At 39.3% G+C, this 144,179-nt stretch overlaps 1 protein-coding gene across 1 annotated transcript; it reads right to left on the bottom strand.

The window, feature by feature from the left end:
* Positions 1-35,056: 35,056 nt before the first annotated feature.
* LOC140493986 (sialic acid-binding Ig-like lectin 12) lies at positions 35,057-91,841 on the bottom strand. Its single transcript, XM_072592921.1, has 10 exons — positions 91,654-91,841; positions 90,735-91,079; positions 87,226-87,528; positions 84,161-84,481; positions 83,552-83,653; positions 55,346-55,373; positions 46,389-46,432; positions 42,179-42,238; positions 41,984-42,090; positions 35,057-36,330 (listed from the first exon to the last, which is right to left on the bottom strand). The coding sequence occupies exons 1-10, from the start codon at positions 91,700-91,702 to the stop codon at positions 36,193-36,195; spliced, it is 1,497 nt and encodes a 498-aa protein (XP_072449022.1). The 5' UTR covers positions 91,703-91,841; the 3' UTR covers positions 35,057-36,192.
* Positions 91,842-144,179: the final 52,338 nt, after the last annotated feature.

Genomic DNA, 144,179 nt, shown 5'->3' with positions numbered 1-144,179 from the left:
CATTGCGGAAATTCACCGACATCTACTGGACAGCACCTTCCAAACCCACAACCACTCTCATTGGATGATATTCATTGGCTGGACATGTCCAGAAGCAGGGCTGCTGCTCTCAACGGGATTGTGGCCCTGGTGCAAGAAACAATAACCTTCTATAAATATCATGCAGCACCTGGTTATGGTCCTGTAGGTTTATTTTGAAGCACTAGCTTTTGGAGCACTGCTCACCTGATGAAGGAGTAGCGCTCCGAAAGCTAGTGCTTCCAATTAAACCTGTTGGACAATAACCTGGTGTTGTGTGATTTTTAACCTTGTACACCCCAGTCCAACACCAGTATCTTCAATTCATTTGCACAGTTTGTGAAAAGGATTGATTAGAGTCATACAGCATGGAAGCAGATCTTTTGGTCCAATTCATCCATGTCTACTAGCCATCCCAATCTGATCTTGTCCCATTTGCTATGATTTGATCCAAACCCATCTCAACCTTTCCTATTTATATACCCATCTAGATGCCTTTTAAATGTGTAATTTTACCCGCCTCTATCACTTCCTCTGACAGTTAGTTCCATGCACCCTCTGCATGAAATAATTACCCCTCAGGTCTTTTTTCAATCTTTCCCCTATCACCTTAAACCTATGCCCTCTAGCTTTGGACTCCCCCACCCCACGGAAAAGAGCTTGGGTATTCACCCCATCCTTGACCCTCATTATTTTGTAAACATCTTTCAGGTCACCTCCCGACTCCGATGCTCCAGGAAGAAAAGCTCCAGCCTATTCAGCCTCTCTCTTCAACTCAATATCCTTGTAAGTCTTTTGTGCACCCTTTCAAGTGTAAGAGCGTCTTTCCTGTAGCATAGAGACCAGAATTGAATGTGATATTCCAAAAGTGGCCTCATCAATATCTGTACAGCTGCAACATAATGGCACAACTCCAAGACTCAGTGCTCTGACTATGAAGGCAAGCGTGCTAAATGCCTTCTTCACCACATTGTCAACCTGCGACTCCACTTTCATGAAGCTATGAACCTGCACCCCAAGGTCTCTTTGTTTGGCAACATTTCCCAGGGCCCCACTTTAGCTGTATAAGTCCTGCCCTGGTTTGCCTTACCAAAATGCAACACCTCACATTTATTTAAACTCCATCTGCCAGTCCTCAGCGTATTGGCCCATTTGATGAAGGTCCATTACATTCTAAATCATCTTCTTCACAGTCCACTATACAACCTATTTGGTTTCATCTGCAAGCTTACTAATCACACCTCCTATATTCACACCCAAATCATGTATATAAATGACAAAAATTAGTGGACCTAGCATTGATCATTGTGGCACACCGCTGGTCACAGGCCTCCTGTCTAAAAAGAATCCCACTATCCCACTGACGAGCTATATCCTTTTCCATAACCATTTTAAGACTATAGAATTATGATCACTTGCCCCAAAATGCTCCCCCATTGACACCTTGGACACTTACCCTGCCTTATTTCCCAAGAGAAGGTCAGGTATTGCTCCTTCTGGAGTAGGTATATCCTCGCATTGAATTAGAAAGTTTGTGTAGACACTGAATAAATTGTTTTGATAGCAATTTTTTAACCTATTGCAAAATAATTCACTACATCAAAATAATACAATATCTGTATTAGTCAGCTATCTTGTTATTTCTTTCCATGTGTGATTTATGGAATCTGGATTATAGAAGTAGATTCCTAATCTTCAAATGTAATACCATTTTGCCATATCAGTAAATTTTTTTGAATGCAATTTTCTGGTCAATGTATCAGGATTAGAAAAATAAAAGCAGTTGAGTTTGTGCAGCAAGATATAAGTGTAAAATAAGCCAGTATTAAAGAGTTTGAAGGACCAAATGGTCTATCCCAGCTCCTCTTTTGTATATCAATTTGCTATATCATGTCCTTCTCTGTGCTCAATAAAGCACTCCTGATTTAATACTGGCACTGAATTAAATGACTCTTTAGTAGAACATATGCCCATAGCAGTTCTATTTCATCATATATAAAATCCCTACAATTGATCTGCTTCAGTGACCTTTGAGTAAGCTTAAGAACCATAGCTTCCAGATAATCCACATAGTTTTTTCACAGTGTGAAGATAGTGGGATCTTTATAATTTTGATGCGATAGGCATAATTCCCTGAAAATATTAATATCATTATTACTGTACTATTTTAGATGTTTCACCATGTTAAAAAATGTTGTACAAAATACATATGCCATTGCACTAACCCACAACACCCCACCCACACAATTGCTTCAATTCGGACTCCCACTCACACCATCCACATACTCGATTTCAAAGAATTGGTGAGTTCATGAAAGAGCAACTGAAAATAAATATGTAGGTATAAGGTTGCAAAACTGCACCCTTTTCAACATGAATCCTTATTCACCACTGTACACACCCTAAGTTTATGTAATATCAAACTCAATATATCTTGTGTGGAATGGTGCACAGCATCACGCCTCTATAGTTACAGTAAACCCATTGTGCAATGATATAATTCTTCCTGGGATATAGCTCTACGTTGAAGGCACTGTAAAAAATGTTGTCATTGTCTGTCAATGCTTGGAATTATATATGTAAGGAATGCCTGAAAGTGTGCTAGAAGCAGAACAATCACAATATTAAGAAAGGTTTATTTATCGTGCCATAGTATGCAAGATTATGCATGAGCGAAGTGCTGGAAAATAGGAACAGAATAGTTGGTTGCTTGATGACTGGCAATAGGCTAGAAGATCTCTTTTCATGCTGTAAAACTCTATAACTTTGTGAATGATGGATTGATGGAAACTATATACTTCTGCTAAAATCCTGAAGTTTATAAGATTGCTATATGTTTGAAAATTTTTTAATTCAGGTAAAATGAAAAAGATCATATGGTCTGTTCTGAAGTCTGCCTGGCTGGAAGTCTCGCTTCTTTGATTTTTGGAGATTAAAGTTGACCCATTTGTTAAATTAGGCAAGAAGTATTAGATATTTACCCTTGGAGACAAGGAACACACACTGTGTACTGTTAGTGGACAGTCTGCTGGTCTCCTAAGTCCTCAGGAATATTAAAATGTCACTTTCTAAACTGTTGTCTTTTAGGCTGTCCATTTAATTACAAGGTAAGTGCAACTGGGATTTCTAATTTGATACAAGGCCCATGTGATCCACTATGGCATAAAATTGGTTTTTGAACGCAGTAGGATATAATGTATCCCTGGAAAAATATAATGTTTGCCTGACAAGGTGCAGGAGAAAGAGGGTAAGCAATGACAGACCAAAAGTCTGATTTGGCTCAATGTGCAGGAATGTGGGGAGTACCTCATGTTCAAATGGGAAAACCAATTAGTGAGGAATTACAGTTTGACTTCAGAAAGCTTACGCTAGATCAAGAATCTCCTGGAAAAATCCCTTACTGTGAAAGACAATCCGGAGATTAAAAGTTTCCAGGCTGAGATAGAAACAGAATGGAATCAAATGACTGGAAGCAAATTAAGACACACCCAATTGATTCAATTTATATGTGATCAATCAGCCAAATCAGAGTTGAATTGTCTAAAAGGGTTTGGTAGACTTTCCTATTTTTAACATTCTCACCACCATATTTTGCCATCATCTGATAAAAAAAAATGCTTCTGTTGCAAAGTCAGAGAGAGAGAGAGAAGTGGAAATATGGGTTGAAAAATATCTACCCAATTTGCTTTAAGCCTCTTATATAATTTATTTTATATACGCCAGATTCTGTAGTTGCTGTACTTTTCGTGCTAATGTAACTGCTTTGTAAACAAAATGCCATCTGAACCATTTGTGTACACTTCCAGGAGAATCTCTTATGGACATCATCTTCAGGTGGAGAATCTGGGGAAAGTATGCAGGTGGACTGATTTTCATGTTAGTCATTATGTAATGCTGATTTGATGTCAGTGCTGTAATTTTTGAACTTGCCTTTGCATAAAATGCTGTCTCTTAAGCAAGCCATAGGAAGAGGTTGAATAGGCTGCAGTTATTTTCCCTGGGATGTCAGAAGCTGAGGAGTGACTTTATAGAAATTTATAAAATCATGAGGGGCATGAATAGGATGAATAGCAAGGTCTTTTTCCCAGAGTAGGGGAGTCCAAAACTCGACAGCATTGGTTAAAGATGAGAAGGGAAAGATTTGAAAGGGACTTAAGGGACAAATTTTTCACACAGAGGATGGTGCATGTATGGAATGAGCTGCTAGAGGATGTGGTGTGTACTGGTACAACTTTAATATTAATAAAAATACATCTGGATGTATATGAAAAGAAAGGATTTAGAGGGATATAGGCCAAATGCTAGCAAATAGAACTAGATTAATTTAGGACATCTGGTCAGCATAGACGAGATGGACTGAAGGGTCAGTTACCATGCTGTACATCTCTATGACTCTAAGTTCAAATGAACTTGTGCTTACAGCAGGAAGGTAACCCCACCATGGCAATTTAAAGAGACCTGTGTGTCACTGGTTCATTTCTGCTGGAACTGTTTCAGTTTGTAAAAGTGCTTGATGTTTTGTAAACTTGGACAAAATTGGTAATATTAACAGGAAATTTGGTGCTGTTAGCAAAGAAGCAATTAGTTCTGCCTTCAAATCTTTTGGTAGGTGACCTACTCCTAGTTATTTTTAAACTTTATCACTACACACCCAGTTCTAGATTTCCCTAACAAAATCACTCTGAATTTAATGTCACAAATCCTCTCAAGACTTGACATGTTTTCATAAGATCATCTTTCATTCTTTTAAATTTGAATGAATATAGGTCCAAATTGCTCATTCTTTCCTCATAAGATAAACTCTTCATTCCACAATCAATCTAAAGAACTCTCCCTGAACTGTTTCCAATATGCAGCCTGAAGACGAAGAGAAGATGCTTGCCAAGGGGTATGGTGGAAATAGTTGTCACTAAAGGTCTTATACACTTGACGTTTTCATCAAACATTTTTCTTACCACCTCAGCCAGTAGTTGCATGTGAGTTAGAAAGCAAGTGTTCACAAAACTCTTTAATGAAAGCAAAATATTGCAGGTGAAACAAATTTAAAACAAGGGAGAAATTCAGCAGGTCTGAAGGAATGGTAAATATTTTGAGAACTACATTACTCTCCTTCAGAAGAAGTCATATTCACCTCCAAACATTAACTTTGCTCCTCTCTCCACAGATGCTGCGAGAGACCTTCCAACACTTTTGGCTTTTATTTTGTTCACAAAACTTTCCCATCCTTTGCAAGCATACAAATGGCCTCAGGGCAAGAATACGATGGCACCACCAGTGGCTGTGAAAGTGACTGTTGCTGTGAATTTTTCCATGTTGGTGAAATTCCAAAGTGGAGCAGGCAACATATTTAATTGTTTCTAGTTCTTCATCCGTCACTGCATTAGAAGGGTTGAAGAGGTTCATTCAGGCAGAAAAGAGTATGTCGTATTCTCTCTGACTAGAGATGAGCAAGCAAAACGCACTCAATGCTTCGCCATTGTGCATGGTACCATCACCTGTGTACATGTGCTGTAATTGCAGTGATAAGTCATTAATTGGGATTTGTTTGTGATCAGCACATCATACTGGTGACTATTCAGTCACAATACTTCCATGCTACATGAGTGTACTATTCCCACAGTATTCCTTGAGATTCTAATTCAAATCAGATGATAACAATGGGCAAGAAGACTAGCCATTTAAAATCTGGCTCATTACCCCTCTCCATAACCTAACCATATATGAGAGCACCCACATATTGAGAGCCATGTTGCCATGCTGAAGAAAACAGGGCAAACCGATACATTGCCAGAAGTATTGGTTCTCCTGTCTGAATGCTGCTCTGCTGAGAGTCTTGGAAAGCGCTGGTAATTCCAGCCAGCATGGCAACCAGGCGAGTCCACGTGATGACATTTGCGAGCTGAAATTTCACAACAACAGTCTGAGCATCAGCTATGACATAAAGATGTTGTGTGGCTTCTGCATGTTCTGCAACAAAAGCTGAGGGATTGACCATCAGCTGATTAGAGATATAAATGCCCTCATGGAGTTGGCCGTCGCTCACATTATAATAAATGGGCACTAAGCTCTGTGCATACAGACCAATGCTAATAATATATGGTGAGCCCTGTGCCTGATTACCAGCCTTATCCAATTTAGCCCTCTTGATGTTTTTGAAAACAATTGCTTCCTGAATGGAAAGAACTGTTTGTAAAAAAAAGTGTATCAGTTATCAGAAAAAGTGTGATTTATGAGTTGTGCACCCAGATCATTGCAAAAACATTGTTTCCAGCTAAGTCAGCTCTTTTATTTTGGATTAAGGGATGGAAATGAAGGATTATATACCTTACATATCTTTCCAATCTATAACCTTTATTAAATCTTCTACATGTTCATCACACATTAAAGATCTTTAGTACACATTTTGCAATCGTTGCATAATGAACGCCTTCAAAAAGGTAAAAACTGTGAGTCAATGAAGCACTTTCTGAACATTGTCATTTTCCAACTCAACTTTGTGCTATTAACCTTGATCATTTGCATGTGTCACGTACCAATTTTCTATATCAAAAAGGTAGTGGGAGCTGTTGACTCCCATTGCCCAACAGTCATTATTAATCTGAATCTTTTTGTAATATCTTACACATTTTCATGACAAAGCATTCATGGGTGAAATGGAAACCAGCAGACATAACAATTTTTGTAGGAAGTCTTTAAAACAAGCACATCCAAATTAAAACTGTTCCAATACAGCCTGTTCTGATGTAACATAATTTTCTGCATAAAGACTGAAGTACAATGTGCATTCTGAATTTCATTGATCGAAACGTCAACTATGCCACATCATTAGAAAATATACCATAGGAACATTTGCAATACTTTGGTCTAAGCAAATCTATATAAACAAAATTGTTCATAACGTTGTCTTGTTAAAAGCTATGTTTCCACGTCAGTTTGCTGTGCAGCCTCGTTTTATTTTCGTTTAAACAAGTGAGATATTCGAGCAGACCAAATTTATCAACATCCTTTGTTATCTGTTGTTCAAATTATCATGTCATTTTATAAAGCCAGTTTACCAATGCAAAAGATAATGAAATACAAAGAACAATTCTCATTTATGGTCTAGAAGCAAAAGGAGAATTAAACAAATGCCATGAAACACAACATTTTTATTGATATGTATTTCCATTTACATTCTGTCAGGAAAAGGTGTTAGAAGCATAGAAAATAGGAGGAGTAGGTCATTTGGCCTTCCAAGCCTTCTCCACCATTCAACATGACCAAGACTGATCTTTTATTTCATTGCCTTACTTCAGCTCTCTCCCCACATCTGTTAACACTTGCAATCTCTAGGATTCTGTCTAATTCTTTCTTGAAAGTACTTAATGAGTTTGTCTCCACAGTTTTTTTTGTGGTAGAAAATTCCACAGGTTCAACCCCTCTGAGTGAAGCAATTTCTCTTTAACTGGCCTAGCCCATGTCCTGAGACCACGACTTCTTATTCGGAACATCCTAGCCAGGGGAAACATTCTCTGTCAGACATTTGGAAGTTTCAATGAGATTCCTTGTGATTTTTCTCAGCTTGAGTGAATAGAGGCACAATTGGCTAATTTCTCCTCGTATGACAAATTTCTCATCCCAGGATTAAGTTGGTGAAACTTTACTGCACTCCTTCTAGGCAAGAATATCTTTTCTAAGGTAAGGAGACCAAAACTGTATACAATCCTCCATGCATTAACTCACAAAGGCCTGTGCAGCTGCAGCAAGACTTCCTTGTTCCTGTAATAAGGGCTACTTACAATGAAGGCCACCGTACTATTTGCCTTCCTAACTGTTAACAACATCTGCATGTTTGCTTTCAGTGACTGGGGTACAAGGAAACCAAAATCTCCTTTATCAATAACCATTTTCCATGCTATCATATTTATGTACTGATCTGTCTTGTTGTCATTTCTATTAAAATAGACAATATTAAAATTATTCACATTACACAGTATTTACCCACTTCTTAAACTTATCTAAATTAGCTTGAAGTTTCTTTACATCCTTTTCACCACTCACAATTCCACCTAGTTCTGTGTTGTCAGCAAACTTTGAAATATGACACTTGATTTCTTCATCCAAATCATTGATCTATCTTGTAGCTAGGGCCCAAGCACTGACCCTGCAGTACCACACCCAAAGTGGGTTCCATTCTGAGAAAGATTACTTACATCCTTAAAACCCCAGTAGGTTTGCCCAACTTGATCTTCCTTTTGTAAACTCATGTTGTATAATCCTGTTGGTATTTTCTCAGTGTTCTGTTATGACATCCTTTGTAAAAGATCCCAGCATTTTTTCTTCTTGTTGATGTTGCACTCACCAATCCGTTATTCCTGCTTTTCTCCCCCACTCCTTTTTTTTAAATTTTGGAGTTACATTTTCCACCCCCAAATCTGCTGATGCTGTTTCAAAATTGACAGAATTTTAGAAAGTGTTAATCAACACATGCACTATTTCTGTGGTCACTCCCTGGGATGAGGATTATCTGCCCCATGGGATATATCAGCTTCAGTCCTGCTAATGTCTCTAGTTTTTTTTAACTGATACTAATTTTCTTTAATTCAGCTTTCCCAATATACCCTTTTCTGTTTATTTTTGGGAAGTTATTTGCCAACCAGAACTCTAACAGCTGTTTAATTGCTCTGCCATTTCTTTGTTCTACATTATCAATTCCCCCATTTCAGACTGCAAGGAGCTGATATTTGCCTTTGCAATGTAATTTTCTTCTCGCATACACATAAAAACTCCTTGTTGTTTACAAGTTTACTCTTGTTCTATTTTTCACCTCTTAATAAACCTCTTGGTTCTCCTTTGCTGAAGTCTAAACTCTCACAGGACTCAGTCTTGCTAATTTCTCTCACACATGACTCCTCTTTGGATTGAATACCAATATTAACATATTTTGTTAGCTATGTTGGGATACTTTTCCTGTGATGTTCTTTCACCTGAACGCTCTCAATTCTAGAAATGAACAACTTTAATCTCTAAAATTTGAAATTCTTACCTCCCCATCAACAATTCAGTCTTTCTGCTCTGCACCAGAGCATCAGAAACAGGGCATTTAACATTTTTTAGGATGCAAATATACTTTTTTTTAACAAAATACTTCACTATCATACATTAACTATTCAACCTAACATCTAGATAATTTTTGAAACAAAAAATATTATGCATATTGTATTCAAAAATTTATAGTAATAAATTGTATAATGCCCTCAATTAAATCTCAAGATGCCTGTATACTCTCTTGGGAGATAGGGTAAATGGAAACAGAACACAGAGGAGAAACGTAGAAATAAAACATGTCAAGTATTCCTGGGTTGACAATTGAGATTATCATATTCTGCTAGATTTCAGTAGGCAAATTTGTTACTTAAAATGCTCTCCTAAAGTAATTTTGCTACATTTTCTGCCTTTTGTCTTTCAAAAGCTTCTGAATAGTCTATTTCAGGACTGGAAGTGCAATATAATTCCATGCGAGATATATAACCCTCAAAGATCTGAAGGTGCTTCTCAGCCAACTAAGAATATGGAGTGAATATTCTAGCTCAGCAAGTATGAGAATCAAAAAGAAAGTAGCATCTATTGGAAAAAAAATGACCTTTAACGAAGAGGAGGTAGGAGTTAGAAATGGGAATTAAATATAGTTCCTAGAGCTAAAGGGAGAAAGTGAGAACAGGGTATTGAATTGAATCATCAGTCATGATCATATTGAAAGGCAAACAGGCTTGAAGGACTGGATGGCCTATTCATGGTCCTAGTTTCTATGTTTCTGTGGTGATTTGTTGAAGATAACAGCAGGGCAATGTCACCAGAAGAGCTCGTATTTGAAACTAATGATTGGTGAAGCCCACTTGCTCCCTGAAAAGGCAGACAGAGTTCCAACTTAATGTTACATCTAAACAATGACATCTAAAGAAAATCAAGATGTAACGTTAAGCAACTCAGACTTTTTTTCCATACCTTTAGAATTTATTATTTTCTGTTAAAAGTGCTTCATTGTTAATGCTAAGTTGTTACTTTAATCTCCTGGAAATAGATGACACTGCAATTTCCACATGTGGGAGTAGTGAATAATAACATTGAAGGTGAAATGGAAAGTACATTTTGAGGAAGTCGTTCCTTGGTTATATAGGGTCAGAATCAGTGGTGATGGGTTGATTCTAGTCAAAAACGGGGGAAGCTGCACTGGTGACACATTCCCAAAAGTGGGAAACTTTCTCAGGGGCAGCATAGAAGCTGATCTGCAGCTTGCTGCTGAAAAGAAAGCAGCCAATTTACCTAGTTCTGGCTTCAAATTGGGAAAGTTTGCAACCTCAATGGTATTTAATGTTGAGGGCAGTGGGGACAGGCAGAGGAGCAGCCTTCTGCCATGTGGGAAGTCTGCTAGCTCAATGGAGCTGACTCCCAGCCCCTCCCCCATCCCTGCAGCAAACCAAAGGCCTTTGGAGTCAAAACCCCATTTTCTAATGTCACGTGGATGTAAAAGGCCACACCCATGGCCAAATTGATCCAACAAAAGGAATTGCCCTCTGAGGGGTCAAAAAGCTTTGAAACCAGATAATTCTTTTAATTACCTGAGCACTTTCAAACATACCTCTAGGTCAACCTGCCTCAGAAACATCCAACTCCCACCATGGGACAATGGAGGCTCCAAAACTGAGACTGTTGCAGACAGTTTATGAAGCTGCCTCTGAGAACATTAGTCTCACTGTTGACATTGGAGCCCCAAATCCTTTGGGGAGAACTCAGCCCTCCTTTTGTTTGTCCGTAATACTATACAAAATATATGTATTTACAAATCTTATGACACAGCCATCAAAGTCAGGCTAGGTTCCTACATTGTATGGTTATGTCAGCAAGGAAACTAACTCATAATTTCCATAACTAACAATGTCCCCCAGATAATGGATTTCATGTTTAAACAAGTGGTTTGAATTGACTTTTCCGTTTCATCAATCTTTTTAATCAACCTCTCTATTCAGATGTTTTATGAGCACACCTGGAGCATTTGGGACTTGACCCTGGGCCTTCTGCTGTAAGACCTTTTTAAAAATTGTACTATGATTATTTGGGATACAGCTGCTGTTGAGGTCTTGACTGAAATTTATAGAATCACTACTGTGTGGAAACAGGCCATTTGCCCCATCAAGTCCACACTGACCTTTGGAAGTGTATCGCACTTAGACCCATTTCACTACCCTATTACTCCACATTTCTCCTGACTAATGCACCTAACCTACACATCCCTGAACACAATGGGAAATTTAGTTTCCCATTGAAACCTGAACAGGTTTGGACTGTGGGAAGAAACCGGAGCTCTACGAGGAAACCCACGCAGACATGGGGAGTATGTGCAAACTCCACACAGACAGTCACCCGAGGCTGGAATCGAACCCGGGTCCCTGGTGCTTGTTATGCAGCAGTGCTAACCACTGAGCCACCTTGCTGCCCATAGATTGTCGACGTTCTTGAAAAAATATTATTGTGCTCCATGTGACAGGGTAATTGAAACTTCTGATGAATCATACTGCAGGAGGGTCCCATCTTAATTCATTGATATTTTCCTGTCAACCTGTTCAGAGATGTTATTACAGACCCCTGGATCTGGAGGGACTTGAATTTGGATCTGCGGGTCCAGAAATAGAATACCACTGCACCAAAAAAGCATCACTTTTCACTTTATAAACTCAATTTTAACCACTTAAAAGGAAGAGACTAGAATCGTGTTGGACCAAAATGATACATGTTGGTGAAAAAAAAATTCAATTGTGGTGGTATGTTCATAGTTTCCTTTCTTCCCCCTTTTATTTTAAAGTTTTACAAAATGTTTTCATACAGGTTTTAACATTTTATAAATGGTTTTCTCAAAATAATTAAAGTTAAACCATTGTTTCAAATAGATTTTTAAATAAAACATAGAAATAGCACTGGTATAAATGAATGCATCCAGCAATAGCAGATAAAATCAGAAAACTTCCACACAACCATGGGGGTTCAACTTCCTGGTACCACATGGGAGGCACTGAACATGGTCAGTATGATCTGAACATGAGAATTTTTCTTCTGCTTATGATGTGACAGACTGAAATGCAAAAATTTTTGTAACAATCTCATGTTGGATCAGAATCCAGGTAGAACTGAGCAGAGAGCTTTACAGGGATTTAACGTTTACTTCTTGGAAACTTGCCAAATTTTCTAAATGCCAGCATACTATTGTAATAAGAGTGAAGTATAATCAGGCTGCATATCCTAATCAAGTTGATGCATATGTTGATGTAACTTGACATCAGTCAGCCCGTGCTGAAAATTTGTTGCTGGAAAAGCGCAGCAGGTCAGGCAGCATCCAAGGAGTAGGAGAATCGATGTTTCAGGCATGAGCCCTTCTTCAAGAAGGGCTCATGCCCGAAACGTCGATTCTCCTGCTCCTTGGATGCTGCCTGACCTGCTGTGCTTTTCCAGCAACACATTTTCAGCTCTGATCTCCAGCATCTGCAGTCCTCACTTTCTCCTATCAGTCAGCCCGTGCCAGATTGACTTTGCGAAGAGAGAAATGGAAGAAGTTGTTATAAATAAACCATATGTTATTAGCTAATAAAGAGTTTGCAGGCTTTACTGAGACTCAAAGTGTAGTTACAATTAGGTAATGTTATACAGAGAGCTAATAGAGTCTGTGCAACAATAGTCTCGCATGATAACATTGTATGAATAGTACCGCATAGTCATCCAATGCCTGGTCAAGCTTAAGTCCATTTAAGCTGCACAGTCAATGGAGCAAACCATGCCAACACTAGTCATAATGACCAAGGTATATGATTAGATTAGATTAGATTCCCTATAGCGTGGAATCAGGCCCTTTGGCCCAACAAGTCCACACTGACCCTCCAAAGAGTAACCCACCCAGACCCACCTCCCTCTGACTCCTACCTAACACTGTGGGCAATTTAGCATGGCCAATTCACCTCACCTGCACATCTTTGGACTGTTGTAGGAAACCGGAGCACTTGGAGGAAACCCATGCAGACACGGGGAGAAAGTGCAAACTCCACACAGTCACCCGAGGCAGGAAGCAAACCTGGGGCCCTGGTGTTGTGAGACAACAGTGCTAACCACTGAACCACCGTGCCGCCCTTTGAAATTTTTTTAGATTAGATTAGATTCCCCACAGTATGGAAACAGGCCCTTCAGCCCAACATGTCACAACTGACCCTCCGAAGAGTAACCCACCCAGTCCCATTCCCCTACCCTATATTTACCCCTGACTAATGCACCTAACATTTTAGGCAATTTAGCAAGGCTAATTCATTTGACCTGCACATCTTTGGACTCAGAAAGGAAACTGGAGCACCTGGAGGAAACCCACACAGACACGGGGAGAATGTGCAAACTCCACACAGACAGTCACTTGAGGCAGGAATCAAACCCGGGTCCCCTAGCACTGTGAGGCAGCAGTGCTAACTACTGAGATGCATTCCACAAGCTATATGTTACAATTGCAATTCATATACCACATGTAAGTTCACAATTATGATTCGCTCTGATGTACATTTTATATGTCAGTGCAGCCAATAATTGATTGTGACATTTTATTTGTGTCTGGCTATGAATGATGGACTTTGTCTTATTTCTTGTTTCCCCTAAGATAGCTTTCCTTATCAGGACACCATTTCTCTGTAACTGAGTAACAATGGAGAATTTAGCATCTAAACCAGTCACAGTAACTTGCCTCAAAACAATTTTATTGTGCAACCTGCATTGAGATTTTATCCTAAGTTCTGGTGGGATGATTTTCTCAAGCCTAAATCACTGACCTCCTAACATCCTCAGTCAGCTGAAAACTTCACTTCTCCTTCTCCATCTGATGTAATACTATCTTCCACATCCTTTTATGTGTATGGAAACAGAGGTTGGAGGAATGGGTGAAAAATAAAGAGAAACTTACACCATTGCAATATTTCTGCTAACCTGAGACCACCCACCTACCTCACTGCTGGGGCCTCGACTGATGCTTCTGGTTTGAGGCCTGCTATAGGCCAAAGCACTGGCCACCACTTCTGATTGCACATGGGCAGATGGTGGTAACTCCTACAGAATGTCTGAATATGACTTTGTTCCACCAATTCTCCCAGAAATGGCTGTGGTGGAGATTGTCCAGTTTTCCAACCCTTGGATGGAGTTTAATGAATAATATCTGCAGCACAAGCACGATTATTGTTTTGAAATACAGAAAGCCAATGGCATGTGACAAAGTCCAACAAACAGCATTGAGAAAAATGACCTATTAACTTGCTTATGGTGGTTTTGTTTCAGAGATAAATGTTGGTCAAGATAGAAGGGGAACCACCTTACTTTTTCTCAAATAATTGCAAAGGATCAATTAAATCTGCATGAATAGTTAAGGCTTTGGGTTAATACATCATCCAAATGATATCACTTTAAACAGTCTAGAGTCAATGCTTAAACCAAAGAGGGAATCAAATTTTCTTGACCTTTGAGTTCAGAAATTAAAATATGATAACAACAATTTGTACTTAGATAGCATTTCTAACATTGAAAATGTCTGCCAAAGTGTAATTACAACACTTCACAGAGATAAAGCATACCTGAACAAAGAAGTAAAGGTTTCAAAGGGCAGTCAAATGCTTCATTAAAGAGGTGGGCTTTCAGAAGGCCCATAAAGATGGAGAGAAGAATAGAGAGGTAAAGGGAGCGATAGAGGTTATTTCCATTGTTGAAGACAAGTCTACGAAGGACAACTAAAGCATAGAGAGATGGTGTGAGCAAAAGAACAAAGCTGAAACCATAAACAGTTTGAGGGAAGTAGGGTGATAGGAGTGGACTGTGAAATGTTGTGAGACTATTATGGGATTTATGCATGAGGATGAATATTGAGTTTTAAGTTTCAACTCAAGGTCTGCCAGTGCCTATTTAGTTCAGTTATTAAGTTAAAAGGCACGTGAGGGTATGTTCAAAATGAACAAAGTTACAATTTTATTAATGTTGATAAAACACCATCCAAAGCATGAATTGGAAGATGAAAGCTTGAAATTGTATTTCTCAAGAATGTAAATGTAAATTAGGATGAAATGTAAATTATATAACTTCGTTGATAGCATCTCCAAATCTATAACCTCTCTTGCCTAGGAGACCAAGATCCGAAAACACATTGGAACAATATTACTTTAAAGTTCACTTCCAAGTCGCACAGTGCCCTCTTTTAGCTAAACCTTTGCTGCATCATTATTCCTGAGTCAAAATCCTGGAAATCTCTCCCCAACAGTACTGCGAAAATATGCTTGCTATGAAGACTGCTGGCTTAATACCATATAGCAACCTTTGGCACATATCCCTTAACATGTTTGCTTAACGAAAATGTATCAACCTCAGATTTAAAACTAATAATTGATTTAGTGACAATTACCATTTGTGCAAGAGATATCCAACCTTTACTAACCTTTGTATTAGAAGTGCTTCCTAACATCTCTCCTGAATAATCTAGCCCTAATTCTCAGACTATACTCCCCTTTTCTAGAATCCCCAACCAGTGGAAACAATTTCTCTTTATGTACCTTGTCTTTTCTTGTTAATATCTCAAAGACTTTGATTAGATCACCCCGCCTCCTACTAATTTCTAGAGAAAACAGGCGTAATTGTTACATATATCTCAGAAACTAATTATGGAAAGTCATATGCAATTAAATGAGAGATTGCCAACTGTATTGAGGCATTTTTAAAAGAAAAGGGATTTGGTAAATCCTACATTTTACCACTCAAAATTTTATAGAGTATTAATAGGTTGTATCTAATATCTCTTGTTCAGTTTCCAGTGCATGTTCAGTTTTATACATAATGCTCATCTATGAATGACAACTGCAAAAACAATTTCTTACTGAACTACGGTTGAAGACAGGGTCAAGGACATTTATTTATGTACTAAAATACTATGTGGTTTAGTTGTAACATTTCTCACTTGTACTTGTGGAACGTTTATGTATGAAATGTGAAATGTTAGCTTCAAGTTTAAGCCATATTACTAACTGTGGTATTAAGTGAAAACACGCATTTGCCCATTGACCTCCACGTACTGAACAGAGCTCCAATTTACAGTAAACACGCTTATAAATGATCAAAACAACCAAAGTCTTGCATAAATGCTAAGTAACATTTTAAATAGCCACAATGCCTGCAATCGGTAGATTGCAAGTGAAATGTTTCATGCACAGCAATCAAAAATTGTTTCTTATTTTTCTGAAGTTCAGTAGAAATTCAGCTCTTGTCTGGTTAAAGTTAAAACAGTGAAGTAAACACGAACAATCTGACAGAGCTAGCATATTTAGACATCCTCCTCCCTCACAGAATGTTGCAAAGTATGCATCTTGCAGCATATTCCACAAGTATCAGCCACAATTGGGGCCACAGACAACAAAAATGGTTTAAAATAATTAGAAAAATATTTGAGGTAGCTTGCAAAAAGCAAACAGATGATTGAGGTGGAATGGGAATGGGGATAACAAGTTGGTTAATGCAGCTAACACCTAATTATAAATTTTGAATTTGTCACTGGAGAATAACCATGTCCTTTTGCCATGATACAGATAGCATCTTAATATTGTTGCTTAATGTTTTAAATTATTGCTATGTGTAGGTAGTTGTGCCAGCACTGCTTAGCGATACTCACCAGCATGCCCAACATTAAGATTGGTGAGTGATGCACAAAGTCAGCCTGCATCTGTTAAAAAGGAGGTATATTACAGCAGAAGTAGTTGATGCAAGTCCTTTGTAAACTGCATTGGTGCTGAATGACAAAATGCTAAACTAAAACAAGAATAGACCAAGGTATTTTGGTCATACACTGGAGGCTTTGCTTTGAGGCATGAAATTGCAGAATGATCCATATCTTTAAGGGACCCTGAGATCCTCCAGAAACATCTTTCAGAAATTGTGACAAGAAATAGCAGTGGATGTCATCATGAAGAGTTGGTTCTTGAATGTGGACCTTGTGCAGGGAAATATTTAACGACCTCCTATGACTCGTCAAGGTGACTGAGTTCACAGTCAAATAGTGCATCCTACAAACTGCAACAACTACCTCATGCATTGCTCAATTCTCTAAAGCTCCTTCACTCAGCCAGTATTCTTAATAACAATTCTTAGGCATCTCTTCCATCCTCACATATTCCACGCTGCCGTAAGCCTCATGTCTGTAAATGACAGGTCAAACACACTGGCAGATGGCAGCCACATCATCCAAACATATACCATGACACACACTGATACACATCTCACTGTCTTGCATTAAATAGAGGCTCATAACTGAAGGCAAAAGATTTAAAAAAAACTGGAGGGGAATTTCTCCTGAATTTTTAAAATTCAACTTGGAATCAAGAGAAGGAACATCACTGAATCACTGGCAGCACTGAAACAATTGATAATGAAGGTATCTGTAGATGTTCTCTCACCCCATTCCTCCATCATCCACCAATTTCTGAAGATATTAGCAAGCATTTCTTACTTTTTTCTCTCTTGTCAACACAAACCAGCCCTTGTCTCTTCTTGCTTTGTCAAAATCCAAGAACTGGATCCTCGTTTGTCAGTGGTGGAAACAGAAGAAGACATCGAAGATGGAGAAACACCATCATTCAATCTAATGCTCAATTAGCCAGCAGCTCAGATATCGCATGAGCTCTGAATCTCCACCACTGTCTAAATGAGAAAGACCTCCCTTGAAACTATTCTAAATCATCAACCTCTTTGTTTTTTATTGTTTCTGAAACCTCTCAACAACAGGGGTCAGGGTCTTCCTTATCACCTTCTCTGGACTCCTTATAATTTTATATACTTAATTAGGTTTCCCCTTAGCGTCCTGTGCACCACAATACACATTCCTCACCTCTTCAACTTTTCCTCATAATTAGAATTCTACAGTCTAGGTAACATCCTTCTACATCTCCTCTGCACCATCTTGTTAACTTCCATCTTTTCCACAGAATGGTGACCAGAACAACACACAATACTTCAACTGGTCTAACTGGTTCTTTACACAGTGTTGGCATAACCTGTTAGCTCTTATGTTCTATGGTTTGTCTACTAAAGACCACTTTATCTACTTGTCTACCATCTTAAGAACTGATGGACATGCATTTCAAAATATTTTTGATCTTATACAATTTTCAGTATTTATTGTGCATTCTCTTGTTATCTTTCCTCAATTTCATTACCTCAGACTTCATTCAATTAAACTTAATTGGCTGGTGTTTCACAAATCCACTACTCCATTGATAGCTTCCTGACAACTTTCACTCCCTTCTTCATTGTCAGCCATATGACCAAATTTTGCTGAGAAAGACAAAGAAGTTGTTGTAACCAGAGTGGTTAAAAAGGTGCCAACCAGTTTTCAGCAGTGGTTTTTACTGGTTGACACCAGTAGACTTCTCCATCAGTTGGGGATCATTAGCACTTGTTATAACTAAGTCATTATCCCTGGTTGCTGGACAGCTGTTTATTATTCACATAAGAAGGGTGAATCCTGGGGCATAATGCTGTACTCCCATGGTTTTAAATTAAATAGCAGCCAGTTTTGAAATAAAGTTTAAAAAAAACATTTAACTGCATTTGGTTCTTGGCCAGCCCCCACACTCCAGATTCAGATGGCTTACAACTGGCATTTCTAAGCCATAAATGTAGTGACAAGCAGTGGCTGGATGCAAAAGCAGGTCTACATCTCTCCTCATAATGCTGAATAGAAATCGAATATTGCAGTTGAATATATACCTGGACCCCATTCTGACTCCAAAGGTTGAATCATACATTTTATTGGCAAAATGTCATCTTCATTAAGTTTCCACAGAGATTTATCTCTGTTATTCCTAGCAATTGTTTGTGCTATTATCCTAAGTTCACCTCATTAACTATCTACCCTGCCCCTATGGTGTTCTTCATGTCTGATGTTAGCTTGCTGTGCGTTTCCAGCCTCAGATGCTGCCTGACCTGCTGGGTGTTTCCAGCACCACTCTAATCTTGACGCTAATCTCCAGCATCTGCAGTACCCACCTCTATCTAGTTAGCCTGATTTTACCACTTACTGTACCTGGACAGAAATTGACAGACCCATCATTGTGTATATTTTAGGGATTATACAATTATAAGGGGATCAATTGTACTTTTATTGAATAATAAGAAAAACTGGCAATCCTTGATCGAGAAATAGTACTAACAGTAAGTTAACAAAATTAAAACATGTGGCTGGCAGACACGAAGAAAAGCCGTAGACACAAGAGAAAAAAGCGGGTAGAGGAGTTGGAGGGTAAGGACAACAGTGCACAGATGCTGCCACAAAAAGAAAACAGACAAAGACAATAAGAGAAACACAGAGAATTCTTCTGAGGTGAATAAACAAATTGCTGTCAGAAAGGGTTCAGCATTTTGGTCTAGCAGGAAAGGCAACAGTTGCTTTTGGAAGTGCTGTGCAAGCTGCCTCAAGGTCAAAAACCTAGAAATCCACAAAAAACTCAGGGGTATAGAAGCATTTTCCAAAATGTGGCCCATAATGGCTGCTTTCCCAAAAATGCCAAACTGTGAAACATGTGGGTTATGTTGCCACGAGGTCTATGGCTCAGGGTCTATTTTGGACTTTGGGAAGATGGCTATCATTGTCTCCTCAGGTAGTTTGTGGCTTGTAATAGTTTCCCCTTACATATGAATGACTTCTGTCTGACTCTGGCAGGTGTGAGGAAATTATTTTACTTCTGCTATTGTACATAATACTCTTCTCTGTAATTGTATCTCTCCTTAGTACAGGCTATTCCATTCTTTCTTGTTAGTCTCTTGCACTTAACTACAAATGTCTTTGTTACATTTTGATATCCATCACTATTTCATGATTATTTCTCTACATGCTCCATCTGCCCCCAAGTTACTCTCAATATTTACATTAACATTATTGTACTAGTTCCTTAAATTGTTTACATTCTCACCATCATGCCCCAATCCTCAAAAATGCAAACTTCGCAGCTCAAGACTCCAAGGAACTTCTAGAGCTCACTCTGGTCTGTTCTCAACACTGAGGTTATGGTCTTCAATCATTTCCTTAACATTTTATCATTCTGTATGGTAATCTAAATAATGCTTTTCTCTAATTCCAAAGTTTCTGATAGTCATAAAGTTTCTGATCCTTCTCAACATTCCCATTATAATCTGAACAATGTAAGAATACAGTTGTTCTACCTGTCTGAGGATTGTACCTTCTAATTTTGTATCCCTGAATCATATTACCTGACTTGGTAGCAAATGCTAGAAGATATTTGCTCATTATCCAGAATTAAAGCAATTCTTCTGTCTCCTTTTTTGGCCATTCTTGATTATTCATGGTCTTGAGACATGATATTGTTCTGAGGTTTTGCTTTTGCATTGAAACTTACATTTTTAATCTTCTACTCATAAGATGCATATCTCACGATGCATATCTGTTACTCAAGAGTGTTGCTCTTCAATTCAATAAAGCTGAATTCACATCACTATCCTTATTCTTGAGAAAAAGTTTTTCCCCACTGAGGTCTTGATTTCACAATTGGCCTGTGGATGAAGAGAACTAGTAGTATGTGAACATCTAAAGGTATTTACTCATGAATTGCAGATTCATGAATAATGTCACCTGGAAACCCATATGTGGTAAATATTTTCTTCAGTGATCTGATCATTGTCACAGCTGAAATTTATTGAGGTCTGGTAATGTCTAGACACCTGAATAATAGTTGAATATGATCAAATACCCTTCTTTTTGTAAGTTAAAATGGTCCTGTCCCAATTGTTGCCATGATCAGTTTGGCATGCTAGAATTTAATAAAGGTTCGATTGATATCTAGCTATTAATTGCATCAATATGGCCAGATGATATAAAATCTTCATCATTTCATTTTGAATTCCTGCTCACTTACAGGCTGCCATGCGCAAGCTCTACACTGGCTTATTCTTAAGTGACCTCCATGGATTAAAAGATTTCTTTCTGCACAGCCTTTGGTGGCTTTCTCTTGTGATCAAAGGTTAAGAAACGTCTACAATGGTCCAAAACTTCCTTTCTGCATGACTCCTCTTTAAGAGCTGATTATTTGGATTATATTTTGATCAACCAACTTGACAAAATTTCCTGATCTGGGTACATTTTACATTTGCCTTTTGAGTGTTGCTGATTTCTTACAACTTCTCAGAAACTAGTAAAGGATTTGTTTTGACTGACAAAAATGTTTCTACATCTAAAATAGGGATTAAATCCTCTACTTCACCTTAATGCACTGCAGCTCCATGCAATTTGTCAGGTGGTATCTGCATTTTCCACATAGCAAAAACTGTTGTGTAGTTGTAATGCATCTGTTTGTATCTGAACTATTGGATATTTAGTGACATTTTGACTATAATCTTTAGAATCCAATAATGTAATCATTGGTCAGTGATCTATTTCAGTTTGAAACTTTTATCCAATCAGGTTATTTAAGAATCATGAACATCTCTACATCATTAGGGTGGCACAGTGGCTCAGTGGCCAGCACTGCTGCCTCACAGCGCCAGGGACCCAGGTTTGATTCCAGCCTTAGGCATCTGTCTGTGTGGAGTTTGCACATTCTCGCCATGTCTGTGTGGGTTTACTCCCACAATCCAAAGATGTACAGGCCAGGTGAATTGGCCAAGCTAAGTTGCCCATAGTGTTAGCTGCATTAGTCAGAGGGAAATGGGTCTGGGTGGGTTACTCTTCGGAGGGTCAGTGAGGACTTGTTTGGCCAAAAGGCTTGTTTCCACACTGTAGGGAATCAAATCTAAAAAAAAATTGCAAATGCTGCTTTTCTTTAATTGTGTAATGTTGTTTTATTACAATGGAGTAGGCTGACTTTCTCCTGACCTAAATGAGGACTGCTCCAAAGTTTGTTGAGGATGTATCTATGGGAAACGGGAATTCTCATGCACCAACTCGTCTGAAGAAAATAATTTCCCTCTTATCTTCTGAAATGCTCCAGTTTGCTCAATAATCCAAAGGCATTTTCACAAAAGATCCCTTAAATGTTCTGTCATTGCAGTCATGGGTCAATACTTCCCAGAAATCTTTGAACATCATTGTTATTGTTTGGTTGTGGAAAGACACTTCTGACTTTTGTTTTCTCAATCATTGTTCCTCTCTGTTGGATGACACATCCCGAGAATCTAATTCTCATTCTTGCAAATTTGCATTTCTCATTCAATCTAAGACTTGCATTTTGAAACTTCATGCAACAAATGATCATGTTCCTGTTTTATAGTGCAATGTATGTGGATATCATCCATTTACCAAATTATTCCTTTTTTCCTTTGCTATTGTGTAACATTGTGTGCTGAAATATGTCTGGAGCTGATGATATTCCAAAAAGATGAGTAACGCAAAATCAGGGCCAATTAAAGCAGGACAAAGCCAGCAGTAACAGGGGAACACCACCATCTGAATATTTCTCTTGATGTCTGAATGCCTCCTTAGTGCCATTGTAGTTGGTCTCCCAAAATTGTACCACCAGTACCAGGTGAGGCTTAAACTTTTTTGAAGCCTTTTACTTCGGAGAATCACTCTTTTTCTTCCCTAACTTTTCATAAGCAATTTGTTTTTAGTTCTCTTTCTTTATTTCCAATTTCTTGAACTGACTGCTGTCGGAGATTTTCTCTTGCATTTTCCCTCACACTGCATGTTTTTATCTTGAAAATTGCTTGATGTGCCCTGTTGTCCCACATTGAAACTGCTCCTCCTGATGGGCAACATGCTATATCCATGAAGTTGGTTAGACCTCCAGCCTGAAGACTGTCAAGTAAATGCTCATTCACCTTCACTTGCCTCATTTTCTCAGGCTTTTGAGTGGGCCCCTTTGATATAACAAAAGAAAACGATTCTTCCAAAGTCTTGGTATTTTTCTGGATTGTGCAATATGCACTATGACTTTGCCTGTGTACTGAAACACTTATTGAAATGTTAAGTTGTCTTTTGACCATTAAAATATCTGTTAGCTTTTTGTCAAGGACTCCAACAATGTAAGTCTATCTTTCAATTCACCATATCCGTGACAACTAGTATGTTATATAGGTGTAAGAAATTATTTAAGGGATTCTCTTGGCTTCTGGATTCTCTGATTAAATCATGCTCTCTCAGTTAGTGAACTGTGTTTGGGTTAAAATATGCATTAAACACATTTAGGATGGATTTGAAATCTGCAGTGGCCTCATCTCCTGGCTCACAAGGAAGTTGTCAGCAATTGGCCCAACTACATACAGGAATGTACTAACTAGGGCTGTTTGACACCTCTCCAATTGCTTCTTCCCAGTGCTGACCTCACTGAGGGTCTTCTGAGTTTCCAAGCAACTGTGGAAGGAGCAGTGATTGTTCAAATCGAGCTGATATTATGACCAGCTTTCTGTATGTCTCTTCCCTAGATATGATTTCCCTTTATTTTTACATTTCTTCTTTCAAAGTCTTCTGCTCATTTTTCCATCATAGATATTTTTTGCTGCATCAATTGGACTCTCCACTGCTGCTGCCATGGCTTTTGTTGCCATGAGGCTTGTGCTTTAATGTTCTTGTCTGCTTATGGGAGACTTGGTTGTTCTTGTCTCCTCTGGTAGTCTAAGGCCTGTAATACAGCCTCCTTACCGATAAGCAACTACTGACTGACTCTGATAAGTTTCTGCAAACTCTCTTTTTCCACTATTGTATATAATACTGTTCTCTGTCAACACATTTCTCATTGGTACAGGTTATTTCATCTCTTTTTCGCAGTATCTTGCATATGATTACTAACGTCACTGTTATCTCCTGATCCATAGTATGGATGCATGAATCACCATCATATTCACATATGGTGAATTCACATATCACATGGTGATACATATAGTTAACACCATGTCCATTCTCATTATAAAATAGCATTATCACCAACAGGACCTGAAGGAGAGAAATGTGCCTTGTTGACCCTAATAGAACCCATGAATGTTAGGGATGAAAATGATAGTCAGATCAGACTCCTCTTATTTCTTGAGATCTCAATCCAAATGCAGATGTGACCCACAGCTCCACTATTGGTCAGATAAGGAGCTAAGTCAAAAATCTTGTCCAAATGAAGTGGGGCTTGAAGTCCATGCTGTTGGCACCAATCTAATCCACTCTAGCCATTTAAACAAATCAACCAACCAGTCCCCCAAGAATTGCTTGTTGCTGTGGCTGTGTATTTTTTAACAGCATGATGTAGCCTGAATCTATGGATAATGATGGAAAGAGATTTAATTTCTTTCCATTATGTGGTCAACCAGAAATCTTTCCCTGTGCAGGTGCAGGTCAGGTGAATTGGCCATGCTAAATTGCCCGTAGTGTTAGGTAAGGGGTAGATGTAGATGTAGATGTAGATGTAGGGGTATGGGTGGGTTACGCTTCAGCGGGGTGGTGTGGACTTGTTGGGCCGAAGGGCCGTTTCCATACTGTAAGTAATCTAATCTAATCTAATCTAATCCTGTTTTACCAGCCCCCACTTGCCTATGTTGGAAGGGTTTACAATTTGATAGTCAACTTTTTTGACCACTTCATCATGGAGTCACAGAACACGACAACAGAACATTTGGTCCATGCTGAACATAATCCCAAACTAAACTAGTCCCAACTGCCTGTTCCTTACCCATAACCCTCCAAACCTTTCCTATTCATGTATCTATCTAAATGTCTTTTAAACATTGTAATCGTAACCGCATCCATCACTTTCTCAAGAAGTTCATTCCACATACCAACCACTCTCTGTGTAAAAAAAATTGCCTCTTATGTCTTTTCTTAAATATCTCTTGTCACAACTTAATAATATGCTCTCCAGTCTTGAAAATCCCTATCTTAGGGAATAGGCAACTACCGACAAGCCAGTCCATACCTCTCATTATTTTATAAACTTCTATCAATGCACCTTCTGTGGCGGTCAACTCCTGGAGTGGGATTTAAACGCATTGCTGCTGGCTTAGAGATAGTGACATGACACGTTGTGCCACAAAACTGCTTCCTACGTGAATAAAGAACAACATATTGTACAACTTGGTCACTATACTTTGCCACATTCATACCAGAAGTGAATTAGGTTCTTGTGTTCTTATAAGAATTATCATTGTTATATTGATGAAAATGATAATTATGTGGAATTAGTGTCAAGTATCAATTGCCTGTTAATTCAAATTTAATGTGCATTGAATTTGATTGGGTTTAAAGTGAAAGTGACAACAAGTGAAATGTTGTTACAAATTTCTTCATTGGGGATCATTTGGTAATTTGATATTTTGGATTATAGTGGGATTAGAACAAATCGTGGTCAAGAACTGAGGGAAGGGCTGTTTTAATGAACGGTTTTGAAGTGTCATCCTAACTAAGACACTTTAGGTGCCTGAACACACTAAACCACAAGGAGAAGAGAAAGTAAGGTCAAACAAGTTCAATCCCCACTGATTGTGTTTGTGCAATAATTAATGTCCTAGCAGAGATGAGATTAACAATATCTGACTTCACACCTTGTGGTGGAACCACCTGTGTCAAACCTGATCTGAAATTCTGGTTCCCCACTTTAATAAGTGAGGTTCCCATGAGCAGTGCAACATCAGAACTGAACAAACCAATACAGGATGCGAAATGCTTAATCTTTCTTATTAGTAGGCAAAATGTTTCACAACATGGATTTTTAAAAGTAGGTGTTAGTTATCTCCTTTTCATTGATAGTGCTAAATCCTGTGGGTGTATTTTGTGCATCCTCTTCAATTGTCAGACGAGAATGATGCCAATAAGTTCTTTGATTGATTGGCAGTTAATTTCTTGCTGACTCCTTACTGAAATAATGGCTAGCACCAGTAACTAAACCAATGGTCCATATGTCTTAGTATCGTAATAATTGGTCAATCAAAGCATATAAACATGGAGAATGCTTGAGAAGCTCTGCAGGTCTGGCAGCATCTTTGGAGATATTAACAGAAATGGTTCTGAAGAAAAGTCACACTAGACTCGAAATGCTAGCTCTTTCTCTCTCCATGGATACTGCCAGTCCTGCTGAGTTCCTCCAGCGTTTTATCTGTTGGCTTCAGATTTTCAACATGTGCAATATTTGGCTTTATTTAAGGAATAATACAGGACACAATGAAAAGTGACTTAATTTACTTCACATATAAATTGTAGATTTATCTTAAAAAGAAAATTTTCCACTGTTTTTATAGTGCAGTGAATGATGCTTCTAATTCTAGCACGTGGAAACAGGCACCTGGTCAAGGTATCATTCACAGTTGTGCTTCAAGCTAACCACCATTTCCTGTTTCTGCACCATTATACCACGTCCTGTGTTCTGGCTAGCAGCTGCTGATATGCCTTACCACAGCAAGCTTAGTTATAGCTGGTACAGGAAACTGAGGGAATTGAAGCTTTTATCATTGTGCTGTTTCTAAATTTCAAATTGAAAAGCAGATTAGACTGTCACGGTGGCCTACTTTGACTTAGAAGCCACTGTAAAGTAAATTATATCTAAATTCAGTTAAGGTATATGAGTGCAGGAGCAGGCCATTGAGTCCCTTTTGATTCTCTAAATTAGATTATGGCTGCTCAGACACTTAATTTCATTTGCTGACCTTTGCTCCTATGCTATTCAATCACACACTCTCGGAATAAAAGTCTTGAAAGTTTCAATTCATTTAACTTCTACAGCATCTTAGGCAGAGAAAATTCCAGTTTCCTCATTTGTCTGTTTGAAAAAAAAAGTACTTCTTTAACAAGACTTTTTTTTATCATTTGATAATTGTTCAACACCATCAGAAAGACACATCATAGTTTCCTATAGCCTACATTTATAACCCCAACCTAATTTTTGCTGTAAAGGATAAAATTTTGAACAATTATTTTCACAGATTAGAGCAGTTTTAAGAGGCTCATACAGCTTAATAAGACAACGCCATTGAACAGTCCGTAGAGGTTAAAAGTTTTAGCAGGTGTGTTAATTTGTTATCTTAAGGTTAACATTAAGAATTATTTCTAAAAAGGATTCATACACAGCATAAGCACAGATAAGGATCGAGACAGTGGGCTATGAGTGATCTGCAAAAGTAACAAATAGACCAGAAAAGCACAGACTGAAATGTGGTGCTGTTAACTGGGTCGTATGTGAATCTCAGTGGCAGAAATTTGTCTCTGTAGTGTTGTGCAGACGTTTTACATATCCTCAGGAAGGCAGTGCCAAAGGATGTTATCTGCTTGACCCACATGCCATGTTTAATATATTAACGATCACCCTGTGAGCCACACAGGCAGACATTGCTGTTCACGCTGATGAAAAGAGGTAGATGCATCTAGCACTGCATTGAAACTGATGTTTCACTTTGTCAGGACAAAAGATAAATTGCTTATTTCTTGGTGAATAAAAAAAACTTATTTGTTACTCTACAATATTACTGTAATGCTCTGCTGATTTAGGTATGGAATGGCCTCAATTTTTTATTATGATTACCTTATTTTTGAATCAATTATAAAAGTTTGCTTTCCTTTAGAATGCTGAAAATAAAAAGAATAGTCATTTTATATTGAAAACAGCAGTAATATAAGTTAAACTTCAGCTCTTGAGGGAGTGCACCAGACTGATTCCAGGGATGGTGGGACTGATGTATGAGGAGAGATTGACTAGGTGAGGACTGTTTTCGCTGGAGTTCAGGCAAGTGAGGGAGGATCTCATAGAGGTTATAAAATTCTAACAAAACTAAACACGGTAGATGCAGAGAGGATGTTCCCGATGGTGAGTATGTCCAGAACCAGGGTACATGGTCTGAGGATTCGGGGTGGACCATTTAAGATGGAGATGAGGAGACATTTCTTCACCCAAGGAGTGGTGAGCCTATGGAATTCATTACCAAAGGAAGTAGTTGATGCCAAGACATTGAATGTATTCAAGGGGCGGCTAGAAATAGCAATCAGGGTGAATGGGATCAGACGTTGAGGGAGAAAGCAGGATTAGGTTATTGAGTTGGACAATTGATTGTGATGAATGGCGGGAGCAGGCTTGAAGGGCCAAATGGCCTCCTACTACTCCTATCTTCTATGATTCTATGTTAAATATAAACAGAAGAAACAAAATGCAGGTCCTTGAAGAGCTATTTTATCGCTCCCTTTAATGCCCACAGCAAAAGCAGCAAGTTTGAAAATATGGCAAAATACTGCAGATACTGTAAATCTGAAAGAAGCACAGAGAATGCTGGAGAATCTCAGCAGGTCTGGCAGTATCTGGGGTGGAGAGTGGAGAGAGAAACAGCTAATATGAATAGTTGTACCAATCTCAAAACATTAAATTTATTTATTTCTCCACAACTGCTGCTGGATTTGCCGAGTTTCTCTGTCATTTGCTGTGTTTGTTTCAGTGTGTTTAAAACACAGACATAATTAATGCAATTATTTTAAATTCTGAAATATTTACTTTGTTTGAACCATCAAATGTTTATTTGGCACTTTACTTAGATAAAAAAAACGGTTGCTTAGTTGGATTGTTTAATATTGCCATTTAGGTCAACCGGTGTCTATGAAATTATACCGGAATAAAATTCACCTCAATATGACTCAATAAGAATTACACAGTCAAGGAATCTTACAGCAGAGAAACAGATCATTTGGCCTTTCATGATTTTGCCACATCTATGAATGAACTACCTAATTAGTTCCAAATGCCTGCTCATTCTCCACAACCCTGCTATTTTTTTCTTCTACAAATATTCTCTAGGAAGAATACCATTGAAATTTTCCTCCCACCACTCTTTTCTCAAAGTGCATTCCAGACCATGACAACTTGCTGTGCTGAAAGAAAAGACTCCTGCCAGTCCTGTAGAGCTGAAACAGGTTTTGTTAACCACCTCACCTGGAGGCTAATTGAGTGCAGACAGGAAAGTGTGACTGAGTCCACATCAGCCAGATCAGCCAGGGTTTTATTGTGTGGCAGAGCAGGCTTGAAGGGCTGTGTGGCCTCTTCTAATTCCTAGTCTTGTATTCCAATGAATCCCTGTTTGTTTTCAGAAGTATCCAAAGATATGGACAAGCAACAAGCTTGCTCTGTCATCCAATATGATTGTGGCGGAACAGCTATTAACCTCAACTCTGTTTCTCCATATCTCTGATAATATCCCCAAGGATGGCACAGTGGCTCAGTGATTAGCACTGTTGCTTCACAGCACTAGGGAGCCCAGTTCAATTCTACCCCGGGTGACTGTGTGGAGTTTTCACATTCTTCCCATGTCTGTGTGGGTTTCTTCTGGGTGCTCTAGTTTCCTCCCACAGTCAAAAAATGTGCAGGTTAGGTGGATTGGCCATGCTAAATTAACCATAGTGTCCAGAGATGTGCAGGCTGGATGGCTTAACCATGGGAAATGCAAGATTACAGGGATGGGGTGGGATACTCTTCAGAGGGTAGGTGGGGTCTTGATGGACTGAATGGCCTGCTTCCACACAGTAGGGATTCTATAATCTTTCATCCACTTGCTAATCAAGAGTCTATCTACGTCTCCCTTAGAAATAGTTAAAGATTCTGCATCCATTGCCTTTGAGGAAGGTATTGGCAAAGACTTACATTCTCTGAGGAAAAAGGGAAAATGTATTTTGAATGCAAATTTTAAATATTTATGAATTTACATCACAGATAGGATATTTAGACAACTATTTAGAAGTAATTCCAATATAAATACATATAATGTGAAACACTCAGATGAGTGTTGTTTAATGAGGTTTTACATCATTTATCGACATTGGAAGAACAATCCCCTGTATACTGCCAGGACTTTAAACCAGACAAGCAACTAGCCCTCAGTGTGATGGAGTGTGGAAGAATGGAAATAACTGGCTTTGAACCTTGATGCTGACCAAATGTGGAAACAGCACCACATTTAAGGATATATGACCCAAATCAGACATTAGTTAGCAGTCTGAAGACCTACCCTGAACACACCATTTGATGGGTTGAGCTTTTAAATTAATTATGAATATTAACTAGGAAATGCAAACAATTTGTTAGCATGACAAAACCAAATGCAAAATACAATTCAAACATCAAGAAAGGCAACCCATCAATAAGACAACAAAACTGAGTCTGCATCCTACTGATGAAAACTCTCGCATGGCCAACTGAACAAGCCTGGGTATCATGCCCATTAAGTCTATTAGGTTCCTGTGGACCATTCCTTGTTCTCTTTTCCAACAATCCACACCAAAGGGCACCAACCTCCGATCTGGGCATTGCCATGATGCTTGTCGGGCACTGATGGAATTCTCGTATTTCCTTAATATTGGTGATAGTGTGGATCGAAGACTCTTGTCCTTTGGCAGCCCAATTAGCTGTGACAAGAGGTCTTTATGCAAGCTGCTCTGTGTCAGAATTGACTACCTTCTTTTTTTCTTGTCAGTGACATGTCTTCGACTGTCCTGTTATTAGCCGGTCATATTTAAACTCCACTGCATCTGTTCTAACATGCAATCTTATTGTGAGTTTAAGCTAATTCTGCAGTTTCAATTGGTAAGTGTTTAACAGGTTTCTTTGTAGAACGAATAGGAACATTTGAAAAGTTCACATTTTCTTGAAGGCAATGATAAGGCAGCATACTCCACAACAAACTGGATGCAACTTAAAATCTACCAAATGTGACAAAACAAGAAAGCAGGTATCACAATTTATTTTTAAGTCTGAAAAACATTCGAACTGGCAACAAAATGTGCCTGAATATCGAAATAAGTGAGCTCTTTGAAACCCTCTTTCTCTGTAATGATAATTTTAAAACAGGAACTGTTAGCATCTTTTAAGGTTGTTTAAGTGCCTGACATATCACTTCATCAGATAACCTGCAGTGAGCTATTTTTAAAGGAACCAGATGCAGTTCTTGACAGTTTGTAAGTAAATAGAAAGTTTTACAGTCGAATTATGCAACCAAATCTATCTGAAGAATTTCAAAGCAATTCTTTCTTTTGTTTAAGCTTGGCCTATGTTGCATCTTTTAAGATGAGATAGTATTCTTTTTCCAGGACTTCACAGCTTTTTTTAATTTGGTTGAGGTTTATCACTTTTTCCTTCAACTTTACCCAGTTTCTGTTTCCTACAGTCATCAGCTGACACTGACATTCAAGTACCACAAACATCAGCAGATATTTTCAGATATTTTCTAATCAACCTGCCCAGGGATGTTATGATACACCTCTGGACCAGGTGGGACCTCCTAGCATAGAGGTAGGGATACTACTACTGCAGCACAAGAACTTGTCATTTTGCAATGTGAATTGAGACTATGATTGACCAACACAATCATTCTTGCTGAGGAGATTCCCCGTTATGCCAAGAGCAATTGGATAGTAGCTTAATAGACTTTCTTTCACGGTTCACAGGGACACTGATAACACCTACTGTAACTCCATTAGAGATCAGACAATTAAGTACAAAGCAATGATCCTAAGGTTTTCATGGTCATGTTATGTACGCATTTGCCACTGACCATAAAATTGAAAGTAAAAGAAAATGAGTGTAAACACTTTGTGATAGGATAGTAATATACTTTCACAATATAACCTCTAAGATGCAGTAAATAACTTGCATTTGCACGTACCTCCTGTCTGCATCACTTGTGTTTCAATTGATATATCTTTACCACTTCCACACTGCAAATTCTTTATCTGTATTATTGTTTCTTCAATGTAAAGTTGTTATTCTGTTTGAACAGTCTGACCATTTCAAGAAACATTTTCAGATATTTGTCTACATAATTACAACTTCTCTGACCCAAAGGATTTAAACAAACTACAAAATAACCTAAAATGATATGATACATTTCAGCTTTATTACAAGCAACTTTATCAATTGAATGCTCTTTCGTGACTTTCAATGCCTTCATTAAAGTGTTTTTGTGTTTTGTGATTAAATTATAGTTAGCAGCTGACTATGCACAATTTGTCAATGATAATAGACTTTAAAGTAGATTACAGACTTTTATCATCTTGATGTAAACTTATTAAGTGAGCAGGTCAGGCAGCATCCGAAGAGCAGGAGAATCAATGTTTCAGGCAAGAGCCTTTCATCAGGAATGAGGTTTGTGAGCTGAGGGGGTGGAGAGATAAATGAAAGATGGGTGGGTCTGGGGAGAAGTTAGCTGAGATTGCAATAGGTAGACGGAGGTGGGGTAATGCCGATAGGGTGGGACAGATCATGAGGGCGGTACTGAGTTGGAAGATTGGAACTGGAATGAAATGGGGAGAGGGGAAATGTGGAAACTGGTGAAATCCAGATTTATGTCATGTGTTTGGAGGGTCTCAAGGCGGAAGATGAGGCATCCTTCCTTCAAGCGTCGGGTGGTTAGGGTGTTGCGATGAAGGAGGTTGAGGACCTACATGGCCTTGGCGGAATGGGAGGGGGAATTGAAACAATAAATCATTGGCACCATGAAATGGTAAAGCACAAGAGGAGAACAGTTAACTTATCATTAAAACTATTATCCATTTAGATCCACCTCTCAGCACTTAAACTGCTGTCCTGTGAATTATAAGGTTAAAGAAACTGCAATTATTTCCCTCTCTCATGTTTAATGTCTGCTCAGTTAATAAAGAGAAAGTGAGGACTGCAGATGCTGGAGATCAGAGTCGAGAGTGGGGTACTGGAAAGGCACAGCTGGTCAAGCAACATCCAAGGAGCAGGAGAATCAACATTTCAAGGACATGCAGATCCTAGGCCTCCTCCATCGCCCTATCCACCTGATGTCGGGAGGAAGATCGCCTCATCTTCCGCCTTGGGACTCTCCAACCACATGGCAAAAATCTGGATTTCACCAGTTTCCTTATTTTCCCTCCCCCACCTATCCCAGTTCCAACCTACCAACTCGGCACTGCCCTCATGATCTGTCTTATCTGTACATCTTCATTCCCACCTACCCACTCCACCCTCCTCTCTCACCAATCACCATTACGCCCACCTCCATCTACCCATCGCAGTTACCTCAGTTACCTTCTCCCCAGCCCCACACACTTCTCATTTATCTCTCCACCACCTCAGCTCACAAGCCTCATTCCTGGTGAAGGGCTCCTGCCTGAAACGTCGATTTTCCTGCTCCTTGGATGCTGCCTGACCTGCTGTGCTTTTCCAGCACCACACTCTCAACTCTGATCTCTAGCATCTGCAGTCCTCACTTTCTCCTTATTAACTGAGCAGACATTAAACATGAGAGAGGGAAATAATTGCAATTTCTTTAATTTTATAATTTACAGGACAGTAGTTTAAGTGCAGGGAGGTGGATCTAAATAGATAGTAGTTTCACTGATGAGTTAACTATTCTCCTCCTGTGCTTTCCTATTTCACCATGCCAATGATTTATTGTTTCAATTCCCCTCCCATTCCGCCAAGGCCATGTAGGTCCTGGGCCTCCTCCATCGCCACACCCTGATTTGTTACATTTCCTGTCAATGAGCTCTTACTTCCTGTAAGAACCACTGTTTTTGGGGCATTCTCATTTTTTCCATCACACTTTCACCAGTAGGCTTTCACCATCACACTTTCACTACTGAACTTCCACTGACACACTCACTTGATTAACTAAATTAAAAGCAGAAAATTAATAGCCAGCACTGAATACCCAGTCAGAATAATTTATCCATTAATTACATTAAGTGCAAATCTTCCTTTTCAGACAAAAGAACTGAAAAAGTAAATATAATCAAATTACTTGGAATACTTTTTGGTGTGATCAAAGCTCCAAAATAAGGTTTCAAACAAAACAAAAAGAAAAATTAACACCACTGTAATATTAATCAATTAAGCTACATTTCATATTTTTAATATCTCTACTAAAGTTTTCTAAGTCAAGACTTACCTCCAAGATTTAAACTGTGACTGCATTACTTCTCCCAGCACAGCTGAATAATTTTACTATGCACACTCACCGCACGGCCAATTCAGATTCCATAATTTTTCACAGATAACTTAAAAGTTATACAGAGACAGACCTTTCACAACCTGTAGCATTTATGAATTTATACCTTTAAAAACACCTGAAGTTGAATTTGTCTGGAACTTTGCAAGCTTTACCTCATTGACATTTAGATTAGTCACACTCATAGTTTACTTCATTGAAATTTTATCAAGTTAGAGGACTTTCAATGGTTTTTCTTTGCAATTTGTACCTTACTGGGAGCTGAGCAATTTTTTTGTATAATTCCCTGTTTGGCAGCTGCCCATATCCTCCTTGCTTTCATTATTTTAGCTCCAACTTTAGTTAAAACCTTCCCCCTAAAATTGAGAAAAAACATTTTGGAGTTAATACTTTACCTTGTAAAGTTTCAACCAACACAACAGATTTAACTTTTCAATATTTTAAAAGGAGAATCATATTTAATAAAGAGGTTACAGTGAAAGTACTTAGAATGCACTTACAGTGTGAAGGTAGGAGCTGGTCAACTAAGTGAAAAATTATGAGCCGGGTGACTTAACAATCCAAAATCAGTCACAGATAGGTTAGAGAATGAACAAGCACAAACACGTCAAGGTTGCCTTATTGTTCAAAAGCAACCCAACAGAGTTTAGATCTCAAACTCTTCTGACCCACTCCTCCATAATTGTTACATCAATGCTTCCAATTTACAAATACGTGTTCCACAAGTTGAAGGATCCAACTCAAAGCCCACAATCTTGTGAACAGCCTATCTAGGCTTTCATGTGACAGAAACTATTGGCAGTACTCCTGAAACCCAGCAGCCTGCTCTAAAATCCTCCAATATTCCCAGACCCTGCAATCTCTCAGAAAATCTCTCCAGTTGATCACAAGATGTCAATGGTTGATGTAAGCATTAAGATTGGATTCCATAGGCTCATGTTCATTTAAAAAAAAGGCCCACACACTTTCAAGAAATTCTCAGAAAATTTTATAAATATTTTCAATTTGCAGTGAACAATACTGTGTGATATCAGCTAAGTTAATTCTACTCTACTTGAGCATTCTTAACCATTTACAATATCTTCAGTGCAATTATTTGTTTTTTGAAATACTGCATGTCACATTTGTATGATATTATCTGTCCCTTAGATTTTGCAAATGTGCAAAAGAGCTACTTTGACACTTCAGTTTACAAGGACATGGCTCTACTGTGTCAGATTGTGGTAGCATGACAAAATCTACTCTGCATTAGTGAAAATAAGAGAGACATATGTAAGTTGTTGCTATTTTCATACAATATATTCCTGGTTACTGGAAGTCATGCATAATACTTAGTACAAACATTTTCATGACATATACATTGTTGCATTTATGAGTAGAATTCATGAACAGGTTTACCAACCTGCAGCTTTGTACTTTGAAGCCTAGCAGTGTGGATTTTTTTTTTTGCCTATGTACTTACAATGATACTGCTGCTTAGATAGGTTAAGTTTTCCCATTAGTATATTCATGGCCTAGTGGCACATAGACTGTGCACTGTGATTCTGAACCAGAGGAACCATTCATGTTTTGACCCTTGGTGTATGATGACCAAGCTAAACTCAGTCAATTCAACATTGCATTCGTTTTCTTGTCCCTCGGTCATTATGAATGCAGCAGTAAAAACAGCTAAGATTCTGGTTTCTCACTGTTGTCCAGTGTCTCCAACAGTAAAATCCATGGACGATGAGTGAGATCAGATTCCAGTTGGCTCTGGTGTTTTGTACGGTTGAATCTCCAAACTTTTGAAAGACTGCATTAGGGGCTTTCAAAATGAAATATAAACTCAAAGCTTACTCTGTACATAAGAAATGGTCAGGTCCCCAGAGAGCTGCAGGTACTAATAGCTGCCATGATTCTTCTTGCTGCAGGAGAAGGAATGACAATTTTGGATTATGCAGGTGGGGCCTGGGGATGTTCAAAAATGCTGGGCCCTTGATGGATTTCCAACATCTTAAAGAAAAAACAGTGAATGGTAAAACCCTGACAGAATGCAGTAAACTTTGTGAAGTAACTTGTGCTTCCTTATTCACGTTCTTGTTCACCTAGTCACAATCCTTCAGTTTGCAGATGTTTGTTTCATGAATAAAGCACCTTCACTTTTACAAGTCTTTCCTGTGGATACAGGCGAGTGGTTTGTTAGCAATTTGACAATATATCAAACAGCTAATCTCTGCTGCACAGTCAAACAGTTCTCAAGTCCTGGTGTGAAATTCGCACGACTGAATATTCTGAGGTATCATCAATATGTTTGAGGGGAGATGAACCGTGCATGTATTTGAAGTCTTTCCTGGCATTTTTCTCTGTTACATTACTGACTTGCTGCAACAAATATATAAAAAAAGAAAAAATCCATTCACAACTTTATTGACAAAGCATCTGATAAATATAGAATTTGCATTTCAATCAAGTCACCCCATTACTCTTCTCAACAATCCAGTCTGTCCAACCTAAGCTGAAAAACAGAACTTCTGAGGTAATAATTTGAGGAATTCCTACTTCAGCCAGGGTTTTACATGTGTGGCTCAAAGATTAGTGTGGGAAGGGTGCATTCCAGTTCATGAGGCTCTGGAACTTGTTGTGGGTTGGAAAGGAGCTGTTCCAGTGAGACAGGCTTTGAGCTGTGCTAGAACCAACATCCTAGCAAGTTGAAGAGATAAGGCTGTACAGGAGGCTTTAATTTAAATAAAGGGATTCTGAAGAGTATATTTAGGTTTATAAAGCGAAAGGATATGGTGGCATTTCTGGACAGCTGTTCAGGTAATGACATCCAGAATGAGACAAAAAAGGACAAAATGTACAAGATTTTAAAAAAACAGCAAATGGGGCAAATAGGGAAAAATGGTAAAACAGTAAAAATAATGTCTCATTACCTACATGCACATAGCGCCTGGAACAAAATAAATGAATGAATGGCACAAAAAGAGGTTAATGGGTATGACCTCATAACCACATGGTTACAAGGAGAACATCTTGGAAGAGCAAATCAGAGCAAGACTCATACACTTAATGGTAAGGTCTTGGGAGTGTTCAATGAAACTTGAAAGGGTTCAGGAAAGATTTACAAGGATGTTGCCAGGGTTGGAGGATTTGAGCTACAGGGAGAGGTTGAATAGGCTGGGGCTGTTTTGCCTGGAGCATCGGAGTCTGAGGGGTGACCTTATAGAGGGGCATGGATAGGGTAAATAGACAATGTCTTTTCCCTGAAGTGAGGAGTCCAGAACTAGAGGGTATAGGTTTAGGGTGAGAGGGGAAAATCTTAGAAGTGACCTAAGGGGCAATTGTTTCATGCAGAGGGTGGTGCGTGTATGGAATGAGCTGCCAGAGGAAGTAGTGGAGTTTGGTACAATTACAATGTTTAAAAGGCATCTGGATGGGTATATGAATATGAAGGGTTCAGAGGGATAGAGGCCAAGTGCTGGCAAATGGGACTAGATTGGGTTAGGATATCTGGTCGGCATGCACAAGTTGTACCGAAGAGTCTGTTTCCGTGCTGTACATCTCTATGCCTGTATTACTCTGTATTGGGAACTAAATATTCAGGGGTGTATGACTTTTCAAAAGGACAGGCAGGAAGGAAAGGGCGATGGGACAACTTTGTTAGTACCAGATGGAGTAAGTACAGTAGTAAGCAAAGAGCTTGAAACAGAAGATGTATCATCCATTTGGATCAGGAGTAAGAAATAATATTTTGTAACAGACAATGGTGGGAGGGATCTATAGAACCCTAGCAATTGAAATATTGTAGGTCAGGAAATTATTCAGAAGACAACAATGTATATAAAAAAGGCAAAACATTAGTCAATTTAAACTTTGTGCAAATTGATAGAGGTAGAACATAGAACATTGAACAATACAGCGCAGAACAAGCCCTTTGGCCCTCAATGTTGCGCCAATATTCTCAGCTCGTTCCCCCCTACCCTATCCCAAAATCATCCATGTGCTTATCGAAGGATTGTTTAAACCTCCCTAATGTGGCTGAGTTGACTACATTAGCAGGTAGTGCATTTCACACCATTACCACTCTGCATAAAGAACCTGCCAATGACATCTGTCTTAAATCTATCACCCCTCAATTTGTAGTTATGCCCCCTGGTACAAGCTGACATCATCATCCATGAGGAAGAATTCATTTACTGTATTCAGGACAGTTTCCTCAAATTTTTGAATGCATATTCTGAGTTGCTTTCAGTTTAATGATAAATTGGAAAGTGTAACTAACATGAGGCAGGTAGAAGGATCCTGAATTTAGCATTGGAGGTGCCTCAGTTCTTGACCTTATCCAACAACCTATTTGCCTCCTATATGGCATGGTGAGGAAAAGGACTGTAGGAAGGATTGGCAAACTGCTCAGTGCACCAGGATACAGGAGGCCATTCAAATGGGGGGAACAAAAAGAAAAGTGATAGAGATAGGAGATTCTCTAATTAGGGTTACAGATAGTATCCTTTGTCAGTAGGATTAAGATTCCTGCATGTCTTATTGTCTGCCGGATGCAGAGATACGGGACATCTCAAACTGGCTGGAAAGGATATCATAGAGGGAGGGAAGATCCAGCTGTTTTGGTCTGTGTTGGGACCAACAATATAGGCCAGGGAAGACAAGAAGTCTTACTTTGGGAATATTTGGAATGATGATCAAAATTAAAGAACACCACCTCAGAGGTTATAATCTCTGGATTATTAACCAAAGCACGTGCAAATTTGCACAGAGAATAAGAAAATTATGAAAGTAAACATGTGGCTAAAAGAACAGTGCAGGCAAGAAGGGCTCTATTTCATGGAGCACAGGTGTCAGTATTGGATAGGAGGAACCGTACAGTTGGGATGGTTATCACCTGAACCATTTGGAATCATTTAGCCTTTCTTAGGGAAAGGCTAAAAAGGGTGATCACAAGGACTTTAAACTGGGTACTGGAGGTGGTGCGTGGAGCACCTTAAGAGAAATCAATATAGTTTCAAAATCATGTAACAGGACAGAGGGTACAGAAACAGTCAGGAATCCTGTTTCAGGTATGACAGGTAATGAGCTGAAAATGTGTTGCTGGAAAAGCGCAGCAGGTCAGGCAGCATCCAAGGAACAGGAGAATCGACGTTTCGGGCATAAGCCCTTCTTCAGGAATGAGGAAAGTGTGTCCAGCAGGCTAAGATAAAAGGTAGGGAGGAGGGACTTGGGGGAGGGGCGTTGAAAATGCGGATAGGTGGAAGGAGGTCAAGGTGAGGGTGATAGGCCGGAGTGGGGTGGGGACGGAGAGTTCAGGAAGAAGACTGCAGGTTAGGAAGGCGGTACTGAGTTCGAGGGATTTGACTGAGACAAGGTGGGGGGAGGGGAAATGAGGAAACTGGAGAAATCTGAGTTCATCTCTTGTGGTTGGAGGGTTCCTAGGCGGAAGATGAGGCGCTCTTCCTCCATAGCAACATGACGGTTGGAGGAAAAGCGCCTCATCTTCCGCCTAAGAACCCTCCAACCACAAGGGATGAACTCAGATTTCTCCAGTTTCCTCATTTCCCCTCCCCCCACCTTGTCTCAGTCAAATCCCTCGAACTCAGCACCGCCTTCCTAACCTGCAACCTTCTTCCTGAACTCTCCGCCCCCACCCCACTCCAGCCTATCACCCTCACCTTGACCTCCTTCCACCTATCGCATTTCCAACTCCCCTCCCCCAAGTCCCACCTCCCTACCTTTTATCTTAGCCTGCTGGACACACTTTCCTCATTCCTGAAGAAGGGCTTATGCCCGAAATGTCGATTCTCCTGCTCCTTGGATGCTGCCTGACCTGCTGCGCTTTTCCAGCAACACATTTTCAGCTCTGATTTCCAGCATCTGCAGTCCTCACTTTCTCCTCGATGACAGGTAATGTCATATTACAATGCACTGTAAAACTATAATAAATGTATTGATTAAAGCCGAAGAGAGAAATAATAAACAGGTGAATAAAGCATTGATGCTGAGGGACAAGGTACAGTGCTTAAAAATGTGTTGCTGGAAAAACACAGCAGGGCAGGCACCATCAGAGGAGCAGGAGAATCGACGTTTCGGATATAAGCTTATGCCCGAAATGTCAATTGTCCTGCTCCTTTGATACTGCCTGACCTGCTGCGCCTTTCCAGCAAAACATTTTTAAGCTCTGATCTCCAGCATCTTCAGTCCTCACTTTCTCCTAGGACAAGTTATAGTGTATGTTCCAAACAAGAGTTCTATAAGTGAATGTCTGTCACTGCGTGTCTAATGGGCAAAAGTGAGGACTGCAGATGCTGGAAACCAGATTCCAGATCAGAGTGGTGCTGGAAAAGCACAGCAGATCAGGCAGCATCCGAGGAGCAGGAAAATCGACGTTTCGGGCAAAAGGAATTCCTGATGAAGGGCTTTTGCTGGAAACATCGATTTTCCTGCTCCTTGGATGCTGCTTGACCTGCTGTGCTTTTTTAGCATCACTCTAATCTAAACACTGCGTGTCTAATCCCCAGATTTCCTAGGCTAGTTCCATTCAGCTAGCTCAGATTTCATCAACACATAGTTGATCTTATTTTAAATACTAGTCTTAAACCCAATCTCCCTTTCAAATTAGACGTAAAATGTAGTTATATTGTAGTCACTGTTATCTGAAGTGCCTCATTAATCCTATCACATTATCCAATACCAAATCTGATATAACTGATTCTCTGTTTGGTTCCAAAATATGCTGCTCAATAAATTATCCCAAAAACATTCTATGATCTGTTCATCCAGGAAACTATTACCTGTATGATTTTTCCAGCGTATATGTAGATTGAAAACACACATAATTAGTGCCATTCCGTTATCAAAAGTACCCAATGTTTTGTTGTTTATAATTTGTTCCACATAATGGTTATTGTTTGAAGGCCTGATAAACATCCCCAATTGTGATTTCCCTCCCCCACTATTTTTCACCTGTATACAAACCAATTCTACATGCTGACCTCCAAAACCAAGGTCAATAACAATTGTACAAATTTTATTCTTGATAACAGTGCCCCTTTACCTAGCTTCTTATTTTTTCTTGCATGTCATATGTCCCTCAATTCTTGTCATTCTGAAGCCACATCTCTGTGACATTTATCAGATTATATTTATTTTCTTCACTATGCGCTGTCAATCATTGAATTTGTTACAAGTGCCTTGTGAATTCAGCTCCAGAGTCTTTAGTCTTGCTTCATTGTGACCTTTAACTCATCTGGTCTTGATTTTTGGTCTTTTCCTCGGTTCTTTTTGTCTCTGTGCTCCTTCCTACCATTCCCTAACCCTCATTTCCCACATTACGACATTCCTCTCTTACACTATCTCTATTGTTTAATGTATCTGCACCAGTCATTTGGTTTTTAAAAAACTGTCTATTTCCCTCGTTCTGTGGTTTGCAAGAAAACAGGCTTCAGCTCAGACACTTTATACAATAAATGTAAAAGCTAACTGATTTGTCATGGATTCAATTCACTCTACCCACGCATTTATGTTCAGTTTTATTTCCTAAATTATGATTGCAAAAAGGCACCAAATGGGCACAAAGTATCTCACTATAAACATGGAATTAAAGTCCTGATAAAGACCAGTGTTGTATTATTGGTAGAAGGAATTGAAATTACAGCAACATCTTTCCATGCACGAAAGTAATGCAGCAGATAATATTAGAACCATTCCCAAACTACTGGCAGGTCCTGGTTAACTGAATATTCTCCCTGGTACTACACAAAGACAATTTCCCGCACTATTAGAATCCCTCTCTCATTAGATTTCTGTGCCTCATTTCAAGTGTGAGAAGATCAATTAATCAATTCACTTCTCAAGAAGTAGTCTTTGAGGAGAAAGGACTTCTAGTCAGTAAAGTAATTCACAATTCTTCCCTAGGAGTTTAATTCTCCCCAAGGGTATTGACTTTTGACTGGTCCCATACTTAAATCTACAGTCAGTCAAGAGGAATAAATGAACAAGGAAAGTGGTATTGGAATCATAATCATACCTTGGGCTGTTGGTCACAGCATTGTCGCCTTGGATTATGAATGACAATATCTGCATAGGACACTTCTTCGTCTTCTTCAAGATTGCTGTATTCATTGACAGGATCTGCTTTTGGTGAATAAATAATATATAAAGCAATCATTGTAATATTAAGACATTAATATTAAGAATTTGAAGTTAATGCAGTTATATTTACCTGTTGCATGTTTTGGATTGCTTGGTAGATTATTTCTCCTGACAAAGGCATATATTGTATCTGCAAATTAAAGCAGAATGTTCAATTATTAACGTCAATAAATGCCAAACTGATACACTGATATGTTTATGATGAGGAAGGCTGTGAGGATGCTCATGTTGGGCAAAAATATTGACTTGTTTCTGTTCTGTAAACACCATATAAAACATCTTTTCTCCATTTCCTATTTATTTTTTACTGCCTCTTTATTTTTCAATTCATTTGTTTCATAGCTGATTTTTCAGAAGTCAAAAATCTGCTATCGCTGGTTGCAAAGAACTAGGACAAACAGTATAGGTTCAAGATTAGAGTGGTGCTGGAAAAATACAGGCAGGTCAGTCAGCAGTTTCGGGAAAAATCAGGAACATCAGGAATGGCTTTTTCAGTCTTTTGCCCAAACGTCGATTTTCCTGCTCCTTGGATGCTGTCTGACCTGCTGCACTTTTCCAACACCACTCTAATCTTGACTCTAATCTCCAGCATCTGCAGTATCCACTTTCGCCAAAAAGTATAGGTTGTCCAATTATTGACTTCCCCTGACTTTTTGTTAATGAGAGCTTCACCTGAAATTGATATATCCTCCAATGAGCTCATTAAAATGAGCCATCAGTAACAATCAAGGGAAATTCAGATACAACAAATATACAGCAGAATGAATTATCATTGATCTTAAGCTCATAGAGCACAAAAATTTGAACATTTGCTGTTCTTCAAATATGGAGGTCAGGCAGCATCTGAAGAGCAGGAAAATCAACATTTCAGGCATAAGCCCTTCCTGCCCAAAACGTGGATTCTCCTGCTCCTTGGATACTGCCTGACCTGCTGTGTTTTTCCAACACCACACTCTCGACTCTGATCTGCAGCATCTGCAGTCCTCACTTTCTCCCTGTTCTTCAAATATTGATGGCCAATATCCCACATCATCAACAACAGTTACAACTTACATTTATAGCATGCTTTTAACCTAATATAACATCCCAATGCATTTCATAGCTGTATTATAAAGACTAGCTGATATGACGATAGATGACCAAAGTTTAGTCTTAGAGGTAAGTTCTAAAGGAGCACCTTACAGATAGGAAAAGAGGCAAGGGGCATAACGTTTAGAAAGGATTTCAAATGGTTGGGCAGAGGCTACTCAAAGAATGGCTCCTCATGGTGGAGCAATTAAAATTGCGAATGTTCATTAGGCTGGAATTAGATGATCACAAAGATCTCAGAGGATTGTGAGATTGGAGATGATTACAAAGATGGGACAGAGGGAGGCTCTGAATAGCAGAATTCTATTGAATGGTGGAACAGGATCTATGGGAATAATGGCCAATTCCTGCTCCTATTTTCTATGATTTTAGTGTGCTGCATTTGGAATTTCCTCCTTTACAGTGGTAATTTTTCTTTTGATTTCAAAAGTCTTCTGATGGACTTGTACTTAAATAAATGGATCATGGGCAGGATGGACACAGTTGTGAAGACCTCAGCAGGATGCTTTCAAACAGGAAGAACAATTAATCATGCTAAAGTACAGTTCCAGAGATAGTAATTCCCTTTGTGTCTATTTAAAACTTCATCTTAATTCTTATAAATTCCAACAATTTCTTCAAATAGACTTTAAGGTAAACTTTTCTTAGTTGTGTTTGGACATTGGGTCAAAGATATATTGTTCAGTTGTTAGAATTATAAGATCAGAGTACACATTTGTAGCAGTGGACAATGGATAATAAACACCCTAGATGATTAGTTTCTCTCTCTACTGGTGTGTATTTCCTCCAGGAAGGTTTCTTTAACCAATGTGGCAACGTGAACATTATCCCCCATAGAAAAAGAAATGAGGACATAGGTAATACTGTATTTAAAGAACCAGCAGATGTTTATCATTGATTTACTAATATATACAATTACTCCAACAGCAGACGCTTGTCCGGGGCTAACATTAAATTATTCAGTGACAAAGAATAGCATGCTTCCCTCACTGTGTCAACCTTCAAGTGGCCCTGGTTATGATGGAGTTTGACACTTTTATTTGCACAAGTCACGTGTTATGATACAGTGAAGATATAATGAATATCCCTCGTAAAGGTAAACTGACAAACAAACTGTGAGTTAGATCATGACATATACCACAGTAAAGCTCATCTAAGCTGTGGTGTCCACTCAGCTGAGAACAGTTATTTAATCAAACCTGGGACTTTCTTGTCCCAACACCAGTGACAGCTGTTGCAAACAACCTTTAAAGTACCAATCACAGTCAAAAATAGAAACCAAATGGTTAGTAATTCAGGGACATGTCCCTTCATACCTAAGCTTGCATGAATCAATGTAATTCCTTTGCTGTCAGATTACTACAACACGTTAACCACAAATGTTTCAGTGGAATGAATATAGCTCTGACTCCATTATCAATGACGCATTTACATCTGCTATGTCTGAGTAATGGTGCAATTTGTCAGAAGACAGTTCATTTTGTGATTTTCTACATAAAACATCAATGGCCTAGTTTCATTGGTGTAATGGTTGGAAATTAAAAATGTATAGTTGCAATTTTTCTGGCAATCATTTCTTGGAATACAAATCAAGTTTGTGACATCACAATAACTCCACCCATAATGATGCATGACTTAATGATATCTCCATGCTTGTCAAAGATTACTGGCAGTCACTTAGCCTAACACTCAAATATTTTGTTCAGTCAATTATAGAAAGTAAAAACATTTTCCACAATGATGTAACAAGAACTTGGAACAGGTTTTGTTGACCATGACATAAAAGCTGCATCTGGGAGCATTTTGTTAAACTTTTGGGTGCAAAGAAACTTCAGCAGCCTGAAAACTTGCATTAGATACAAACAGCATTTAGTCAAATACAGACCAGCCTGGAATACCACAATGACCTATACAGCAATTTGGATGAAGTCTCAACTTATAAGGCAGTAATAAGTTATTACAAGGTTAAAATGTTGCCTTTACATGAAAGACACACGAAAAGTGGTGACAAGCTGAAGACTATAAGCTAATGCAGTTCTGTTATATATGCCAATGCCAAGGAGAATATGATGCTGGAATTAGTGCCTATGTATCAGATCCGCCCCAAATTTGTATTATCCTTAAATGTCAAATTTGTTCATAAGACTGGCCAAGGAGCAGACTTGGGAAACATCATTGCAGCATAATACATTCACCATTATTCAGAAAAGTTGCTCTCCCTTTTTAGCACTCAGTGGATGATGGAGATTGTCTGGTAGGATAGTAACAAACAGATCGTCTACTGATTAGTCTTTAGCCTATGGGGATAAATGAATACTTAAATAGGTACTTGAGAGAAATTCTAATCCCAATTCATTTCTTTCACATTTGGGTGGCAGCAGTTTCTATTCTACTCTTTGCTCATGTCCAGTGGCATAAAAATCCCTGTGTGGACATAATCTCAGCACACTCCTTGAAGTGAAATGGTACATTTGAAATCGAAGATACAACACAGCTGGTTAGATGGAGTTGCATCACCCAATAGAGTCCTGATCAGTCTCAATTATTGTATTGGCTTACAATAAGTATTACCAGATGAAGAAAGGCAAAGACCTAACTAGTTTTGCTTTCCAACATTCAACTTGTTTTCTTATGTGACGATAATAGAGTTAATCGATAAACACAGTAATCAAACTCTCAACTTGTTTCAGAACAGAAAAAGGTGAAGAGATTCAGGAATAACAGATCTAATGTCACCTCTTCTTCTGAAGTTAACCACACTTTATACCTGGTCCAACTGTTTGTGTCCTGAATTAAACAGGTTGGTTCCTGAAAAAAATGTTTTATTTGCACTTGAATTAATTTGTATGAATGGCTTCCACCATCTTCCCCCGAGCATGTGTACCACACATTTGGCACTGCTGATTGAAATATTGGACTGCACCTATTTGACACATCAGATGTCACAACACTAAGGTCCAAAGCAGATTATCTTTTAAAGAAAATATTGAAACAAGATCTCAGATCAATTTGTAAATATTGGTACGTTCCAGATATTAGGCAGACATAGCAATAAGACTCATCCCATTGACAACTGAATAAATAGACATTGCAGAGCTCCAATTGATAATTCAAAGGTTCGGGGGATACATAATATATTATTTGATTGCATAGATAACGCTTATAATGCTTAACAGATATAATGCACATACCTGATTCAGGGTTGTATTTTTCATTCTTGATCATGGTTTCTGGACTTGAATGGATAGAAATAAAACAAAATTAAGGTTATGTAAGACATTAAAGTAGATACTTGAGTTTAAACTTTACTCTCTCTTGGTTCAGTCATGTTGGGTGTAAGATGTAAACTTAAGTGTCAGCAATTTTTTTAATATTTTAGTATAACTTATATAATGCGGTCTGGGCTATTCTAAATTAAACTGACTTCTGTTAAGAGATTTATATTGTGATAATGTGGCTGGGCAGACTGAGTTCCACATAATTGGAACAACCTTTCAAGTTCAGCTTTCTCCATGCTTCTTTTCCATTTAGAAAAGACCAAAATACAATTATCCTTTTGAAATATGGAACGTTTCATCGTTGCTGTGTCATTACATTTATGGTTTCACGAAGGCTTCTGTCCAAATGCATTTGAAAACAAAACCCCACCATGGAGTTTTGCCACACAAGAATGGTTCCTCTATTTTTAAGAACAAAGAACAAAGAAAATTTACAGCCCAGAAACAAGCCCTTTGGTCCTCCAAGCCTGTGTCGATCCAAATCCACTGTTTAAACCTATCGCCCAATTCCTAAGGATCTGTATCCCTCTGCTCCCCACCTACTCATGCAGCTGTCCAGACGCACTTTAAATGAATCTATCGTGTTTCCTCAACTACTTCTGCTGGCAGTGCATTGAGGCACCTACCACCCGCTGTGTAAAGTACTTTCCACGTGTATCCCCCTTAAAATTGTCTCCTCTCATCTTGAATGTGTGAACTTTCATTATTGAATCCCTCACCCTGGGAAAAAGCTTACCTCTATCCACCCTGTCTATACCTTCATGATTTTGTAAACCTCAATCAGTTCCCCCTCAATCTCCTTTTTTCTAATAAAAACAATCCTAACCAACTCAACCTCTCTTCATAGCTAACACCTTCCATACCAGGCAACATCCTCGTAAACCTTCTCTGCCCCCTCTGCAAAGCATCCACGTTCTTTTGGTAATGTGGCAACCAGAACTGTACACAGTATTCTAAATGCGGCTGAACCAAAGTCTTGTATAATTTTAACATGACCTGCCAGTTCTTACATCAATAACAGGATGAAGGCAAGTATACCATATGCCTTCTTGACCACTCCGTCTGCCTGCTTACCTATTTGTTCTTCTGCCTCACGCTCACTCTTGGGAGGCCTGTAGTACAACCCCAACAATGTAACAGCACCCTTCTTATTTCTCAGCTCTACCTATAATGCCTCACTGCTTAAGCCCTCCATAGTATCCTCCTTTAGCACAGCTGTGATATCATCCCTGACCAGCAATGCAACTCCTTCCCCCTTTTTACTTCCCTCCCTGTCCTATCAGAAGCATCTATATCCTGATACATTTAGTTGCCAATCATGTCCTTCCTTCAACCAAGTCTCTGTGATCGCAATAACATCATACTCCCAGGCACCAATCCAAGCCCTAACTTCATCTGCATTAAAATACATGCACTTTAGACCACCAGTTCCTTTGCATTCATCTGCTGTCTGCCTATTCTTCCCCTTGGTAATGCCAACTTCATGATCCATGGGAAAGATGGTATATGATATATTTTTAACATAGCCATGCCGCTAGAATGAAAATAACTACTGAAAAAATACAGGTCAACCCAACCTGATAATAACAGGACAGGTAGTTAGTCCAATATTAAATTAATGCATATTCAGGCACAGTTTGTATTTATGATTTCTTGTACATATCGTCAAAGTTCCTGATGTGTCGGCTTGTGGTCCAATTCTTGTTCCAAAGGAGATTAGGGATAAGGAACAAGTGCTGGATTTCCTGATTGTCTCTCACTTCGCATGAATGAGTAAAGAGAGAGCGTCCAATTGTTTTTTTTTGTTCAGTGAAGGAACCAAAGAAACTGCTTGCCATGTGGAAGTTGTTACATAATGTAACGTGCTGTTGTCAAGTGTCATGGCACAAGCCATAAGACCAAAAGACATAGGAGCAGAAATTAGGCCATAGGGCACATTGGGTCTGCTCCGCCATTCAATTATCATTGATACGTTTCTCAACAGCATTCTCTCCCTTTCTCCCTGTAACCTTTGATCCTCTTGGTACTTAAGAACCTATCTATCTCAGTCTTAAATATACTCAATGACCTGACCGAAAGAATGCTTAAAGGAAGCAAAATGAGACAGACAATGGGGACAACAGAAAAGTAAAAACATAAACCTTCCAGATTACTAGATTCAGACTTTCACCACAATGACAAAAATGCCAAATTCCCGAGAAATTGGATGATACATCTTTGCATGTGTCATGTCCAGTTTTCACTGGGGGGTGGAAGGTTTAATGACAGCCCAAGGTTCATGTATACACAGCACACAGCGCCAGTGGGCCATTTCAATGTTCAGTCATCTCCATTTAAATCTCACCTTGATAACCCTGCTGCATAGAACTGGAGATCACACAACAGCCCAGCTCAGAACTTGTCTGTCCTCACCTTTTTGGGTTGAGGTACCCCTGTGGATATGGTTCCACAATACTTCTGCTGGAGGAGACAGAGTTGCAGGAAGGATGTCACAAAATCCTTGTGGTCGGGTACCCTTTGATACATTTGACAGTGGAGGGATGATTTTTCTTAAAAGATGCATGCACCCCTTGGAACTGTACTGTTAAAGAAATGGGAAACCACTCAAAAATAATCAAATTCTTCACAAGCTCCCAAATTTTCCAATTGAATGAAGTCTGTACTGGGGTCCAGGACCTTGTGGGTCAGAGGTGAGGGTGCAACAAGCTGAGTTATAGCCAGTCCCATCAAATATGGTAGTTTAAGTGTGCAGCAACTAATTTGTCTGAGGTGGATGTGTATAAACACTATTTAATGCACTTTTGCTGCTGGTTCACGCCTTAGGCCCGAGAGGCTACCAGCATCTGAGTCTCCAGGCTTTAAGGTTCACTGTCAAGGGTTCCAAATTCAGGTGGCCAAACCCATGTAGGGGTTCTGGCTCATGTTCCAGGCAACTACCCTTTATTTAAAACTCTTGCTTCACACACCTCACCTTTTCACCCCAGTAAGTGACAATTCATCCCTGAGAAAATGACTCAGATTATCCACTCTATTCATGCTTCTCGTAATTTTATATTCTTCCATCAGATCACCCCTCAGCCTCCAATGGTTCTAGTAAAATCAATCTAAATGTATCTAACATCTCATTATAGCTGATACATTCCAATCCAGGCAACATCCTGGTAAAACGCTTTTGCACCCTCTCCAAACCCTCCACATCCTTCCTATTGTATAACAATCAGAACTGCACACAATACTCCACTTGTGGCCTTACTAAAGTTTATACAGCTGCAACATGACTTGCCAACTTGTATATTCAATGTCCTGACTGATGCTGTACACTTTCTTAACCACTTTGTCTACTTGTGTTGCCACTTTCAGGGAGCTATGGACTTGGACCCCAAGATCCCTCTGCAGACCAATGTTCCGAAGGATCCTCCTGCATTTGACTTCCAAAAATACATCACTACACATTTATTTGGATTAAACCCCATCTATTATTTATCCACCCAGCTTTCCAAATGATCTATATCCAAATGATCTATATTTGGCCACCTGAATTTGGAACCCTTGACAGTGAACCTTAAAGCCTGGAGGCTCAGATGCTGGTAGGCTGTCGGGCCCAAGGCGTGAACCAGCAGCAAAAGTGCATTAAGTAGTGTTTATACACATCCATCTCAGACAAATGAGTTGCTGCACACTTAAACTACTATATTTGATGGGACTGGCTATAACTCAGCTTGTCGCACCCTCACCTCTGACCACAAGATCCTGGACCCCAGTGCAGACTTCATTCAATTGGAAAATTTGGGAGTTTGTGAAGAATTTGATTATTTTTGAGTGGTTTCCCATTTCTTTAACAGTACAGTTCCAAGGGGTGCATGCATCTTTTAAGAAAAATCATCCCTCCACTGTCAAATGTATCAAAGGGTACCCAACCACAAGGACCACAACATTCCTCACTATCCAGAACTCCACCAATTTTCATCTCATCTGCAAATTTATTAATCTATATTTTCATATAAAATGTATAACATTTACATATAAAATATCTTGGGATTTTCCTTAACCCTACTTGCTAAGGACATTTTATGACCCCTTTTAACCCTCTTATAATTCATTGTTTAAGTTCTTTTCTGCTTCCTTTGTATACCTCAAGGGCCTTGTCTGAACTCAATGCCTTAAACCTTAAATATGCTTCCGTTTTCTTTTTGACTAAGTATGCTTCCTTTTTCTTTTTTACTAAAAATTGCTGGGGTTGCAATTCAGCAGCTAAAACATATTAATAGCATGACAGATCTTAGAGGAGTGTGGCAATGTCCTTACAGGGGTAGGATGACTTCCAGTGAAAGATCATCTCCAAGTAGATGAACATGCAAAATCAATTCAGCATCTGTTGAAGGAAGTTCCAGGTGCCCTCAAGGCCAGTCTCTAAGACAAGCTGAAAAAGGGAGTAATCACGGAGTGAAATCTCTTAGAGGGAATTAGCAGTATGGTAACAGTGAATCAAACTGGAAAGCTGAAAGTATGCATCACCTCATTACTGTACAATGGAAGTTGAGTCGTCATCCCGAAGGAAATGAAAGGATGCTAAAGCGCTTCCAAGAAATTGAGTGATGCCTGAGGAAGCCAAGTGGCATGCTTCATTGATGAAACATGAGCAAAAAAATGGAGGACCATATCAGCCAGCCTGGTGTCTGTAATGAGTACCAAGCTAAGCAAGCAAGAGAGCCAATGATGAAACATGACTTTCAAAACAGACCATGGATGATGCTGGAAGCTGACCTCTTCATTCAGCAGGGAGACATGGTAGGCTGCTATGCTTTGACTTCCATCACTACCAACTGAGTTTGTCAAATACTTCAGCAGTTAGGACATTCCTGACATTGCAATGAGCCACAGTGGCCCTCAGATCATGGATGAAAAATTGTATTTTTTTCAGAAAGGATTGAAAGATTCAATATGAAGAATCATCACCACATTATCCCAGTCAAACACAAAGGCTGTAGTGGTAGTAAAAATATTTGATTTGATTTGGTTTATGGTTGCCACATGTACCTAAGTACTGGCAGACAATCCTTTATCTGAAATTGTTCGGACCCGCTGTTTTTCAGAATTTGGAATTTTTTGAATTTCATAATAAGTGACAGTTTGATGGTGACATTTTTAAAAATTCTTACCGGAGGAGCAGACTTACTAACTAAAACAAACCTTGAGAGAGAAACCAGGCCTACCGGTGCTAGGCCAAGGACCCCACATTGTATCTGAGTGACACGCTTCAAGTGGGTGTCAACTTGGGTTAATTGTTTGAACGCCAAACAACCTTGTTAATGAGTAAAAAACTTCGTATTTTCGAGCTTTTCGTATGTTAGAACTTTGGATAAAGGATTGCCTACCTGTACAATGAAAAGTTTTGTATTGCAAGCAGTACAGGGAGATCATAACAAACAAGGAGATACAGATTAAAGGGTGAAGAGAAAGAGTAAGGCATACAAAGTTACAACTGCACAGGAAGTATACAAAAATAAGGTCAACGTTATATTTGAAATTAGAGAGGTGCATTCATCAGTCTACAAAAGCAGGGAGACACTGTTCTTGAACCTGCTGGTGGCTTTAGTCAAGCCTCTATATCTTCCGCCTGATGGAGGAAGTTGGAAGTGAGCATTACCAGGATGGGTGGAATCTCTGATGACGTTAGCAGCCTTTCCACAGCAACGAAAAGTGTAGATGGATTCCATCGATGGGAGGTTGGCTTTTGTAATGGTCTGGGCTGTGCACACAATTTTCTGTAGTTTCTTACAGTCCTGGGCAGAGCAATTGCCAGATAGAATGCAAGGAACTCAACACATTGAGCAAATGGTAAACTACTTAAGTTGCAGTATTATCTACAATTTCCAGTTAATGTACAGATTAGTGGTTCATATGGAAAGCCCTGATGGTCTCCAAATGCTATGTAAAGTGGTCAACGGTAGGAAAAGTGCCAATTTGTAAAATTGGTTTGTGCACTCTCCAACCACTGGATGCATTCTGCTGAAAAGATCATTCAAACAGCGAGGTGGTCAAGCTCTTTTCTCAAGTTTTTTTTTTCCTGTGCCAGTAACTTATTCACGCTAGAAAGAATTTCCTCACAAAACATGATGTGGCCTCACCCCTAAACTGATGATGCAGGAGAGCACTGCGATAGCACTTTTATCATTCTTACACAATGGAAGCTTAGAGTTGAGTTATGATTTTCCTGTAATCTCAACTAGCATGCCATTCTGAAAAAAAAGACAATGCTGATTAAATGGCAAATGAGAAGGTGTAGAATCCATTTCCATTGGATTCCTGTGATATTCTGGCCAATCAAATTATAATCATAGGTTTATAATCATAATTATAATCATAACATGTACCAGGATTAGTATACAGTGAAAAGGAAAGGCAAGGCAATGATAGTCAAACCACAAATTACATAAGCCTAAAAATTAACTGTGGCGGTGAATAACCATTTCATTATCACTAAGCAGAAATCTATATTTTTGTGCAACCTTGCTGCAGCATGCAAGCAGACTTGCTTTCAAGTTTGGTAAAGTATCAACTATTGCTACCTGCAGGACTATAGCAATTTACTTACAATTTGCAAATATGGTCAGCCATTCATTACTTGTGGCTTTATCAATTGTTCTGTCAAATTAGGCCACAAAATGTCACACCTAATACTGCACCACTCTGAAACATTTAACTAGTTGATATCAGTGCAACATTTTGCATGAGAGTCAAAAATCTAGCAAGAATCCAGAAGCTGTTAATTTTGAGTTTGAGACTTCTGTATAATTCTTTCATTTGGCATTTTAATTTTCACCATGCACATCAACTCTGAATTTACACTGTGGGAATCATAGACTCTAGTACAGTAGGAGACGATTCAGCCCATTGCTTGCATTGTGCAACAGCTACTCAGCATATTATACTTCCATGCTTTTTCTCTGTACTCTTGCAATTACTTTCTCTTCAGAAAATTATCCAATCCTCTTCTTAAAGCCATAAGTGAATCTACCCCCAATATACTCTCAGGATAAGTGCAGCTCTAACAGCACGCAAGAAAATTGTCACCATCAGGGCACAGCAGCCTAGTTAATTGGCACCACATCTGCAAGTATTCACTCCCTCCACTCACTCAGTTGCTGTAGCATATACTATTGATAAGATCCACTGCAGGGATTCACCGAGACTCTTCCAAAACCACAACCACCACTAAAAAGGCAGCAGATACATGGGAATGCCATGACCTGCAAGATGCCCTCCAAAATGACCCACCAGTCTGGTAGGGAATCTTTCATCCTTTCCTCTATGTCATTGGATCAAAAGCCTGGAACCCCCTTTCTCACAGCAATGTAGGGGTCCCTATATCAAATATATGGCAGCCTTTCAGGGGACAGCTCACCCCCACTTTCTCAAGGGCAACTAGGGATGCTGGCCCAGCCAGCGACATCCACAGTCTATGAATGAAAACACTTTAAGAATTCATTATATCTGAACCTGCTCTTTTGCGAAATCAAACCTAAATAAATGGTCTTCATTCTGTATCTTCATTTCTGTAGCCCTCTTTTCTCTTGAGAAATACAATTTGCTCTACCTCAATTATTCTTTGCAGTGAAGTATTCCAAGCTACAACAATTCCATGCAAATAGGAAGTGGTAAGTTTTGTTTTAATGATTATTCTAAATTAATGATGATTTGCACCTAATTTTCTCAGAGGAAATAATCTTTATTTGTACAATCTTTCCTGTAAGAATAGTCTTGAGACATTTGATAACCCCAATATAAGCACTTCTCAAACTGCTCCAGTGAAATCAACTCCAATACCCATCGAATTTTTGGTTAAGGCTAAAAATATACCTAGAACTTGAACACAAAACAGTAGAAGTTTTTATATTCCTTTGACTACTTGTATTCAAAGCTCCATTCTGGTCAATTATACAGTTGTGCACAACACTAAAGAAAGTACTCCTTTTTTTCTGCAAAATTGGGAGGTATCTTAAGTATACCTATGGATACGAGCTCAGCTTAATATTGTGGATAACATATACATGAATTATTGTTTGATGGCTTCGAACATTATTTTTTCTGCATAAAGGAAGGATTATGATCTAAATTTGGTGCTTTCTTCAAGTCCTTGCTGGTTACTTTGATTTCCAACTGTTGTACACGGCATTGTCTATTCTGGGATGCACTTGTCAGTTTTCCAGGACATGGAAATTGTAAGCTCACCGAGACAAAGACTGGCATAACTCGACTGCTCTGCTCCTTTAAGAAATCTACTGTCACAATGATTAATACATATGGTAGTAAAAGCTAAATGAGAGAATCTTTAGATTCGGGTATCAGGTGATGTCAGACATTTCAAATTATATGAATTCAACTCAGCATGGTTTTACAAAATAGAAACTGAATGTATCCAATTCAATATATGCTTATATACAATATAGGTAGAACTATAGTTAGCACTGTTGCCTCACAGTGTCAGGGTCCTGGGTTTGATTTCACCCTCAGGGTGACTATCTGTGGGGCGTTTGCACATTCTCCCCATGTCTGTGTGGGCTTCTGCTGAACAGTCTGTTTTCCTCCCACGGTCCAATGATGTGCAGGTTAGATTAAATTGTCCAGGGCTGAGCAGGCTAGGTGAGTTAGCCATGGGACAGATAGGGTTATAGGTATAAGATGGGATGCTCTTTGGAGGGTCAGTGTGGACTCAGTGGGACAAATGATCTGTCTCTACACTGTAGGGATGCTATATTACACTCTTGTGCACACATTAGTTAAAATGTACTTTTCCCAACACAACTTCAGGTTATTTAGCATGAAAGAGTCGGTGAAGAATAATGACTAAAATTAACAATGGTTCTTACCTTGGTTCAATGGGTACATTAACTGGACCTGGGAGAAAAAAAATAAAAGTCAGAATCTTACATTTATTGGCAACTCTCCAGTTTCTGCCCGAGCCTTCTCAGGTATGTTACGAGGACAATTCACTCAGCAAGTTATCAGCAGCCTTCAGAGTCTATTACATTAGATAAACTAGTTAGCTGAACATAGCCCAAATTACAAATTCCAACATAGCATCCCCCCATTTCTTAAAAGATTCCACTTAATCTAGAAGCCAATAATGGTATACAAAATTCCTTCCACTGGGAATACAGCAATTAAACATTGCAGTTGTCAAGTTGCCCCAGCAATACTTTGACCTGCAGTTTCACGATGCAAAGACTGCATTTTATTTTCTACTTTTGACATGAATGATGGGCACCTTAAATCCTCTTACAGTCAGTGAGATTGCAATCAGCAGCAACCACTGATTTTCTGCACTGCATCCAGCTTCAGCTGTTTTTCTTCCATCGCAATGATAAGAAAGGAAACAGTATGCAGAGCTGTAAAAGGGTATAGTGCATTTCAGCTGGAGATAGTTCAGGAACAATTCGGCAGAAAATTCTGCAAATACAGTAAGCATATAATAGACAAGCTACAATAGAGAACAACATTCTGAACATGGACTGGCAGCATATTAATCTTGTAACCTTATTGACCAACAAGCAGTTGAACTAAAGAGAAAAAAAAATCAAGTTGAACTCTTCACTGCTCTAGGCAATGAGTGTTTGAGCAACATTAATACTTCAGAAATATTTCTACCAGTCTGACATCAACAAGGCTGGTAGATATAATCATCTGAGGCACGTCAGCTTCATAAGTCCCAGCAGCACAACAAACCAATTATATTGCATGACATTTCCTATTAACCATGTTGCAAAAATGCTATTTCATGTTCAAAGTCAAGACTATATATTCATGGCAAACTTTTTAACTAAATTTCCTTTCGTCAGGCAGTCAAAGATATTGCCAACATCAGAGACATTAACACATGTGCAGCATGTTAGTGAAACACTCACTCACTACTGCACTGGAATGTCAGCTTAATGCTTTGTTCAAGTCATGGAATGCAAGCTTTAGCTCTTCCTTTCTTAACAGCAAAAGAACGTGTGCATGTCCTGCTTTCATCACAGCCATCTCCAGAAACAGGGTTACTTAAAAGGTATGACAAACAAATTGATAGAAATGATGTGATGGACACTAACATTCTGCCAAGATAGTGGTCAGTGACTCCTGAAGCAATCAGCATGTGTGCTGTATATGTAAGCATTACATCTAAGTATCTTTCTGTTGATGAATTATCATTACCATAAGTTGACAATATCCTTTCGCTCTTGAATTGGCCTAATTAGAACTATAATTCTAAAAGTACTGTCTCAGTCCCTAAAACGGTATTAAATAGTCCATTACATTAAGGAGATAAGATGAACATATCAGTAAAATATATCACAACTGACCACGTTGCCACAGCCCTGCACTCTGTAGCTTTCATGTCAACTTAACTCCGTTTGCGGAACTTCTGCTGCCATTGCGCACACATTTGTGAGTTTGGGTTATATTTCAGCACTTGAGCAGAGAGCAGATCTAGGCTACACACTCTCTTATATATCACGCTTTGAAGACTGTGGTGTCCATATCTATTTGCAGCATTCTTGCTGTGGTCTACCTATTGATGCATGCAGTTTTAGCACCAACTCTTTGTTCTTACGCTTTATGCCCTAGCCAATAAAGGAATATGGCACATTCCTTCTTTATCTCCCTATTAACTTGTCCTATTCAGGATGTGCATTTTTTCCCTCCACAATACTCAGTATCTCCCTGTTCATTGTTTCCTATTCTGCTTCTCAACCTTGACCTCACCCGAGGTCAACTTGTTCTCTCACTCTCTAATGAGAGAGCTGCGCTATGGTCCAGTAGGACTACGGCATTTTTAAACCAAAAATAAGAACTGCGCTTGCTTGAAATCAGCAACATAATTGGATTCAAGGTCTGAAGGTTCAGAAAGTTTCTGAAGAAGGGTACTTGGACATTGACTCTGCTTTCTCTCCACAGATGCGGCCTGACCTGCTGAGTTTTTCTAGCATTGTTTATGGCATTTTTACATTTTTGTACCTTTCAAAATGCATTACCTCATGCCTATGCAGATTGAATTCCATTTTTCACTGTTTTGCTCAACTCTTCATCTAGATTTTGCTTATAGCAGTCATGCTTTAAATAGGAGTTCTTATGTAGATTGATACGGAGAGTATTGGGTTCATGAGGGTGGATGAAGGGACCTAGGTTGGCATGAAGAGTCCGCGATGGGGGGTGTGGGAGACGCATGTTGGGAATTGAGGGATGAGGACTGTTTCTCATTTATTACAAATTGGGTGAAGTCTGAAAGCAGTGAGAGTTGCCTTTCTCAAATCTCGCCTCCACTCCTCCCCATCTCCCACCTCCCCCACCTGTTCCCCTCCACACACCTCCAACCACCCACCCCCCACCCCAGACCGTCCCCCAGCAGCAACTGTGGCTGATTCTGGTGTTGGCGGACTCAACCCAAGTTACCACCTACCCCAGTGTGAAAATCCAGCTTCCATGGGCATTTTCTTCCAAACTAAACAATAAAATCGCCTGATCCCTGCAATCCATGGTCACACTTTGTCCTTTGTGGATTAGGATGGAGATAAGCAACAGATATTCACAGTGAAGGATGTACGATAGTGGAGAGGATGTAGTTGATATTGCCAAGCTGCTTAATTACTTTTGACACAGATCTCTGCGGGTTTTCCCTTGCTTGAGGGTTTCCAGATCTTTGCTGGAAATGTGGTAAAGTTGGTGCAGTGCAACAAAGACTAAGGAAATTCAGGACCCTTGTTAAACTGAAATATAATGAACTATAACTCAAGTGGTGATAATTTCCAACTTAGATTGTCTGGCCCAATATCAGGACATGATAAATTAATTCTTGAAATAATTTTGAAGCAAATTACAGAAACCATTTGACATTATTTTCTTACACAGATTACTTCAAATATAGATAACCTCATATGGGAAATAGTTAATAATGAATGTAATTTTACTCATTGTGCCTTGAAAGGTTGTTTTATGAGAACTGTGTCTCTCGTAGCGTACAGTGTTCAGGAAATGCTGGACTATTTACCTTTCAAATTGGATTCAAACCAACATGCTATTTGAACTTGTTTACATTTGTCCCTTGTTCAACATCTAAACTGGTGATTATCATATTACTCTTAGACACACCTTACTATGTACAAATTACTTGACATGTTTCCTATAGTGATTGACTTTTAATCTATTTTAAGATGTCCTGATGTCTTTCTTTGCAAATGGGCAAAATTGTCAATTACCTTACATCATTCCAAGCCACTTTTTACAGGAGTTCTAGTTGGCACCTATGTTCATTGAAATACATTTTGAAAAAGCTATTATAAGCACAAATTTGTGTATTTGCCTACTGGATGCATAGCATGAAAGAAATGATAAAAAGGATATCTCATGCACTTTACAATAGACGACAGAAAGTGAATGAAATTACATGTCAGTCACTAATATTCGTAAGCTATGTTTGACCTATAAATATTAATGTTACAGTCCTCTAACTGCTACTTCAATTTGTCTAACATGAAAAATCAATATATTGACTGCTATGCAGCATTTTTTCCAACTACATAGGCTTGTTCTGTTTCATATTATTTTCACACAATTACATTACATGCTGATTTACAACAGTTTTGCACAATTATGTCATAATAATATATAAAATGCCCATAGTTATTAAAAACAATCACAACCTTCAAAATAAAATAAAATTTATTGCATTAGACAGTATGTCAATCAAGAAAGACAATGACAATTTGATCTTCTGCACCAATTCATCTCCTAACAGATCGAGAGTAACAATCAATTACCCCAATTATTTGCAAACTGTATAATATTTTAAAAAGTCTAGTGATGTAATATATCATCTCAAACAAAGCAAACAAAGAGAAAATAAATAAGGTAGGGACGTAATATTGAGAAAGAGTCAAGGAAATGACACCAATTTGAAGAACAAAAGATAACAAATGCAGAAGGTCTGAAATGTTACACAAAAACCATTGTTGAAAGCGCAAAGAGCAACATCCTAACTTGGAGCTATGCCTGAATTTTCAAAATGACACACCTCTCCATTAACATCAAAACATAATTGCATTGTTGTACTTTTTGAGATGTTGAAATGTTTCAAAGTTCTTCCCACAATGAACTGTTTGAAGAGCACAGCCATTTTGTGTCATCAGTGCCGCATTAATTGTAAAAGATGACTGAATTACTGCAACAGACAGATGGAGGCTTGATTTAACTTTTCCTTTAGCCATATTATATTCCCAGTATTGTGTTGAATAATCATTGGGTGTTAACTGGGTGTGCCTGGTCAAATTTCACCTCTGAAAGGAAAGATTGTGAAGCAAAGTCCTCCTATAGGCTGTGATTCTTTTTGAGACTGATAGTTAAGTGTAGCTGTAAAGGTATAATCCGACATTCAGCAACAGAAGTATGAACTATCTACAGGATGCACTGTAGAAATTCACCAAAGATCCAAACACTTGACCACTTCCATCTAGAAGGACAAGGGCAGCAGATACACGGGAATACCACCATCTGCAAAATCCCCTCAAAGACAGTCACATCCTGACTTGGAAATAGATCAGTGTCCTATAATGTTACTGGGACAAAATCCAGCAATTCCCTCCTTAACAACCTTGTGCATCAGATTACAGCTGGTGGACTGTAGTAGTTCAAGAAGGCAGCTCACCACCACCTCCTCAAGGACAACTAGCCCCAGGCAATAAAAATGCTGGCCAACCAGCGATGCCCTAAAATACTTGGGTGGACGCAAGTGATCTTATTTTATTTGACCAAATGCAGAGAGATTTTCTATTGTTCTGAGCAGATTTCCTCAGTCATAGAGTCATAGAGATGTACAGCATGGGTAAAAAATCAGATTTTGCAATTGTTCCTTTGCGTTTGGAGTAATTTGGTGTAAATATACTATCTGCTAATGTTTGTATGGAGAACAATGGTGACAGCAACTTGCGTGATATTGACTGATTATAAGGTCCTGCGGAATATTCTGAAGACATGATAAAGTTCTACATCAACTTAGTTTATTTTCCCAAAGTAAATCTTGCTCAGATATATCTGGCTCAGAGGTCTGCTCTCACAGATTTAATGAAGCAACCATACAATTGGCAAGCAAAATGGATTTGCTGTTAGGGTTTTGCTTGCTGTTCTCTATAAGGTTTGGTTCTTGTGGCAGGTCAACCATATTTTCAGTTTAGGGGAATTGTTTCTTTGTGTGCAAAAATACAAGAGATTTTTCAAGAAAATGCAATTAATGAGTGTTAAAAGTAAGGCCACAATGAACTTTGCCCAATCCTATTGCTTAGCTATACATGACTTATTTCAGTGTTAGATCAAGATCTTCACTGCAAACACAAATAATGCAGAAGATCGGTTCCCTTTCTAAAACTATTAAATTATCATTTTCCCTTAACTTTATGTTTAATGTTTGATTGGTCTTCACCCAAAATTAGCTTTCTAAACACTACACAGGTATAGTTGTTGTTAATGCAATCCCTTCAGAACACATGATTCACAATCATAAAAAGCTGATAAAATTCTATACTTAAAGCAAACAGTCCAAGCTCTGCAGTTCTTGCACAAAAACCACTAAAAATAATAATGATGGTTAATCAATAAATTGCTTTTGAAGTAATTGCTCTGATTTGATAAACTATCCAATTCTGAACATTGGTCCATGATAAATCACCAGGGAAAACTCAGTGTAACAAAACAACACATCAAAACCTCCCAAACATGAATATTTGGAATAACTGATCAAATTAATGTGGCTTATTAGCTGCATTTATTTTACCTATATAACATAAATATATTAACAGTGAAAGTTACATTTTTAAGTATTTGACATTTCCTCTTTCAGATAAATGATCTTTCGATACTATTAAATGATTGTATCAGTTTTCACCTCTATAACCATTCTGTGGTAATTCCCCTGGGCTGAACAGCAACTCCATTGGCCTGACTATAACACAATTAGTTGTTACCACCAGAGTACTGAAATATAAATTTTTTCTTGTGAACGCTATGGTTTTGCAAATTTATAACATATAGTTTCAACACTAAGGACCACAAGACCAATCACAGACAAGTCCTGTGCAATCTGAAGAGAAGACAAATGATGTGGCCACCTAAAAACATGGCAAGAATAAACAGTCCTCGCATAGTTAATGTGTCATTTGATATTTTTCAATAATTGTTTCGTGGGCATGACAAAATCAGTTTTCAAGCTGTTAATGCACTTTTCCTTCACAAGGATGGTTTGACATTCTGGAAAACTTGCAGCAGGTTATGTTTGATTTTTTTTGTTTGCTAAGCAGTTTGTTACCTTTCTATATTAATTTATACAGTGATAGATAATGCATTTTAAAATGAAGAGAAATTTCTGAGAAAGTTTATAAAGTAGTATATTAATTGATATTTTTCTGTCTGGATTTTGCTTTTATGTTGTTAATTTATTAGATCTATTAAAAATATTGATTTATTATTTATTTAGATACAAGAACGTAATTGTTCGGCTGTGGTATTTGAATGAGCAATTTTAGAAGTCTAAACCCTCGAAGCATGTGACAGCAGTATCCTGATTCATACAGAGAAGATCATTCCATTGCTTACTATTAGTTCATTGTATGATTACTTCTTGATCCTTTGTAAAAACAGTGTTTACTTCAGGTATTCTTCTTCACTGTTCCCACTTTCACAATGCTCAGGATTTCAGTCGTGGTATTTAACATTTAAAATAAAACATTAAGTCGGAGATATACAGCATTAAAGTAAAAATAAAATTTAAATATGTATAAAAAATACACTTTCTCAAAGATGCAAAAGCCTATGTTTCACCCAATGGTGTTGGTTTGATTAATGATTTAGACAAATATAAACAGATGAACATCATCGGATAAACTTCAGCCATTCATTTAATTTCATGAAGCTCTTTTTAACAGAACAGATTATAGCAAGATTTTAACAGGTTGAACCCAACGCCTCAGAATTTTGCTGCTGTAAAGTACATCATGGTGTCCGGGGGGAAAAATGTATTTCTGTGATCCCTGAAATTTTAAAGAAATTGGTACTTCCTAATTTTACATTACAATTTGACCAAGTAAAGACAGCTGACGAGCAATGCTCACTCTGCATGTATATTAATGCAAACAGATACAAAAAATCCTAAAATACCATTTCAGTGACTGGTTATCATTTTTAGTATCTCATTGGATTTTCTGAATCATTAATTGTGACAAAAATAATTGGGGAAGCTAGTGCTGAGATGATGGTTTAATGGAAATAAATGCATATTTAAAGATATAAAGCCACCAGTGACAGTGCTTCAGCGATTAGGCAATAATTTGGCACAAACATAGCACTAAATTTGATAAAAAGTCACTCAAAGAATAGATCTGTAAAGCAACATGTTTCAGTAAACCTTGCAAAAGCTTGGTAAAAGAGTATTGTTAATAGTTCTGATATCTATTTGATTTAAAAGTATATGCATGCACTGAAGATGGCAAAAGAAGGATTTACCAGTATGAGACCAGAGCCAAGAGTTAAAGATTAAATAAGCTAAAGCTCTTTACTCAAGATGGGGATAAGACAGAGAGGTTACTTGAAAGAGGGCTGTTAAGAATATGAAAGAATTAAATAGATTAGATGTGGGGATGTTTCCACTTGTGAATGAGTCCAGAACTACCAGCCAGAAATAAAAGATATAAATTCAACAGCAAATTCAAGAGGAATGTCCTTACAAAAAATTGCTTAAAATGTGAATAACACAGTTGCATTTCAGCAGAAGCACATGAGGTAGCAAGGAATAGAAAAAAAAGTGTTGATGTCATTAATTGGAAAAGAAAAAAAATCATTTGTGTGGACCATAATTACTGGCATTTGTCAGCTAAATTGTAGCTGCACAATTAATAGATTGAAAATATTTAGAACACCATCTGAAAAAGACATGTACTAATTAGAATATTTTTAAATAATGCACCGGTTGAAGCCAGTACTATGAGTTTTCATCGTATATGCATGAGCTTGTGACTGTATTAACTAAGTCCACATACCTTTTCAAAGATTTTGTATTCAGTTAGGGTGGCATGGTGGCTCAGTGGCCAGAGCACCAGGAGCCTGGGTTTGATTCCAGCCTCGGGCAATTATCTGGTAGAGTTTAAACATTCTCTCTGTGTCGGCATATATATGATTTTTCTCTGTCGCTTTTGTTACAATGAGGGCAAAATCAATTATAACTATTTCAATTCCATCATCCGATTGTCATACCTAAGACCTTTCATTGACAAATAATGATTTTTAAAGGACAAATATTGTCCTAAAATGGCTGCTGTCATCATCTAGCTTCGGATTGATGCAGACCAGGGAACCCATATGGAAGAAATAAAATTGCCTACATTGAAGTTACCAAATGAAGCCAAACAAATAAGTCAAGTATCAAGAAATTTGTATTTCGTGTTTAATTCACACTGTCATGATAAATTCAGATACCGGGGAATGAAATGGTTTTTGTGAAGTTTGCGAAGGAAAAGATTCAGGAGTATACAAATTAACCTGTAACAATAGCTCCTTTGAGCTGCAAGGCCAAAAGAGAAATAAATTTGGATTGAAAACATCAAGGGGCTGGAAGTTTTTCTCTCCCTATTTCTAGCAAGCTCAAAGTTGTGCCCAGACTAAAACCAATTTTGAGGCAACAACCAGACATGATTCAGATAGATTTACCAGGATGTTGTTGGAAATGGAGGATATAAAAAGTGAGATATAAAAATTGACTAGGACTTGTTTCATTGGAGCGTAGGAGCTTGAGGGGTGACTTTATTGCTGTTTATAAGATAACGGGGCATAGATAAGAGGAATGACAAGCATCTTTTCCCTAGAGTGGGGGCATTCAAAACTAGGGGCTTATTTTTGAGGTGAGAGGAGAAAGACTTAAATAGGACACGTAGGACAAAGTTTTCACATAGACAGTGAACTGCCAGAGAAAACGATGGATGCAGGTACAGTTACAATCTTTAAAAGACACTTGGATAAGTACATGAATAGGAAGGATTTGGAGGGATATGAGTGAAGTGCAGGCAAGTGGGACAAGTTTAGTTGGCATAGACTGGTTGGACTGAAGGGTCTGTTTCCATACTGTATGAATCTATGAAGCTATAACTATTCAACAAGAACTAAAGATCAACAAACTCCACCACAATTGCAGAGAGTGAGCCACTCATTATGTATCAGATGCAGATTTGAAAGCTGACACCTCAACGTCTCAAGAGACCTTTTTTGTAAAAACTGTGTTGTTTATTCTTACTTTCCATGGCAGATACTTTCTCCTTTTTAAACTTATTATCTGTGCTTTTGCATGTGTTTAATGTTGTACTTTTATTATTTTTCAGGAGTTATTCGGTCATACAATTCCTCTTCCTCACACTCAAGATATTCTTATTATTTCATTTTGATCTGCTACTTAACGTTTTAACTAAAATGTGATAACGGGATGCTGAAAATTTAATTGAAATATTTATTACCACCAAATGAGAGGGACTTAAGAGCAGGGGAACCAATTCCCCCTCCCCACCTAGAATGATAAAATCTCAACAGTGCAGATAGAGGCGCTTTGGTGTATTGAATCTGCAACCACCCTCCAAAGAGCATCCCACCCTTTCCTTATAACTCAGCATTAACCATGGCTAATCTACCTAGCTTACATAGCCACATACAGTATAACCAATTTAGCATGGCTGTACTGATTGTAATGAGGTCAGCCACATTGACTTCATAGAATATGAGTTCCCTGATTGGGGCTGTTATTCTAGTCTGATTGGGGAGCCCTGGCTGACAGATAAGACAGGTGTATCAGAAGTTCTGTTCACTCTGTTGTATCTGTCACAGACAGTTTTTGTGACTTCTAACAAATTGAATTTGTATGTAAATCGACTTGAAATACATTTGCTCAATTTAAAATTAACTATGTTGTGTATCTTCATGAAAACACAATGGATAAATGCAGATCAGTGACATGGAGGTAGTGCTGGAGGGAGCAGTGCTGGTATTTTGAAATGACCCAGTACTTCCCTCCAGGCAATCTTGTGAAGGCCAGCAATAATGACATCAAATAACTGCCCAGAAACAGTGAGACATGAATAAACAAATACTAAGTGTGTTAATGGCAGCATGGTGACTCAGCAGTTGGTGGTCCTGCCTCACAGCACCAAGGAGCTTGGTTCAATTCCAATCTCGGGTGACTGTGTGGTGTTTGCACATTCTCCCCGTGTCTGTGTTCGTTTCCTTCGGGTGCTCTGATATCCTTCCACATTCCAAAGATGGGCAGTTTAGGTGGATTGGCATTGCTAAATTGCACTGCTGTGTTCAGGGATGTTCAGGTTAGCTGGATTAGCCATGGGAATGCAGAGTAATGGGGATAGGATGCAAGGGTTGGTCTGGATGGGATAGTTCTTTGCAGTGTCAGTGCAGACTTCATGAGCCGAATGGCCTCTGAGTGCACTATAGGGACTCTACAAGGCCACTTACAGACTCAATGGTCCTGCTGCCAGGATCTTCCCATTGGCTTCTGGTTGAGGCCAGGATCTGAAGCAATTTAAGGTAGTTTTATAGAGGCAGAGCTGAGTCCAATGAGCACTCCTTTAATCTCTCACATCGCAGGGCTGTAGGCACCAAACACTTCGGAGGTGTTCACACCCCAAAATGACGGCCTGACAGCTATGGCTGCACTTGTTTGAGCATCTATTTGAGGCCAAGAGAAGGAGCCTGCAGCTTAATGCACACTTGTGGTTTTCTTCCGACATCAGCAGCACCCGCCTCCCCACAGTGGTGCTAAACAGTCACCCACAATCTCGAGTACCCTACGCAGTCTGCCTACCATCTTTAATTAGATGGGGGTTCATGGAGGCAGTCTGTTAATTAGCCACCTCCGAGAAGATTGTGCAAAATGTCACAGTCCATATACACATTTAAAGGAGTAAGATTTTGCCTCATATTACCAGTGTATCCTTGTATGTGTTTGATACACGACAAAAACATTATTAATTAACTTGATGTGCCTTAATTGCTGTACGGTAACCTGAGGTTAAAAGTGCTCGTGTGTACTGGAGGGAAGGAAAGGATTAATACTGGATTACCGATTAATGATTAATAAGGCTCTAATTTTAAGTGCATTTTTCTTTGTGTTTTCATACATTAATTGTACTGATAAACTAAATTCGATCCACATTTGTTTTAACAGATGGTGAGCCTAAGGACGGCTAGGAAAAGAGGAAGGCCTAGATGTGAGGGTGTCAAAATGAAAAGGAAAAGGAAAAGAGATTCACATCTCACAAATTGAATGCTTAACTGGCTTGAGGATATATAGAGCAGAAATGAGGGAACAGATTTGATTCATTGATATTTCAATAGTGTAGAGAAATTAGAAAAAGGGACAGGTGTGAGGTTCACAAAAAAGAGCAGATCTGGTGAAAAATATAAAATGAAGCAAAGTCAGCACTCAATAACTGCTACATCCAAATCTGCTGTATAATCACTGCATGCACTCTGAATGCCACACTTCATATAATCTTTAGCTCTTGTAAAGTGAATTTGTGTTGTCTTGAAAAGTGCAAAATCTGTTTCTTCTGTAAAAGCCACCTCTTAAAAAATGAAATACATATCATACCTCGCAAAATCAGACTGTCCAACAGAGGATTCACTGCATTTGTGATGTGTTGCTGAACTAGCAGCAAGACGTTTGCATCAAAAACAAGTTACATTATATTTTAGCAACATTCTTACTCTGTGCTGTTGATTTATTTCTGAATTGAGATCTTCCTTGTTGATTCTGTCTGTTTCTATATATCCATAGCTGAACATTGTTCAGTAGCAATAAACAGTAACAACTCTCCTAAGGCTTGGTGGGAGAGTGCAGCAAGCTTTGTGGTGCTGCTCTCAGATGGGTTTTACTCATTGTAGCTGATCACCTGATGTAGCACATTGAGATTCCACAATTAGTTTTGCTAAATGTCTACCTTATTTGCTGCACAGTAACTCCTAGTTGAAAGTCCTCTTGTGTGTGTATGAGAGAAGATAAAATTAATGCTGGATTAATGATTAATAAGGCACTTTTTTGAAGTTTCAGTGTAAATATACTTTAGCTGTGTGGAGTTTGCACATTCTCCCTGTGCCTGCATGGGTTTCCTCCAGTTGCTCCAATTTCCTCCCACAATCCAAAGATGTGCAGGTCAGGTGAATTGGCCATGCTAAATTGGCCACAGTGTTAGGTGCATTAGTCAGGAGTAAATATAGTGGAGGGGAATGGGTTTGGGTGGTTTTCTCTTCGGAGGGGCGATGTGGACTTGTTGGGCCGAAGGGCCTGTTTGCACACTGTACAGAATCTAATCTAATCATACACACTCGTTACATCAAAAAGGTGAATACTTGGTCTTGGTTCACAAGGTTCCTGTGACCTTTATAATTTCAAGGAAAGCTGGAAAAATAGACATTGTTGATAATGACGTCATTCTACAGGGTGGAAAATTGTACAACAATATAACATTGGAGTAGCAGCCCAAAAATATAAGAGATTGAGTTCAACTAAATTATGGAAATGAATGCAATCAATGGAATTATTACTTGTATGCCAACAAGAAGAATGTCCATTGTTATTCTTGTATTTTCTGTCTTAATAATCTAACTAATTTACTGATGACCTCCAGGACACAAAACCTATTATCTCTACCTATGCAATGTTCTATCTACATTAACTTATTGATTTTGAAGTTGCCTAGTCGGTCAATATCCACACGAAGTGTGTTTTGACAATAATGTGCACATTCTGAGAATAAATGACAAAAAGTGCTTAATGCATTAGGAGTGAACTTGTCTCTGCTTCAACCTGTTTATTTTAGGTATGTTAAGTTGCCTGCTGGTTTGGTAGGGACGAATTTGATTAATACATTCAATAGTTTGTCATTAACATTACAAAACACAGCTTTCAATTAAGCCATTTCCCCTGTTCCCCTGAAAGGAGGAAGCAATGGTTTAAAATCTGCATTGTCACAAGCATTCCATCCTATCCAGCCCTACAACAATTCCCCCAACCCCACCTTCCTTGAAATGACCACCACTGGTTCTTCTCGAAACACTTCATCAACTGGTTACTGGTAACAATAATCACTTTTAATTTTGCTGGAACTTACATGTCATTGCACATGCCTTTCATTAGCAGACTAGTTAATCCATTCAAAAGTGTTACTTGTTGAAGATAGCAACAGACTAGAAATATTTGGTCACGCTGCCAAACTTTATTTGTTTCACCAAATATAGATTTCTGCTAGTGATTAGTTCACAAGTAATAAATCCGTGGAGTTTAACAGCTTCTGCTGGTTACTTTGCTTTTGTGAATATTACTGTTTTTTGGCTATGAGTCAGGTCCAATTTGCATGGAGTCACTAGCAGTTCAAGAAGTGGATTTTTTAACATTCAAATTAACTATGTACAGGAAGGCAGGCACAACAGTGCTCATGACTTATCTGAAATCATTAGTCAGTAACATCGCAGGAAGGGCAAGGGAGGGGTCATGTATGAATCTGGGTTGTTTTGACATGCTGTGTTCAACGTTTAGTTGAATGGAAAAAAAATGTATCTAAGTGTTCGAAAGTGTCAACGTGGCACGGTCAGAACTCAAAATCTCATTCTAATCAGAATTGGTAACAGGAATGTAACTGAAGCAAAATAAAGTGTGAAGAGATAGAATGTGTACTTTATTTTATTAGACAATATTAAGGAAGTATTTAAAAAGAAAACCTTGGTGCAGTAGACACAGTTTGAGGAAGACTTTCTCAGATTTCTCAAATTGACTGATGCAGACCTCTCAGAAAATACAGAAATAATCTGATTGTCAGAACCTTGTTAAATGAGAAGGTTGTACAGAATTGTACAGAGGATCTGAAGCAGAACTGGACTCTATCAATCATACACAGCTTGAGTATTTGTAAGTAGTATCACAGTTTTTGAACAATTTTGAGATTGACAAACTTATATGTGAATGAAATAAAATACATATTACCTAGTCAACCAGTAATATTTTCATTCTGATTCAAATGTCTTGAATATCAATTTAACTGTTGAACACAGTAATGTCCAACACTCACAGAATTGTTACAGTGCGGAGAGAGACCATTCAGCCCAATATGTTTGCACCAACTCCCTGAATTCGCATTATGATTTAGGGTCATTCTACCAATCCTTGATTTGAATTAACTTGATTTATTACTGTCATGTGAACTGAGGTACAGTGAAAAGTGTTACCTTACGTGCTTTACAGGCAGATCATGCTTTACAAGTGCATCAAGGTAACAGAACAGAGTGCAGAAACCCATGTGGGCATGACGAGAATGTGCAATGTCCACACAGACAGTTTCTCAAGAGTGGAATTGAGCCTAGGTCCCTCATGTTTTGAGGTAGCAGTGCTGACCACTGAGCCACCATGCCACTCTTCCATATCCTTTGATACCTTGTCACCCAAAACTGTATACAATACTCAAACTGAGTCACTGACTAGTGACTTATACAAATCCAACATCAATTCCTTATTCCTGTACTCATTGGCTGCATTAATAAACTGTAGGATACTGTATGATTCATTGACTGATCGACTCTATTTGTCCTGCCACCTTTAGTGACTCATATTCCCAGGTTTCTCTGCTCCTGACACCTTTTAGGATAATACTCTGTATTTTATACTCTATCTCCATATCACTCACTTCTCTGCACTGAACTTCATCGACCACCTATCTGCCCACACCACCAACTTATGAGAAAAACTTGTCTATTTCCTTGCAGTCTTACATACTTCTTCTCACAGTTTATGATGCTTCCAAGGTTTATGTCATCTGCAAACTTGGATTAGTATATTGCCACCTTAATTGATATGCAGTATTATGCAGCATATTAATACATATTCAGATAAGCAAGGGTCCCAAAACTGATCCATCTGGAATTCCACCATAAACCTTTCTCATTCACTAAGTTTTGCATCCATATTGCTACTCCCTTTCTTAGTGTGCAAGATGTAACTTTTTTTCACAGTTCTCTTCGGTGGCACTATATTGAACATGTTTTGGAGGTCCATGCACCACATCAACAACATTATACTCACCAACTCTCTCTGCTACTTCTTCAAAAAATTCAGCAAGTAAATTACACATCATTTTGCCTGAAGAAATATTTGCTGGAATATATTGAACTAACCCTTTTTTTCTATGTGAAAAACTTAATTGCACAAGTTTTCCCACCACTGTAGTTAAAATGGCAGGTCTGTAATTGCTGGCCTTATACTCACAATTTTTTTGAACACAATTCTCCAATTTTATGATACCACTCCTAAGTCTAGGGAGTACTGAAAGAATTTTGCCAGTCCTATCTCTACAATTCCCACTCTCACTTTCTTCAGTATCTTCAGATGTACTTCACGCTCCTCATGTCCTATTATGTTTAAGCACATCCTATTGCCAGTCCAATATCTCCTGCTTATCAATTTTAATCTCTTCTAGTGACTGAGTTTCCTCATCTGTCACCACAATCTAGGAAGCATCTTCTTCCTTACCAATACAAATGTAAAGTATTCATTGAACATCTTTGCCATGCCCCCTTCCTTCACGGGTAAGTTCTGGTCCCTGATTGACTCTACTATGTGACAATAGAAGACTTCAGGATTGGGTGCAAATCTTTTTTTTAATAATCTCTCTTTGCTACTCTTAGTTGATTTTTCTTCTCCCCTCTGAACCTTATGTATTCAACTGGGCTTTCAGTTGTAATTTTTACTTGATATCTGAATGTGAAGCACATTGTTTTCACCTTTATCTTACTGTCTCTACTTTTTTAAAATGCAGGAAGCTCTACATTTATTTTCCCTCCCTTTGCCTTTTGACTCTATCTGAATCATCTCTATTAATCAAGTGCTGATATACAAAACACCCTGTTCAAGTTATGACATCGTAAATAATTCAATTCTCCGTTTAATTAGTGAAAGTGGAATAAATTAAATGCACTTTGTGACAAGAACAGAAAAACGTATTCTTGGTATTCACAAACTTTGCATCAGTTAAACATTTTAAACTTCTTAAGCATTTAGTGAGTTGAGAAATGCAAAACGAATATTATTCCAAGTTTATGATAATCAGTTTCTTTTGTTTAAAGTCAACTAGTACTGCATGAATTTCTCCGTTCTAAATAACATGGGAAATAAAAAGATAATGCTTAATTCGGTGTAGTCACAATATAGTCAACACAGGCAAGCTTTGACATTTGACTGTTAAAATCTTAAAAAGGATGTCTGTAGTAATCTTTATATTACTATTTTGCAGCTATTTATAATTAACAATAATGAACAAACTATATTTCAAAGATATAGCAATAATTAACTTCTGTTAATCTGAATCCAACTTAAGTTTTTTTTTACAGAATTACATGTATCTGTATGCATCTTTTAAGCTTCACTAAGGAAAAGGTTCCACAGATTTTTGTCTTCCTTCACAGTGTTACTGTGCCTTAATTGGTAGAATTCTCACTTTTGAATCGGGAAATTGAGAATTCAAGCCCTATGCTGAGACTCCAGCACAGCGATTCAGGCTGACAATCGCTGCAGTACAGAGGGAGTACTGTAGTGTACGAGGGGTCATTTTTTGAATAAGAAATTGTAGGCCAAGGCTCTGTTTACCCTTTCAGGTTAAAGTAAAGGATCCACACCACAACAGAGTAATCCAAGGGTTCTAATCAATTTTTAACCCAATCAACATGACAAAATCTTATTATTAATATAATGCTACTTGTGGAAGGGGTCTGTTGTCTGGATGTGATGCAGAGTGGCACCAACAGCTTTGGTTCACTTCCTGCACTGGCTGAGGTAACCATGACGGTCCAATCTTTTCAAGCTCATCCTTCACCTGGTGTGCAGTGACCCTCAGGTTAAACTCATGACCAATTTCCCCTCTCTCTAAAGAGAGAGCAGCTGTAAGGAACTGTGGTGATCTCACCTTGCTGTTTGTGGGTGTTTAATTTTGAGCACATTGGCTGCTGTGATGTCTACATCGATGATCATGTTTCATTAAGCATTATCTTTGAACTTCCCATGCTGTTTTCTTTTCATTTCTCACTTTTGAAGTGAGGCTTTCTTTATAATTATTGGTTGGTTACTTTCAACACAATTTTAGTCATGGAACATTTCAGGAAAGTTCTATAATAACAGAAACCCACAATGAAGTAACAAAATATTGACATTACAGAGGTCTGCTTACTCTTAATCAATCGGAAAGAATCTCATTCAACCGACATGTTACACATGCTTATATATCTGATTCGAAAAAATTATCAGTGCATCCTGTGTTAATGGATTTACTGTGTCATTTGCCCTCATCATAGATCCAATTCTAACTATTTCCTTCGTGTTAATATCATCATTCATATAAAGACAATGAACCTTTCAAAAGAATGACACGTTTGTACATTGTATGAAATATAAAGATTTAAAGCGTGATAGATCACTGATTGAGGTCTGCGGATTTCTACCCTGATCACGCGGGACTGTTCTACAGGTAAACCTAACTTCGTACCCCACTCCGATTCTCAATTACAAAGGCAGTCAACCACATTTGTGAAAATTATAGAATGTATTGCTGTAAGCATAACAAGCAAGAAATGCAAAAGCAAAACTACTGACCTTTCCATCTTTGCAGAGTTAGTGGTTTTGTCTAACCGTACGTTGCAAAGAAGCAGATAAGTAACCAAACATATAGTCGACATCCTTTGTCAATATGCTTGGGAATTGAAGGACATTTTCTTATGTGTAATACCAAAACTTTGCATGTACAGTCTTACCTATTATTGAAAAACAACTTTTGGCTGAAAAAAATTGTATTTGGGAACAATTTTGAATTTAATGTGCTATTAAAATTGCATCTGATTTACCTCAGTAGCTGTAAATTGGCTTTGAGTGTACATAAAGTTTATATCATTGGTTCCATTGCTATGAGTTGCTTTTGTCATGAATCAATAAATTAATATGTATTACTTCTTTATTTTGAAATAGTCCCATCAAATCATAACAAAATTAAGTGATTCACTTCTTTTTAAACTATTATTCAAGTCACTCAGGTAACAAATATAGACCCAAAACACCTCAGTGTAATGTTCGGAGTTTTAATCCCCATTTACATTGTATCATGTATTTTTTATGGGTTTTAGTTTCACTAAATAGAAATTCATCTTGGTTTGTAGTGTGGCATTGCGCAGTGTAAGTTATTCATCCCAGCTTTTAGTATATGGTTGGGAGGGGAAATAGTCTTAGGTTCTTATGGTTGTCATGAATGGTCTATAGTCATTCTAATCTAATTTTTACTCTTAAAAACCTTGAGAATTTAAATCTGATATTCAAGACTGCAAGGAGGTCTAAAACTGAATAAGCTCTGGTGGAATGCATATGTTTAATAGCACCATATCTTGGTGCGCAGATATTAAAACTGTGGCATTCATGCACTATTTAAACACAGATGTGAAATATCATCATACATATAAAGACAACGAACATTCCAGAAGAATGACAGGTTTGTGCATTGTATGAAATGTAAAAATTTAAAGATATTTCTTGTGAATGCCAAGAAATAAGTATTTTCTGTTCCTGCCTCAAAGTACATTTAATTTATTCCACTTTTACTAATTAAACAGAGAATTAACTTATTATAATGTCATAACGTGAACAGGGACTTTTGTAGATCAGTTCTTGATTAATGGAGATGATTCAGATAGAGTTAAGACATACTCTTTCAAAAGGCAAAGGGAGGGAAAATAAATGTAGAGCTTCCTGGATTTAAAAAAAAAGTATATAGAGACAGTAAGATAAAGATGAAAACAATGAGCCTCTCTTATGAATAAGTGATTTAAACACTGCTCTTGTCACCAATAAAACTTAATGTAATGAGAGGTTTAAGTGGATAACATAACAGCCCTGGATGCTGATGGTAGAAGCACTCAAAAACACATTAGTAGGGAATTAGAGCAGCAAGAAGCCCTTTTGGTATGGGATTAATTTGCTGGGGTACAGTACCTCATTCACAAAGAATTGATCTGAGAGAACTCATAACAATGAGGCAGACAATCAATGGAATTTTTTTGGGAGAGACCTGGCTCAGTATTCCATATTTCAAAATTTCATAAATCAATTTGAAGTTGAGACAACAGAGCAGGAAGGATTTTCTTTTTCTGCTTTGTGAAATGGCCATGTTACCAAGAGCATTTGATATTACCATTTCAAAGTATTTAATTTTAAGAGTAGCCTCTTTTTAATTTTTTTTACACAATAGAAAAGGCAATCAATAGCAATTAATTATGAGCTTTATTCTAATTTATTAGCTGTAAAGATGGGTCATGACATTCAATATTTCTAAACTAAGAAAGGCGGGTTTGGGATTTAATTAGAGCTGTAGTGCAACTGCAAGTTGTAGGCTGCAAACGTGACACTTCAACAATGGGGGACGTGTATATTTGAAGTTGACAGAGTGTTGTCTAAGCAGTTTACTATCTCTGAGTCACTCAGTCAGAAGTACCTTCTCCTAGAAGAGATGGAAGTTATGAGGGTCTAATAGTGCTTCACGTCAGTATGACTTCTCAGGATATTGTCAGTGGGGAGACCTGATGGTCAAGAGTTTGACTGTCAAGGGAATGCCATCTAACTGATTCTGTATGAAGATGGCTATTATTTGGCATTTGTGGCAAAAGTGCTGTTTGCTTCTTTCCAGCACAAGATTAAATGTTGTCCAGTTCTTGATCCATGTGGGCATGTAATAAATAATATATTTGTTACTTGAAGAATTCAGAATGAAACTCTTTCACCATGAGTGAACAGTTTATATCTGACCTTATGTTGGAGGCAAGGTCACTTATGAAGCATCTAAAGATTGGTAGGTTTAGGATTCTGCCCTGAGCATCCGTGCAGTGATGTCCTGAGGCTAAGATGCTTGGCATCCATGCACACCAGCTTTCTTTGTGTCAGATAGGATTGCAGTCACCAGAGGAGCTTTCCCCTTAATCCCAATGTTGTGAATGTCAGAGAGCTGGCATTTTCTAAAGGCACAGATTTTAGTGTATAATGGCACAGGTAAGAGATATTATATGAATCTGAATTCCATCCTATAGGTCTTCTATTTAACAGGGGCTCCCTTGTTACCATAGACAATTAAATTGTGTGTCAATGTCAAGGACAGCTACTCTCATAAAACCCTGAGAATTCAAATCTGATATTCAAGGCTGCAAGGAGGTCTGAAGCTGAATAAGCTCTGGTGGAATGCATATGTTTAACAGCAACATATCTTGGTGCGCAGATATTAAAACTGTGGCATTCATGCACTATTGCCTAATGGGAAATAGAAGACCTATAGGATGGAATTTAAATTCATATATCTCTTACCTGTGCCATTAGACACTTAAATCTGTGCCTTTAGAAAATGCCAGCTCTCTGACATTCACAACAACTCACTGCTCTGCATATTCTCTAAGTCTGTGTCATTACATATTTCAAACTCTCTGCTATCAGGAACACCAAGTTCTACACTGTTAGATATTTTCAGCTCTCTGACATCTATAACCACATTTAGCCCGTACCGTCAAATATTCTTAACTTTGTTAGAAAAATCATATTTCTGCCCATAATGCTCCACATCTCACAATAGCTACTCCAATCCTCGGTTAACTATGAAACTACTGATCGCATTTAATTTCATAGCAGCTAGTTGCAGTCATATGAAATGTATCAGTACAAAACATCTACACATAATAGTTCATACCACACAATTTCCATTGTCGTTTCAATCTGAGTCACAACCGATGATTTTAGGCAATGAATGCTTTAACATTTTCTCTTAACTATGACCAACACACAGATAATTTCAGTAAATGTCAGTCACAAATCATTTAATATGTTCACCAGTGAAGAATATTGTTTCGTATGGTGTCTCAGTGGTTAGCACTGCTGCCTCACAGCACCAGGGTCCCAGGTTCATTTCCAGCCTCAGGTGACCATGTGGAGTGTGCACATTCTCCCTGTGTCTGCGTGGATTTCCTCCACATGCTCTGGTTTCCTCACACAGTCAAAAGATGTGCAGGTCAGGTGAATTGGCCATGCTAAATTGCCCATAGTGTTAGGTGCTTTAGTCAGAGGGAAATGGGTCTGGGTGGGTTACTCTTCGGAGGGTCGGTGTGGACTGGTTGGGCTGAAGGGCTGGTTTCCACACTGTAGGGAATCTAATTGATGTTCTGTTGAATATGCATTATGCTGACATTTGGCTATGCAGCACAAGCAAAAAGAATAGAAATGAATGCAGGGTTTATTTTGTCAATTTGAAATTATTTATTCTTATTGTTGTAATCTCAGCTGATGTTAATATTGGGCAAGTTGGATTCCAGGATAAAACCTGACATGATAGCTCATTTATTTGACTTTTGCAGATTGTGAACATGGTGGTTAGTCACTGAAACATATCCACACAAGGTTGCAGATATACTTTAATAACAGAATATAACTTTATAAACAAAAAAAAACGAGGAAAAAGAAGCTTTGTGTATGTATACATATTGAAGACTCAGTGTTTACAATGGAGAAGGATATGGACGATAGTGAACTTGGATAAATAAAAAGTGATATCTCAAAACTGTCCATGTTACAGAGTAGGAGGTATTGGACATCTTAAAATGCATAAAGGTGGATAAATCCCCAGGACCTGATCATGTTTTCCCTAGAACTTTGTGGGAAGCTAAGGAAGTGATTGCTGAGCGTCTTGGCAGAGAAATTTGAATCTCAATAGTCAAAGGTGAGGTGCTGGAAGACTAGAGGTTGACTATAGTGGTGCCATTATTGAAGAAATGTGGTAAGGTGAGCCTGATATCAATGGTGCTGTTGTGGGGGACTTTGAAGGGCAGGATTTACATGTATTTGGAAAGACAAGGACTACTTAGGGATAGTCAGCATGGCTTTGTGTGTGGCAAATCGTGTCTCATTAACTTGATTGAGTTTTTTGAAGAAGTGTCAAAGAAGATTGATGAAGGCAGAGTGATGGATATTGTCTATATGGACTTTAGTAATGTGTTTGACAAAGGTCCATATAGTAGACTGGTTAGCAAGATTAGACCACATGGAATACAGGGAAAACTAGTCTTTTGGATACATAACTGGCTCAATGGTAGGAGATAGAGTCTGGCAGTGGAGGGTTGCTTTTCGCACTGGATGCCTGTGACCAACGGTATGCAGCAAGGATTGGTACTGGATATACTGCCTTTTGTCACTTATATAAATGATTTGGATGCAAATATAGGAAGAATGATTTGTTAGTTTGCAGATGACACCAAAACTGATGGCGCAGTGGACAGTGAAGAAGGTTACCTCCGTGTACAAAGGGACCTTGAAGAGTTGTGTAAATGGGCTAATGAGTGGCAGATGGAGTTTTATTTAGATAAATGTCAGATATTGCATTTTGATAGGGCAAATCACAGCAGACTTATACACCTAATGGTAAGGTCCTGGAGAGTGTTGCAGAACAAAGATACCTTGGAATGAGGGCTCACAGCTCCTTGAAAGTGTAGTTGCAAGTAGGTAGGATAGTGAAGAAGGTGTTTGGTATGCTTGCCGGTATTAGTCAGTACATTGAGTATAGGAGTTGAGAGGTCACGTTGCAGCTGTACAGGACATTGGTTAGGCCACTTTTGGAATATTGCATTCAATTCTGTTCTCCTTGCTATAGGGAAAGATGTTGTGATACTTGAAAGAGAAGATTTACAAGGATGTTGCCAGGGTTGGAGGGTTCAAGCTATAGGGAGACATTGAATAGATTAAGACTATTTTTCCTAGAACATCGAAGGCTGAGGGGTGACCTTATAGAAGTTTATAAAATCATGAGGGGCATGGATAGCCAGGGTCTTTTCCCCAGTCTGGGGGAGTCCAAAATTAGACTGTATCATTTTAAAGTAAGAGGGGAAAATTTTAAAAGGGACTTAACGGGCAGCTTTTTCCTGCAGAGGGTGGTGCGTGTATGAAGTGAGCTGCCAGAGGAGGTGGTACAATTGCAATATTTAAAAGGCATTGGGATGGGTATATGAATAGGAAGAGGTTAGATGGATATGGGCCAAATGCTGGCAATTGGGACTAGATTAGTTTAGAATATCTGGTCAGCATGGGCAGGTTGGACTGAAGGGTCTGTTTCCATGCTATGACTCTGATGCTATGACAGAAAGGTCATAACAACAAAATAAAGTTTCAATTTGTATACAGTGACATTGGTAACAGAGACTTAATTCTAGATAAATATCACTCTTTTCTTAATATTTCGCATTTTAAACACTGATTCTTTCAAATTTCTTTCCTTTGAGCAGCTAAGGCCTTTCTTTTAATGATTCTTTTCCAAATCTCCTCACATGGACTTCTCTCTGTTCAAATTCTTTCATTTCTAACACATTGCCAATCTGGATCCAACTTCCACAACTTGAAAATTCTGCAGACTAAAAATCACTTCTGCTGAGGTAAAGGGTTTCCCTGAAATGAACTGAAAAGCTGCTCTGCTTTTAGGAGAAAAACTGTTCTTTTCAAAACTGAGTTCTGAGTTCTTCTGAACTCAGCTTGCAACCTTCAGTTCTGAAGACAAAACTAGATGAACTATCTCAATATTCTTACTGTACAAGTTATAAATCCAACAATGTAAAAAAAAAATCCATTAACATGACAGGGATTGTGACTCCAGTGCAATTCCATTCTTCCTGGGAACTCATGTATTTACGTCACAGTTCCAATTTGACTTTCTAGCCTTTTTAAGAAAAACAATCAACCTACCTCCATTTTAATATCCAAATTTCAAAAACATAATACAATATATTTACTATTCTTTCTGTCACATAATTAAAATCGTCTTTCATTTCCCCAATTAGTGGCAATGTTTTCCATCTGTCAGTCACTGAGCAGGGATAAATCTAAATGCTGATGTTTACAGACAAATACTCAGTGTATGAGTCTGACAAACCTTTGTCGATTGTCTCCATGTTGGCATTATACCACTCTATGTACAAAAGGTTAATGAGCTCATTAAAGTAGTTCACAAAAGAATATTGTACAAATGTGTAAACTGTTGATAAAGTTGAGGTTTCATGGGTGCAAGTGTCATTTGGACATTTTTAATTTTCAGAAGGTCATGATTTAAATTTTGCAAAGGTCTGAAAGAGAGTGAGAAATATCAAGAAACAGTGGTCAGATGACACCACACTTTGGTTACAAAAGTCAGTAAATTGTAGGAGAAAAGAAATGCAAAGGGAGGTATGACATTCCACACTTCTGAGGCTTTGAAGTGGTAAGTTTTGATTTAGATACATTGTCAGTACTGAGAACAGGAAGTGTATGTAGGACAGTGTATTGGGATCTTAAACAAGAGAGGAAAATTAATAACAAGTATAAAAGAACAATTATGACATAAATTAAAGTTAAATAATTTCTGATGTGCAACAATAAAAAATTTCACTTTGAACTTTAGTTGCACTGTAATACACTCTCCTTTAAATATAAAAGCAGAAATTGCTTGAGAAACTCAGTAGGTTTGGAAGCATTTGTGGAGAAAGAATTAATGTTTCAAGTTCAAAGATATTTGTTCAAAATGTTTTTGAACTCGAAACATTAACTCTGTTTTTCTCTCTACAGATGTTGCCAGACCTATTGAGTTGTTTTGTTTTTTATTTCAAATTTCCAGAATGTGAAATATTTTGTTTTTATTTGACAATCCTTTGGAAATCTGAATCAACTGGCCCAGGTTAACTCCTATCAGAAATTTGATCCCATGTTTTACTTCTAGTCATTAATCAACAACTGAAATACGTGTAATATTAATTACAGCTTTAACTTCATTATCATAGAGGGCACGTTTTCTTTTACCCTCCAGTCATCCTACACAATGGCCTTGACTGATGTCTTTATTGTTAAAGCCTTTAATGCAACTTTTACAGATTCCCTCTGCATCATGTGAACCTTCCATCCTTTTGACTCTTTTATGTTAAGTTTCCATGTAGTATCACTTCTGGTTGAATATTAGAGAATATAAAATATCAACATCCTGGTGGTTATCTTTGTTCAGAAATTGAGCTAGATTCACCCTAAAAATACTGTGGCTACAAGAGCGCATCAGAGACTAGGAATCCTGTAGCGAGTAACACCTGACTTCCTGAAGCCCGTACACTATTTATAAAGCACAAGTCAGGAGTGCGATGGAGTACTCCCCATTTTCCTGGAATGAGTGCACCTTTCTTACATGAGGAGTTTGACAATATCCAGGCCAAAGCAGCCCACTTGATCAGCACCACATCCACAAGCACCCATTCTCTCCACCAGCAATGCTCGGTAGCAGCAGTGTGTACCCATCTACCCCAAGACGCCCTGCAGAAATTCACCAAGGCTTTTTAAACTACACTTTCTAAAGTCATGATCACTACCATGTCAAGGGAAAAGGGAAAACCATCAGTCCCTGCAGGTTCTCCTTCAAGCTGCTTATAGTCTTTACTTCATTATTTTTCTAATTTATTCCTATGGCCTGTAATGCTGCACTATTTATTTATTTACTTTTCTAATTTTTTTTGTTTCCTAAGAATTTGATCTTAAGTATTTGTACCAAGGTATCTTTGTACCAAAGATGGTGCTGTAATATGACGACTGTTACCTTTTCACTGTACTCATTTGAGTACCCGTGACAATAAAGTTCATTCAGCTCAATCCAATTCACTTGGAAATATATCGTTGTTTTGCTGGGTCAAGATTCCGGAACTCCCTCCGTGACGATATTGTGGATCACCCTACATCAAATGGACTGCAGTGGTTCAAGAAGGCAGTGACTATCACTTTCTCAAGGGCATTTAGGGAGAGGTAAGAAATGCTGACGCAGCCAGCAATGCCCCTAACCCATGAATGATGTTTGAAAGTTACTGAAATAAAAGTAAATTGGTGCATGGTCAGAGTCACTTCTTGCACCATAGTCCAACCATGGCTGCAAAATAATTTGTAAGTAATAGAAAATGTTACAATACAGTATTTGCAAAAATCATGTGGTATTTCTCATTTTGTCAACAATTCAATTTATCACTTCATTTTCTGGTTTAGCAAATAATCACTCAGGTTTCAATAGTTATAACACAAGTGATGACATTCAGAGGATTAGATTTTCGGCACGTTAGTGAGCATTTCTGATGTGCCGTAAATGAAAGAAGACCATGACCATAAGAAATAGGAGTGGAAGCAAGGCCATTTGGCCCATCCAGTCCACTCTGCCATTCAATGATGGCTGATGGGCATTTCAACGCCATTTACTCACACTCTCCCTGTATCCCTTAATTCCTAGCGAGATTAAGAATTTATTAATCTCTGCCTTGAAGACATTTAACGTCCCGGCCTCTACTGCGCTTCATGGCAGTGAATTCCACAGGCCCATCACTCTCTGGCTGAAGAAATGTCTCCTCATTTCTATTTTAAATTGACCCCCTCTAATTCAAAGGCTGTGCCCACGGGTCCTAGTCTCCCCTCCTGACGGAACGATTTCCCTGTGTCCATCCTTTCTAAGCTATGCATTATCTTGTAAGTTTATATTAGATCTCCCCTCAACCTTCTGAACTATAACAAATACAATCCCAGGATCCTCAGCCGTTCATCGTATGTTAGGCCTACCATTCCAGGGATCATCCTTGTGAATCTCTGCTGGACACACTCCAGTGCCAGTATGTCTGGCTGAAGCAGCCTGCCATCACAAGCACTGCACTCAAATCTGTTACTGCTCATCTCTCCAGGTGACAGAGTGGCCTCAGTTCAGTCACCGTGCTTATGCAGATTCTGGAAGCAGCTGGGCATTTAAATAACCAGATGCCTCACTGAAATAGAAATTTGGAGTCAGTGAAATATGGGACCCAGACTGTAGAGGCTAACCATGAGAGCGTATATATGTGCTCTCAGTGTATTTCCTTTAGATAGCCATGATTTCCCCTTTGGAGAACTGAGATACACCTTACAGTTATGGACTGTCGACACCTTAGGTGTGGAGTCGGGGATCCTTTGGTCATTGGGGTAGGTGTCAGGAGTCCTTTGGGAATATCAGCAGGGGAGGAAGGTGTGCATCAAAGGTTCATAAAGAATTGTTAAGGGATGTCAATTAGTGTCTAGAGCTGTCAGCAAGCATCTAGAAGTGCCAACCTAGCAAAAGGTGTCAACCTGTCAAAATGTCCCAGATATGTCAACAAGTTTCAAGAAGTGATGAGGAATTCAACAAGGATTAACCTGTCAAGGTGCGTTAAAATATAGTTTCATTAGTGTGAGTGCTTTTCTAACTACAGTGTAATCTTTGACATTGAACTTTAAGTCATAATATTACATTTTCCCTTTGGGCATGGGCATTGTGGATGGTCAATGAGTTGACATGATTGTAAAAGAGGGAAAAGGTGGTGGGTGGAAGTAAGCATGAACTTGGAACTCTTGGGAAGGAAGGCCATCAAATATTGGTAGAGAGCATTAGGTTGCAAAGAATGGCATGGGTGGGGCTTAGACTGTCTGGGACGATGGGGGTGGTAAACAGAAGAGATATTTTATGTGTCAAACTCCATCTTTAAATGCTGGCAACAACAGCATCCTGGGGCAGGCTTTCTGCCCAGTCCAACTCAAGAATTGCAACCTCTTCCTGGGAAACCCAGCCTAATTCCCAATCCAGCCAACATCCCCAGAAATGCATGGCCACCTATTTAAAGGTTAGATTCAGAGCTGGGGCTTTGCCTGATTCTTTACACCTGACCCACAAATGAAAGTCTGGCTCAAATGATGGTAAAAAGATCTGTAAAGCTTAGCCTTATTTGAAAAGAATAAATGAGATGGTGAAGAGAATGGAACATGTAAAATAACTTAGGGAGCAAAAACACTTACAAACACATGACTACAAAGGACTATTGTCACACTGGCTAGTGAAAACCACATTCTTTTACAGCTCGCTATTGATGTCAATGGTAAGGTTAACACCAAAACCAAAGGCTTACTTTAAGTTTACCTTTCAATTGTCTCTTCCAGATCAGACAAATGTATATTGCTATCATACCGATTAATCCAATAACACCAACGAGTGAAGATAGAATATAAAGCAACAAATGATCTGTGAATGAAATAATAATTAAAAATGAAGTAATGATGAATGGCAACAGACATAAAATGTAAACATCATGTATAATCTTTGAAATGGTTGGATATATTTCTGAGAATGTTATAAGGTTACAAACTTTAAACTTTTGTTTGACAAAACATTGTCATTTTCTTCAGAAAACATTGCAATATTTATGCCTAACTGCAGTTAATGGATAAAACTGCATCATATTAGTTGTCTATTTTTTTGCACTACATTCCAAAGCACTGCAGAAAAAACAAGACAGCTAAAATAGATTGATTCACTGTCAATTTTTATTAATTTGTAAGTATTTAACCATCTGGAATAGGCTGTATTATTTACTACAGCTTTAAGTAAATGAATATTTCAATTTTTCAAATTCTAAAATCAATAAAGAAAATCTTAACTATAATCAATCTGTGCTCCCAATTCGTAAAATTAATTATTCTGTAACAACCATCACAAGCTTTACACCTGCATTAGTACATGGATTCTTACCCTTCTGAAAAGCCATCAATGAAACACTGCCATTTCTCCAGCCGTAGCTATTATTTGCCACACACCAATAGACTCCTGCATCTTTAGACTGGAAGTGTGGTATCGTTAATATTGAACTGTTTAATCGAATTACATTTTCTACCATAGGAGTTAAAATTTCTCCATTCTTCAGCCATATTACCGTGGCGACTGGATTACTATCCACAGAGCATCTCAGTTCCACAGATGAGTTACTGGGGACAGTTACGCTGTCATTGGCCTTTTGATGGTAAGTGTCACTGTCTTTCAACCTGTACGTTATTGTTGGTTCCAGTGGCCCATCTATACGTAAAGCAAATACAAACTTAATTTTTTGTATCAATAATAACTCTCACACATGCAGATACATTCTGGCCAATTAACAAAATTCTTCATTGACATAACACATCTATAAAAGGAAAACATTTCAAATTGCTTCACCGAAGTCCAATCAGACAAACATAACGACTGAGCCAAGGAAGAAAGTAAAAGGAACAATACCCAAAAACGTGTTCAAAGAAGCAGATTGACAGGATTAAAGGGGAGAGAGAGAGAGAGAGAGAGAGAGAGAGAGAGAGAGAGAGAGAGATGGGGGTGTCCATGGAAGGAATTCCATACTTTAACAGCTACAAGATATATAAGGTGTATCAGATTATGAGGTCATGATTTGGAGATGCCGGTGTTGGACTGGGGTGTACAAAGTTAAAAATCACATAACACCAGGTTATAGTCCAACAGGTTTAATTGGAAGCACACTAGCTAGATTATGAGGGGCAGTGACAGGGCAGATAGAAAGCAGCTGTTCAGATTAGTTAAAATGTTAGCAAGAAGGGGACCATTTTTTAGGCAATATGCAGGAATTCAGAGGGGATTTGAGGAATTTTTGTTTTTACTAGAAGGTAGTGGAAGCCTGGAATGCACTACCTCAGAGGGCAGTTGAGGTAGATAATCTTGTAAAACACTTTGAAAAAGTATTTGGATGACCACTTGAAATTTCAAACATTCCAGACTATGGATCTAGTGCTGGAAAGTGGGATGAGTTAAGATTTAGCATAGATCTTTTATTGTTAGTGCAGACTTGATGGAGGCCCTCTTCTGTATTGCATGACTCTATGATTCTGTGATATTGCAGACTTTGCATCAATTATGGGTTGGAGAGGGTAAAGTTAGAGGGATGTAGAGCTGTAAGAGATTGTAAAGCTGGGGTGAAACAAGGCTGTGGAGTCGGTGGAATGCAAGGATGAGAATTTTAAAATCAAGAGATTGGCGGATTAGAAACCAATGCAAGTCAGTAAGCAGTGACTATGGGAGTGTGGAACTTGGTGTGGTTAGGATATATATATAGTAGAGATGGACAATATTATCATTCTGTGAGTAAGATGTCATTCTGATGGAAAGGATACAGGAGTGGACTGCTGACTCTTGTCAGCATAAAATAGAACAAAATGAGGCAATGATCAGGGAAGATAGATGGAATTTAATAAACTTGGAATCAAGTCTTTCAGATTTTTAATTGTAGCCCTTTCAGAACTGGACCTCAGATATGTAGACCACTAAAAGAAAATGGACATGGGGGAGTTAGATGAGCGATGGCAATACAAATTTGGATATTGTTAGCATGCATATGAAGTTAACATTGTTTCTCAGGCTAATGTCAGCAGTGTCGGTGAGAGATAGGAGAAATTCAAAGATAGATTCATGAGAATACCAGAAATAATGGTGTAGAACAGATACAAGTGAGCATAAGTGAAGGCAGTTACACTAACTTAGCTAAAAGAGGAAAGCTATTTGAGGAGTCTAGTGTGGCCGACTGCTGTCACATGCTTCATGAAGGTTGACAAGGTTGAAGTGGAGGAGTACACCGGAGTGAGAGATACAAAAGATGTTATTTGTGACTGTCATTCGGCTTAATTCCATGCTGTGGCATTGGAACCTAATTGAAAAAGTTCAGACAAAGAGCAATATGAAAGATGGACATAGTTTGATGGAGAAGAAAGGGAATTGGAAGACATGTAGATTTTTGAGAAATGGTGATGATATCACATTTAACAATGAATAGCTGAACAAATTGTGCATTATATGTACCTGTACCTTTTGGATTTAAAGCAGTGAAGGTGCTTTGTAGAAACCACCAAGGTGGGAAACAGTATTGGGAAGATAACCATCAAAGGCATAGTTGAAGGAATAACTGATCAGATCTTTGGCTGCATAAATAGATAAATAATGTAAGGACAAAGTTTGGACAATGAGGAGTTGGAACTGCCATTGCAATACCTAAAGTGAACGTTTCTCCATAAAAGAAGGATTGGGTTACCAGAGTGGAAGTGGAATAAGGTGTACATATTGTGTGGTACAAGCAAATAATATGAGATTACATTGCCTGTGATTGAGATAGGGAAATAGGGAGGTTGCATAAGGCAGAAAAGTGTGACTGGCAACTGTGAATATGGATTGTGGAATATATAGAGATTGAAAGGCTAACAGACAACATGAGGGCAGTGAAATCAGTGGAGAAAGGTCAAGAATGCAATGAAGGTCAAAATCATCAAAGATGAGAAGCTGCTCAGTGCAAAAAGCTTTTGAAGGGATTATTGAATGGCAAAGCAAGCTCAGTGGCCTACTCTTGTTCCTATTTTCTCTGTTTCAATAAAATAAGTGGAGGTTTGAAAGGTGAGAGAGCATGGAGCTTTTACAGGATAGATAAGAGGGGTAGTAAAGATAAAGGGCAAAACATGCCAGAGATGTGAGTGGACAGACATTACTGAAATTTGGTGATAAGCACTATGCTGTTACACTGGCATTTTTGATGGGTCAGGTGATGGAAGGCATATTCAGAAATACTTTAGCACAAGGCAAAACAGTGTGAAGGGACTTGATCTGGAACCACAGACAAAAGGACACGGGGGAAATTCACAATACAGTATGGGGCATGGCACAGTTGTAAGCAGAGACTGATGAGGAGATAAAAAGAGGAAGACAAAATCTAAAGTAAATATACTTATCATAACCTTTTGTGAAATGGTAACAAAGCTAAAGATCATACTCACACTTAACATCTAGTTTGATCCGTTTTGTTAATGGCTGTTTGAAAGTAACATGATTTATCTGACATGTACAGACAGTTCCGTGGTCAGTCACTTGAGGGATGATCTCAAATTTGCCGGTCACATTAGGTTTGCCATTAACCATTCCTTTCAAGGTTGGGACAGGGATGTTTGTCATCATGTTTATTCTATTACAGGTCCAGGTAAAGGAGATGTTCTCAGAGTACAACCCCTGGGCAGAGCAGGTCAGAACTGACTTTTGTCCAGCAACCAAACTACGACCAATAATGGAAATTTCAGGCATTTCTGAGATAGAGAAGAAAAGAAACACAATTTGTCATTTTGGTAAAATAGTGTCACATCTGTAGTTAAGTAGCTTTTTGTCTAGATTAAAGGAATCAAAAATCAAAATGTGTGTTAGAGAATTACACTAATATCAGTTTACCTTGCTGCTGTGTCAGGAGCTTTCAGTGCAATTTTTTGATAGCAATTGTCTGGTCAGAATGACTCACATACCACATCCCTATCCTCTATTTTACTTATAAGGTAACTGTCATGCCACAGTAAGACAACTCAATAGTGCATTAATTACAGCAGAAGCTTGTTCTAAATGAGTTTATGTTGATCAACGTATTTTCAGATTCCTTGCTGAGATTAACACCAGGTCAATGTAACATACTTCCAAAATATTTCAGTCACTCTTTGTTACATTTTTTCATGTTTACCTGTGAACAGCTGTTTTGGGCCCATTTCCCTGGGGCTACATACTGTAGTTCTACTGTAGTGACATCAACAACAGGCACGCATACAGGAATGTCCAAGGCCATTTGGAGAAGTTAGAGCTGAAGACACTGAAGCTATTGGAAATCTTCATGATACTGCTACTGGCTTCCACTCAATAATATCATTGGACAGAAATTATGTATAATTTACAATTTTCCTCAGTATCACATGTTATATGTAAGGCTTCATCAATGTTACTTAGTGTTGAAAACAATCTGTCCTTTAGTAGAATTCAACTTTGATTAAATTACTGCAAATTTAATAGCATTCACCTCCTATTCACAAGATTTTTAACCAATAAATTAATATATTTACTATATATCAGTACAATCATTTGGTATATTGTGTATTAGCTGAAGACAGCATTTATTGATTAGTATGTAACTAACAGTTGAAATATTTTCTTTTCACACCAATTCTTAAAAATATGGCAAAATCAGTTTCAGAAATAAATGGAGCTAAAATGTTAAAATTAGTGGCAGTGAAATCAAAGATAGGTAGGCTGAGAATTTCTCTTGACAGTATATCCATTTGCTGGCACGTTCTGCCTCATCAAAGGCATTTTTAAGCATGCTACTTGCTACATGCCTGATTGCTACTTGCCTGATCAATGAAACTCTTTTAACTGCCCTACCAAGAACAACTTCCATTTTGGAAGTTGGGTCCCTGTTGTGACTGAATACCAGCTCAAGCATCATCCTGGTGCATCTTAGAGCCAACCCTTCACCTCTTTTTGAGCACCGATTGCCCCTCTTTGTGGTTCCCACTGCACAATGATAATCTGTCAGGCAGAGTCTCTTTCAAATTTTACATTGTTGCTATGCCTTCAGAGGATATCCTAGGTGCTAATTGGTCTGCAGACCAAAAACATATCACACATCAGTCACCAGTGGAACAGTGGGTCATGACACAAAACTATCAAAACTATCTCACAGAATAATACTAGATATAATTGACACTGAGGCATACAGCTATGAAGACAAGAGATCATTAGCTTCACCAAAGAGGTTTGTTTTGAATGAGTTTTAATAGAGGAGAGATTAAGAAATAAGAGGTTTGGGGAGAAATTTTTAGAATTCAGATTCTGGGCAGTTGAAAATACAGCTGCCAATGGTGAGGCAAAGCAACTCAAGGTAAACAAGTGAAATGTAAGAATCTGAGTGTTGTTGGGATGGAGAAAATCACAGAGACAGAGAGGGTCTGGTCAATGAGGGATTTGAAAAAAGGAACGAACATTTAGAATTCTTGGCGTTGAAGAATTGGGAAGTAGGGTTGATCAGTGAGCACATGGTTGATAGGTTAATGGAGTATGAGCTTTTTTTGTGCAATAACTTTGGACAATGTAATTAATAAAATATTTTTATAGAGTGTCAATTAACAACTAACAGAAAACTAACAACACAAATAGTACACTGCAAGGTATGAAACTCAAGAGGAAAATAATTATCCCAAATAATTTTTTGAGAATCATAAATGACTGTGAATAATATCAACAAAGCTATCCTCAATATTTATTGTTTCTCTGCAAACTAAGTTTCTCATTTCATATGTGACAAAATAAGACACATTGTTGCACACTTTTTTTGTTATTCTTTAGGACATTGCTCTCCTGTGTCTAGATCAATATTATATAATATCATTAAGTACAAAAAACAGGGTATGATTCCTGCGAAAACCCTTTTTCGCCTGAAACTTCATTCTTTACATAGAAATTCTCACAATCACTCTCTGAAATCTCTATTTGATATATCCTTATAGTTTATCACAGCTTTGTCCAATTTATTTGTAGTCTGTTGATATGGGTGGCACGGTGGCACAGTGGTTAGCACTGCTGCCTCACAGCGCCAGAGACCTGGGTTCAATTCCCGCCTCAGGCAACTGACAGTGTGGAGTTTGCACGTTCTCCCCGTGTCTGCGTGGGTGTCCTCCCGCAGTCCAAAGATGTGCAGGTCAGGTGAATTGGCCATGCTAAATTGCCCGTAGTGTTAGGTAAGGGGTAGATGTAGGGGTATGGGTGGGTTGCACTTCGGCGGGGCGGTGTGGACTTGTTGGGCCGAAGGGCCTGTTTCCACACTGTAAGTAATCTAATCTAAATGTCATTTGGTTTTGATGAAGGGTTTAAAACAAACCATTTATCTACCTCTTTTACCGAATAACTGGTTTTCTATTTTCCACATTTGCTAGCTTTTTAAAAAAGTATCGATTCTGTAGAATTGGTTTTCATTTGAAATAGTAGAACAACTTCAGGTGTATTCAATTTTATATGGAATTGCAAAGCAATGGATGATAAAGTTGTGAAAAGCTACATGAGCATATTCTTAAGATAAACAGGTATAAAGCATAAGGAATTTCCATAAAATCGAGGGAGGTAATAACTTATGGAATGAATAGAATAGGTAATGAATGTGGCAGAAATGCAAAATTTATATCAGTGATGGCCTATATATCTCCATGATTTGGAGATGCAAGTGTTGGTTTAAATGTTGCTTCCAAATAACTTTATCTATTCCACAGTGGTGAGATATCACAAACTTGATTCAGAGAACAATACTACAAACATGCAATGAATACTTCCTGCATTTTTTGAGCTAGCAATAGCTTGTTTGAATAATTATGTCTGATATTGAATGTTCTTATTGCTTGATGCAAATGTTGCTGTGTCCATAATGAATGCAATCTCAGTACTATCACTAGTTTTCTATTTGTTACTTGAAATGCAAATACGTTACCGTAAATCTGCAACCTTGTTCCTTGTCCTCTACTCTCCAATGGAGGGTAGACTTTCGGTAGCTTCACCATGCAGGTATAATTGTACTGAGAATGACCAAAAGAAACGTTTTCAATCTCCAGTGATGTGAAACAGCGTCTGAAACCACCCAGAGTAACATCACGAACACAGGTCAGCTTCTTAATGCTGGAGTTCTTATTTCCCAGTAGTGGCTCCCTCTGGAAATTAGCATGGATCCACTCAAGATTAGTTCCATTATAAATCCATGTACAGTTTATTGTGACTGATTCTCCTGTCAAGACACTGAGCAGGCGCGGCTGAGTCACCTCTCCAAGGAATGGTTCACCTGAAGGAATAAAGCAGCTCACCATTATCATCATCATTTGAAATTTTCTACCCATTGGATCATCTATGAAAAACATGATAATTTTACGTGTCTTCTCTCTGATTTGCGATGGTTTGTTTCCTAGTTTTCTGTGTTAAAATGGTGGGTTTTTTTTTCCTGGTCTGAATTTGCTTCTTTTTATGAAACCAGATTCAAAATCTTTCGGAGATCTTTGTTTCCAATTCTCCGAAGCTGCTGCTATCAATTTGAACAATTTGCAAAGAAAGGCCACCCTTTTTCTGAAGATCTTAAAAAAAACTTTAAATGTTCTGAATCCTATCGGCATTAGGATTCACGATCAGTATCCAAAGTATCGTCCCAACTGGAATGTAACTTTTACATAGGAGGTTTAACCCAATCACCATGATCTGGATATTTGAACAGTGTCGAAATTGTCCAAGTGACATGGTGATCTTTCACTTGCTCTGCAGTTCCACACTATATAGAAAAGCTGAAATACCCGAAAAGGGGGAATCCTATCCCTACAGCGCCAGCGCCGAGTGAATATCCCAATGTCCTGAGCAGAGCATCTTACCTCGAACTGCTGTTTGCAAAATGAAAAGCAGTTTCAGCAGCTGCTGCATCTTTCAGAGTTTCCGAACGCTCTGAAAACTGTTTCAGCTCCAGACCTGAAGCAGGAAGATTGTTGTCCTTGAGAGGGTTTCAGACATCAGTACAGATGCCCCGCCCGGGGAATAATTTATATTTCAGCCCGAAACCGGCAGCAACTGCGAAATGCCATGGGTTTTAGCTGCTGTAAGGAAGGAAGTTACGTGGGAAGTGAAAGGGTTTTTTTTTCCCCTCTCTACCTGTGTTCAGTCAATTCTGACGTTGTGACGTGTGAGAACTATTTTGGAGAAATTAAAAGCTGAAAGCTTGGGTTGAAAGGTACGGAATGCTGCCGTTGTATTTGTGCTGCACAGGAACTGATCCCGCCTTTGAACGTTGCTAGGAATGATTTCAATCCCACTTTGAACACTCCAATTAGAACCGTCTGGGTACATGACAAGAGTTAAAACCGTGGGTGAAATTGATTATTAATTTCTAACTGCACGCCTGTACAAACAAAACCCTTTATTTGGTTGAACTTTATCAATTAGATCAGAAAAACAGGAATAATTGATATTTTTCAGGCTAAAGAAAGATCGCAGTGCAGTTCCCCAGTGTTGGCATTGGGGATCCATTTTATTTCCAGATGTTCTGGAGCTCGGCATGCAGGGGAGAATTTCCAAGCTTGCAGATGACACTGCATTTGGGAGAATTATAAATTGTGAGTAGTGCAACTTCAAAATAACATTGAAAGATTTGTAGAGCGGACGGAGAGGTGGCAGCTGTGGTTCAACGCAGAGAAGTGTAAGGTGGTGCACTTTAGTTGGAAGAACACTCGGAGACAATATAAAATAGGGAAGCAGGAGCAGAGATTTTGGGGGACATATGCACAGATCATTGAAGGAGCTGAACAGCTGGAGAGAGCAGTAAGTAAAGCATCCTGTGCTCTTGGCCATGTTGAAAGAGGCATAATAATACAAGAGCAAGGCGATTTTGAACTCGGACAAGTCTCCTTTTAGACATTGGCTGGAGTATTGCGTATAGTTGTGTACACCATATCACAGAATGGATGTGAATGTGTTTGAGGGGAGTGCAGAAACGGTTTATAATAATGGTTGCAAGAATGAGAAGTGTCAGCGATAAGGACAGATTGGAATGTTGGGGCAGTTGTCCCTGGAAAGAAGCAGACTGAGGGAACATCAGATTGAGGTTTTCAAAATCAATAGAAGGCTGGATAGACCGCATAAGGTCACATTTACAAGTTACAAGAATGGGAGAGCATAGATTTAAAGAGATGTGTACATGAAGCAAGGGTGGAGTGAACTCGGCTTTTGTAATTCCCAGTAAGGAGTTAGGGTATGGAATGTACTGCCTGGATCAACTGGCCATTGGATGTCATTTTTGATAGTTATAGTATGCAAGCAATTGGGGAAAGGCAGGATATTGGCACTAGATGATGCAGCTGGTGCAAGCAGGGACAATGGGCTAATTGGCTTCCTTTCACTCTAATAATTCTGTGATTCTGGAAACTACACAGAATAATGTTTTAATAGTAACATTTTCTTGTTTAAGTTACAAATACACAGCTCCCTCTATTAGCTCAGGCTCAAGCATGCAGGTTAGATTTTATATCATTCATTGGACGTGGCTGTCACTGGCTGGGTCAGCTTTATTGTGGGTCAGAGGGCAGTTAAAGGACAACCACATTACTGTAGGTCAACAGCCACATGTAGGCCAGACCCACAGAGTTTCCTTCCTTTAAGAACAATAGGAAAATAAATAGATTTCCCTGACATACAACAGTAGTTTCATAGTCATCATTAAATCCCTAACTACAGATTTTTAAAATTAAATTCAAATTCCACCATCTGCCACGGACAGGATTTGAACCAGGATCCAATGACCCATTACCTGGGTCTTGGAATCAAGAATCTAACTATCAAACTCCAAGTCCATCACTCCCTGTCATGCTAAGGCTCAGCTATGGAATGAGCTGTACCAGCCTTTATGCATCCATAGTAAAATTTAGCCTCATGTTTGTTTGGAACCCTAAGACACCAAGGATTCATGTTAAATTGTAAAAACTGGGTTTTCACCTGATCCTAAACCTTCTTTGTGCAAATTCAAAGCATTGGACATTGCTTTTAGCTCAGGTTTTCAAACACATGCCTTTTGTGCAGTCATGGGTCAGACTGTGAGTTGACCCTTTATTTACAGTAACGTTGGCCATCCATGCACATCTGAAACTCTATCACGAACAGAATTTAACATTACTGCTTCTTATACAGTGATTGTCCACACTTTTCCCCATGTTGGTAACGAGAGCTCCACCTGGTGCATAACTGTAACATTACACTGTTAAGATTTCTGATTTGAGTGATGGGCCTCTCTTGTAATGTTCTGTTTCTGTGGTGTCTGAATCTACGTCAGTAACTAACATCTGTATTCCACCAACATTTTATAAATGAAACAGCAAAATGTTAATGACCTCGATAATCTGTTTGGTTTGTGATGATGATTGAAAAACAAGCACTGACAACAATATCAGGGATATATCCCCTGCTATTCTTCAATAAAACACCATTGCATATTTCACACCAATGGAAACCACTAGACGGGGATTTGGTCTAACAACTCATGTTATGACTTAGCAGGGAAGAGAGCATCGATAATCAAGCCCCAATCCATCACAAGGTTGTAAACACCCAATTTAAAACACAAGGTGAACAAATTGCATGACTTTTTGCTATTCAGCACAAAAGTAATTCACATTGGTTTCACCAACACTATTTAGTGACACATTTTAATTATTTTTGGAGCAGACAGCGTCTAATAAAATTCTTTTTTCTTCCCCTTAAGGAAACTTTAGAATCGGCTCCTTCACTTCTGGTCTGTTTAATTCTGTTACAATTGACCTGAGGTAGCTGAATGTTAGAAAGCATTAAAATTAATTTCTGTGACTGAACAGGCAGTGACTAAATAACTTCTGTATTGACTCTTAACGTGCCACAGCTCTAAACTATGCCTTTTCTCTATACGTTATTCAGCATAAACTTCTTTTTGTGTGTTGTTTCACTCCAAAGTGAGTTGTTTAGATATTTGGTTAGATAGTTGCTTGAAATACTGATTGAGCTGAAATAGAGGATCAGTTAAGATGCTTGCTCTGGAGAAAATGCTGGTTTCAAATTACTTTTTCCTTCACCAAGTAATCATAAGCCTTACGTCATCAAATTGCCAAGACATATGCTTTAAACTTTTGCATTCAGGGCAAATAAATTGTATTTAATTAAAATCACAGTTCCATTCTGAGAGGTAATAAACTTGTTAAAATAGCCACTCCATGAGAGAATTCTGTTATAAGTCTCTCATTTTTAACTGTGGATGGAAATCAGCACCAGGTCAGATCGCCTGCTGACACCATCAAACTCAATAGTGGAACTGAGCTATATGACAGAGAGAACCAACAAATTCCAAATTCATGCATTTCAGGACCACATGTCTTATTGTCTGATTTACCTTTGAGCCTTTAGACAGATGCCAAATATCAGATCCGACATTTCCATTCATACATCCTTAATAGGTGAATATTTGTAAATTTGTAGATAAAATAGTCCCAAGGCCAAAAATTGAATTTTTCATCATGTATTGTGTGCCAATCTGATTGTTCTACTGAGTGCTTTTGTTGGAAATAGTTTACTACAGACCACTGAAATATATCTGTCCCATCAACTAAAGGGACGGCATCAAGTAGGTTTAGACTTATTGAATCTCAGGTATTTCGATGTTTGTGTCTGATCAGCCACAACCTATTGAATAGAACAGCAGGGTCAAGGTGCCGAATGGCTGACACTGCTCCTAATCCATGTGTTCTCCATCACTTATTCAACACAATTTTCCAGGTACTAATGGCAAAATTAACACTTTGCACCTTCTTACACTCTGCTCACTTTAACCTCCACAGTAGCCTTCCAACCAGCTGATATCATTTTGATTGGTCACAATTAAGCAACAAGGCACAAGATTTGTGACAGACCAAAACAGAAATGCTACTCCAGCTTCACCATAATGAGGCTATTTTTTTGAGTTTCAAAGTCAGTTTCTCATCTTAGCACTGGCTAGTTTCAGGTTGTCACTTGAATTGTTGCTGCTGATATCTCGATGTGCAGTCTAAATATGTTTTCTCCCTGCCCTCCAGACTGTTGATTTCCTGCACCCTTGCATGAGAAACGTAGATCTGAGCTCAATTTTCCAAGAGTCGTGTAAACTGAGACATCTGAGTTCATGGTTCCTCTAGGCACTCTTTATTTCATCCCTTTTTATAACCATAGAGATTAAATGACCTTTAGCATTAACCTTTTGCTTGAGTCAGCAACCTAGTTTTAGTTCTTCCTTTCACAGCACGTTGATCTGGTGTTTGTGTGAAGGTGACATAATTTCCCAATATGCATGTTAACCCTCAACTCTGTGAACCAGAGGACCACTCTGAACCATGAGATCACATATGGATGCTGAAAACTATTAATAAGAATAAAAACAACATCCTGCAATCTTAATAGAGAGAAACAGCTAATGTTTAAGGTCTATGACTTTTCATCGATCCCGTTTTGACAAAAGGTCACTGAGCTGAAATGTTGATAGGAAGTTGCTGTGGAATGCAGGGTGTTTTTGGCTGGTTGGTGAATGATGGTAAGATCAGTACCAGACTATTGACCAAAATCAAAAGCCTATGGCAAAGATAATACCTGCTGAAAGCTGCCAGCCAATCACACATCATCAACTCTTTTGCTCAGCAACTCCACTGTAGGAGCCATGGTTCCTGCTGAAACATCAAGTAGAGATAAGTGGAGAACTGAGGAGCAACCAAAGTGATAGGTAGTTAACGCCATGTGGGCACTAAAGGGAAGAGCAGTGGTGGTGAGCAAGGATTCAGCCTGCCACCTTCCATTGGTAAATCACTTGATTGAGAATTGATAATTTTAATCATGCTATTCCACTAGTACGCCATTCCACTTTCCAACCGCACCACAAAAGATAACAAACTGCCAGTGTGGTACAGGTTGTATGTTGACAATGTGTCTGCTGCTGGGTTAATACCAAAAGCACTTTGATGAGGCATTCAATGGGTCATCAATGTCCACTGAAGGCTCTGAGTGGTGGTGGGATAACACATCCAGGAAATCATCAGTGATAACTATTAATGTTGAAGGCATTAAGACACCTTTACATCGTCGTTCCATCACTTTCCCTTTAGGATCATGTCTACTTGCGTGCTGTTTATGCATTAAAGCAAACCATTGGGCACTGTCAAGTCCACTCCACACAAATGTCTGTTTTAATGTGGAATTCCTGCCACTGCTTGTGAAAGAAAGAACTATGACTCTTAAAAACAGGACATAGCACAGGACAGAGATGGATGTAATCCATGCTGACTAAAGTCTGCAGATTTTAGTCCCAGAGTCTGAATGGTCAAGAGGTTTGCTTTACCAAGAATCAGAGTTGACCCTGACACAATTGAAGCACCTTCATTAAAATGATGTGTAGTTGTTTGCCACAACTTCTCACTCATTTGCTATTACAGGACAGTCTCTGCAGCACTGTCATCCATTCCAGTTTTATGAAGTGTTCATCTCTTGTTTCGGATTGAATTTTGTGATACAAACATTCACACTATCTTAATGAGGAAACATCATGAATATGTATTTGAGCCACAGAGTTATCTAGCACAGAAATACACCCTTCAGTGTATTCAGTCCATGCCAACCAGATATCCCAAATCAATCTGATCCCATTTGCCAGCATTTGGCCCATATCCCTCTAAAATGTTCCGAACCATCCAGATGTCTTTTAAGTGTTGTAATTGCACCTGCCTATACTATCTCTGCTGGCATCTCGTTGGAGCAACACATGACTCTCCACATGAAAAGGTTGCCCCAAATCTTTTAAATCTTTCCCTTCTCACCTTAAATCAAGTCCTTTTGTGACTAAGAATTGCTGAATTTTTCAGGACTTTTAAACTATGCAACCTCTAATCCCCACTGTCTCCATCAGATATTCTCTCTTTTGAACTCATTACTTTTATGTCTGTGAGTATGTGTTTGATGTTGCACTTTATTACAATTTTCTTGGAGTTAGTAGGTCATAAAATTTCTCTTTCTTTCATTCAAGAAAGTATTGGTGATTGTCTCTTTCATTTTCACAGTGAATAATATTTACATTGGAATCTGAGAGCAGCATTCTTAAAATAAATAAAAATATTTTGTTGCAAATGAATAGGAGGATTCAAAAGAGGGATGCCAAATTGCCTCACCTCATCTGTCAGGATGTGCCACATGCTGTACTATGTTTTGTACAACAGGAGTCTAACCATAAACGCTACAATGGATATTGACAGAGATGTGAAAGACACTGAACATTGCAACTTTAATTCTCAGAAATTGAACACAAGTATTATTAACAAAAAAAATTGTTGATGTTTACCTAGTGGGAATTTTGCACCAAACTTTTTCTCATTCTCTACCAATGGAATTACAGTGTAAAATATAACCTTTTACTATTGATACATCTCTCTAATATTCAGATATGAGAATTAGTACGAATAATGAGGTAACATTCAAAGTTCAATTAAACACTATCATTTTTACTTGGTGTGAACAATACAATCAACCTGTTCCTGTAGTCTTTGAAGTCTTCAAGATATGAAGAGGAAAAGATAGGGTAGATAAATATAAACCGTTTCCACTGGATGAATATTTGAAAACTCAGCGCTAAAATCTGAGAATTACAGCAAAACTGTTCACAAGTTCAGCAGGATATTGCTTCCTGACACAGAAAAAGCAGTCCTACTCAGAGGGTTAAGCTACAATTACAAAGACGTGAGTAAAAAGGACTTCCTCGCAGCATTTGAATCCATAATAAAAAATAATGGTCTTTCAGACGAAACACAGCAGGTCATAAGACAAGCTATTGCACATACGATAGGCCGAAAAAAGGAAGGTAGCTCACTTAATGCTCAAGAAAATAAAGCCTTAGAAAGGGTTAAAAAATACAAAATCATTGTAATAACTCCTGCACACAAGGGATGCATGACCGTTATTTTAAACATCTTAAAAAGGCAAATGCTCTGCTTGCAGATACTGACACTTACCAGCAGGTGGCGATAACCCAACCCCGCAACTACCAAACAGAATCTCATCCTTTCTAACAGTACTTAAAAAATCAGGAGAACTAAACAGGACAGACTTCCAAAATATGAAACCAGATGGGTCCAATAATCCACACTTCAACAGATTACCAAAAATACACAAACCTGCCCCCCCACCACCACCCCCAAGACCCATAGTCTCCCTATCTGGTTCACCAATACACAGACTAGCCAAGGAACTCCACCAAAAACTAAAACATCTAATTGAAGATTCACTCCATTCACTCCATCCCAGAATTCCTGAATAACATCAAAGACACCAAGACAGAAGAGGACAAAATAATGGTCTCCTTTGACGTAACAGCCCTTTTCACATCAATTAACATTGACCTGGCCAAAGAAACACTGGCATCACTCCTAGGAAAACAAGGACAACAAACACAAGACAACACCAACTTCATCAGCAAAGACAACATACTCAAACTAGTGGACCTGTGCCTTACCACCCACTTTACATTCAATAACAAAACCTACAAACAAATCAAGGGAACACCAATGGGATCACCAATATCAGGGCTCATAGCAGAAGCAGTAATGCAGAGACTTTGACAAGCTGCCCTCCCATCTATCCAACCCAAACTTTGGGTCCGCTACATGGATGACACCTTTGTCATCACAAAATGGAACAAATTAGAGGAAACATACAACACCATCAACAACATCCTGACAGGGATGAAACCCACAAAAGAGGAGGAGAACGACAACAGATTCCCGCTCCTAGACATGACAGTTGAACATATAGTTAACAGAGAGCTTCAAACCAGCATCTACAGAAAAACAACAAACACAGATCAAATACTTAACTTCAGAAGCAATCATCCCAACACCCACAAACGGAGCTGCACCAAGACATTATTTCAACAAGCTATATCACACTGCAGCACCCAAGAACTACAAAAAGCAGAAGAAAAATATTTGTACAATGTTTTCAAGAAAAATGGATACCCAAAAAACACAATCCGCCGATTCCTCAGAAACAAACCCAAATAAGCAGACAGCCAAAAATGAAAACCACATTACCTTACATCAAAGACATATCAGAAATGACTTCCAGAATACTGAGACCCCTTAGCATCATGGTCGCCTAGAAACCTACCAACACACGTAAACAGCGACTAATGAACCTAAAGGATCCATTAGATACTACCAGCAAAACTAACATCATTTACAAGATACTATGCAAGAACTGTAAAAAACACTACAGTGGACAAACAAAAAAGGAACTTGCCACCAGGATACATGAACACCAATTGGCCACTAAAAGACATGACCCACTATCACTGGTTTCCATACATACAGACAAAAAAGGCCACCACTTTCACTAGGTCAGTACACACGTCCTAGAGTAGGCAAAACAAAGACATGCACAAGAATTCTTAGAGGCATGGCATTCTAATCAGAACTTCATCAATAAACACATTGATTTAGATCCTATCAACCTTCCTTAAAAAAAAACTGGAAATGACATGACCTACCTTAAGAAACCAAGACCTAGAAATAGAGAGGTGGGACATGCCACTCGCACTTCACCAGAGACTCGTAACTGATGATGTTACATAGTATGGAGTTGAAATGTCTGAAAACAAACCTTCCAGCTCAGCGAGCTAACTTACATACTTGGGATATTACATTGACAATGTTCTATTGTACTAAACAAATCATTTTAAGTTACAAGTGTCCAATGAGGCATCTCGTTCCCTGTTCAAACTATGGTATTGGAGACTCTTTGACAATGATCACTTGTTTCAATTCCTTTGGTAATTTATTCACTTCTTGTCAATGTTGCAGATGCTTTCGGGATCTTTTATCAGTAAATTTAACAGCAGCACTCGTTTTTGTTCATACAACTGTACTATGATTAAATAATCCAAATCACTTCAGATGCAGACTTCTTTCAAACTGTTGGATGTAAAATTAAAGGCAAAGTTAATCTTCCAATGGATTAATTCCAACAAATCCTGTCTCCTCTGCATTTGAAAAAAGCGCCAAATTCTGAAATCAGCCAACAACATTAATTGTGTGATTGTTTTGCAGCTTTCAAAGTACTTAGAAAAGAAACGCTAAACAAGCATTTAAAATTGAAGCTTCTTTGTATGGAAAGCTTTTTCAGATAGAAAATAGCATGAAAGCAAAAGATAGTTTTGAGTCTGACTCATTTTATGACATGTTGTGCTGTTTGATGAATATTCCTGAGCCTAGGAAACATACTGATCAGTGCCTCCACCTGTTTTCAATGGAACAGAACTTATAGGTAAGGACTTCAGGAGTATTGCTGAACAAAAGAGACCTTGGAGTGCAGGTTCATAGTTTCTTGAAAGTGGGGTTGCTGGTAGATGGGATGGATGTTTGGATGCTTGCCTTTATTGGACAATGCATTGAATATAGGAGTTGGGAGGTTATGTTGCTGGTGTACATTAGTTAAGCCACTTTTGGAATTCTACATAAATTCTGGTCTCCTTGTTATTGAATGAATGTTGTGAACCTTGAAAGGGTTCAGAAAACATTTACAAAGATATTGCCAGTGTTGGAGGGCTTCAGCTATAGGGAGAGGCTGAGTAGACTGGGGCTATTTTCCCTGGAGCATCGGAGATTGAGGGGAGACCTTATAGAGGTTTAGAAAATCTGAAAGAACATGGATATGTTATATAGTCAAGGTATTTTCCCCAGCATAACGGAGTTCAAAGCTGGATGGCATAGGTTTAAGATGACAGGGGAAAGATTTAAAAGGGATCTGAGGGGCAAATTTTTCATGCAGAGGGTGATGTGTGTATGGAATGAGCCGCCAGTGGAAGTGGTGAAGGCTAGTACAATTACAACATTTAAAAGGCTTTTGAATGGGTATATAAATAGGAGAAGTTTAGAGGGATATGGGCTAATTGTTGGCAAATAGGACTAGATTTCTGCTTGACATAGATGAGTTGGACCAAAAGGTTTGTTTCCGTGTTATATCCTCTATGACTATGACTATCACCACAGGAAATGACAGCACCAACCCAAAGAAACCCAAACATATAAATAGAAAGCAGGAATTATCAACAGTGCTTCACCTGGAGGCCCACTGAAGATATTACCTAGCAAGGTGATGAAACATCTGGAAATAAACCTTCCAACTCAGCGAGCAAACCTATGTCCAGAACTGCATAGAAGTCTATTTTCAAATGCGCATGTAGTCTTCCTTTTTCTGCTGTCATAATGTGTGTTTTGAGGCAGTTTCATAGACATAGAATAACAAAATGGTCACTATTGCTCTGGCTAATTGTATATTGCTGCATGCATATGTCTTTAGTGATAAAATTTAGTAGAATTTTGTATAAGAACATGAAAGAATTCATGCCCAATAAAGCAATTTATTACTGAGATTGAAGTTGAATTATTTTACCATTATAGATATCAATGAAAATATTCATAATTTAATGTTTCTTGGAGATTGAAGCTTCACTTGTTACCTGTTATTCAGCAATTAACTAAGCAGCTCAGTGTGGTTAGAATCAAAATGAATGCAGCAACAGCAATGGATCACCCAATCAAAATCCACAACCACATGTCACCTGAAAGAAATTTGCAAAACTTTATCATGGCATTTTTACATTAAATACTTTCGCACGGTTCAGATGCTAAATATTCCATTAGTTTATTGCATAGTTGGTATAAATTCAACCAATCAGACCTCGCCCATCAGTTTTAAGAAGAGGGAAGCATTATTTTTTTCCCCAGTCCTTTTAAATTTGGGAAAATACTGATTCAAAGTGTACTCAAAAATAACAGCACCTGAACAAGATATAATATTATTAATATGCAAGTTGGCCATTGGTGTAGATCAAAGAGAACATTCCTCATCAAATGCAAATATTCACAGACTGGAGATCTATTCCCTCATTACAGTTATCAAAGTTGAAACTCATCCTTCACCTCCCATCATCTTCATGGTGTTGCTCCAATTGCTCATTAAATATCAAGTAACTTTCAGACAGAGACATACTTTTGTAGCTAAAAGATAATGGCAATGTGATCACCAGGTCAACAATTAAAAACTGACCATCAAACTATCTTGTGTAAGGCATTGACAATTAAGTGTGGACTCTTTTTCATTCTGGTAGTCAATGATTGTTGGAGATTTTATATGTCTAATTTCACAAGGTCAATCAGTTTTTTCTCCTCATTTCTTAAGAAGAGACCCCTTTTCCAGTGAAAGCTGCTCATAATTAATTCTCCTTTTACATTTTTTGAGAGCTTTATACATGCATAGGAACACAAAACATACCTTTTTGAACAGTTTTCAACCAAAGACTTGCATTTCTCCAACCATAACTGTTGTTCGCCATACACCAATAGACTCCTGCATCTTCAAACTGGAAATTAATTTTCTGTAATTTTGAGCTGTGTAATCCAGTTGCCATTTGTACCATTTCAGTGGACTCTTCCCCATCCTTCAGCCAGACCACAGTCGAGGCAGGGTTACTATATGCAGAGCATCTCAATTCCAGGGATGAATTTGTATTGACAGTGATGGAGTTCCTGGTCCCTGTATGGCAAATATCACTGCGGTTTAATCAGTATGTTATTGTGAGAAATTGTGGACCATCTGAAGTAAAACAGAATAAAAGATTTTGTGTAACAGCATTGGGACTAAGGTTATGGTTAGAACAATTATAAATAAAATTGCACAAAAAGATACAAAATTAACTATATTTATATGAACACAATATCGGCAAATTACTTCAAGGATGATATTTTATACAGCAGCACCATTTGTTTATGTGCAAAAATTGACTGAATGGGCAAAGTGCCTAATCTTGCACGAGAAGGTTTGAAAAGCCTGGAAAACAATTAATCAAATTGTCAGGTAAGGCCAAGCTTTGGTGTCAAAAGCTTAAAGATTGTGTTAGGAGGAGAAAATATCTGCAATGTTACACAACTTGGAGGTGCTGCCAGAGACGGAGTCAGACCAGGGACAATGTGATAGGTTTTATTTCCAAATGGAATATATGTACAGAAGGGAGTGTCTGCAGAATGCCATATTTTCAACTTAGAAGAAAACTGAATGATGCTTTTAGAATACTGTGGATGCATTGATGTAGCAAATTCCAGAGGTGACCCATACAAACCACTGGTGAAGAAGTGAATGATTCCTTTATCAATGGTTTTTGCTGCTTCAGTAAATGTTAGTCAGCACACTGGATAACCCTCTGCTTCTACTCAAATGAAACAAACTCACTTTAAAAATTCATTTAAATGAGCAGGTTTTAATATGGAGGGCAAAACCAGCAATGTAGCCCATTCTCCGTATTCTCAGCAATTTCAGTTAGGATTATATGATGGAGCATTTTACTTATACTTTGTGTTGTTTACCATTTCTGAAAACAGCAACATTGTTGAGGAGAATGCTCATTCAACATCCACATTGATTTTTACATTCAATTTCAGTCTGGATTAGGGTTCATGTCTGGGGTGAAGTTCTTGTAAGGAGGTGAAAGTGCTGCTATTCTAATGAAGCGTGCACAACATTTAGCCCAGGTGAAAGAGGAAATGCAATTGAAAATGGCAATAGCATTGAGGTTAATACTCACACATAACATCTAGATTGATCTTTTTTATTACTGGTTTTTTGAAAGTCATATGACTTATCTGACATGTACAGAGACTTCCATGGTCAGCCACTTGAGAAATGATCTCAAATTCACTGGTGGCAACAGGTTTACCATTAACCATTCCTTTCAGGTTTGGGACAGTGATGCTTGTCATCATGTTTGTTCCATTAATGGTCCAGGTAAAGGAGATGTTCTCAGAGTCCAACCCCTGGGCAGAGCAGGTCAGGATAGACTTTTGTCCAGCAACCAAACCACCATCCACAATGGAAATTTTAGGGAGTTCTGAGAGAGAGGGAAAACATCAGCTTTGTCATTGTGAATTTTTAAAAATTCAGTCCGTTGAAGACAATGGCAAAACACTGGCAATTTTTAGTGCTAGAATTCTGAAAGTGTACTCAGTCGCACATCACAACAACACCTCAGAGTGGTCCATGAACTGTACATTTGTATAACTCCTTCAGCCCCCTTTAATTTTTCAAGTTATCCAATTCAAAAATAATTTGCACCATGGCTACAGCCTAAACCAAGATCCGATGGTAGGTTATAGCACAACGTCTGCTGAAAAATGATTAAATGACTCGAAACTGATAGTTATTAGTTAAACACAGGTATAAAGATGAAAGATAGACAGATGTAACAGCTACTTCTAAAAATGAAAATATGACAAGTCTGGTAATGCTGCCACACTGATACGTGCCTGACGATTCCTAGGTTGAAAACTGGAAGTCAGAAATCAGCAACTGATATGAAAAAGTTGCAAGTTATTTCCACAGGAGAACTGAGTGGAGCAGTGGAAGGAAGTGGTGATGATGCCTTGATTTTGTTTTTTTATGTCATTTGTTATGAAGTTGAAGGCATGTACTGTACCTTTAAAAGAGAGTGAATGTTGTTTTGCACTGAGAGCTTATAAGTATCTGTCGTATGACTAGCTAGTGGTCTCAGAGTGTACTGGAAAATTGAAAATATGTAATATTTGACTGTGAAATGGATGCCTGAGTTTTGGTTACTGTTTTGACAACAATTCGAATTTAGCCAATCAATTTAAATTATGCCCCAGGATACTAAAACACGATTGAGTTAATTGTTAATGTTTTATTGTTTTTGCCAACCTCGGACCAATGAGATGATATGCTCAGCGGTAAGAAGAAAGTCACCGACGACAACAGCTGCTGTGTGGTTTTGAAATTAAGTTGATGTAATTTTAATACGGGTTTTTATTGGATCAATATATTGTTATATAGTTGGAAGCAGATAACAAGCAGGGGCTACGAGTTGTAAATAGTTGTTATTTAATGTTCACTTTTAGAATTAAGGAATAAATTTATATGATTTTCTTTAAGTAGTGGAATTTTGGATTTCTTTGCCATTTATATTTTAACACATTACAAGGCAAGGTGAGCTTTTTTGGGTGTTTGGTTCAATTAACAGAAGGGTTCACCACCGTGTCATAACACGTTGCACTGTGTTGTTTCGGTCCTTTAACTGTTTTCCATTGTTCTATTTCATTGTTGAATAATCTGTCTCTAATAGTGTCTTTCAAAGTTCTTTTCGATGTTCTGTGATAAGCCTGCCTTAGGGAAAGCAAAGCAAAACAGCAGTGTTGTCAGCTTTGATTAAACAAATGTTCCATTAGGAACAGAAACTTGTTAATTGCACTGGAATCCCTTGGGGTGTCCTTCTGTTTTATTTTTGTGAGAAGTTTAACATTCTCACCTTTTGCAGCACTCATTGTGATGACCAAAGGTTAATCAAATTCTCGATAATTCTCACAAAAAATGTCAGTCTGTGCTTTACCTGACCTCAGTGAATTTTAAGAAGAAAATTTAGCCTTTTTCACAAAGTATATAATTTAATTACACAATTGTGATGACGATACTGTACATTCATTAACATCTGAATGAACAGTTTACTCAAAATTTGAAGAAACACTGCTGCACATGTTCCCAAGCATGTCCTGCCCACAGAAATCAAGACAAGTCCATAGTTGTTAATTACTGCACTATCACTCCTCTCTAAGTCATCAGAAAAGTGATAGGTGGTGCCATTGATGATCTATCAAGGGGAACTCAAGTAGTTCTGTTAAAAAAAAGAGCTTATTATTTTTTTAAAATAAATGCATTTCCTCATTATTAATGGAAAGAATTGCTATTGAAAATGTCACTTTTCAGACTTTTTATGGTAGCAACTAAGCTACTTATCAGACAACTACAACTCTACAATGCAGGAAATGTAATTCCCCATTATCTACCCACACTAACAGAAAAGCTGTGGTCAGGTGACCCATGACCATCTGGATTGTTACAGAAGTATCGAATTTGGTCATGAGCAAAGATAAAAACTCAACTATTGAAGCTAAGTCTAAACCTGGCCAGATTCTGCAACCTGGAACAGATAGTATTCATGAAGCCAGGCCTTGAACAATCAGCTTCTCGTCGAAGCCCGTCAGGTCTGAAACTGTCTGGCCACATGTTAATGGCCACATTGTTTGAGAATGATCTGTTGCGAATACCTCCAGTGAAGCGGCTTTGTTAGGAGAATGCTATGCAGACTTGGTGGCATCCAGCTGATTCAAAACGATATTCTGCGACTTCCAAATGTAGAAAGCAGTTGCCTCATTGGATCTTCCTGCCCCTGCCCAATGCTGCCCATGGATACAGGTCAACTAGTCTTCAAGAAGATCACAAAGAGGTGGTAACCTGGAGCCCCAACTCACTCTGCTTTTGCACCCTCTTAAAAGGCATCTCCAGAGATCACCATCGACTGGTAGCCAAGTTGAACAGCATCTCGAGCCCCTTGTAACTGATGAACATCCTCTGACTGACCAAATGTAGAATACCACCTCTGTAAGACAACCTGAAGACCAGAACCAGCCAGAGACGAGAGGAGAAGCTCAAATCAATGACTGCAGATCCTGAAAGATATCAGCCAAACCTCAAAGACTGAGGAACTGCCTGTCCCAGCCTTATTAAATAGGTATTACCAGTCTTCAGAAAAGCAATTAAAATATTGTAATAGGGACCTGTGGATAGGGTGCAGTGAATCCTCAGAAATGCGTGTCAGAGTAGATAATAAATGTAGTTTTGAGACTGGTTACTTTGAGATTTAAGACTCCTGCTGAATAATCCTGCAAACAGACTGATAAAGTTTTATAGAATTTAATTAAAGGACAACAGTAGATGCTGTTAAATGGTTGTCTTTCCTTGATAAAGTGTTCAATAAAGTTGTGTTGGACTTTATTCCTAACTCTTTTCCTCTTTGTCGATGTCATCATGTAGCACACCTGAGTTAAAACGGTTACTGCAAAATGGTCATTGTACATTTATGCAGTTTTTACTTTACAACAATACTTCAATAAAAAGTTTTTATATGATGTCATTCACCAAACACAAAGGTAGCCTTCTTTATGAAATGACTGGTTCCTCCTGGACTTTGAGCAGTCTCCTTCCCCTGTCCTGCCATCTTAAGTCCTTTTGTCTCCTTTGAATAAGTTTGACACAATCCTGTTGAAAGCAGACCACTTCATCCACACACTACCCACCATGTTTAAATTTACTTTCCTTCTCCAACTATTTTCATGTATTCATTCACATGATGAGGGCATTGCTATTTGGACCAACATCTATTGCTGATTCCTGATTGCCCAGTTTTATAATGTCATTGTTTTTTATTGCTACACCTTTATTTACACAGAAACATAACACAGAAGATAGGAATAGGGGTAGAACATTTGACCCCTCAAATCTCTGTCACCATTCAATGTGATTATCGGTGATCACTAAGGTAAATACTCTAATCCATCACTTTAGCCACAAGAGGCATATCAACCACTTTCTTCACAGTGTTTTGGCCGGAACCACTTTCTATGGAAGTGAATTCCACAGGCTCACTAATCTTTGGTTGAAAACATTTCTCCCCATCTCAGCCCTACAATCACTTATCATTAAACAATGACCTCTGGTTCTGGACTGCCCCAAACAACAGGAGCATCATTACTGAATCAAATCTGTCCCATCCCTGCTAGAGTTTTATAGGTTTCTATAAGATCCCCCTCATTCTTCTAATTTCCAGTGAATACCATCCTAACCAATTCAGTCTATCGTAAATCATAGGCATCACTTTGCTGCTCTCACTCTCTTGCAAGAACATCTTTTCTGAGATAACAAAACTCCATGCACTATTACAGATGTGACAATATTGTATAATTACATCAAGACATCCTCATTTCTGTACTTGAATCCTCTCACTATGATGGCCAACATAAGTGTACCTTCTGTTATGGACCAGGCCAGAGCCCCTCACAAAGCATTTCAAGAAGGTAGCCCAGACCCTAACTTTGCTAGTTGTTTTAAGCAGGTGTAATGTGGATATCCCAGGAAACATTCAATTGGTCAGACCACTTAGTTTTAAACAACACAGAATTTATTTACAAGATTACCGAATGAAACACAAACAGAATACAGGAGGACTTAATCTATCCGAAGACTCAACAGATTATCCCAACTTAATCATGCTGTTCCAAATACTTGCAACAATCTCAATAAAGACCTCTTGGCACAAAATGTAAAATCAAACACAGGGTCTTACAGGAGAGATATCAGAGAGAGAGGAGGAACAGCCTGGACCTGCTACTTTGGCTCTAGCAACTTTCCAACAATATTGCTGAAAACCAAACCAAACCACAGAGAAGCTGTTTTGGGAGAACAGGCCATTCCCCTTTCATTATACAAGTGTGTTTTTTTTTCAATAACTTGAAAGCCTGTTGCCTGAGGCAGTATTTGTTAGCTGTATTCAAACTGGTCCTAAAACCCTTCAACTTAAGACTTTTCAGAATCTGTGTCTTTCATGACCTTTCTGAAAAAATACCAAGGGCAACATAAGTTTGTTAAAGGAGCAGCATCATCGCACCTCCCCCTTCAAAAAAGTGAACCATCAATATCAAAAGATAGATTCATTTTAAACTCCTTAATCTTAAATTGTTAGTACTCTACAACAGACATACACATTACATTAACTATAAACACACGCAGCTATATTTTGTTTCAGTCTGTTGTACTCCTGCCATCAAATGCCTCTGTTTCTCATTAAATCCTCGACAATCATGTTTTCCTGACCTGCTACGTGCACAATTTTCAAATTGAATGGCTGTAACAAGCTCCATCTAAACAGTCTGGCATTCTTGTCCTTAAATTCCCTCACAAACTTCAATGGGTTATGGTCAGTGTATATGATTGTCTCAGATACGTTACTGGTAACATAGACATTAAAAAGTTGTAATGCCAACACCAAGCTCAGCGTCTCCTTCTCAATCATCGAATATTTTTGCTGATGAATGTTCAATTTCCTGGAGAAATACCCGATAGGCCTTTCTATCTTCTCGTTGTCTTCTTGCAAGTGAACAGCACTGACACTCACATCCCTTGCAATCAATAGCCTCCTTGAATGGCTTTGTGCAATTGGATGTGGCTAACACCAGGGCAGTGATTTTCACAGCTTTCAGGCTGTCAAATGACTTCTGACAATCTGCTGTCCACTGAAACTTCTTATCTTTCTTTAGCATTTCAGTAAGTGGAGCAGCCACACTACTAAAATTTGGTAAGCATTTTCGATAAAATCCACTCAATCCCTGGAATCATAAGGATCTCTTTATGTCGATGCTACAGGAAATTTCCCAATTACTTTTGTTTTGCATCCCGTGGGGCCATTTGACCATGTCCTGCAACGTGGTCCATGAAGGTGACTTGGGCAGCATTGGTAAATTCACTTTTAGCCAGGTTTATCACCAAGCTTGCCTCCCGAAGTTGATCGAACAATTCTGATAAATGTTGCAAATGTTCTTTCTATGTGTGACTAAAAATCACCAGGTCATCGATACATACGACAATGTTGGGTAATCCAGCAATTACCTTATTGCTTAGTCTCTGAAATGTGTTTGGCATTTTTTTTATACCAAATGGCATGACTTTAAACTGATACAGTCCATTTGGCCTTCACTCTTTCTGACAAATGTACCTGTCAGTATCCTCTGAGCAAGTCCAACTTAGAAATAAAAGTTGCTCATCCCACCTTTTCAACACAGTCTTCCAAATATAGAATTGAATATGCATCAGCCCTTTGTAACTGCGTTGACTTTACGAGAGTCTACACATAACCATTGGGTACCAATTGGTTTTGACACCATTGCTGTAGGTGAGCTCCAGTCACTGTAACTCACTTCAATTATGTTGTCTTGCAGCATGCATTCAAACTCCTTTTGAACCTGTGCCAACATTCGAGGGCTATGCTTATTGGGATATTGCTTATTTGGAGCAGCATCTGTTATATCTATTTCCCAGCTTAATTCCACATATCTCCCAGTGCGATAGTAATAACTCTTTCAGGTAATTTTGATTTCCTCTGTAAATTAACTCAATAATTTATCCCAATTTTTGATAATTTCCTCATTGTCCAATTTAATTTGAGGAATGTCCAATTCAGAATGCTCTGAACTTCGTTCTTCCCTCTATGTTGCAACCAATAACACATTCTCCTCTTGCTTTCGTTCTGTGTCAAAATACCTTTTGAGCATATTGTCATGACACACTCTGAGAGATTTCTTTCTGTCTGGAGTCCTTATCAAATAGTTCACCACTTAACTTTCTTTTGACTTGATAAGGTCCACTAAATCTTGCTTTTAAAGGTTCACCTATTACTGGAATTTACACTAACACCTCATCACCGAAAGCAAAATTAGAAATATTGTTTTCTGCTTCCCATTTCATTGTATGCTGTGACGCCTTTAAATACTGTCTAGCCAACTCCCCCACTCCCCCAACTCCTTCACTCATTCCTGAAAATTTGACACATAGTCCAAATACGTGGTTTCTGAATTCTGACTTATCAATTTCTCCTTAATCAATTTTAGCTCTCCTCTCATTTCATGCCCCAAAATTAATTCAAATGGACTGAATTTAATTGATTTATTTGGTGCATCTCTGATCACAAGAAGTACTAATGGAATTTCTTATCCCAATCACCTGGAAAGTCTGGACTATAAGCCCTCAAGTTGGTCGTTAATGTCCAATGCCAACTTTCTAGTGCACCCTGTGATTCTCAATAACACATGGCGGATTTAAATTGTTTTATTCCTAAGCTATCTATGACTTCCTTGGATAATTTTGATTTAAAGTTTGACCCTTGATCTGTTTGTATCTCTGTGGGTACTCCGTATCTAGTGAAAAACTTGAGTAACTCCTCTACAATCCTTTTAGCTGTGATAATGTATAATGGAACGGCCTCTGGAAATCTAGTGGACACATCCATTATTGTTAACAAATTCTGATTCCCATTGTCTTGCTTGAGGTAATGGTCCTACACAATCAATTAAGAATCGTGTAAAAGGTATTAAAGTTGTGGGTTTTATTACTGCCTGTGGTTTTTCAATTACCTGATATGTATGACTCATCTGGCCAAATTCAACTGCATCCTTGTGCAGTCCAGGTCACCAACAATGTTTTTGTATTTTAGCTTGAGTTTTTCTCATTCCTAAATGACCCCATAGTGGTGACTCAAGCGCTACTTGCAACACCTCGTTTCTACAGCCCACTGGCAATCTGCCTATTTCTCATCCATCTGAATCTGTGATGGTCTCCATTTCCTCCTTAAGACTTCATTCAGTGATACATTCACATTCATTTTCTGTGTGCCTTTTGCTACAATCACTTTAAATTTTCATCTTTCTGTTATAACTCAGTTAATTTATCTGATCTAAAGATGTCTGCTGTGTCATCCATCTGCTCCTGGTTTGTGTCAACTATTTGATCAAACAGGTTCTCTGTTAATTCCACTTTAACTTTCTTATCTGTGCTCTTTAATCTCTCCTGTTTCAACTGGTGACTTTGTGACCTTGTTACCACATAGTCAGGAAAAATCCCAGGACGTGTGTCCTGCAATAGTTCAGTTGTCTGAGTTTCCATTTGCTTTTCGACCACAGTAGGCAGCACTCCTGCTGGTGAATCAGCTACATCATTAGCAAGGACAAATTGTTTTCCTGGAGCTGAGAGTTTGTCCATACTCCTACTATAACTTCTCCAATCTTCACTGGACACTCTAACCTCACTCCAAGTAATTAAGCTCTTCTTGTTTCACCATGAATTCCTGTTACTCTTACCTTTTCTGACAATAGTCTAAGGTACATATCTCCTTATAGAATATAGAATATTGAACAGTACAGCACAGAACAGGCCCTTCAGCCCACGATGTTGTGCCGACCATTGATCCTCATGTATGCACCCTCAAATTTCTGTGACCATATGCATGTCCGGCAGTCTCTTAAGTGTCTCCAATGACCTTGCTTCCACAACTGCTGCTGGCAACGCATTCCATGCTCTCACAGCTCTCTGTGTGAAGAACCTGCCTCTGACATCTCCTCTATACTTTCCTCCAACCAGCTTAAAACTATGACCCCTCGTGTTAGCCATTTCTGCCCTGGGAAATAGTCTCTGTCTATCGACTCTATCTAGGCCTCATTATCTTATATACCTCAATTAGGTCCCTCTCCTCCTCCTTTTCTCCAATGAAAAAAGTCCAAGCTCAGTCAACCTCTCTTCATAAGATAAGCCCTCCAGTCCAGGCAGCATCCTGGTAAACCTCCTCTGAACCCTCTCCAAAGCATCCACATCTTTCCTATAATTGGGCGACCAGAACTGGACGCAGAATTCCAAGGGCGGTCTAACCAAAGTTTTATAGAGCTGCAACAAGATCTCACGACTCAAACTCAATCCCCCTGTTAATGAAAGCCAAAACACCATATGCTTTCTTAACAACCCTGTCCACTTGGGTGACCATTTTAAGGGATCTATGTACATGCATGCCAAGATCCCTCTGTTCCTCCACACTGCCAAGAATCCTATCCTTAATCCTGTACTCAGCTTTCAAATTCGACCTTCCAAAATGCATCACCTCGCATTTATCCAGGTTGAACATCTTTCAACATCACAAACCGAGAGGATACTGTATCTCTTAATATTGTAACCTCTTTTCCTGCTGCTCCTGGCCCATTTGCTGCCCCAAAGTCTATTATCATGTATCTTTTTGTCAGTGCCTGATTTATTTTCCATGATTTTTGTGTCCTCTTTGTCTACAGGAGTAGTGCCAGAGGACTGGAGGCTAGCAAACGTGGTTCCCTTGTTCAAGAAGGGGAGTAGGGATAATCCTAGTAACTATAGGCCAGTGAGTCTCACTTCTGTTGTGGGCAAAATCTTAGAGAGAATTGTAAGGGATAGGATTTATGCACATCTGGATAAGAATGATGTGATCAAGGATAGTCAGCATGGTTTTGTGAAGGGCAGGTCGTGCCTCACAAACCTTATTGAATTCTTTGAGAAGGTGACTAAGGAGGTAGATGAGGGAAAAGCGGTAGATGTGGTATATATGGATTTTAGTAAGGCGTTTGATAAGGTCCCCCATGGTAGGCTACTGCAGAAAATACAGAGATATGGCATTGAGGGTGAGTTGGATTAGGAATTGGCTGGCTGGAAGAAGACAGAGGGTAGTAGTTGATGGCAAAGGTTCATCTTGGAGTGCCGTCACTAGCGGTGTTCCGCAAGGATCTGTTTTGGGACCATTGCTGTTTGTCATTTTTATAAATGACCTGGAGGAAGGGTTAGAAGATTGGGTGAGCAGGTTTGCGGATGATACGAAAGTCGGAGGAGTTGTAGACAGTGAGGAAGGATATGGCAGGTTACAGCGGGATATAGAGAAGCTGCAGAGCTGGGCAGAAAGGTGGCAAATGGAGTTCAATGTAGCTAAGTGTGAGGTGATTCACTTTGGTAAGAGTAATAAAAAGATGGATTACTGGGCTAATGGTAGACTACTTGGTAGTGTGGAAGAGCAGAGGGATCTTGGTGTCCATGTACATAGATCTCTGAAAGTTGCCACCCAGGTAAATAGTGCAGTGAAGAAGGCATATGGTGTACTGGCTTTTATTGGTAGAGGAATTGAGTTCCGGAGTCCTGAGGTCATGCTGCAGTTGTATAAGACTCTGATGCGGCCGCATCTGGAATATTGTGTGCAGTTTTGGTCGCCATACTATAGGAAGGATGTGGAGGCACTGGAACGGGTGCAGAGGAAGTTTACCAGGATGTTGCCTGGTGTGGTAGGAAGATCCTATGAGGAAAGGCTGAGGCACTTGGGGTTGTTTTCATTGGAGAAAAGAAGGTTTAGGGGTGACTATATAGAGGTATACAAGATGATTAGGGGGTTAGATAGGGTTGACAGTGAGAACCTTTTTCCACGTATGGAGTCAGCTATTACAAGGGGGCATAGCTTTAAATTAAGGGGGGGTAGATATAGGACTGATGTTAGGGGTAGGTTCTTCACTCAGCGAGTCGTAAGTTCATGGAATGCCCTGCCAGTAGCAGTGGTGGACTCTCCCTCTTTATGGGTATTTAAGCAGGCATTGGATAGGTATATGGAGGATAGTGGGTTAGTGTAGGTTAGGTGGGCATTGATCGGCGCAACATCGAGGGCCGAAGGGCCTGTACTGCGCTGTATTCTTCTATGTTCTATGTTCTATGATTATATAAATACAGTACAGAGGGAGGAGGTGGAATATGCCAAACCAAATGATTTGCCAGAGAACAAAATTAGTTTGACTTGTACCTGAGTGCACAGTTTTGACTCTGTAAATGAAACAGTTCCAAATGTTTTGCCCAAGCTTTATGTGTACATTGAAAATAAAGTAGCTACAACTTGCAGCATGGATTGATACCTGGGATTTCGATGTTGTGGCCATTTTAGAGACATTGGTAGAGCAGGAACAGGAATGGTTATGGCAAGTTCCTGGATTTCAATGTTTCAGTAAGAACAGAGAAAATGTTTAAAGTGGGGGTGATGTGGCATTGTTAATCAAGGACAGCATTACAGTTGCAGAAAGGACATTTGAGGACTCATCTACTGAGGCAGTATGGGCTAAGATTAGAAACAGGAAAGGAGATCACCATGTTGGGAGTTTTCTGTAGACCTCTGAATAGTTCCAGAATGTAGAGGAAAGGTTGGCAAAGATGATCCTTGATAGGAGCGAGAGCGACAGCTAGTTGCTATTGGGGTCCATAATTTTCGTCATATTAACTGGGAATGCTATAGTTCAACTACTTTAGATGGGTCAGTTTTTTCCAATGTATGCAGGAGGAATTTTCGTCATATTAACTGGGAATGCTATAGTTCAACTACTTTAGATGGGTCAGTTTTTTCCAATGTATGCAGGAGGGTTTCCTAACACAGTATGTAGATAGGCCAACAAGGGGCGAGGCCACATTAGCTTTTTTACTGGCTAATGAACCCAGTTAGGTGTTAGATTTGGAGGTAGGTGAGCACTTTGGTGACAGTGACAACAATTCGGTTAGGTTTACTTTAGTGATGGAAGCGGATGGGTATATATCGCAGGACAAGAGTTATAGCTGGGGAAAGGCAATTACAATGCGATTAGGCAAGATTTAGGATGCATAGAATGGGAAAGTAAACTGCAAAGGATGGGCACAATTGAAATGTGGAGCTTATTCAAGAAGTATGTACTGGTCAGGCAGGGAGGAAGTTGTTGAGCATGGGAGGCATAGTTTACTTAAGGAAGTGCAATCACTTGTCAAGAGGAAGAAGAAGGTTCATGTTAGGATGAGATGTGCTGGCTCAGTTAAGGTACTCGGTTATCCAGGAAAGACCAAAAGAGAGAGTTAAGAAGAGCCAGGAGGGGATGTGAGAAGTCATTGGCAAATAGGAGCAAGGAAAACCCTAAGGCTTTCTATAGGTATAACAGGAATAAAAGAATGATTAGAGTAAGATTAGGGCCAATCAAGGATAGTAGTAGAAAGTTGTACGTAGAGTCAGAGGAGATGGGGAGGCACTAAATGAATATTTTTCATTAATATTCACAATAGAAAAAGACAATATTGTCAAGGAGAATACTGAGATACAGGAAACTAGACTAGATGAGATTGAGGTTCACAGGGAGGATGTGTTAATAATTCTGGAAAGTGTAAAAATAGATAAATTCCTTGGGCTGGTTGGGATTTATCCGAAGATTCTCTGGGAAAGCACAGAAGAAATTGCTGAGCTTTTGACTTTGATCTTTATGGCGTCTTTGTCTATAGGAATAGTGCTAGAATACTGGAGGATAGCAAACATTGTCCCCTTGTTCAAGAAGGGGAGTAGACATTCCCTGGTAATTATAGACCAGTAAGCCTTACTTCAGTTGTGGGTAAAGTGTTGGAAAGGGTTATAAGAGATAGGATTTATAATCATCTAGAAATGAATAAGTTGGTTATGAATAGTCAACATGGTTTCATGAAAAGTAAGTTGTGCCTCACAAACCTTATTGAGTTCTTTGAGAAGGTGACCAGAAAGGTTGGTGACGGTAAAGCGGTTGATGTGGTGTATATGGATTTCAGTAAGGCATTTGATAAGGTTCTCCACAGTAGGCTATTGCACAAAATACGGAGGCATGAGATTGAGGGGATTTCGTAGTTTGGATCAGAAATTGGCTCGCTGAAAGGAGAAGAGGATGGTGGTTGATGGGAAATATTCTTCCTGGAGTTCAGTTACTAATGGTGTAAAGACAAGAATGAAATAGTGTAGGTTACATGAGCTTCAGATTGTTTTCACAGGATGGCGCAATAGCGAGGGCCGAAGGGCCTGTACTGTGCTGTAATGGTCTATGTTCTATGTTTTAACTAGCCTATCCTTGTGAATTGCAGTAACCACCGTGGTTTCCTGCCAATTGTGTTATTGCCTGTTTAACTTGACCTTACTGGAAATAACAGACAGGAAACTGGCCCTAAACATTTGCTCCTGTGGTCTCTAAGAATGTAGTTTGCAGCTGTTGTTAACTTTCTGGCTATTTTATACAAACAACCTCCTCCCTTCATTGTTCTGGGTGTGGTAAGAATACTTCCAACGGGTTGACTCACTTTTTTGCACTTCACTGAGATGTAGGATTTATTCTTGGGTTGGCACAATATTCAGAATGAAACAGGAATTCTTCATTCAGCCCCTCAAGCTAATTCTAACATTCAGTTAAATCTGTATCATAATATCAATCTGCAGGTTGTTCATATTCACTGTGGTGATTCAGAGGGAGTATGACCAGGACTAACCACAATTGTAATTTAAGTTTCGATATCTCTGTTGGTGATTTATGTATGAACCAGAAAACAGAACAGAACAGAACGTCCATATATTCAAGAAGAAAAGTGTGGATTTCCATGCAATTCTCTTGTTTATCCATCATAACTTCAGTTCAGGAGCTGTACATTTGAGGAAAGAATGACATAAAATCTTTGCATGCCTCTTTTCCAGTTTCACTCTGTTTCTTCCATTAAATTTATTTTAGAATAGATTTTATGAATTCACTCACAGTAAAAAATAATAACAAACAAGCTTTGTCAAGAATCACAGAATCATTGTGGAAATGCATTTTCCAAGGGTGCTGAATAAAGATTCTGTTAACCAAAATGCATGCTCATTAATGGAAGCTTTATACCTTTTTGTTCTTGCAAACCTCTTTGAGAATTGTTTCCTTTCACCAAATGAAAATCATCCGTGTAAACTGCAAAGAAAATGTGACTTGACACTCATCCCTGGGATACTTATTAGAATTAGAAATTTTCATTTTAACATACACTATGTTCCAGGCCCACAAGTGGATGATATCCCTAGCTATTGCAATAAATTGTCCTATTTACGGGTTCTTCTTCCACAATAGCATCCTATTGATTGCAGTTTCATTCTATTTTTAAGTTAATATAAGCTTTAGAAGCTGTCCAAATCTCTCATTGGTATGTGGCTCAATAATTATGTCAGATGTCAAGAACAAAGTGCCAGTACACGAAAATGTGCCTGACATCCAAGTCTCATATCCAAACAAATTTTCAGATGGTGGTATGTGAGATTTTGCTCTCCTCCTCTAGGTATCTTACATACCACAACATTGAATCAACATTTGACATGGAGACACATAGTTTTGAGGACAGATTATCAATATCAGCATCAAAGAAGCCTGCTTTAAACATGTTTTCGAGGAGGAGGAAGAAGGGCTGGAGAAAATTAGGAAGAAACTTCCAGAATTAAGATCCTAGAAAAACAAAACTCCATCTTCAATGGTGAAGCATGTCAACACTAGATAAATAAGTAGTTAAATTTGAAAGTTAGGCGGGCAGGCAGGTAATTCTGAGGAGGTTGGGAGGCTGCAGAAAGATTTAGGCAGTTTAGGAGAGTGGCCCAGGAAATGGTTGATGAAATTCAGCGTGAGCAAACATGAGGGCTTGTACTTCAGAAAAAAGAATACAGGCATGGACTATTTTCTAAAAGGTGAGAAAATTCATCAAGCCAAAGTACAAAGGGATCTGGGAGTGCTAGACCAGAATTCTCTAAAAGTTGACTTGCAGGTTGAGTCCGTGGTTTGTTGTCATTTATCTCAAGAGGGTTGGAATATAAAAGCAGTGATGTGCTATTGAGACTTTATAAAGCATAAGTTAGGTCCCATCTAGAATACTGCGTCCAATCTTGGGCCCCACACCTCAGAAAGGACATACTGGCACTGGAGCGTGTCCAGCAGAGATTCACATGGATGATCACAGGAATGGTAAGCCTAACATATGATGAACGGCTGAGGATTCTGGGATTGTATTCATTAGTGGTAAGAAGGTTGAGGGGAGACCTAATAGAAACTTACAAGGTAATGCATGGCTTAGAAAGGGTGGATGCTGGGAAGTTGTTTCCATTAAACAGGGAGACTAGGATCAGGGGCACAGCCTTTGAATTAGAGGGGGTCAATTTAGAATGGAAATGAGGAGACATTTCTTCAGTCAGAGTGTGGTGGGCCTGTGGAATTCACTGCCACAGAGTGCAGTGGAGGCTGGGGTGTTAAATGCCTTCAAGACAGAGATTGATAAATTCTTGATTTCTCAAGGAATTAAGGGAATACGGGGAGAGTGTGGGTAAGTGGAATTGAAATGCTCATCAGCCATGATTGAATGGTGGAGTGGACTCAATGGGCTGAATGGCCTTCTTCCACTCCTTTGTGTTATGGTCTTATGGTCTTATGAAAATAACCCAGAGATTTTGAGTGTTGCTGGTCTGGGGAGAATGAAAAGCCAGTTCGCCAGAGAGAGCAACTCCAGTCTCTCCACTACTCTTGACCCACTCCAATTTGCTTATTGGACCAACAGACCCACGTCAGATGCCATATCACTTGCCCTTCACTTCTCCTTAGAACATCTTAACACCAAGAACAGCTACATAAGAATCCTAGTCATTGACTACAGTTCAGCCTTCAACACTATTATCCCCTCAAGACTGATTACTAAACTTAATGGCCTTGGACTAAACCCCATTCTCTGCAACTGGATCCTCAGTTTCCTGACCCACAGGTCACCATCAGTGAAGACTGGGAACAATATTTCATCCTCACTAACACTCAACACTGGAGTCCCCCAGGAGTGTGTACTCAACCCCCTACTGTACTCACTGTATATCCATGACTGCGTGACCAAATACCAGACTAATGCCATTTAAAAGTTCGTTGATGACACCACCATAGTCAGTCAAATCTCAGACGGCGATGAAACAGACTACAGATGGGAGGTGGAAAACCTGGAAAACGGTGCACTGAGAACAACCTAGCTCTCAATGCCAACAAAACCAAGAAACTTATTAGTGACTTTCGGTGGGATGTTACTCATGCCCCCCTGCACATTAACAGCACAAAGATGAAACAAGTGAAGAGTGTCAGATTCCTGGGAGTGGTCATCCACAACAAGCTTTCTTGGATTCTTCATGTGAACGCACTGGTTACAAAGGCTCAACAATGTCTCTTCTTCCTCAGGCAGCTGAGGAAATTTGGCATGACGGTGAATACCCTTGCCAACTTTTATAGGTGTGCCATTCTGTCAGAATGTATTACTACCTGGTATGGCAACTGTACCATTCAAGATCGGAGACAGTTACAGAGAGTGGTGAACTCGGCCTGGACGATCACAAAGGCTAACCTCCCACCTATAGAACCCATCTACCAGGCCCGCTGTCAAGGAAAGGCCGCCAACATTCTCCAAGATCCATCCCACCCTGGCAATTTTTTTTCTATGACCTCTTCCATCAGGGAAAAGGTACAGAAACCTGAACACACGCACCAGCTGGTTTCGAAACAATTCTTACTGTGCTGTTGTTAGAATACTGAATGGACTGACAGACTCTTAAAATTCATCTGAACCTGTGTTTTTAGTTTTTGCTGCTGTTTACCTATTATTTACTTGTCTATGCTTCTTAACTCTATGATCTACCTGTATTGCTTGCAAGACAGTGCCTCAGTACATATGACAATGAATTCAATTCAATTCAATTCAATTCCCTTGAAGAACTTTAAATACAGAATATGCTTTTTAATTTCAAGACATTGATGAACTGGGAGGCCTTATTGATCAGCGGGTTATGGCTAGAAGGAATTTGGTGTGAATTGGGATATGCACTGAAAATAATTGAAAAGTGTCATGCTAGAAAAGAACAGCAATTCAGGCAGCATCCAAGGAGCAGGAGAGTTGATAATTCAGACATAAGTCCTTCATTAGAAGTTTGGAGAGGGAATGGGGATGAGAGATAAATAAGGGGTGGGGGTGCAGCTGGAGGGAAGGTAGCTGGGAAGGTGATGGGTAGATGCAGGTAGGGGCTAATTGTGGTAGGTTGGTGGGGAGAGTGGACGTGATAGGTGGGAAAGAAGATGGACAGGTGGGACAGGTCAAGAGAATGGTGCCAAGTTCGAGGGTTGGATCTGGGATGAGGTGTGGGGAGGGTAAATTTGGGAACTAGTGAAGTCAATGTTGATGCTGTGTAGTTGAAGGATTCAAAGGCAGAAGTTGAGGCTTTCCTCCTCCAGTTGGCTGGTAGCTTTGATTCAGAGGTAGCGGAGGCCCAGGACTGGCATGTAACTGGGGGAGTGAGAGGGGGAGGTAGAGTGGTCGGCCACAGAGCAGTGGGGGTTGTTGGCTGTGTATGTCCCAGAGACGCTCTCTGAAATGCTCTGCGAGTTGGCATTCTTTAATGTAGAGGAGACCACCTGAAGAGCAACAGACGCAGTAGATGAGGTGTTTGAATGTGCAGGAAAATCTCTGCCAGATGTGGAAGGATCCTTTGGGGCCTTGGACGTAGGTGAGGGGGGAGCTTGGGCACAGGCTTTACACAGGTAGCAAGGGAAGGAGCCAGGAGTAGAGGATGGATTGGTGGGGCGTGTAGACCGAACGAGGGATTTGCTGAGGGAATGTCTTTGTGGAATGTAGACAGGGGTGTGGAGGGAAATATATCTCTGGTGATGGTGTCTATCTGTAGGTGGTGGAAATGGCAGAGGATAATATGCCACGTCCGGATATTAGTGGGCAGGGGTGATTGGGGAGGAGCCAGGGGAGTCTACATGCTTTGCGGTTTGAGGGGTGGGGTTCGAGGGCGGAGGTACAGGAAATGGAGGAGATGTGCTCAAAAGAGCATTTGGGAGGGGAAATTGCAGTTCCTGAAATAGGAGGATATCTGGGATGTCCAGAGTGGAATTTCTCCTCCTGGGAGCAGATATGGTGGAGGCAGAAGAATTGGGAGTGAGGAATAACGTTTTGGTAGTAGGGGGGTTGTGGAAGGAGATATAGTCCAGGTAGCTGTGGGAGTCGGTGGGTTTGAAATAGATGTCTGTGCTGAAGAGTCATGCTGTATGTGAATTTGAAGTGGACAATGTAACCAATAAGATAACAGCTTTGCTCAAAGTGCTGTGATATTATAAAATTTAGAACTTTAATAAATGTTCATGGATTGAATGAATCAACAAAAAACAATTGCACATGGAACACAGCAGTAATAATTCTGCCTGGAAGAAATAATTAAGGAAAAGGAGAAATCTTTACAGGAATTGAAAGCAATTAGCTGTGCCTAGGAGTTGAAACCACGTGAATAAAACTACTTTAACGCCTGCTTGAGTAACTGGATGGTCTATTGTCACAAAGGACAAGGATTGTCCTGCAGAATTTAAGGAGTTAATCACAGAAAAGCTGTGTCTTCAATGCCAAATGTAACAAGTAACAAAGACTTGCAGCAATTTGGATGAAAGGATTTTCAAAATATCATCAGTAATATCACATATAGACCAAAGGACAAGAATCTGACAAGAGTCAAACATCAGAACTCCCCCATAGCAGAACTTTGAAGAACAGCACTGCATAAGGATGAAACCATGGACAGTTCCAGAGACACCTTGGTGAAATCTGACCATGTTCCATCATTAAGCAGATAATAGCCAACTGGGTTGTGAGGCTTAACTTGCTGACATCAGAGGTCTTGGTTTGGTTGCTACATGCAATAAAGTTTAGATCATTTTTCAGTACTTGACTGACTGTGAGCATTCTTGATAAGTGGCCCAATTAAAGGTAACTTGTGATGATTCGCTCACAACAGTATCAATGAATAAACAAGAGAAAGTAAATGTGATTCAAATAGTTCACTTGAAGGTATGAAACTTGGAATAAAATAATTATCCCTAAGAAAAAGAGATTCATAATAACTATGATTATCATCAAAAGAAAATTCTGAAAATTCATTGTTTCTCTGAGGTCTGAGATTTTCATCTGCATTTGTGGCATGATAAAGCACACTTCTGCATTGTTTCATTATTCCTTAGAGAATCAATCCTCCTGTATCAGGAACAGGAGTACACTACACTGTAAACAAGTTGTGATTCTCTGGATGATCTTTTCAGCCTGAAGCTGTACTCTTTACAGAATCCCTTTACATGGGATTTTGTCACATTTACTTTCTGAAATCCCCTGTTTGATATTTCATTGCAACTTCTCACAGCAGTTTCTAATTTCATTGTGGTTTGATGATTGTATGATTTGATTTGCTGAAGAACATTTCTGTTTTCTCTCATCGGTGCTGTGTGGGCTGCTGTTCATTTGTTGTCTTCTTAAAATGTTGTTGCATTGTTCATTTCATTTCTGTGGCTGTTTTGTGAAATAATGGAACGATGTTACATGTATTGAATTTTAAATGCAGTCAAAAGTATTGGAGCTTCTTATAATATTTCATTTTATTACCCTTTGACTAGAATTGCTTCCACATTTTCTTCCAAACATAATAGATGAATTTGTACCACATTGGTATAGATATAAAAGAGGTACAGTTTAATTTCAAAGATACATCTGGTCTCCCTTTTTTCTACAACTGCAATATTTATTGTGAGGCAGTTTCATAAACACAGAAGAACAAAATAGTCACCATTCCCCTGACTAATTTTATCTTTTTGTACATGACCATTCTCCTGACGAACAATAAAACTATCATCTTAGTAGTATCTACACATAACATATATAGTAATGTCTGTCACCAATTAAGATATATTGTAGAAAATTGTGTAAGAGCAACTGATTCTCAAAAACGTACTTTGTCTTCAAAGGTTTTTTTTTCTTTGCCTTCTAGTCCTCTAGAAATGAATGGCAACATTGTGTTTGCCTTGCTAACGAACAATTGAACTTGTATATTAATTTTAAGGGAATCCTAAATTTCTTTGTGCTTCAGATTTCCAAAGCCTTTCGACATTTAGAAAATATTCTGCACATTTATTCCTCCTACCAAAGTGCATTATCTCACACTTCCCCACATTGTATTCTATCTGCCACTTCTTTTCCTATTCTCCTAGCCTGTCCCAGTCCTTTTGCAGCCTCCCCACTTTAAAAACACTACCTGTCCCTCCAGATGTGTCATCTGTAATCTCTGCAGCAATGCCCTTAGTTCATTCTTACATTCTGTGTAAGATGAATAGTTGTGATCCCTACACTGACCCCATGAGTCACTGGCTGCCATCCTGAAAAGGAGCTCTTTATCTCCACTCTCTGCTTTCTGCCAGTCAGCCAAACTCCTATCCGTGCCATGACCTTGATTCTAATACTATGGACTCTTATGTTATTTAGCAGTCTCCCGTGAAGCAGCTTGTCAAAGACCTTGTGGAAGTCCAAATTGATCAGATCCACTGACTCTTCTTTGGGAGAAAGTGAGGACTGCAGATGCTGGAGATCAGAGACAAGAGTGTGGTACTGGAAAACACAACAGGTCAGGCAGCATTCGAGGAGCAGGAGAGTCAACGTTTTGAGCATAAGCCCTTCATCAGGAATGAGTGCCTCTTCTTTGTCTAACTCAAAGAATTCTAACAGGCTTGTCAGGCATGATCTTCCTTGATAAAGCCATGCTCACTCAGCACATGAAGACTGGCCTAAAGTATCTATTCAGATCCTCCACCATTTCTTTGTTTCCCGTTCCTACTTCTTCAGCCAGAGTTTCCAATAATCCAATGATCCCTTTTAGCTCTCTCTTGTTAGTTACATACCTAACAGAAATTCTTGCCATCTTCTTTCATATTATTAGTCAGCTTACTCTCATATTTCATCTTTTCAATTACTCTCATATTTCAACACACACACACACACACACATATGCCTTTTTTAGCTGCCCTCTGCTGGTTTTTAAAGGCTTCCCTATCCTCTGACTTCCCTATAATCTTCACCATATTATGTGCTTTTCCTTCTGCTTTTCTGTTGTTGCTTACTTCCCTTTTCAGCCATTGCTAAGTCTTTGGCTTAAGATACAAACTAGTGTCTGGAATTGAATATTTGCAGAGTCCAGGATTAGATATTTAAAAATCTGGTTAAGAACCATTGGGCTCACTTTTAAGAGTCTGTGAAGTTTTAATTTTACTGCGTTGCATAAGACCATAAGACCATAAGACATAGGAGTGGAAGTAAGGCCATTCGGCCCATCGAGTCCACTCCGCCATTCAATCATGGCTGATGCGCATTTCAGCTCCACTTGCCAGCGTTCTCCCCGTAGCCCTTAATTCCTCTAGACAACAAGAACCTATCAATCTCGGCCTTGAAGACATTTAGCGTCCCGGCTTCCACTGCACTCCGTGGCAATGAATTCCACAGGCCCACCACTCTCTGGCTGAAGAAATGTCTCCGCATTTCCGTTCTGAAATGACCCCCTCTAATTCTAAGGCTGTGTCCACGGGTCCTAGTCTCCTCGCCTAACAGAAACAATTGCAAATACTGATTTGGGTTGGCTGTCGGTCTCCATGTCGTATTAATGAAATTTGAATTTAGACTGGTTTAAAAACTTCTTGATGGATGAAAATTTCCAAGAGTCCAGTCAAAAGGAAAATGCACAAAAAGAATGTCATATGCATGGATTTGAAAGAAGACAAACAGTAAGCAGCTTAACAAGTAGGAAGTGCAAAAAAATCAGAAATAAGACTTTTAATCATTCGTGGAATATGGATTTTGTTTTGTCAAGGCTAACATGTATTGCCCATCTCATGAAGGGCTAATGTCCCCCTAATTATAGAATCCCCTATAACCACTACTTGTCTATTAACTCCCCCCTCTTGAATGGCCTTCTGCACCATGGTGCCTTGGTCAGTTGGCTCATCCTGTCCAGGGCCCTTTTCCTCATCCGAACAGGGAGCAAGAATCTCGTACCTGTTGGACAAGGTCAAGGGCTGAGGCTCCTCCACTCCTGAACTCAGGTTCCCCCTACCTGCCTCACTTACAGTCACACTCTGATGGGCCTGATCACTAGCTGAATGTGAATTACTTAATCTCCCAAGTGTGACTGTCTCCTGAAACAAAGCGTCCAGGTAACTCTTCCCCCTCCCGGATATGCCGCAGTGTTTGAAGCTCAGATTCCAGATCATCAACTCTGATCCGGAGTTCTTCCAGCAACCAACACTTGCTGCAGATGTGGTCACTTGCCATTCACAATGGGATCAGCCAGCTCCCACATCATACAGCTACAGCACATCATCTGCCCAGCCATCTCTGCTTAGTTAATTAATTACTTAGTTACTTTGTACAAGTTTGAGTTAGAAGACTTTCTGATACCTCTCTGTTATAGTCTTTCCCTAAAAAAGAATTAATATATAAACACACAAAAACAAAGTAAATTTTTAACCAGTCACTGGTAAAGAAATAGAAAATCCTTGCCTTAAAAAAACCCAGTGTAGTTAAGGAGGTTAGAGGAGGGGGGTGGGTGGGAGGGAGATACTACAGGTGTAGAATCTTGGGTTTAGCCGCCTTCCTGATTTATATACTCACTGCTTTCCTTCCCAGCTGCCCCTCTGGTAGACATCACTTCCCCTGCTGCTCCCGCTCTTTCTGTGAAGAGAGAAAAAAAAACACCGCTGCCCCCTACAGGTAAGTAATTTTAAAACAAACTGTCTTACCTTAGCTGTAGTCTTCCGGGTTCGTTTTTACTCAGACGCTGCTCCCACTCAAAATGAGTGAGTCAAATCAAACTTGCAGCCTCGCAACATCCAGGAAACCATATGGGGTTATTGCAACTCACAGAGACAGGATAATTGAAACTACTTTATTTTCAAGTAGCCAGAAAGTTTAAGGAAAACGCCACAAACTGTGTATTAATTTGATAATGTTTCACTTGCACATTTAATGTGCTGGAAGGATAAGTGAAACTAATTTGTTCTCAGTCAAATCAGTTGGACTGCTATAATATCTTATAGTCCCCATAGGGATGGTTCCTGGGATGAGTGGGATCTCATTGAAATGTATAAAAATCTGACAAGGCTGGTTGTCAGGGTGATGTTTCCCAAGATACAGAACGAAGGGCCTTGGGCCCAGGTTAGGCAATCGGCCATTTTGGATTGAGATGAAGAGAAATTTCTTCATTCAGAGGGTGGTAAACCTATAAAATTCTCTTCTATTGAAAGCTGGGGAGATGAAATCACTGAGTATACTTAAGAAAGAAATAGATAAATTTCTTTAAGCTAAAGATGTTGAGAGATGTAGGGTGAGTGGGACTAAGACGTTGAGATAGAAGATCAACTCGGATTATGTCAAATGGCAGAGCATGCTCAACAGAGCCAAACAGCTACTTAGAACATGAAAACAGAAGAGGAGCAAGCCATTCAGTCCCTCATGTTGGCCCTGCTTCTCATTAAGACCTTCGCTGATCTGCCCCAGGTTTCGACTCTTCGTTCATGCCAGCTCCTCATATTATTCTACTATATTACACTCATCACTATTTCAAAAAGCGATCTACATTCTCCTTAAATATTTTCAAAGATCTAGCCTCCAGAACGCTCTGTGGGAGAGAATTCCAAATATTTACTACCCTTTTCAGTAATGAAATTTCTTTGCCTCGATCTGCTTATTCTGTAACTATGTCCTGAGGTTTAAGAAATTCCCTCAAGTGGAACCATCCTTTCAACATCTCTTTCTGCTTCTATTTTCTGTATTTTGATTGTATAATCACTGAAAATAAGTCAAAGTTGTTTTGGAGTTTCAAAGCCATGAGGTCATGCGGCCGCACTTGGAGTATTGCATACAGTCTGGTCACCGCACTATATGAAGGATGTGGAAGCTTTGGAAAGGATTCAGAGGAGATTTATTTGGATGGTGCCTGGTATGGAGGATAGATCTTATGAGGTAATGCTGGGGGACTTGAGGCTGTTTTTGTTAGAGAGAAGAAGGTTGAGAGGTGACTTAATTGAAACATATAAGGTAATCTGAGGGTTAGATAGCGTGGGCAGTGAGAGCCTTTTTCCTTGGATGGTGATGGCTAGCTTGAGGGGATGGAGCTTTAAATTGAGGGATGATAGATATAGGACAGATGTCAGGGGTAGTTTCTTTACTCAGAGAGTAGTAAAGGCATGAAACATACTGCCTGCAATCGTAGTAGACTTGCCAACATTAAGGGCATTTAAATGGTCATTGGATAAACATTTAGATGAAAATGGAATAATGTAGGGCAGATGGGCTTTAGATTGGTTTCACAGGTTGGAGCAACATCGAGGGCCTATGCTGTGCTGTAAAGTTCTATGTTCTATGTTCTAAAAGTACATGGGATTTTGTAAATAGAGGCATAGAGAAACAAAACTGACAAAATTGCAAACCTTTAGAAAACACTGGTTCAGCATCAACTGAAGTATGTTTTATGTTCTTATGTAAAGTATGGGATAGTTTAAACTAAAATGTAGGGGAATGGGAACCTATGCAGGGCGACAGAAGAGAGGGATGTCAATCCAATGGGCTGCTTTGTTCTGATTTGTGTCAAGCTTATTGAATGATCTTGGAGTTGAACTCAAGAAGTGAGCACAAGATAATCCATTTCATTCCTGACTTTTTTGCTTGCAGCTGAGGGACTAACCTTGGGGAGATGCACAGCATGTTACCCATTGCAGAATTCCCGGAATTTCACAAGTTCATGTGGACACTGTATTTATATTGCTGAACCAGTTTCTGGTCAATAGTAATCCAGAGGAGAAAGTGAGGACTGCAGATGCTGGAGATCAGAATCGAGAGTGTGCTTCTGGAATAGCACAGCAGGTCAGGCAGCATCGGAGGAGCAGGAGAATCGGTGTTTCAGGCATAAGCCCTTCATCAGGAATCCACTTGTGCTGACTGATTATTGACTAAAGAGACGTGGGTTCAAATCCCACTGCTGCCACTTGTGCTGACTGACTATCGAGTGTATCTGGTAGTGTGGCTGAGCAGTCTATAAGGCACTGGATTCAGGTTCCAGTCTCTGAGGAGATATGGATCAGAATCCCACTGCTGCCATTTGTGCTGACTGATTATTAATAGCGACCCATAGCACGATAATGAGCAAAATCAGTAATGGTTGAAAATCATGGGGTGGTAGTTAGGTTCTCTTTTGTTAGGATGTTGTTTAGTATGAGAATCAAAGGTTACAGGGAAAGGGCGGGAGGTCATCATGAGGAATGTCAGATCAGCCATGATCTTATTGAATGACTGAGCAGCTTGTCGGGAAGAATGCCTATTCCTGTTCCTCTTTCTTCCGTCTAATTGGCTGGAGGCCTGAATCAAAAACAGACACTGCTAGAGAAACTCAGCAAGTTTGCCAGTATCTGTGGAGAGTAAACAGAGTTGGCGTTTTTTGTCCCATGACCTTTCTTCAGAGAAGAAAGCCCGAAAGATTTGTCTCACCCATTGGAGGGTTAGTGCAGACTCAATGGGCCAAATGGTATCTTTCTATACTGTAGAGATTCTGTGATTCTGAATCAGTACAGTCCATTGTGATACAAAGTAAAGCAAAGGAGTCCTCACTCCCACCATCCCACAATCTGACATGCTCAGTTCAGCTTTGGAAGTTACTTCCAATTATTTGACCACAGAAACCATGACAGGTGCTAACTTCTGAGATCCAGTTTTCAAGCCATTGTCTTCAGTAAGAGAATGTTCGAGCAAGTGTGTAACATTAGCAGACCAATCATACTTCCATTTTGTTCAGTATCTTTTATATTGATCTGTCTTTAATCTTTGTTTCTGTATTTTAGTTGGTAACTGTATCATTTTTTAATTAATCACTTTTCAGCAATAGTTTACAATAAACAAACATCTGATCTCCTTTAATAATTAAGCATTGCATGGTTGCTGGTTATTTTTAAATTACAATACTTGAAAAAGCAAAGAAGGCTCATGTAGTTATGTACATTTACAGTTCGTGAATCATTCTGAGGACACACCTGGTCTGGTAATGACATAATACTGCATAAACTGTCAGTAAATCTCCAGTAATGTTACCCTGAACTTCAATGGACTTGATATTAATACACTTCACAGGATATGTAATTACATTCATGATGTTTTCCCTTTCTTTCAGGACTCCCTGATATTTCCAGTGTGGACGGTGCTTTGGTTACTGGATGTAGATCTAACTGACCTGCTCTGTCTGGGAGTGTACTCTGAGAATATCTACTTTACTCGGACCAGTGTTGGAGCAAAAATCATCGGAAACATATCTGCCCACCCTTTGCTGTCAATTGCAACTCCATTGCCAGCAGCAAATTTGAGATCATCCCTTAAGTAATCCATCTGTCTGTAGGTGTCTGAAAAAATGTGTGACTTTCAAATAACCAGTAAGAGATGAGACCAAATGAGATATTATACGTCAGTAGTCTCTTCAACACTGTTGCTTTTATCAGGATTGGCTCACAGTCCAAAGGAAAATACTCCTGCCCAGAAAAGCAATTCCTCTTTAGTTTGTGGTTTTTGATTTTGTAAGCTTCCTTTAATTAGCGGCACAGGAAAGTTAAGGCATGAACATGAACTCATAGTCCAGACTGAACTTGCACGTAATACTGAGAATGAGTGACTTTGCTGGGGATACCCTCCATGTTTAAACATTATCCTGTCTGCTGGTTCAAGACCATTTTGAAACTGACATGGCTCCATTTGAGAATAAGCTGTGAGATACTCAGTGTGCTGATTAATATTTGCTAAATAGTTAATTGATAAAGAAATTAATCATTTGTTCACCTCATGATTAATTTGAATGATCTCTTGTAGCTAAATTCACTACATTCATTCAACCAATGGTAATTTCCAAAGGCATAATTCATTATGCATTTAAGTTGAACATATGACATTTTGAAAACACTTCCTTTTACATGTATATCTTGTCTGGAATCAAAATTTATCATTTTGTTGCCCGATCAAAATTAATCTTTGGAAACACCTTCAAATTATGCAACTTTGCAGACTTTTTCTTCTTCTTTAAACAATCCTTAAGCATTTAAAACGAAAGCTGGGATGTACCTGACAAATAGCATCTGAGGAATTTCTTGTCAGCTTTTCAAAGTGCCTTACATGATGGACTAAGGATCTTGACCATTTAAATAAGAACAAAATACAGCAAATGCTGGAAATCTGATATAAAAGCAGAAACACACACGGCAGATCTGGCAGCATCTGTGGAGAGAGAAACAGAGTTAATGCTTCAGGGGCAGCACAATGGCTCAGTATTTAGCACTGCTGCCTCACAACGCCAGGGACCTGGGTTCAATTCCATCTTTGGGCGACTGTCTGTGTGGATTTACTCTTTCTCCCCATGTCTGCATGGGTTTCCTCCGGATGCTCTGGTTTTCTCCCACATCCAAAGATGTACAAAGTTAAAAATCACACAACACCAGGTTATAGTCCAACAGGTTTAATTGAAGCACACTAGCTTTCGGAGCGACGCTCCTTCATCAGGTGATAGTGGAGGGCTCGATCGTAACTCAGAATTTATAGTAAAAATTTGCAGTGTGATGTAACTGAAATTATACATTGAAAAATTGATTGTCTTTTAAGCCTTTCATCTGTTAGAATACAGTGATAGTTTCACTTCTTTCATGTGTAAATCACAAAGCATTTTTTTAAAAAGTTGCATTCTCGGGTTAACTGTTAACAATGGTGATAGCTAGACAATATGTTGAAGGTGTTAGCCCCCGTGTTCTCTGTCTATGACCTGATGTTTAGATTGATTCTAATCTAAAAAGTGAGATAACAGAGTTTTACATAAATTCATGCAGTTTTTAAGCTCAGAGTTCTACATGAATGTATGCAGTTTTTGAGGAAAGTGCAATGTAACTCTGCAAGTACAAATTCACCCAACAAAATATATGTGTGCATGTGGGTCTTTGTCTGTCTGTGTGTGTGTATCTGTCTGGGGTGGGGGTTGTGAGTGTGAGAAAGTGTGTGTGTCTGTGTAGTGAGTGCAGAGTGTCTTAAGTCTGTGTGGGGGTGCATATGTGAGTGTGGGAGTGTGTGTGTCTATACGGGTGTGTGTGGGTATCTGTGTGCGCGTCTGTGTGTACCTGTGTCCGTGTGTATGTGAGAGTGTGTGTGTAGGAATATCTGTGTGTGTGTGTGTGTGTGTGTAGTGCAATGGTGATCACCTGTAATGTGACATGAACCCAAGGTCCCAGTTGAGGCCCTCCCTATGGGTACCGAACTTAGATATCAGCCTCTGCTCGGCCACTTTCCTGTGCTGCCTGTCCCGAAGTCCACCTTGGAGGATGGTCACCCGAAGGTCCAAGGCTGAATGTCCTGGACCACTGAAGTGTTCCCCAACTGGGAGGGAACCCTCCTGTCTGTTGATTGTTGTGCGGTGCCCATTCATCCCGTTGTCATAGCCTTTGCTCAGTTTCCCCAATGTACCATGCCTCCGGGCATCCTTGCCTGCAACGTATAAGATAGACAACGTTGGCTGAGTCACATGCGTACCTGCCATGTACAAGGTGGGAGGTGTTCCCACCCGTAATAGTGGTATCTATGTCCACAATCTGACACGTCTTGCAGCGTCCACCATGACAGGGTTGTATGGAGTTATCCTGAGAGCCGGGCAGTTTGCTACAAACAATGATCTGTTTGAGGTTTGGCGGTTGCTTAAAGGCAAGTAGTGGAGGTGTGGGCAAGGTCTTGGTGAGGTGCTCATCCTCATTGATAATGTGTTGCAGGTCACGAAGAACATGGCGTAATTTTTCAGCCCCTGGGAAGTACTGAACAATGAAGGGTACCCTGTCAGTTGCAGCATGGGTCTGTCTCCTGAGGAGGCCATTACGGTTCCTTGCTGTGGCACGTCGGAACTGGCGGTCGATGAGTTGAGCATCGTACCCCGTTCTTGTGAGGGCTTCCTTGAGTACTTCCAGGTGTCCGTCATGTTCTTCCTCACCTGAGCAGATCCGGTGTATGCGTAGGGCTTGTCCATAGGGAATGGCTGTTTTAATATGTTTTGGGTGGAAGATTGAGAAGTGTAGCATTGTGACATTGTCTGTGGGTTTAGGGTAGAGTGTGGTGCTGTGGTGTCCATCCTTGATGGAGACGCATGTGTCCAAGATTGAGACAGACAGTCAAGAGTAGTCCATGGTGAATTTGATGGTGGGATGAAACTTGTTGATGTCACTGTGTAGTTTTATTAGTGACTCTGTGCCATGGGTCCAGAGGAAGAAAATATTATCAATGTACCTGGTGTACAATATTGGTTGGAGATCCTGCATAGAGAAGAAATCTTGTTCGAACCTGTGCATAAAAATGTTGGCATATTGGGGTGCAAATTTGGTCCCCATCGCTGTTCCGTGTGTTTGGATGATGAATTGGTTCTCAAAGGTGAAGACGTTATGATCGAGGATAAAGCGGATGAGTTGTAGGATGGTGTTTGGAGATTGGCAGTTGTTGGTGCTGAGTACTGAGGCTGTTGCCGCGATGCCATCATTGTGGGGGATGCTGGTGTAGAGTGCGGAAACGTCCATTGTGATGAGGAATGTTCCTGGTTCGACTAGTTCGTGGGTGCTGAGTTTCTGTAAGAAATCCGTAGTGTCGCGACAGAAGCTGGAGATCCCCTGTACAATAGGTTTCAAGATGCCTTCCCCATAGCCAGAGAGATTCTCACATAGGGTCCCATTGCCCGACACGATGGGACGTCCCGGTGTGTTGGCTTTGTGTACCTTTGGAAGGCAGTAGAAGTCGCCTACACAAGAAGTACGTGGGATGAGGGCACATAGGGAACTCTGAAGGACTGGATCCAAAGTTCTGATCAGTGTGTTTAATTCTCGGGTGTGTTCCTTGGTCGGATCAGCTGGTAGTTGCCTGTAGTGTTCCTGGTTGTTCAGGAGTCGGTACACTTACTTGCAGTAATCTGTTCTATTCTGAATGACAATGGCTCCTCCTTTATCTGCTGGTTTGATGACAATGTTGTCATTGGTTTTGAGAGCCTGGATAGCATTGCGCTGTGAACGGGTGATGTTTTGCTCTACCTTGTGGGTATGGCTGATGAATCTGGCATTTACATATTTCCTGACAGTTTGAGCATTGATGTCAAGCCCAGGGCAGCGGCCCTCCGGTGGGGTCCATGTATAAGATAGGTTCGGTACCGACAGGGAGGGCCTCAACTGGGACCTTGGGTTCATGTCACATTACAGGTGATCACCATTACACTACACACACACACACACACAGACACACAAAGATATTCCTACACACACACACTCTCACATACACACAGACACAGGTACACACAGACGCGCACACAGACACCCACACACACCTTTATAGACACACACACTCCCACACTCACACATGCACCCCCTCACACACTTAAGACACTCTGCACTCACTACACACACACACACACTTTCTCACACTCACAACCCCCACCCCAGACAGACACACACACACAGATAGACAAAGACCCACATGCACACATATATTTTCTGGGGTGAATTTGTACTTGCAGAGTTACATTGCACTTTGCTCAAAAACTGCATACATTCATGTAGAACTCTGAGCTCAAAAACTGCGTGAATTTATGTAAAACTCTGTTATCTCACTTTTTAGATTAGAATCAATCTAAACATCAGATCATAGACAGAGAACACAGGAGGCTAACACCTTCAACATATTTTCTGGCTATCACCATTGTTAACAGCTAACCCGAGAATGTAACTTTAAAAAAAAGTTTTGTAATTTACACATGAAAGAAGTGAAACTATCACTGTATTCTAACAGATGAAAGGCTTAACAGTCAATCAACTTTTCAATGTATAATTTCAGTTACATCACACTGCAAGTTTTTGCCATAAGTTCTATGTTACGATCGAGCCCTCCACTATCACCTGATGAAGGAGCATCGCTTCGAAAGCTAGTGTGCTTGCAATTAAGCCTGTTGGACTATAACCTGGTGTTGTGTGATTTTTAACTTTGTACACCCCAGTCCAACACGGCATCTCCAAATCAATCCAAAGCTGTGCAGGTTAGGTGAATTGGCCGTGCTAAATTGCCCATAGTGTTCAGAGATGTGTGGGTTAGGTGCATTAGTTAGGGTAAATGTAGAATAAGGGGGTAGGGGAATGGATCTCGGTGGGTTACTCTTCAGAGGGTCGGTGTGGACTTGTTGGACCAAATGGCTTGGTTCCACACTGTAGATATTCTAAGGTTCTTACATTCTGAGATAATGACCTATGCAACTTCTCGGTTGTTAGCTATGGCTAATAAATTCTTACCAGGGACACCACATGCTGTGAGTTAACTTTAAAGAACTGTTATCATTTATTTGTCCTTTTGTTTGCTTTCTGATCTCAGTGTGGAAGTTTAAGCAGGTCAATTAAGCTGGGTGACAGAATCATTTATATGACATACTCATTTTGACCTGTGATCTGTATAAACAATATAATGTAATAGGACAAACTGGCCAGATGGCTTAAAATAGAAATCTAAACAAGCAATTAGCTATTTAGACATACAGGTTTACTTGCTGCATCCTATACAAACCAATGATATAGACCAAATTGGGGAATGGTCTTGTCTGGCAATGGTAGTGACCCTACCTCTGGACAAGGAGACCAAAGTTCAAAACCCACCTCTACGGATTGGTTTAGAAAATCTCTGAGAGGTGGGTTCTTGTGGCCCCGTGATAGTGTCCATACTTCTGAGCAGGGACACTCTGGTTCAAGTCCCACTTGTTCCAGCGGAGTGTAATAACATCTCTGAACCGGTTCATTGGAAAACATCAACAGCAAATTGGGGAGGGTTCTTGGGATGAAATGATAGCATCTCTACCTCTGGACCAGGAGGTTCAACTTCACCTGATCCAAAGTTGTATCATAAAACCCCTGAGCAGGTTGGTTAGAAAATATCTACAGCAGTTTGGAAGGCTCATGCCCCTGCCTTTGAGTCAGAAGATATCTGTTCAAGTCCCTACCTGTCCCAAAGATGTGTAATAACATCTCTGAACAGGTTAATTCACATTTCTGTGTCAAATTGGGAGGGTTTAGTGGTGCCGTGGTAGCATCTCTACTTGTGAGTCAGGAGGCCATGCATTCAAGTTCTACCTGCTCCAGACATATGTAATAACATGAATAGGTTGGTTCAAAAATATCCAGACTGATTAACTTGGCAATGAATCAATATTCTGCCTCTACTTTGGTTTGTTACAATATAGATACATGGTCATATTCCATCAACATTTAAGGGTGTGATAAACAATGTAGTAATGATTAGATAATCTGCCTCTTGTGACATTGATTGAGGGATAGATATTGGGATCCCCTGCCCTGCTTTGAAATAATGCCCTGAGATATTTGCATTTGCATGCACAACACAGGTTTGAGTTAATATCTCATCCCATTGCCAGTGTAGGCAGAAGAGCAAGAACTAACTCCCCACACTCATCCACCTCATATGCATTTGCCAGGAACATATTTCCTCATCCGCCCGTTTACCAGAATATCTGGGCTATTGAAACACATAAATCAGGTTTACAAAAATAGCGACATTTTTGAAGTCATGCAGCTGCCATCTGTTCAAACAACCAGATGTTGTGCAACAACACCCAGGAACTATCTGTATCTCAGTCATAGAAACTGATGTAAGTTTCAGCTAAGCGAAAATTCATTGCTCAGATTGGATGGTGAATTCAAAGGGGGTTGCTACATTGTTGATCGCACCCATAAATGTTGGCAGAATATGGGTGTTTTTCACATGATGCAGTTCACATGAGCAGACTGTCTCTTGTACAATGAAAAGAAGCTAATCCTAAGCAGTCAATACAATTGCTGCTACTGGCTTGTACACTTGATGGCAGCACAGGCAGTTAGTAGAGCTCAATTTGTTCAGGATTTTGGCAACCTTCTGTCATTTCAATGCTTTTTTGTAGCATTTATTATATTTGCCAACATGTGATGATGTGAAATCAGTCAGCAAATTTTCTGGCAAACAAACAGAAAATGCTGGAAAATCTCCACAGATGTGGCAGTGAAACGTTATATTTGCTTTCTCTCCACAGACATGTGGCAACATCTGTGGAAAGAAAGCAAAGTTAACATTTCAGATCCAGTGACCTTTCTTCAGAACTGACTATAACTCAGAAAAGATTAGTATGTATGCCAGAGATGGGGTAGGGGAAGGGGAGAGGATTAAATGATACGTGGAGATGGAGCACAGAGAAAGAGAACAATTGGGTGGTCAGAGCTCAGCCAGGGGAGAATGAATAGCTCTTAATGTGGGCTATTAACAACTGACAACAGTTTGTGTGTGGTAGCAGTCCATGGGATAACATGGCCTGGTGTGTGAGCTTGGGGATAAAGACATGAGTAATGGTGTACTGGCTCTATCATTATTGAACTCGATATGGAGACCTGAAGACTGCAGGGTTCCCAAGCAGAAACTGAAATAATGTTCTTCCAGCTTCCACTGAGCTTCGCTGGAGCACTGCAGCAAGCCAGAGACAAGAGATGTTGGCCAGTGAACATGGTGGTGTTTGAAGTGACAGGCAACTGGAAGCTCAGGGCCATTTCTGTAGAAAGGACGTTTGTTTATGGCCAACATAAGTATATTGCATTTTAACATATGAACAATGTGTTTAATGACAAAATCCCCATTATCATACAGCTGACCTGATAATAAGGCTAATGTAGTCTGTCAATACCTGACAGGTGGTGGTGATACAGTGGCTGAGCTGTTTCCTACAGGGTATTTTAAATCATCTCACTGTTCAATTTTTGGCTTTAAAAAGGTTGCTGAATCTGGGGGTATTATCATCTGCCTCCAGTGAAATGTCCCCTCCATCCCACCTAGTCAAACAGTCTTTTCCTCCTGTAAGATTTTGAGAGTAAAGAACAAAAAACAAAGAAAATTACAGCCTGTGCAAATCCAAATCCTTGATCTAAACCTGTCACCTATTTTCCAAGGATCTGTATCCCTCTGCTCCCTGCCCATTCATGTATCTGGCCAGGTACATCTTAAATGACACTCTTGTGCCCTCCTCTACCACCTCCACTGGCAATGCATTCCAGGCACCTACCACCTTCTGCATAAAGAACTTTCCATGCACATTTCCCTTAAACACTTTCCCTCTCACCTTGGACTTGTGATCCCTAGTAATCGAGTCTCCCACTCTGGGAAAAAGCTTCTTGCTATCCACCCTGTCTATACCTCTCCTGGTTTTGTACAGGTCCCCAGTCAACATCCATCTTTCTAATTAAAATAATCCTAATCTACTCAACCTCTCCTCATAGCTAGCATTCTCCATACCAGGCAACATCCTGGTGAGCCTCCTCTGAACACTTTCCAGAGCATCCACATTCTTCTGTTAATGTGGTGACCAGAACTGTATGCAGTATTCTAAATGTGGCAGAACCAAAGTCCTATACAACTGTAACATGACCTGCTAACTCTTGTACTCAATACCCCGTCTGATGAAGGAAAGCATGCCGTATGCCTTTTTGACTACCTTATTGACCTGTGTTGCTACCTTCAGGGTACAATGGACTTGAACACCCAGAGCTCTCTATACATCAATTTTCCCCATGGCTTTTCCATTTACTGGATAGTTCACTGTTGAATTGGATCTTACAAAATGCATCACCTCGCATTTGCCTGGATTGAACTTCATCTGCCAATTCTCTACCCAACTCTCCAATATATCTATATTCTTCTGTATTTTCTGACAGACCCCTTCACTATCTGCTACTCCATCAATCTTCGTGCCAAGGGACAGCACGGTGGCTCAGTGGTTAGCACTGCTGCCTCACAGCGCCAGGGACCCAGGTTCGATTCCAGCCTTGGGCAACAGTGTGGAGTTTGCACATTCTCCCTGTATCTGTGTGGGTTTCCTCCAGGTGCTCTGGTTTCCTCCCACAATCCAAAGGTGTACTAGTCAGGTGAATTGCCCATAGTGCTCAGTGCATTAGTCAGGGTAAATATAGCTCTGGGTGGGTTGCTGTTTGGAGGGTTGGTATAGACTTGTAGGGCTGAAGGGTCTGTTTCCACACTATAGGGAATCTAATCTACAAACTTGTAAATCAGACCAGCTATACTTCCTCCAGATCATTTATGTATATCACAAACAACACCACTGTGGAACACTACTGGTCACAGTTCTCCAGTTTGAGAAACTTCCTTCGACTTCTACTCTCAGTCTCCTGTTGCCCAGCCAGTTTTCTATCAATATATCCCTAGACCCCATGTGACTTCACGTTCTCCATCAGCTTAACGGGGGAGCCTTATCACCACCTCACTGAAGGTCATGTATATGATATCTGCAGCCCTTGCCACATCAATCAACTTTGTCACTTTCTCAAAATATTCTATTAAGGTGGTAAGACATAATAGTCCCTGTACATAACCATGCTGCCTATCACTGATAAACCCATTTTCTTCCAAATGTAAATAGAGATTATCCTTCAGTATCTTCTCTAGCAGCTTCCCTACCACTGAAGTCAGGCTCACCAATCTATAATTACTGGGATTATTCTTGCTACCCTTCTTAAACAAGGGGACAACATGAGCAACTCTCCAGTCCTCCGGAACCTCACCCGTGTTCAAGGATTCTGAAAACATATTAGCTAAGGCCACAGCTATTTCCTCTCTCCCTTCCCTCAGTAACCTGGGATAGATCCCATTTGGACCTGGGGACCTGTCCACCTTAATGCCTTTTAGAATAGCCACCAGCTCCCCCCCTCCTTATGCCAACTTGATCTAGAGTAATTAATCATCTATCCCTAATCTCAACATCCGTCATGTCCCTCTCCTCAGTGAATACTGTCGTAAAGTACTCATTGAGAATCTCAACCATTTTCTTTGACTCCACACGTAACTTCCCTCCTTTGTCCTTGACTGGGCCAACCCTTTCTGGAGTTATCCTCTTGCTCCTTATATAAGAATAAAAGGCTTTGAGATTTTCCTTAACCCTGTTTGCTAAAGATATTTCATGACCCCTTTTAGCCCTCATTTCAGACTGGTCCTACTTTTCCAATATTCTTTCAAAGCTTTGTCTGTTTTCAGTTGCCTAGACCTTATGTATGCTCTTAGTTAGTCTCACAATTTCACCTGATATCCATGGTTCCTTAATCTTGCCATTTTCACAGGGACATGTCTATCCTGCACTTTAATCAACCTCTCTTTATAAGCCTCGCACATATCAAATGTGGATTTACCCTCAAACAGATGCTCCCAATTCACATTCCCCAGCTCCTGCCAAAATTTGCTTGAGTTGGCCTTTCCCCAATTTAGCTCTCTTCCTTCAGGGCCACTCTCATCTTTGTCCATTAATATTCTAAAACTTACAGAATTGTGATCACTATTCCTAAAGTAATTCCCTACTGAAACTTCAGTCACCTGGCCGGGCTCATTCCCCAACATCAGGTACAGTCTGACCCCTTACTGAATTGGCCTATTTACATACTGCTCTATAAACCCTCCTGGATACTCCTTCCAAATTCTGCTCCATCTAAACCACCAACACTAAGTAAATTCCAGTCAATGTTTGGAAAATTAAAACCTGCCATCACCACCACCCTTTTGCTCCTACATCTTTCCATAACATGTCTATATATTTGCACCTCTATCTCACGTTCGCTGTTGGGAGGCCTGTAGTATAGACCTAACATTGTTACCGCGCCCTTCCTATTTCTGAGCTCTGCCCATGTTGCCTCATTGCTCAAGTCCTCCTAGTGTCCTCCTTCAGCACAGCTGTAATACCCTTTCTGTCCAGGAATCCAACTCCTCCACCCCTTCTACTTTGCTCTCTATCCCACCTGAAGCATCAGTATCCTGGGATATTTAGTTGCCAATCATGACCTTCCCTCACCCAAGTATCAGTAATAACAAGATACTCCCAGGTACTAATCCAAGCTCTAAGTTCATCTGCCTTACCTACTACACTTCTCCCATTAAAACAAATGCACCTCAGGTCACCTATCCATTTGCGTTCATCATCTGCTCCCGACCTACTCTTCCCTTTAATCATGCTGATTTCATTATCTTGTTCCTTACAGGCTTTAGTTACTATCTCCTTACCTTCCACTAACCTCCTCATTTGGGTCCCATTCCCCCTGTCACATTCATTTAAACCCTTCACTACAGTGTTAGCAAAAACACTCCCTCAGATATTGATTCCAGTCTGGCCCAAGCATAGACTGTCCAATTTGTAATAGTCCCACCTCCCCCAGAGCTGGTCTGAATTTCCAAAAATCTGAACCCCTCCCTCTTGCACCATCTCTCAAGCCACACATTCATCCTGCCTATTCTTTCATTTCTACTCTGATTAGCGTGTAGTACTGGTCGCAATCCTGAGATTACTACCTCTGAGGTCCTACTTTTTAACTTGGCTTCTAACTCCCTAAATTCTGCTTGTAGGACCTCATCCCATTTTTAACCTATATCATTGGTGCCTACATGCACCATGATAATTGGCTGTGCACCCTTCCCCTTGAGAATGTTCTGCAGTCAATCCGAGACATCCCTGACCTATGTACCTGAGAGGCAACATACCATTCAGGAGTCATGTTTTTGACCACAGAAGCACCTATCTACTTCCCTTACAATTGAATCCCCTGTGTCTATAGCCCTTCCACTCTTTTTCCCAGCATTCTGTATAGCAGAGCCAGACACGGTGCCATGAACCTGGCTGTTGCTGCCTTCTTCTGGTGAGCCATATAGTATCCCAAACAGCATACCTGTTTTGGATGGAGATGAATGCAGGGGATACCTGCACTACATTCCTGCTCTTTCTCTGCCTTTTGGTCACCCATTCCCTTTCTCCCTCAGCAATCCCAATCTATAGTGCATCCAACTCGCTAAACGTGATATCTACGACATCCTCAGCATCGCAGATGCTCCAAACTGAGTCCACCTGCAATTCCAGCACCGTCATGAGGCTTAACAAGAGCTGCAGCTGGACACACTTCTGCACATGAAGGAGTCAGGAACATCAGCTGTGTTCCTGAGCTCCCACATTGAGCAAGGGAGCATAACACAGGTCTGCAACCCCCTGCAGTTTAACTTAGTTTAACTTAGTCTAACTATAATATCAAATAATAGATAAATGAAATTAAAAATTACCAATCACACTACCAGCAAATGATGAAAAAGAAAAAGAAAAACTTATCAACACAACCGTAGGGTCTTTTTGTTTCCAGTTAGAGGAGGTGGGCAGGTGGGAGACACTACACATGTAGTATAGACCTAACATTGTTACCGTGCCCTTCCTATTTCTGAGCTCTGCCCATGTTGCCTCACTGCTCAAGTCCTCCATAGTGTCCTCCTTCAGCACAGCTGTGATACCCTTCCGTCCAGGAATCCAACTCCTCCACCCCTTTTACTTTGCTCTCTATCCCACCTGAAGCATCAGTATCCTGGGATATTTAGTTGCCAATCATGACCTTCCCTCACCTGTCTTGGGTCTATCCACTTCCCAAATATATCAGTTCACTCACCTTCCCAGTGTACAATTTGACTGCTCTCACTCAGCTCCTCATTCTCATCGCTCCTGCTAATGCTGCAAAATGGAGGCCACTGATTCCATGAGATAATTATTTAATTGGGAAATTTACCTGCCTGGCAGCCCCTGGTTCTCACTGTCACCACTCCCACTGCTGCTGCTAATTATGAAATACAGGATTCTCCATTGCCTTGAAGAGACCTTTCAGGATTTAGCCTTATCCACCATTTGAAAAACCTACAGTTCAGTAGGTTTGAATATGTGATTGGATTCAGTCGCAGTGAAAACTGTTTAGGCCCAGATTCCAAAGTGTGTTCTGTGCTGGGTGACTCTGTAACTAGCTTGCTCATGAACAGCTGCTCTTTCTGAAAAACAAAGTTATCAGTTTGTCTGGCTTAAAGGGGCCACGGTCATTTTTAATTACACTCATTAAATACGCTCTGTAAACTTCAAAGCCTTTCTGTCAGATATAAATGAATAAGTAAAGCTTTTAAACACCATTGTTTGAAGTCAGTGCAACTTCTTTAATATCAGTTAAACAAGAACCAACAAATGTGAATTAGATTTAGGTTTCCTAATGCTAAGATCTATTAACCATATCTTTACAATAAAACATGTAATTACAACTAACATCTGCTCCTTAGTGTTCTTGGGATTGGTTGATATATTTATGTGAATTGCCTGCAACAGTTTACATCATTGATAAGAGTATATAATGTTATTTGTACAGCTGTAACTTGTATCTAAATGCCTACCATTTGTTGACAATGGAATGAAAACTCTAGGCCCAAAGGGATGGATATTTGTTTCTGCCTATGTGACTCAAGCCACAGAGGTAAGGTGACATTATTAAACCTCATCCTCACCCCATTGATAGTGTTCATTTGGACTGTTTCCCAATATGGAATCAGAAACAGTCAGAATTAAGAATAAAGGTTGATACTAAAAACTTTATTTAGCCAAGTCCAAGTTGTATTATGGTCTTTAGAGGGCTGTTTGTCACGAGACCTGGTGAGTCTTCTCTTTGTATCTGACCAGACTCATCTACCCCACCCCACCCCACCCCAAAGGTCATTCTCACATCCAATTTCAACTCCATCTTGCCACACTAATTTCCAGAATACTTTTTCCACTAAGTGGGCTTTTCTCATTCACTCATGATATGTGGGCATTATTGGCTGATCCAACATTTATTGCCCATCCCTAGCTGACCTGTGGATGCTTGTGGTGAGCTGCCTTCCTGAATGGCTGTAGTAAGCATGTAGTAGGTAAGCTCACAATGCTGTTATGATGGGAATTCTAGGACTTTTGATTCAGCAACAGATTGCCAGAGACCAGTCAGCTCCAGGCAAGAGAGGAATCTATGGTGTCAGCAGTCAGGGAGGAACAGGAGCAGCAGACAAGCATGTGGAGCACAATGGCCCTTAATGCCCCATTGCAGCGAATCATCCAACCACCTGACTGCTATCATGGACAAGTTGGCAGCTGTCACACAGAACCAGGCCCAACACCACTAGAGATTGCTGGAGATGGGCACATGTTGGTCATCAGGACGGAAGACTTGGTGACAAGAGTTGGGTCAGGGTCTGTAAAGCTTTGACTGCAGTGCAGGTGCCCCCTCCTTACGAGGAGACAGGACCTTGCAAGGAGACACCATTCCAG

Source organism: Chiloscyllium punctatum, chromosome 23 (genome assembly GCF_047496795.1).
Source record: "Chiloscyllium punctatum isolate Juve2018m chromosome 23, sChiPun1.3, whole genome shotgun sequence".
NCBI lineage: Eukaryota > Metazoa > Chordata > Chondrichthyes > Orectolobiformes > Hemiscylliidae > Chiloscyllium > Chiloscyllium punctatum.
The sequence above is the reverse complement of the archived record's forward strand: the minus strand, read 5'-3'. Positions and strand labels throughout refer to the sequence as shown.

Bases quoted from the DNA above. Each gene is read 5' to 3' on its own strand.
- LOC140493986 (XM_072592921.1), bottom strand. From the start codon at position 91,702: ATGCAGCAGCTGCTGAAACTGCTTTTCATTTTGCAAACAGCAGTTCGA. The intron at 91,080-91,653 runs GTAAGATGCTCT...TTATTCCTTCAG, and splicing joins TTTGCAAACAGCAGTTCGAG to GTGAACCATTCCTTGGAGAG. The intron at 87,529-90,734 runs GTAACGTATTTG...TCTCTATCTCAG, and splicing joins AACAAGGTTGCAGATTTACG to AAATGCCTGAAATTTCCATT.